Raw genomic sequence first — 144,179 nt, 5'->3', positions numbered from 1 at the left:
GTCCTCCACTCAGTATGGACAGGGATTCTTCACTTCCAACAAACTTCCAAACTAAACTCTTCATTGGAACATCTTGCCGTGTGCCCCCCTCCAACTAACTGGATAACCCATAATTGTCCAGTCCAGAATCACAACTGGAAACCGCTGAGTCCCCTTAAAAAACCCGTAGCTGCTGCCCAGGCCATGCCATGGGGGACAAGTGGAGTCTGCCATTCCTAACGTCAGGAGTCTCAAAGAGAAAACACTCTCCCAACCACAGCGCACATTACGTCCTGGCTAAGGCTCCCACGGCCCTACTGCGTACTTTCACTCTCATGGTCCGTACAGACAACCTGATAGCTCTCATGGGTCAGCCTCAGCTAGGATGAGTAGGCTAGGATTCAGAGGAAGAAGAAAAAAGTGAAAAACCCAAGGGGACAAGGAAAAGGAAAAAGAAAAAAAAAGATATGGAAAGTAGAAAGCAACAGTAGGGCACCAGGGGTAACAGAAGGCATTACGTTCTCCAACATTTCATTGGGATTTCCAGATCCTAGAAAACGTAAATATTTTTTTTCATTTTGCCTAAAAACAAAAAAAAAAAAAAAATAGATGCATTACATTCAAGATCCCAACGAGGATCCACATCCCAACTACTTGCATTGTTATCCCATCCAAACACGTGTACGAAATAGTTAACAGTAATATTCCTGAGTTGAAGCAGGGAGGGTGCTTAACAGTGTTACAAGGAAGCATATGGATCCCCATATTTTTTACCAAAGGCAATCTATTCTAAGCTCGGACTCAATCTGGAAGTTACTCTTCCCCCAAAATGAGTCAAGCTCAAACCCCTTCACCCTATCACCATGCAGGGCACTGTGCGGAATACGGGAGCAGCAGGCGGGAGGAGGCAGCGAGAAATAGAAAGCTAGGATCATTCAAATAGAAATCCCATATAAAATAAAGCTAGTAGTTGGCATTTGGCTGATTATATTAGAGGAAGCGCCCTTCCTAAGGAGTATGGCTGGTAAAGATTCTTCACTTAAGCGAACCTGGAGGAACTGCATAAACAGAGACAGATAATTTTCTGTGGTTAGTAATGAGGAGCTTGATACGAGAAACACAATATCCCAACCCAAACCACTGGGGCAGTAAGTATAACACAAGGCATGGGGGGGGGGGGGGGAGGATAACCTGAAAGAAGAAGGGTTGAGAGTAAATCATAATAAAAACCATCTCCTTCTTCCTGCCCCCAGCCACACATGATTTGGTTAATTCCTTAATGAGGATGGATTGTAATTAATATCAGAACTACACAGTATAATTATTGGGTATAATTATGCTTGAGTTAACTGTAGAGTAAAATCGCATATAGCTTGATTCTATAGTGTGAGTCTTCAGTTACTCTTTTCTGCGAGCGGGGATGGTGCCTCGTAAGATCCGTCAATAAAGGGGCACCTGGGTAGCTCAGTCAGTTAAAGCATCTAACTCAATTTCGGTTCAGATCATGATCTCACAGTTCAGTTCGCGAGTTCGAACCCCATGACAGAGTCTGTGCTGGTGGCGTGGAGCCTGCTTGGGATTCTCTCCCTCTCTGCCTCTTCCCCACTTGCTCTTGTACCCTCTCTCGCTCTCTCTTACAATAAATAAATAAACATAAAAAAATTTTTTGAAAGATCCTGGGGTACCTGGGTGGCTCAGTGAGTTAAGCATCTGGCTTTGGGCTCAGGTCGTGATCTCACGGTTCGTGGGTTTGAGCCCCGCATCAGGCTGTGTGCTGTCAGCTCAGACTCTGGAGCTTGTTTCAGATTCTGTGCCTCCCCCTCTCTCTCTGCCCCTCCTCCGCTCATGCTCCATCTTTCTCTGAAAGATAAAGAAATATTAGATAATTAAATAAAAATAAATAAGATCCTTCGATAAAGAACATCTCCAGGAATATACGTGTATCAGGTAGATCTTTGGCTGTTACATTCAAGGTTGTGATGCTCAGAATTGCCAGAACCAGCAGCTTATATCTCTTACAGATTCTGCCTTATACAGATTAATTCGTATCCAATAGGCCAGCCCAGAAAAGAGGCAGCTGCTAGCTGATCCAGAACCTGCCTCAGAATTAAGGTCACCTCTTGGCCCTCAGGTTGCTGAGGCCTCATGTGGGCTCTGGGGGTGGTTTCTGTGGGTCCCTGACCCCCTCATCTCTAGAGGCTACGTGTCCTTAACCCGTGTCTCTCTCATCCCATTTTCTCCCCCACGTCGTCTGGAACCTGAAAACTCTTTCCACTCCTTTCCTGATTCTCAAAGTGCAATCTATGGACCACTGATGGTCATAAAGTTCAACAAAGGAAGGACAGCAGGCCTCCAGCGGCTCCAAAATGCACACCGCACATAATTAATGAAACGTGGACTTCTCCAGGATGCCGTCTGTGGGGTGCGTGTGTTGGGGGTGGGGGGTGGTGTGTTAGAGAGAGAAAGGGGCAAAGAGACAGGTCTGGTCTCCAGGTGAACCCCAGAGGATGTGGGGCTGGGGGGGAGGGGCAGCCAATTCACTAGGAGCCATTCTCCCTTCTCATTTCCCACCGGCACTGGGGTGGTGTTTCTTGCATAAAGACTTTGCCACCATCTTGGAATAGCTGCTCCTTCCTCCAGGGTCCGTTTTCATTCCCAGCACCCACCCTTTCCTCATCCCCATGCCCTATCCCCCAGAGTGGCTATAAGAATCCTTTCCAGGGGTATAGGGCATTATCTCAGGCGAAAAGACTTCTTTACAAATTAGTTAATTAATTAATAGAAGTATCTACTTCTAACTCTCCCTTATGAACTCAATTTCCCTGAACACTTTCTCTCTTTGCTCTCCAAAATCCTTCTCTCCTCCTCATCCATAAGCCCTCCTGGGCTTCCTGCAGCATGGGGTCTGGAGTAGCTGAAGTTTCTGTCCCAAGCTGTCTGCTGCTCAACAGTAACTGAACAGCAAGCCCCTGGCCCTATCCCTTCCAGCTTCATCACCCTCTAGAACAGTCTCAAGTGTAAACCTTTGACCTCCTTTAAGAACCACTCAGACCAGCAGCGCCCCCATGTCTGGAGGGGTCAAAAAGGCAGAGGAAGAGCAGAGAGCTCTGTTCCCCCAGGACCTGTACGCATCTATCCTCCGCTGTCCTCTTCCAGCCGGTAGTACCATGGCAAGGAACCTGCCAGACGCCAGAAAGGGATGCAACCACCCATCTCTGCCCCCGGCCCCAGCCTCCTGTCCCCTCAGCCAGGTTTCAAAGGCCACCCTTAGACAGAGTAAGTGACACTAAAACCAGCAATTCTCCCCCCCCCCACTCCACCCCCTTCTGCCCACTGATAATAATGGGCCGAGACACTTTTATTATCATTATTAATTAGCACTTTCAAGCAATGGAATTAAATCAATATGGTGGACTGAAACTAATTTTAACAAGCCATTGAGATCAATCATTGGGACTTTTATCTACATAAATGCCACTAAACTCAGCTCGTTAGTGTAACATTAGCTGGAAAGAAAAAGAAGGGAGACTGGCGGGGTTTTAATTAGGAAGACATAAACCGAGCCACAATTTTTCTTCTTTGATTTGCTTTTAATCTCGTCTGCAAAGCTCTTCTGGTGCTGCCTGGGCTGATTTTCAGTCCCAGGCCACTTCAGCACAAAGGGGAGGGGACAGAGTGAGGAGAAGCAAAGGGCAAGCAGCAAGGAGCACTCAGATGAGGGCCCACCCCCAGACGGACCCGTTATCTCCCCGTAGCCCCTAAATCTGAAATCTCCGATTCTCCTTGTCAGAGCTGACTACTGTTCCCTTTTGTGTTCACCATTGTTTAACATTTATTCATTTCTGCATTGCATGAAAATTATTTATGTTCATTGATTCATTCAGTGAACAATAGATGAGCACTTAATATGTGCCAGGCACCCTGCTCACTGCCCTAAGAGAATTTAAAAAAAAAAAAAAAAATGAGTAAGATGTGGTGTTATACCCCCGAGGAGCCTGCGTCTGGTCTTCTGTCCCTCCTAGATTGATGGCCCCTGGAAGGTAAAGACTATAACTTCTTTATCTATGTACCTCCCACCCTATCTAGCTCTATGCTCTGCACCTATGGAAACCCAGTCAATGTTGGGGTTAGTGATTAAGAACCCACACATCTCCCCTCTCTGTGTCCGGGCCCTGGAGCCTGCCACACCACACCTTCCCCATTCCGTGGGCACATAGCCCCTTTCTGATCTCTATGCCTCTGCTCTTGCTGTCTCTTGCTCTAACAACACCCTTCCAGCCTTGTTCCCTGACCATCTGTGGCTTCTTATTCTTCAAGACCTGGTTCTCAGGTCGCCATGTGAAAGACAATTGTTATCTGGCTGTCTGGGCTCCCCCAGCCGCCCAATTCTCACTCTGTGATCACCACTGCTCCATATTACTGTTCTCTTCCAATGGGTCCTACCCGCTGTTCTACTAAACTGTGAGCACCTTGCAGGTAGGGCCTGGACTTCAGCAATCTTTCTATCCCTGATGCCTCCTCCAATGCTTGGCAGGGAGCTGGCACTCAGTGCAGAATGTAAGCAAGCGTGGAGCCATCTATGATTACCAAGATCAGGGCAAAAACCCAAGTTAGCATTCAAGGTTCACCCACAGCCTCGCCATCGGAATACTTCCCAGTATTTCCTCCTCAACACAAGCCCACCATTCTAGATGTGCTTTGCACATTCGGTTGTCCACATTCTTGCCCATTCCACATGCTCTTTTCCCATGAGTCCTGCCCTTCCTGCTCACCCTTTCAGGTCTGACTCAAGCCCCATCCACCCTTCCCCCCATTCCATGCAGCCCTTCTCATCACAGGAGCCCTCCCTGCTCTCTCTTTGTTTGGCTTCCATATGGGCCTTATCACCAACTACCTTCCACTACTAGATATACATTGTGCCCTGGCTTTCCTTCTGGGCATGGAATAGAAATCTGTCCACGTGGTACGATTTCTAGGAAGCAAATCATTCCTCAGGGCAACAGAGCGCCTGGGGTCACATTCCAGCTTTACTGCTTACTACATTCATGGCCTCAGGTAAATTACTTAATCTTGCTGTATCTTAGTTTCTTCACCTATAGAATGGGTACGTGCTTGAGTTTTTTATAAAAATTAAACGCATTAAATTGTATAAAGCACTTAGCATAGTAAGTGGTCAATATGTTTGTTATTATTGCCATCGTTGCTATAATTATTACTATTATCAATTTGTTGTGCTCTGATTTCACCCCTACCTAGCAACCTGTTGATTATAATTTGGCTTCCCTACAAGAAAGCCTCACTGATCCGTTAGTCAACGTGAAAGAAAATCAGTCTGTGTATTAGACATGTTTCTCTTTGCACATCGCTAAGTTGACCTCCTAAATTTTATCTATCAGTCTTTTATGGGTTAAATAGATTCCTAAGTCCAGTTCAATCCTGGATATACTAGCAATCAAATTTCTGAGGCTGAGGCCCTACATCTTGGTAACCATACCATGGAGCCACCAACTTGGGGCTCTATCTGTGCAGCCAGCAAGGCTTTGTGGGCTGCATCATGTCTTAGACTTGTTTTTTTTTTCTATAAGCAAGCTGCTTAAAATCTCTGAGCTCAAGTTCTTATCTGTAAAACAAGGAAAATATTGTAGCACCTGGATCAAATGGGTGGCCTTGAGAACTGGATGGAATAACGAATGGAAAGACCTAGACTACAACCTTGCACAATAACTGTTACTTCTACAAGCAATTAATCATTATTCCACCTCGCCATATTTTTTTGCTCTTACAACAGTCTGAACAATACATTTACATTTACAAAACGCTTTCACATGTGTTACCGTACTTCTTGTTGACAATCATTCCCGCCTAACAGAGAAGGAAATGAGACCGAACAAAGTCACTTTCTCAGGGTCACACAGTTTTCAAATTACAAAGCTGGAACTCAAACCCAGGTCTTCCCCCAAGAAATGTCCTTTCTTTATAAAACATCTGCCTATCTGATACACATCAAACATACAAACAAAACCCTACTGTTTGTTTAATTAAACTTTAAAACTATTTTTTGAAATTTTGAAATTTTAGCAGCACTCTGAATTCTTTCCACATCCCGCCCCTCTGGCCCCCACTAGTCATACTAGTAAGATACCCTGCTTTTCAATGCCCTAGATCAGAAAACTAACCCACTTGCTCTATGGTGGGTTGCTCTATGGTGGCCTGACAAATGCAGGCCCGGAGTCGGAGAGCTGACCAGATTTTCTTCATCCCTCGGGTTTCTTCATAGGGCAGCTTGTTCTGGGAGGAGCCATCTCTACAGCATCTCCTAAAGAATAGGACAGGCCTCAGACACAGCAAAGGCCTCCCTTCATTCTAAGGGCTGTTCGTATGTTCCTGTGTCGTATGGCAGGTTCTCAAGTCACAGAAGCTTGGAAAAAAATAAGTTTACTTGATAGTCACAGATCTGGTTGCTGTTATGCTATGAAGTAGCTAACACTAGACAGTTTCCTCTCTGGAGAGTCCCCACATCTGGATCCCCAAATCACAGATGGTGGATGGCTATAGGCCTTGAGGGTGGAATCCTTGAAAAAAGTTGAACTGTGTTACCCTCCCTGTGCTCTGGTGAGCTGTCCCTATGCTCAGGGCCATGGGCAGCCCAGTCATTACCCTGTAGTTCCAATTTTCAACTCAGTGCTATATTTTGACTTAGAAACTAGACATATCAATTGCCCTTATGACTTCCTCTTGAACTGAACTCATCACCGACCCCTCTCCTCACCATCTTCCTGCCCCTACTAAAAATGTCTTAACTTCCTCATGTCTAACAATGGTCCCACCATTCTCAGGGCCTCCCAGACACAAGACCCTGCAGTTGTTCTTAAAAATTTTTTCATTGTAATTCTGCAAATTCAAGGAGTACTAGGTATAGGTGTAGACTGGGTACAAGATGTAGACTTTGATCATGGCCCTTCCCATTTAAGGTTTAGAATCTACAGGAGTTCCCAAATTTGTCTTCCTAAGGGCGGAGTTCTTCCTAGTCAATCCTTCTACATCAAAAACAGCAAACCTCTTCCAAAAGGGCAAGATAATAAATATTTTAGGCTTTGTGGGTCATATAGTCTCTGTCACAACCACTTAACTCTGCTGTTGAAAAGAGCAACCATAGACAAATACGAATGAATGGGAGTGGCTGTGTTCTAATAAAACTTTACTTACAAAACAGTGGAAGGCTGGATTTGGCCTATAGGCTGCAGTTTGCCAACCCCTGTCTTATATCTTTCTTGTACTGATCTTCCTTAAACACCATAGTTCTCAGCATTTTTGCAGTATTTTGCAGAAGCAGCATAATTAGGTCCAAAAACAAGATGGCAGTTTTAGTCTTCTGTAGCAGACATTGGTGATGACCTGTTTCCTATTTCCTTAGTCCACCTCTGAATACCTGCAGCCTCAGATGACAGATCCTGGGAACACTGATAGTTTCCCACACGAGTTCATATCTCTCTGCTTCACTGCCCAAGGGTGTTCTGTGGTGCTCTGGGAGCTTGCTTAGCTGGTGCTCAAAGAAGAGACACTGGGCCTTTAACACCCTGAAGTTCAACCTCACCAATGGGATGTGAATTGGTATATAAATATTACACCTTCCCGTCCCTTGGGAAGACAGTTCTGAGGTGCATTCTATGTGGATCCACAGAAAGTCCTATTGAGAGCCAACTGCCCACAGCAGTAACCTGTCAACCAGCTTCTCTTCATCAGCTCTTGTCCCAGAGCTGCCACATTTTCTCCACCCCCTCAGTTGCTCCCTAGAATCTTGGTCTCTGGGACTAACCCAAAATGTCTCTGACTCCTAATCCAGGACATTTTCTTCTTACTTTATTTCCGTTCATAAGTGTCTACAGTGGCACTTTTGCTTCTGACAATACGAAAAACTAAGCAGCCTAAACATATCTTCTGTATTACTCAGCCACAAAAAAAGCAGGAGATCTTGCCATTTGTGACAACATGGTTGGGCCTGGGGGTGTGTTATGCTAAATAAACTAAGTCAGACAGAGAAAGATAAATACCATACGATTTCACTTAGATATGGAATCTAAAAAACAAAACAAATGAATAAATAAACGAACAAAAAGCAAAACTTGACCTATAAAAACAGTACAAGACAATGGCTGCCAGGTGTGTGGGGGTGGAGGGATAGGCAAAATGGGTGAAGGAGAGTGGGAGATACAGGCTTCCACTTATGGAATGACTAAGTCACAGGAATAACGGTACAACATGAGGAACATAGTCAGTGGCATCATAATAGCTTTATGTGGTGACAGATGGCAACTATACTTGTGAGCACAGAATGAGGTATAGAGATGCTGAATCACTACGTTGTACACCTGAAACTAACGTAACATTGAGTGTCAACTAACTTAAATAAAAAAATAAAAAGAAAAGAAAAGAAAAATATCTTCTGACCCTTAATAAAATAGCTAATTAATTAATGTGGCTTTGTTGTGAATAGGAATTGGGAGGCTACACCTTGACATTATTCAAGGGTGAGGAGCAAAACCCAAGACCTCCACATAGAGCTATATCCGCCATGAAAGTACAAAGTGAAGAAAAGATACAGCCTCCTAACAAAGGAAAACTGCCTCCGTGGTGGCTTTATGTATTTTTTCTACATATATAAAATAATATCCCCTAAGACTTCATAACCTAGATCTCTGTTTTCACTGGGGTCAGGAGTTTGGATTCATACCATGCACATGTAAAAGAAACCTCTTGCTGATACAAGTCAAAATTAAAGTTGTCCAAATTTGGTAGTGCCCCAATTCCAAACAAAAGCAAATATAACCCCTTCTGGAAAAAAGGTCCTCAACACAGACCCCATAGATGATGTTCAAGCAAATAAGAGCTCAAGTAAAAAATTATCAAACGCAAGGAGAAACAAGCTACCATACGTCGGCATCAGCAAATAAAAAACAACAAACGTGTGCCCCCTCAAATTCTGGATATTGGGTTATCAGAAAGTGAATATAATATAACTAATTATGTAGTGTTTAAAGAACATAGATAAAATTGGGAAAATGAACAAAGTGCAAGAAAATTTCAAAACTTAAGAAAATAATGTTAGCTGAAATTCAAAATATAATAATTGAAATTAAAAACTCAAAGCAAAGGTTTAACATCAGACTAAACACTCCTGAAGAATAAATTGGCGACATTGAAGAGAGCTGATTATTTATGTAGAATCTAGCATAGTGTTAGGAGATGGAAAATATGAATGAAAGAGAGGTCAAGAAACAAAGGATGGCATTAGAAAGCATAGAACATGTGTAATTGAAGTTATAGAAACAAATTGAAAGAGAGGCAATGTTTAAGAGATAATGACTAAGAATTTTCCAGAATTTGTGAGACGTAGATCTATACATAAAGGACACACAACTATACAAACAGTGTAAATAAAATGAAATGCATACCTATGCACTTGGTAGTGAAACTGCAGAACAGCAAAGACAATTAAAACGTCTTTTAAAACATCCAAAAGACTGATTACCAAAAATAAAAATATGAAAAAAAAAAAGGAAATTAATAATTAGACTAACAACAGACTTCTCACTTGTGACAATGGAAGTCAGAAAATAATGGAAAAATATCTTCAATGTGCTGGGAAAAAATAACTGTCAATCTTGAACAGTGTATCCAAAAAAACTTGTATTTCAAGTTCCTTTCAGATTAAAAAAATTAAATAGTTTATTGCCAAGATATCCTCACTAATAGACTTAATTTAAGAAATATGGGGCAGTTGAGTGGCCCAGTCAGTTGACCAACCGACTCCTGATTTCAGCTCAGGTCATGATCTCACGGATTCATGGGTTCAAGCCCTGCGTCAGGCTCTGCACTGACAGTACAGAGCATGCTTAGGATTCTGTCTCTCTCCCTATCTCTCTGCTCCTCTTCCACTCATTTTCTCCCCCTCTCAAAATAAATAAACCTTAAAAAAAAGAAAAGAAATAAAATAATCCTGGGGTGCCTAGGTGGTTCAGTCTGTTAAACATCCTACTGTTGATTCCAACTCGGGTCATGATCTCACCATCATAGGATTGAGCCCCATATCAGGCTCTGTGCTGGGTGGGGAGCCCCTTAAGCTTCTCTTTCTCCCTGTCCCTTTACCCCTCCCCCTCCCTCACTCTCTCTCAAAAAAGAAAAAAAAAAAAACTAAAATAATGCCAGAAAAGAATGCAATGCAAGAAGGAATTATGAGCAATGCAAATGGTAATATGTATAGAAGTTAAATATAAATATACTTTCAAATGTAATATAAACACATTATATATGACATTATATATAATAAAAACATAACATACAGCATAATGTAATTTAAAGTTATATATTAGGGTGACTGGGTGGCTCGGTCAGTTGAGCGTCCGACTCCAGCTCAGGTCATGATCTCACGGTTGGTGGGTCCGAGCCCCGCGTCGGGCTCTGTGCTGACTGCTCAGAGCCTGGAGCCTGCTTCGGATTCTGTGTGTCCCTCTCTCTCTGCCCCTCCCTGGCTCACACTCTGTTGTTCTGTCTGTCTCTCTCTCAAAGATAAGTAAACATTTAAAAAATTTTTAATTATGAAAGATCTATAGTGGCTCCATATTGCTCCATTAAGTTTAAACTTGTCAGCATTTTATGCCTTTCCCCAACTGAGTACAGCTTCTTTGACTCCTGCCCAGTATGGTTTCCTTCCTCTAGAGGGAATTCCCCATTGCCATTCTTCAACTCTTCATTCCACTACCAGATTAATTCATATCTCCAAGACTTTCCTCATGCTCCTCTTCATCTTTTCTTCTATCTACAATGCAAATTCTACAGTTCCTAGAAGAAAAATAATAATAATAATAAGACATGAAGCCTTCCAGAATTTACCCCAGACACAGGGATCTCTCAGTAACATGAAATGCTTCTGGGACTAGTGAACTCTGTCCGCCACACACCCTTGGTGTTCAGTGTGGGTGACAATCTTGTCTCTCAACTAGCCAGTGAATTCCCGAAGAGCAAAGAGAGTCTGATATTTCCTTTTACATCTCACTACCTCTAGCCAGCACCGGAGTCAGAAAATGCACTCAGTCAACATCCACTGAAGAAAGGATAGCATGGGATCCTTTCCTAATTTTTAATTTTCATGGAACAGGTTCTGTTTGAGAATCTGGAACACCTTTATGTCTTCACTTCTCAAGTCTTCCTGAGGTCCAGTTGTATCCTGCCACACTTCCCTTTCCTACTTAGCCACTTAGCTATTTTTAACCTGTTAAAATTTATTTCTGTTACTTTTTGACCAAACAGTTCTCATTAAGAATTGTCCGTCTAAGACTTGGAGCAACTCAAGTTCATGCCTCAACAAAAATTACAAATTATCACAGCCATTGATTTTCAAGATTGTTCACAAGCAACAAATCTATGAATGGCAAGGGTGTAATGAGTTAAATTAGGTGTTCAAGATCCACAACTAGTTCTTTACATGGTAGTAATGCAAACCTAAGTCTCTTGACACTCATTCCGGGGTATATTTCATTTCCCAATGTGCTTATGGATGTTATTTTAGAAGTTATAAGATTCTTTTCTCTTCTGAGCCTCATAAAAAGGGTCCTGATAAAATAGCAATTAACCAATACCTTTGCCAATAGGTAGCTGAGAACTATGGGATGTTCCTTTATTATCCATGTATTCATTCAGCAAATATTTATTGAGTGTTTTTGTGGCAGGCATTGTCCTAAGTGCTAGGGACATTCTAGGTAAGGGAGTCTTGACAATAAAGTAAATAGGTCAAATATATTTTATGTCAAATATTGATGCATGCTATGGAGAAGAATATAGAGGGAAGGGCATTAGCATTGTCAGGAGGTTAAGATAGATACCTCAGGGTGGACAAAGAAAGTTTCCCTGAGAAGACAACATTTGAACACAAATATCCTAAGAATGGATGCAGAAATAAGGGAAGAATAAAAGAAGAGATAAAGAAAGAATGAATTAGAAGTGAGTTGCCAGTAGCTCTTGGATAGCCTGCTAGGCCTGATTCTATGGTCTTTTCTTGGACCAAAAAAAATAACAAGGACAGAGAGCTGGCAAGGCTGTTCTGCAAAGCAAAGAAGTCACAGGTCTGGCCGAACTGATTAGTAAGCTGAGGTAGAAGCTAGCAAATCTTGCCTCTCAAGAAGTAAACAACAGAAATAGATGCTTTAAGGACCAGAGTTTCCCACTTTCATAGCAGACTTTTAAATTTCTTGGTTTCTTTCTCTCTCACATAGATATCACACACTATACACACACATGCATACATACACATATACACAGGTGTGCATGCACACACATACAGCCATGCACACATATCAGTTCCTAACAGAATATCTGACAAGACACTCCCTCACTGTTTTTGGAAGCTTTGAGGCAAACTCTTAGGACTTCTATGATTTCACCAGGTTACTTATGGGGAGAAATCTATCAAGGCCAAGGAACTTGGTTGGGAGGTTGGGGGAAGAGTTATTTGAACACGCACAGTATGAAATCCTACCACTAAAACAAACAATCAAAAAAGACATGGAAAATAATTATTCTATCAAATTATCTAGCAATTGCCAGAGATTAATCTGTTTCTAGAACTCTGCCGGGCCCCTCTGATATCATCTAGGAAGGTCCAAGACACTGACGTAACTGTGATATCCCACCTTTCATCCATCCTTTGAATCAACATGGGCCTCCTCCTGTATTTTCTATGGAAAGCATGGGTTTTGGAGTCAGACCTGGGTTCAAATCCCAGCTCTGTGTTTGACAGAAACTTGTTTTTATGCTTAATTTTCTTAACTGTTTTGTTTTGGTTTTGGTTGTTTCGTTTTGTTTTGTTTTGTTTTGTTTTTTTCAGCATTGCACAATTTCTCCTACCTGCTGTTTATTTCCAAGGACAGATCTGGTTTCCTTGACTACATTACTCAGTAAGCCACTTTATGAGTCCTTCTAGGGGCATTCTGGAGTAACAATGGACTGTCCCAAACTGCTTCCTAGGAGCTTTCTATTTCTTTGTCTCATACAGCCTTTTAAAACCCTGTCATCCCAAGAAATTCAGCTCTGGCTCAGCTAGCATACCATGTTCAGCAAAACAGAAGTTTCAGTCTCTCTGCTTCACTATCCCAGCTAATGACTTCCATCCTCAAGGCCACCTCAGGGTTTGAGATGACTATGGAGTTCTAGTCATCATGTCTGTGTTACAGGTCTGAAGGAGGAAAGGCAGAAGGACAAATAGGGGCTCCTCCAGGCTGAGTCATTACCCTTCAAGATGCCCTCCCAAAAGTGCCACTTATATCTCACTGGCTAACACTCTGTTACATGGCCACACATCACTGCAGGAAAGGCAGCAACATGTCCTGTTAAAAGTGAAGACCTATAATTAGGGAGGAAGAGGAGAATAGAAGTTTGATTGGGCCACCAGTGGTCCCTGCCAAAGTGCTGGAAGTCACCATTAAGGCACATGGAGATGGGAGGCCTCCCACACACATGGATCCCACATTAAATGAGGACCTCAAACCCTCATGCTTGTGCACCTTTACTCAGGCTCATCACCAGCCTGGAGGCTTATCTGCCCTTTTAAGGTAACTCTAGTCTTTCTTTGAGACAGCCCTGCTATGGTACCTCCAGAAAATCTTCCTTATCCACTGCCCTGTTCCCCACCCTTCAAGCTCTGGTTTTGCCTATTGCAGTGCTTTTCACATTCCTTGTAATTCTGTGTTAACTGATCTTGCCAGAGTAATAACCAGAATAAGAATACATCCCTGTGCTATACTAAGTGCCAGTCAATTTATTTATTACTATTATTTCTCTCCTTTTCCCTGCTTTCTCTTTCTTCCTGCCCATTTTTCTTTCCATATTTTTCTTTGTCTCATTCCCTTGCCTGTTTCTTGGGCCTGCCAGGAGTATTGAAGGTAGGTCATCATTGAGTTCCACTGATGGTCTATAAGGTCAAAGAGTATCCTGATCCTGAATCCATTATATCAAAGCTTTGAAGCCAGAAATTGGTCACTAATGGGCCTAAAAAGTCAATACAGCTCCCAATCTGTCTTAACTTACTCTTAAGAAAGAATTTATGCTCTAGGAGAATCTGGTCCAAATTATGCCATTTCAGTGTCCTTGATCTTGAGAAATGACAGAGTTTCCTTTATAAAATATTGTGACAAAGAAGGGTGAAAGTACAAAAAATTCTGCATCCTTTGCAGAGTGCATGTAGATTTCACATGAGTTGTGGGTGTCCCTGTGTCACTTTGAGTAGCTTCTCCCAGTTGGGCCTTCAAGACCATACCCCCATGGTTGAGACAGATTACCAAGGAACCGGGAAAACTTCAGTCAGGAAGAAGTTATTGGGACACAGGCCTTCCTTCCATTAGTCCTCCTGGATCAGAAGGTCCTTACTTGTGTCTTGGTGTCACGTCTTAGAAATGGCCTATAGCAGGGGTGGAGACAGGGGTGCTAGGTATGTAGATGAGCTCCCTAGGTGATGAGGGCTAGCTGCAAACGTCCCATGAAGAAAGGCCAAAAAGCATGGAAGAGAAATTCTCTGATAGCACTGCCTGAAGCAATGAAGGACAAACCACTTCTTACAAGGTAGATTCAGATTTCATATCAATTTCTAGGTTTAACTCCCTTTTATTTATTATACTCAATCCTTTTGTAAAGTCGTGTTTATAAGCTCCTTACTTATCTTTGTGGGCTCTATAGTATAAAGAGAGAGGTCTCAGCTCAATACATGACCCAGGGGTGAAAGCAGAAATAGTTTCTTTTTCCTCCTTCCCAACCCTGAGGTCAAGGAAGTAGCTGAAATCGTAATTGCTGAGGAGATCAGAAGTATTTACTTTTCTTAATAAAGGTGATAATCTATAGCATAAGGAAAATCAGACAAAATTTCCTGCTAAGAAACTTATTAGGGTACAATGGAAAACCCCTAATATTTTGATCAGAAAACCTGGGTTTAGACCTCTGTCCAGCCACTTACTGAGTGACTCGGAACCATCTACTTAACCTTCCTGAAAACCAGTTATCTCCACTATAAAAGAGGGATTATAAAATCCACTTCAGAGTGATGTCATAAATATTGAATGGGTTTTTACACCATAAATATAAATAAATCGTTTATATTAGAGTAGGTATCTATAAAAGTACTTTTGAACCTGATTCAGACCCTGGAAGAGAAAATGCCAGGGCAAAGACTCTTACACTTCTTTCCTAAAGCTAGGGAAGTTAGTTTACTCCTCACGAATACCTCAAGATACTGACATGATTTCACTAAACTGCTATCAATAAATTCGTATTGAGTAGCTAATACTACTCTCTCAAGCACTGGCAGGGAATGGGGTGGCATGGCGGGATACAGAGTCAGCTAAGTGAGATTTACTGTATTCAGGACCTTACAGTTTACGTGGGAGACAAGACTAACCCCCTAAAGAGCCATCAGCAAATAATAACCCTCATTCCAAAGGCTGGGGAGCCAATGTGTGTTTCCGCTAAGTTGCCGAATATATCTAATCTTTTTATATATTCAGGAACAGGTAGGAAAACTATGGCGAGGGTCCATACGTTCACTGAGAGATTCACCCATGTGAGATGGATTTATGCCAAAACTTCATTTATCATCTATCTGATCACAAAAAGTTCCCACTTTGGTGGATCACAGTGGCATTTGGCAACCTGGTGACCAGTGCCAATTCAGAGTTAATTCACTGTGCAGTAAATCCCTGAAAGGTCTGAGAATTTCCTTTTATCTATTGCACGTGAAGTCTAGTAAATGGCCAAAGGCCCCTTTGGAGAAGGCTTGGAGGAATATTTACAGAATATGGTTGTAGCAGGGCTGCATGTTCATTCTCAAGGGAGACCAGCCTCCCCTTCATTCAAGTGGCTCAGGTTCTGTGATCTGGCTTAGACCTGAACAGTAAGAAGCTAAGGCTCTATCGTGCCCAGTCAAATTGAGTTCCTGGATGTCAGATCTAGAGTGTTTCTTTTATATAGAGGAAGTAATATTTTAGTAGCCTGCCCATCTATTTCACTCCTAGGGACACAATAATCAATTAGTCATGGTCAAAGAGCCCAGCAGGTTATTTGGTTTACCTCTTTATCCCTCCTTCCCATTATAGTGATCATGTCTACCTTGTCCCTAGCAGTTAAGAGTTAGTCCTTGGCCACAAATTTTCCAGCATCCCAATGGAAATCAGGGAGCATATCTACTAACTACATCTCCTCATGTGTAGTGAGGACGCCATAATGCTTTTCAAAGATGCTAGTGTTCTCATCATTAATATGGTAACCAATTTCTCCTCTTAACAAAAGGAAGAAATAAAGAGAATTGTCTAGGGTCTTTGGGAGGCTATAGTAAGAGTGTGGAGGAAGGGCATGCAGTTTGCATATGAGAAATTCATTCCCATATTCCTATTTCATCAAACATTTGGAGTCAATCTACATTATGCTTCAACATCACTCAACATAGACCATTTTTGAGTCAAAATTTCAGCCAACCAATCAGGTAAATTAATTTTCAGAGATACTTCTAACATTAGATCTATCCTCTCTGCTACATGCACCAATATAATGAATTTGGTTTGATCCAGTTTTATATTCTGTCCTCCTCGTTTTGACACCCTTAGAATTCATTCCCATACATGTTCCATGCACATTCATGCTGCTATAAATTAGCAACATTTTGCATTTGTATCGGAGGATAAACAGAAATGGGGGCTGGGAGGCTTGAGGAGAATAGGCACCTTTACAAGGCACCCGTTCTAGGTGAGATTAGTACTGGGTCTTTAACAAAGAAAGAGCTGATTTTGTCAGCTCCAGAAGAGCAGGTTGCTTCCTCTTACAGGCAAGGAGACTGGGGAGTTCAAATCTCAGTTTCAAACAAGTCAACCCAAGCAGAAACTTGGTGTGTTTATGACTTCAGCTTACATTATGACTGTACAACACAGCTAAATTTCAAGTGTAATATTCATCATGATTTGCCTTGTACATGGGAAGAGATTCTTTTGGGCTCTCTATAAAAGCACACTGGTTGTATGAACACCTGAGTTGCAAATTTAAACTTATCATTATCTATGTGTGACTTCTGCAGTGCAGTTAGAAGCATCTATTCCAGGTTACAGTTCTTATAATCATTATTATTGCCATGTAAGTCAAATCCAGTAGCTACTTGGTTCCCAAGACACTTAGGACAATAAGCACTTTATCACAATCAATCGTAGCCGACAATTTTATCATATTATCATTGCACGGTATGGATTTGCCATTGGCAAGGAGTTCCACATTGTGTTCAAAGCCAGCAAAAAAACCAAACCAGGCCCAGACATTTTTGAGGGTCTTTTTCTTCTAAACACTTCCGTTACCAGCATTTTATCCGCCAGTGTCCAATCAGAAAAACAGACCACAGTAAGTATATCAACAGGAAAATAATTTAATTAATTACACAAGTACTGGTGGCCTGAAAAAGCAAAAAGAAAACATTGAGCTATTACGTTGCTAATAACTAGAGGAAGCAGCTACCAAGCTAGGGTTTGGGGGACAAGAGGAAGAGGCTGAGGTTATCAGATCAGAAGCTTGAGGGAGGACCCTCAAGAAGCTGGACCCTCAAGGGCTTATACCACTGAGGAGTAGACATAACTGAATGCAGCTGGTCCCTCAGGAGTTCATAACAAGAACCCAGAGAGCTGAGACTCAGACCTCAGAAGAGGTTTGCTGCTTCTGCCCTCACAGCTACTGGTGGTATCTCTGAGGAGTCACTCTAAGGCTGAAAGGCACTGAAAGGACCTGGAGGACAGAACTAATCGCTGCCTTCAGAGTGAAAGGTTCTTGCTGAGCATTGCTGATAGGTCCAGAAGTAAGTTGGAAAGCAGAATTACCTTCCAATTTCCTTCTAGAATTTTCTACTGCAGAACCTAACAAGAACACAGGTGACAAAGAAGAAGGTTGTTAGCAGAGTCAGAACACTGGCATTACAGAGCAGAAACTACAAGGGTGTACTTAGAAATCAAAGGCAGCAGCTTAATTACTAGTACAAATATATCTTACTAAAACTGACACAAGAAAAATAGAAAACCTTTATGTTCTGACCAGTAAATGATTTAACAAGTCAAAAGTCTTCCTACAAAGCAACCTACAAGCCCAGATGGCTCACTGGCAGGTGCTACCAATTAGTCAAGGAAAAAATAATTCCAATTATACACAACCTTTTCCTAACTCATTATATGAAGCTAGCATAACTTTTTTTATCAAACTCAACCAGGATAGTACAGAGAAAATTATATTTCTATTTCATTCATAAAAAAAATCCTACACAAAAGACTAGTAAGATGAATTCAGCAACATATAAAAATGGATAATGTATCTTACCAAATTGGATTTATTCAAAAAATGCAAAGTTGATTAAATGTTAGAATATCAATTAGTGTAACCCAATACAGTAACATGTTAAAGAAAATATAATCTAAACATCTCAGTAGATGGATAATAAAAGTACTTGATAAAATTCAATGTCCATTCCTAAATTTTTTAAATGCTTTGAGGCTTAGGAATAGAAATCATTTGTCTGGTATGACAAAGTTTATCTATTTAAAAAATTATCAATAATATACTACCAAAGTGTTAAACTAGGAAAGTTTCCCCTTTGAGATGTGGGCCAAATGAAAGAATTTTCTATCACCATTTCTTTTCAACACTTTATTAGATGTGCCAGCCCATGCAGTGAGACAAAAACAATACTGTCATGGGGTGCCTGGGTGACTCAGTCAGTTTAGCATCCGACTTTGGCTCAGGTCATGATCTCAAGATTTGTGAGTTTGAGCCCTGTGTTCAGCTCTGTGCTGACAGCTCAGAGCCTGGAGCCTGCTTCAGATTCTGTGTCTCCCTCTGTCTCTGCCCCTCCCTGGCTCACATTCTGTCTCTCTCTCTCTCTCTCAAAAATAAAATAAACATTAAAAAAAATTTTTTTAAATACTGTCATTAAACACAGATAATACGATTGTGTACATTAAAAATCTAGAAGCATCCACAAATTAATTCTTTGAATTAGTAAGAAAATTTCAGGGTTTGTATATATATATACACACACACACACACACACACACACACACACACATATATAATCGTCCATGTACAAAAATCCATGGTACAAACCATTCTGAGATAAGACAGTAGTTTCCACTGGACTAACATTCTCACAGATAACACATACAAAATACTTAAAAACCTACTATTTATGGGTACAGAGGGCAACCAAAAGCAGCCAGAAACTGGTGAGAAGTCAAACTTTGAAATAAGGAAATTGCCCTTGGTCTATTTTTGCCCAAGTATACTCTATGGTCTACATAACATGAGACATCTAAATGTCAAACAGAAAGCTTGACTGGCTTACTCACTTACTGGCTTAAAGAGTCAGGAAATGGGCTTCCATAGCAGCTGAATAGTAAAATGAAATTTCTGTAAAAGAGTGAGACATGAGAAGAACCTCCAAATCTACACATAATTCCACCTAAATCATTGTCCAACCCCTGAACTTTATACAGGAGAGGTTCTCAGGAGACCAATGGGAACCAACAGCAGCGTGGCTGAAAGAACTGAACCAGAGCAAGGATTTCAACTATTGCCTACTGCAGAAGAAAATAGTTCGGAGTTTCAGCGCAGCCAAGTTAATGACTTGCTAGAACAAAAATAAACATTCTTCAAAGAAATATAAGGAATATAGTCTCTATAATTTATCATTGACAATGTCTAGGTACAATAAAAATTACCAGACAGGGGCAGACTCAGTCAGTTAAGTGTCTGGCTCATAAGTTCCAGCCCTGCGTCAGGCTCTGTGCTGATCCCATGGAGACTGCTTGGGATTCTTTATCCCTCCCTCTCTCTCTGCCCCTCCCCACTCATGTGCTCAAACTAAATAAACTTAATAGAAAAATTGTTTTAATTACTAGACATTTGGGGGTGGGAAATAAACAGAAAAATGTGACCTAGAGTCAAGAAAAAAAATGTTGTCTATAAAAACCAAACTCTAGATCCCAGATGTTAGCATTAACAGAAAAGAATTTAAAGAAACTATTATAGAGGCACCTAAGTGGCTCAGTCAATTGAGCATCTGACTCTTGATTTTGACTCAGGTCATGGTCTACGGGTCATGGGATCAAGCCTTGCATAGGGATCTGTACTGAGCATGGAGCGTGCTTAATTCTTTCTCTCCCTCTGCCCCTTTCCCCTGCTGGTACTGTCTCTCTCTCAAATAAAAAAAAAATTTTAAAAAGAAACTATTATAAATATGTTCAAAGACTTTAAGAAGCTAATTTCATAATGAACAAACAGATAGGGATCTCAGCAGAAAAATGGAAATTACAGAAAAGGACTAAATGAAAATTTACTTCATAATTACAGTATCTAAAATGAGAAGGCACTGTATATTAACAGCATATTGGAGATAATGGAAGATAAGGTCAGTGATTTTACTGATAAATCATTAGAAAGTATCAAATCTGAAGAAAGAAAGGACAAAATGTTTTTGAGAAAGGAACAAAATCTCAATGACCAGCAGGAAAATATTAAGGAACCTAACATTCACGCAATGCAATGAGAGTCCCAGAAGGAGAGGAGAGAAAAACTAGAGAAGAATAAATATTTAAAGAAATATGGGGAAAACTTTCCAAATTTATGTGAAAAACATAATCTATACATCTAAGGAGGTCAGCAAATCCTGTAGAGGATAAATCTTATGAAAACCACATGTAGGTGAATTATAGTAAAAACGTTGAAAAGTAATGATAAATTGATAATCTTGAAAGCAAAGGGAAATGATATATATTGCATACAGAGAACAAACAGTAGGATTTATGGCTGAATTTCTCATTAAAAAAAAAAAAAAAAAAAAAACAATGAAAGCCAGAAGACCACGTAAAGACATCTTTAAATGGTCAAAAAGAAAAAAAAAATCTATCATCCCAGAATTCTATATCAAATGAAAATACTTTTACAAAGTGATGTTGAAATTTTTAGGACAAAGAAAACTGAAAGAATTAACTGGCCATGAACCTGAACTATAAGAAATGCAAAACAAGTTTCTTCAGGTTGGAGGGAAATGATGCCAGATGGAAACTAGAACTTACTGGGAAGAATAAAAGCACCAAAAATGGCTAATAGTGGGTGAACATAACAGAATATTTTTTGTTTCTTTTTTCTAACATCCTTTTAAAAGTACATAACTGTTTTTAAAAAATTATGACACTGTATTGTGGGATTCTTAACATATGTAGATGTAATATATAAAGCATCAACAACACAAAGAACTCTGGAGAGAATTAACAGACTATACTCTTGTAAGACTCAAATTTTAGGTGAAGAGATAAAATATTAATTCTAAAAATACTCTGTTAAGTTGAGGATGCATATTTTAATCCCTACAGAAATCTTTAAGAATACAAAATGAAGAAAGGCGAGAAAGGGAGGCAAGGAAAAAGGAAGGGAGAAGGAGGAGGAAAGAAGGGAGAGAGGAAGGCCAACGCAAAGGATGGAAAAAAGGAAGGAAGAACTTAGGAACAAAGAAAGGAAGGGAGACTTGACTTTGACTTTCCCAAAAGGAGGCAGGAAAGGAGAAACCATGCAAAAGCAGGATAAATAGAAAACAAATGGCAAATGGTGGAGCTAAATTAAACCATGCCAATAATTACATTAAATCTTAATTGCCTAAACACTCCAATTAAAAGGCAGAGATTGGCATGTCTGGGTGGCTCAGTTGGTTGAATGTCCAACTCTTGACTTCGGCTAGGGTCATAATCCCAAAGTTGTGGGATCGAGCCCCCTGTGGAGCTCCATGCTGAGCATAGAGCCTGCTTGAGATTCTCTCTCTCTCCTTCTGCCCCCTCACCCTCTCACACTCCCTGTAAAATAAAATTAAAAAAAATTAAAAGGCAGAGATTGACAGGCTAGATTTTAAAAGTAAGTTTAAACGATCTCCTGTGCATAAGAGATGTGCTTTAAATCAAAAGACACAGATAGGTTGAAAGTAGGATGACAGAAAAAGATATACCATGTAGACACTAATCATAAGAAAGCTAGAGAGTCTATATTAATAACAGGCAGAATGGATTTCACGAGAAATATTACCAGAAATAAAAAGTGACATTTCATAATGATTAAAAGATCAATTAATCAGGAAGACATGACAATCATAAATCCCTATGAACTTAATAACAGAATTTCAAGATACATGAAGCAAAAACTGACAACATAAAGGAAGTAATAGATATATCCATGAAAATTGAAGGCTAACACCATTGTCTAAGTAACCACAGAGCAACTAAACAAAATAATAAAAATATAGGAGATCTAAACAACACTATCAACCACCTTCCCCTCATTATCATTTATAGAACACTCCTCCCATGACAGAACATATACACTTTTCCAAGGCCACATGGAACATTCACAAAGATAAACCAAAAATCAAGGGTCAGTATATTTCAAAAACTTGAAGGGGAATTTGTGCAGCATACCTTCAGGTCTACCACAGGAATATGAATACATCATCACTGGATTATATTGCAATATAATAACTTTGGACTCTATACACATTTATACACATACATACATTCATATTTACAAATATGTGTATATTTTTGTGTGTTAAAGCAAATGGAACAAAATGTAAACAATTGATGAACCTGACATACAGATATATGGGAGTTCCTTGTACCATCCTTACAACTTGTCTGTAATTTTTTTTTTTTTTTCTTTTTGGAACGCTCCATGAATTTGCGTGTCAATCCTTGCACAGGGGCCACGCTAATCTTCCCTGTATGGTTCCAGTTTTAGTATATGTGCTACCGAAGGGAGCACACAACTTGTCTGTAATTTTTAAATTGTAACAAAATTTTTTCAAAGTATCCCTATATACCAGCAAGAGGAAATGAAACATTTTGTTTTATTTTGAGAGAGAGAGAGAGCGCGCACCAGCACACAAGCACAAGTTGGGGAGAGGGGCAGAGGGAGAGAGAAAGAAGATCTTAAGCAGACTCCATACTCAGCACAAACCCGACCTGGGGCTTGATCCCATGGCCCCGGGATCACAACCCACTTGGAAATCAAGAGTCAGACATTCAACCGACTGAGTCGCCCAGGAGCCCTGGAAATGAAATATTTTAAAAGATACCGTTTTCAGCCAAGTATCTAAGCCTTATGGGGAGAATTAGAAAACCTTGTTGATAGACTTCAAAGAAGATCTAAACAGAGAGTTATACTGCATTCATTAACTCTAAGAGTCAATATTATAAAGGTTTAAATACTCCCCAAATTATTTGTAGATTTGGTAATATTTATTTATTTGATGTTTATTTATTTATTTTGAGAGAGAGAGAGAGCAGGGGAGGGGCAGAGAGAGAGGGAGAGAGAATCCCAAGCAGGCTCCATGCTACCACACAGAGGCTGATGCGGGGCTTGAACTCACAAACCATGAGATCATGACCTGAGTCAAAATCAAGAGTCAGTTACTTAACCGACTGAGCCACTCAGGTGCCCCGATTTGGTAACATTTAAATCAAACTTTCAACAAAGATTTTTTTTATTAACAAGCTGACTCTAAAATTTATAGAGAAATGCTAAAAGACAAGGTTAAGCAAAACACTCTAGAAGAGGAAGAAAAGATAGGAAGACATTTACCACCAGAGAGTAAGACATCATAAATCTATAGTAAGGAAGGTTGTATAATACCAACGTGGGGACAGACTTCCATGTACGGACATTTAAGAATAGGAGAGAGATGTCATTGCAGATCAATGAGAAATGAAGAAATCTGCCAACAAATGACCAATAAGCATGTGAAAATATGCTCAACATCATTAGCCACCAGGGAAATATAAGTTAAAATACAAGGTATCACAATAGACACTAGAACAGTTAATATTAAAAAGACATACCCTACCAAGTGTTGGCAAGGACACGAAGTAACCAGAACTCTCACAGGCTGCAGGCACGAACAATTTAAAATAGTAAAACCACTTTAGAAAACTGTTTGGTGGTTTCTTTAATCCATCCTGAATTGTTCCTGTGGCTCCTGTGGTTTTTTGTGTATAAAGCTGGTTGATGGTTTGACTTACAAAGTCAAAATTATACCTACTGTATGACCCAGCAATGCCACTCCTACATAATTTATCATATGCCTTGGAAGCTTTGTTAATGATTGCCAAAAACTGGAAACATTCCAAATACCCATCAATGGAAGAATGGAGAGACTGAGATCTGTTCATACAACGGAATACTACTCGGCAGTAAAAAGGAACAGACCGCTGATAGATCCAACAACACAGATGAAACGCAAAAGCGTTCTGCTAAGGAAAAGAAACCAGGCACAAGAGAGTATTTTCTAGATGGTTCCATTGATCAAATATCGGGAAGAGATCAGTGATGGGAGAGGGAACTGACTGCAAAGGGGCAACAGAGAACTCTTGGGGGGAACATGCTCTATGTCTTGAGGCGGTGGTGACCACATGACAGTATACAGTTGTCAAAAGTCATCCAACTGTATACTTCAAAAGGGTGAATTCTCTTGCATGTAACTTATACCTCAATAAATCTGATTTTTGACATTTTAACTAAAAAGAAAAACACACGACGAGATGGCCTTAAATACCAACCAGGTTGGCAAAATATTAACTCGGCTGATACCCTGGCGAGGATGGCAGGAAGTTGCAGCCTGGGTTCTCAGGAAGCAGGCTCTGAGACGGAGCCTGGTATCGGAGAAGTTCATGAGGGGTCAGCCTCTAATAAAGGGACAGGGGAAGAAGCAGAAAAAGAAAAGCTGCTAAGTCACGGGCCTGACAGAGACCCGATGGGGCGCTCTGGAGTGAGCGGTGCTCAGCAGAGTGGTCCCACCCACAGTCATCCTCCCACCCACGGCTGTCCCAAGCTGTCCTGGGAAGGGCGTGTCCCAGCGCAAAGGCGGGTCTGCCGTGGAGCTGGGCAGCACGTCTCCCTGGAAGGAGAGTCCATGCAGCCCATCTTCAGGTGTACCACAGGAACAAGCACACTCTATTGATGGTGTTGTGACTTAAACAACCATTCTGGACACCGGTTTGGTAAAGCTGAAGCTATACATGCCCTATGATCTAGCATTCTATCCTTGGTATATACCTTTGTGAGATGCATTACCGTGCGTACGGAGATAAGGGCTCATCACAGCACTCTTTGCCATGGGTCCAAACTGGAAACAACTCAAAAAGCCATTTTGTAAATTACAGTATATTCACGTAGTGAAGTCATCAATAAATTATTTTATATTAACATATATGTATAGGGGCACCTGGGTGGCTCAGTCGGTTCAGCGTCCGTCTTCGGCTCAGGTCATGATCTCGCGGTCTGTGATTTCGAGCCCCGCGTCGGGCTCTGTGCTGACAACTCAGAGCCTGGAGCCTGCTTCGGATTCTGTGTCTCCCTCTCTCTCTGCCCCTCCCCTGCTCATGCTCTGTCTCTGTCTCTCTCTCTTTCAAAAATAAGGAAACAGTTTAAAAAATTAAAAAAAATATATATGTATAAAATGTTGTCTATCAACAACAATGAACAAGCTATGACAATAAGGTTCACCTGGGTGAATCTCACTAACATAATGCTGAGCAAAAAAGAAGTCATGAAAGAATACATACAGTATGCTTTCCTCCATACAAACATTCCAATTTGGCAAAACTAAACCCTACGGCTTGGAAATGAATATATAAATTGTAGATCTATGGAGTAAAGTAGTGAAATGAGTTTCGCAGAAGTCAGGCTAGTGGTTATGCCAGAGGCAGGGAAGGGGGGTGCTCTGATTAGAATAGCACACTAGGGAAAGCCTCTAAAATTTCATCATCCACGGGTGTTCACTTCATAATTATTCATCATGCTATACATACATGTTGGAAATGCTTTTCTTCACGCATGTTATATTTCACGACAAAAACAAAGGGAAATGGCACACATAACGGTTAAATGGTTAATGGAAATAAGGTTATAGGAAATAAGAAAAAAAGAGAGGGTTCAGGGGTCATATAATGGTTATCGATCATCTAAAGAGCTGCTCCAGTGGGCCCAGCTAGGAACTTTGAGAGAAAGAATTTTCTAATGATTCAAATGCATGAAATGGGTTGATCTCAACCCGTCTTCCAGCTCTGAGGTCTGAGGGACAAAGAACTAGGCTTTGATAGGGAAGTAGGGGGAGCCAGGAAAAAAACGAACAAAGAAGGAAAGAGCGCATGTTTATTTTTAAAACAACTGTCAGTTGATGGATCCCTGCCCCGTGAGCTAACGTACCTGCCATTTTCCCTTCGAAGGCCCTGCTGCTATTACATAGGCAGAGCGAGGGTTTTAGCTGAACCTGTGCCCCAGGTGGTCCTCCAGACACTCTGTCCTCAGGGAGGCCCAGCGTCTCCTTAGAAGGAGAACGGCAGTGGGGCTGCCCGAGGTGGCTCCAGCTACCCTGAGTCCATCTGGACGCACAAGGCCTTGTCTTCCAGACACATCCCCAGGCTCATCGCCACCCAGAAGCATGAGAAGCAGAGAGACGCAAGGCAAGGAATACCGGTACCATTGGTATTGATGATGATGATGAGCTCTGACCATGCGTTCAGCATACATTTTCTCGTTTAAATAATCAAGCTCTGTTTATGCCTTCCACCCACACTGCCGTATTCGCTGTGACTCGTAGATTACTCCCCCACTGTGTGCCACAGCAATCAGGAATGTCCAGCAGAAGGTGAGCACGCTTCGGTTAGACACCCTTCAGGGTGCAGGTGCGGGGAGGGGCATCTGGTCCTCATTCTGGGAGGAGTAGCGCCCTGTCTCTCACTTGTGAGTCTCCTCATCTCCTTCGATGCTCCCTAACCTTCCCCACTGCCCACCGTATAATGACTGACATTAACACAGCACGTCCTGTAGGGGAGATACAGAACTAGAAGTTTCTCGTGTGTATTTCACGTATCCATGTTTCACTGGTGACCAAACCAAAGCTCAGGGTCCTTGAATAACCCCCGCAAGGTCACGCAGCTTGTGCAGAGCAGCGGAGAATTCAAAAGACCTCCTGGCCCCAGTGCTACTATATACTGACCTCCCCTCCAACCTGCCACTTCTGCCCCACGCCCACGGGGGCAGACCACCTACCATTTTCTCAAGAAAAGGCCCAGCTGACTTTCCAGGTCACGTTCTTTCTTGTCTTGCCTATTAATGGGCATCACCCTACCTGACTCCTTTAACAAAGCTAAGGCGTTTTCTCCACCCTGCCGCATAACAAATATATCTGCCATCTCTCCCTACTCCCTTTTCTGCTTAAGTTTTTGTGAAATTCTGGACAGACCATGAGTCTCTTTTCCACAAAGGCTCATTCCGTATTTGCTTAGGGAGCAGCAGACAGAGCAGACAAGGGCGGGGGGGTAAGGGGCTACAGGTGTTTCGAGCCCATACTGGTCACAGTGAGCGAAACCCATAAAAACTCGACGAGTCTGACGCCGTGAGAGAAAACTAATTTCAAGAGCGCGCATGCGCGTGTTTACAGCTGCTAGGGCCCGCCCGGTGTGCCCGGGTCAGCGGGGCAAGCTCGCCGCAGGCATCGTCCTGCCCGGGGACCTAACGGGCCCCACCCCCCAGGGCCCCCCACCCAAAGCACAGGTGCACATTCGCGGAGACTGCCACAACCCCCGATCGGTCCTGAATCACGCGTGACTCACTTGTCAGCCGATTTCTCTGCAGAAAGCTCTTAGCAGTTAATTTCTGGCTAATTTATTATCCTTCAGCTTAGCCCTACAGCACCATTAGCTAGGAGCCTGACACGACTGAGTGAAATATTGTCTAATTTATTATCTTATTACTCCTCTGGAACAGGATCAATTAATTACCCATTAAAGTATTTCAGCTGCGGAGATTTATTAGGGGCCCTCTGCATTTTAACAGATGATTAGTTATACATGTTTGTTTGCTTGAAGAGCAGAGACTAGCAAATGAATAGAGGCTATGGAGGAGAGAGAGGGGAGCCGGAGCCGTGCAGCAAGAGGCAGTTAATGGATCTCCTCTGACTCCGTGAAAATGGAGCAGTCAATGACAAGAATTATCGACTCATTCACTTGCGGTTTTGAGATAACCATATGTACAGCGGAAGGGGCGGAGGGGGAGAAAAACCCTCACTCAACTGCTTTTTCCATTCAATAAATTCGCTTCAGAATATATTGGATTGGGGTTTGATGGCTATTTCGTGTTTTGCAGAGTGCTGACACTGGTATGATTCAGTAATTATTGTTTCTTTTAAGTTATTGCTGTAATTTTGCTCTCTAAGATCCCAATCAATTTCTGCCTCTCAAGGGCACGCTTGAAAAGCGATATTTGAAAACAGCCCTCTGATAGATTGTGCTGCTACACAGTGGCTGAGACAAATAGCCTAATCTGGCACAAATTAGCTTGGCTTCCACAGATAGTTTTATACAGCGATGTAAATTATATTGTCAGGCCCAGTCACTTTCCTGCTTAGAGTGCAGCTAACAAGGAACCATGGAGACATTATTGGTGCTGCCGTGCACTCCCTGGGATGCTGCAAAGCCATTTGTAAGGGGAGAGAGAGAGAGAGAGAGAGAGAGAGAGCAGGGGCGAGAGAGAGACTTGGGGTAACAAAAGCAAGGTAGTCAAGCAGAAGCGAGCTAGAACAAGGAGGCGTGGAGGAAGCCCAGAGTCCTCTTGATCAGGGCTGAACTAAACCCCTGGAAGAGGAGGCTCCTGAGTGTGAGATGGGCGGGCCCACTCCGTGGCAGAGACGGGGAGGGAGTGAAACGCTCTGTCTGGAGGGCTGCAAGCAAGAGAGGCAGGGCTCTGTTGGAAGCAGCACAGAGAGGAGGCAACCCGAACCCCATCCTCCTCTCCGCCTGGAGAAATGGTTTGTGCTGGCCTGGGCTGGGGGAGGGCCCAGCGATATGCTGAGCAGAGCAGGAGAGAAATGTGCTGAGCTGAAGCAGGGCCCGGCCCTGTACTGGCCACCCGGGAAGGCAAGGCAGAGTGAACGGACCAGCTCGCCCGATGGAGGGGGCAGGCCCCAGGCCCAGTGAGCGCCCAGTGGGGCTCCATGCTCCGTATCCTGTGGCAGGTGGAAGTTTGCTCCACTGGGAACGAAGCCTGCCTCAAAAGCGTTGTTCCTGTGCCAGCGTGGGGAGCCTCCTGACCTTTGCCTTCTCTGCCTGGCTGTCAGGATCCTCTGGGACCTGGGGCCACTCGCCTTGGCCACCACAACCCGACGCTGCTCATCACCACCCAGTCAGATCCAGCCCCTTCACCATCCTCAACAGTCAGCTCCTCCTTCCCCTTCTCTCGCTCCCATCCAGCGCCCTGTCTTCCTGCGCCAGGGACACCCCCACTTCTCCAGGCCCCTTCACAGCCCCTCCAAGGAGATTCTACCACAGGGCCTGGCAGCAGAATGCTGCCTTCCTGCCTGCATTTGGCATCTGTGGAATCAAATTCCAAGTTTTTGGAGGCTCACTTTAGGTGCTGGGATAGAAACAGGCCCAGCCCCAAGGGCAGTAACCAACCGCTAACCTAACTTGTCCTGGGACAAGTCCCCAGGCCCAGGGACCGTGGAACCCACTCTGGAGTGTGTCAGGAGCTTAGGCAAGAGGAAGGCCCTGTGGGAGGCTGACCAGGGTAGTGCCAGAGTCTGGGTAGACAGCGGTGAGTATGGAAACACCACATTCACCTGCCTCGGCCTGGATGGGTCCCAGGGGAGCCCCCCTACCGATGCAATCAGCGGGTTTGGGTCTTGGGGACCCCACCGTACAGTCTTCCACCCTTCCAGTTCCAAGACTGAGCCAACATCATGGTCAAAGGCCATCCTTGGCAAGTGACTGGACATACATTTCTCAGAGGTAAGCAATGAGGAGGACACTTAACTGACAGCCTTCTGAGGGGAAACAGCTTCCCCACACATGTCCTGAGCCTCTTTGTCTGATAATGACCCGAGAGCATTTGCTGCTTGAAAGAAAGTGTTTGCTCTGAGTTTCATTTTGTCTTTCCTGCCCGCCTCACTGCCATCTGATACTTCTGAACTGCTCTCGGCCAGATGTCTGCCCATTCCTGCTTAGAACTTACCTACCCCTCAGTGACTCCAGGAGGGAGGCCGCTATTCCTGTTGGGTTTACTTGGAAAATGAGAGTCACATGCACAGATGACAAAAATACAACATAAGCAAGAATGGTGTTGACTCTCCAACCAATCTGATGAAAATATTGTTGTCAAGCAGAAGGGCGCTTGTATTTCTTTAACCCTACCGCGTGACAGATAATGCTTTATGTAGCTCATGCTGTCTGAATTAATTAAGGTAATGCTGTAAAAATAAACTCCAAGATGTATGAGCTCTCCAACACAATAGAAGTTTATTTCCCACTTAGCCTCGTCTAAAATAGCATCCCTAACAAGAGGGGTGGTGCTCCTCCAAGCAGTGAGTGGGGGCCCTGCATGAGTCCATCTTGTGCCTTTCGTCTTCAACAGGGGGCTCCCAAGCTCGCTGTGTATTCCGCATCAAGTCTGAAAGGGAAAAAACATGGCGGTGTGTCCATGGGAGGGTCCTAATGGGCCAGGCCTGGAAGCAGCCTGCATCACTTCCAAGGGGTATGCAATAAACGTCTAGTAGATGGATGCCTGTGTGAGCGAGGAAATGAATGCATTCCCCATCTTCCCGGCAAGAACTAGTAAAAAAGATGAGTTTCAGGCAGAAAGGGGAAAAAGAAAACTAGGTTTCTTCTATTTCTCTGTTGGTATTTGAGCCATGACTTACCATATTAACATTTTTGTGTTTTCTCTAGCAATTATAATGCACCAGAATCTCAACTTTCCACAATCGTTGCATCTTTTCATGCAAAATGCAAAAACTTTGCGACTGGATAGGTCAGTCTACCATCTCTCCCCATCTTTTATGCCATACCTTTTCCATCTTTATGTGTGATGAAACCCACAAGACAATGCTAGAACATACGCTTTAAATGTCATGTGTATTTTAGAGAAATTAAGAAATGAAAAATCACATTTTTTATTTGCTCCAGACATTTACCATTTTTTGATGTTCTTCACTCCTTCATGAAGATCTGCTTTTCCATTTGGTATCATTTCATTGCAATCTAAAGACCTTCTCTAGCATTTGTTGTAGTGCGGACCCACTGGCAATGAACTCACTTGGCTTTTTTTTAGCGAAAAATGTCTTTATTTTGCCTTCGTTCTTACAAGATCTTTTGACTGGATATAAATTTTGGGTGGACAGAGTTTTTGTTTGTTTCTTTTTTTTTTTTAATCACTTTAAAGATGGTCTTCCAGTATTTTCTTACCTTCATCAAATCATTGCCTCCATCATCTCTGTTCTGCTTTTGAGTCCACCCAGTGAATTTTTACTTCAAATATTTTATTTTCAACTTCTGCTGGGTCCTTTTAACAGTTTCTATTTCTCCACCAAGGTTATATATTTTTTCATTTGTTTCAGACATATTTTCTCATGTGTTAATGAGTATAGTAATAATAACTAATTTAAAGTCCTTTTTCTGCTAATTCCAACATTTGGGTCAAGAAAGGATCAGTCTTAGGATGCCTGGGTGGCTCAGTCAGTTAAGCATCCAACTTCGGCTCAGGTCATGATCTTGCAATTCATGAGTTCAAGCCCCGTGTCAGGCTCTGTGCTGACAGCTCAGAGCCTGGAGCCTCCTTCGGATTCTGTGTCTCCCTCTCTCTCTGCCCCTCCCCTGCTCACAATCTGTCTCTCTCTCTCTCAAAAATAAATAAACCTTAATTAAAAAAAAAAAAGATGGAATCTGTCTTCACTGATTGTGTTTTCTCTTGAAAATAAGTCACATTTTTCTAGCTCTTTCTGTACTAAGTAGTTTTGGATTATATTCTGGACATTGTGAATGTTGTGTTGTGGGTACTCTGAATTCTGTTACATTCTGCTGAAGAGTGTTAAGTTGTTAGTGTTGCAGTTGTTGTTGTTATAACAATAATCAAGGCAACTAGATTGGTTGGGTTGAAATTGTCAGTTCTGTCTTGTGGATGACAGCTCAAATCTCAGTCCAATTCTTCTATTTTTAGCTGAGCTGCTTGGATTCTACCCCATGCGTGCTGGAACCTGAGATTTGGGTGCAGTTTATATTTAGCAGCCATAGTTGCCCAAAACTTTCTCATCTGCTCCCTTGGGCCAGGAAAATTGCAGGTTTCCTAGAGGAGTTTTAGCTGCCCCCACGTGGGATAGACTGCAGCTACGGGCCATAATAAATGGAAGGCTTACCACACACTATTCCCTTCTCCCAGGTGTCAATGGTGCCTTCAGGTGGCTGTTTCTTGAGTTCTGTCCAGAGTTTACAGTTACGGTCTGTTTTGGAGGGGATTCGTCCAATCGGCGCTTAACTTGGCCATGCCGGAAGTAGAGCCATCCCAATGTATTTGGGGGTGGGAGGAAGCCAGATGTTCTAATAAGACCACCCTTCATAGTTCCTGGTCATACTGCATTTCATAAAACTTCAACCTAACTTTCAAAGGTGAAAGAGGTGTTGTGGCAGGAGTGTGGAAGGAACAGAATCCAACTAAAAATTCAAACATGACTGGATCTTTAACGTGCATCATTACACGTGTCTTTAACACATCAACAAGCATTTCCTGGGCGTCTGCTATATGCCAAACAGGGAATTTTCAACCAGAGCTCTTAACGGATAGGGTACATCAAAGCTCCTCCAACCCTGATTAATGTGAATATATAGGTTGTCCTGTACCACGTGAGGCATCATGAACAATGGTCACTATTCTAAGTGTCAAATGTGTGCCATGCACTGGCTCTAACCATCACAAGAACCCTGCAATTTTGTCATCTTTATTTTACATGAGCAGTGCTGTGGGGTGGAAAATGATCAGGTGTCAAAGTTAGATAAGCCGAGGTTTTGATCTTAACTTTGACACTAACTAAATGACCACAGCCTAAGGCCAATTGCTGGACATCTGCAAGCTTCAGTTAACTTACCTATAAACACTCCAAGTTGTCATAATGATGAGAAATAACGAGAATAGAACAACTAATACAGAACCTGGCTCATCGAGCTACCATTCTTTTTATAGACAAGAATACTTAAGATTAGGTAGTTTACATAACTGGCTCACAAATAGGAAGTTGTCTTGCCATCTAGAAAATGCCATAACTGGGTTTCAACCTCATGTCTGTGTATTTCCTTTATAGCTATAAGCTGCATTATCTCCATAATAATATCGCCATCAGTTATGGAGTACCTATTGTGTCCAAGAACTATACTAGATCCTTACCATATGTAGAGACAGCCCTGAAACTAACCAAAAGATAAGAAAAAATAAGACCCTCGGATCAGGTAATTTTTCCCCTTATGGAATCATGAAAATTATGATGATATTTCTTTATGATATCATGGTCTTGAAGATATTTCTCACTAACCCAGAGTTAAGGTCTTCCCTTGGGGGAAGCACCTTCCCTTGATGGAGTTGCTGTCTACCCCAAATGGTAAGAGAAAGATAAAATGGCTGTTCTCCTGGAGAAGCAGAGGTCCTACAAATGGCCACCCGGGAACCCTTTCATTTGAGAATACATTTAAATGGCTCAGAGGGGTGGGGAGAGAATGAAGTTTGGACAGAGGAATATTTCAGGCCCCCTCAAGCCACTGACACAGTCAACAGCCCTCTGCTCCTTTCTGTGCATCGGAGAGTCAAGCTGGCTATTATTCACTCATTTCATATCTTGCATTTCAATCAAATTCGGAGTTACAAGAAAATTGCCTTTGTCAAGCCGTCATTAGTGGGTTCAAGATTCTTGACGAGTATACACACAGACCTTCCGCACCCACATAGTTATTTAAAGCGATCACTGAATTCACTTAAAAGCAATTATCTAGTGGGTTGGCCAGATTCCACTTCTCTCCTATATAGCACGACACGTTTTATCATTTCTGTTCAGTATCCCACATCATTGACTTACAGGTTGGTGTTGAATGTTAGTCACATTGTCAGGCCTACTGGTATATCTATTCATGTACTTATCTGTTCAACAAATAATTCTCCAATGCCTGCCTGTGTTGGACACAGAAACTAGAGATGTGCACTGTTGTGTTTTAGGATCTCTATCACAGCCTGATACAGTAGACAGTGTCCTGGCTCTGAAGCCAGAGATCCGGACTCAAGCTCTGTCTCCTTTCTTCACCAAATGAAAGACCTCAGCTAAGTCATTTAACTTCATGGAATCTCAATTTCCACACACCTGTAAAGAGGGAATAATTTGCTCGACATCTCTGACTAACGAGGTCTTGCGAGGTTCCAACAAAATCATATAAACAAAAGCATCAACGTTGTACAACAGTATATAAGTAGAAGCTATCCTTCTAATTAAATATCACATGTCATTTATATTTATTGCTATATGTTTTCTTCACTATATGTTCCTAATAATTTTCATGAGCAGAGCTATTGCTATTATTATAATAGGCAAGCACTACACATTATACAAAAGCTTTGCATAGAGCAACCGAGGGTGAGGGGTAAAGGAATTTTTCGAAGATAGTATATCTTAGCCATTGTTTTCTCCATCAAATAAAGAAGACAACCCAGCCTCTTGGAGCTTACAATATAGTCACAAGTACAGATACTGACGATTTAATTATTGGTTTGATAGTGTTGGTAAAGAAGAATTAACAGGGGCCATAGGAGCATAGAACAAGGAGAGGGCCCTAGCAGAAAGGAAGAGGGCCCCCTGAGAAAATAATCCCAAAGTTGAGCTCTGTAGGATATGCAGTAGTTAACCGAGCAGGGAGGGAAGCAGAAGGTGTGCTCCAACAATGAGAGAGGTATGTTTGAAAGACCGGAACCGAAGGATAGCAAAGCCGGATTTAGGTGTCGAAAAAAACCCGCTGTGCCAGGACCGAAGAGAACCAAGCTCAGAGAGGCATGAGATCAGCCTGGTGACTCAGGCAGAGGTCACATCATGCACTGTCTTCTAGGGCGCATTACAAATTTGGGTTCACGAAAAGCCATGGAAGGATTTTAAGCAGGAGTGATCTTATCATATTTTCCTTTTTACGAAGTAACTTCGACAGTGGAATGGGACATTGATCTGAAGGGGCAGGAGTAAGTGTAGGAAGACCAGGAAGGACCTATTGCAGTGATCCAAGAAAGAGATCATGGTACCTTGTACTCAGTTGGTGGCGGTGGGATAGAGAAGTGTCTATATCTAAAATATGTAAGAGATATAAATAGCGAGAGTTCGAGAAATACTGATGTGTAGCAGTGAGAGAAAGACAGAACTCGAGAATGATCCCAGGTTTCTGGTTGGAGTGACCGGGTATGACAATGACACTCGCCCAGAAAGTAACTGTAGGAGGAGCAGGATGGAGAGGAAAGATAGTGAGCTGCGTTTTGGGAAATATGAACTGTGAGGGGCCTGTGGCAGCCAATCGTCCTCCCAGACTTCATTCTGGGGAAGCTGGGGGCGGGGGGGCGAAAGGAAAGCGCCAAGAACCTCGATCTGACAGTTGGATAAAACTTGTCCTTGTGCCTTAGGTCATTTTAATAAATGTGCTTGATTTCTCATCATTCTATGGGGGGTGATGAAAGTCCAGGATCTTCCATTTTTCACTTTCACAACAGAGGGTCCTGGGTCTCGCCTGATGCAAGGCTCAGGTGGTCCCACGCTCCCCAGCTTAGCCTGTGACGAGGTGTGGTCCTATGGGTTGGGCGTGTAAGTGCCACGTATGACTACGGGCTCACTTTCTGAAAACGGAGCTGGTTGCCCTCAGCTTCCTCTTCCCCCTCTGTGCATGTGCTAGAACATGGTGCTTTGGAGATATCTGTCACCCTGTGGAAGAGGACAGTGCCCCAGATGGTGGAGTAACAAGATAGAAAAAAAAAAAAAAACTAAATCCCGGGGCAACTTCATGAAACAGACCTACTTGCCCTCCCCGGAATGCCCAGAAACTCTGGACTCTGGTGTGAAACACAAATAAACTGCAGTCTTATTTGAGCCACCGTATTTTGTATTCTCTTTGTTACAGCAAAGTAGCCAAGTGGAACTGCCTGGTAAAAAAGGTGGATGGAGGGTCTCAGGAGAGCCAGAAAGTCTTCAGAACATAAGAGGCTATCGAAGCTGTGGCGAGGAGATAAATAGTCTTGGCAAGAAAGGCAATCAGGTGAGAAAGCAGAGACGTGGGCAAAACCCTAAGGACTCCAACGGAAGAGGCAGGTGCTAAAACCCCAGCTGACGAAGCAACCTGAGAAGTGACCAGAAAGGTGAACGGACTCCAGGAGAATGGGGCGCTCCGGAAGAGAGTGGTCAGTGCTGGGAGGGAGCACACAGATTAGCGTCTATTTGAGTTCATGGCTTGGAGCTCACTGGTGACTTGGGGAGAAGCTCTGAGGGCATGGAAGAGAGCAGAAGCCATGCCCAAGTAAACTGAGAGGCAACAGAAGCGATGCGTATAGCATAGTTGTTCAGGAAGTGGGGCCGAAAAGGGCAGGGACGAGATAGCTAATCCAGAGATTATGGCAGGGGCAGCATTTTTTAAAGTGGAAGAGATTTGGGGGCGCCTGGGTGGCTCAGTTGGTCGGGCGTCCGACTTCGGCTCAGGTCATGATCTCACAGCTCATGAGTTCGAGCCCCGCGTCGGGCTCTGTACTGACAGCTTGGAGCCTGGAGCCTGCTTCGGATTTGGTGTCTCTGTCTCTCTCTGCCCCTCCCCTGCTCACGCTCTTAGTCTCTCAGGAGTAGAAGTCATAGTACTACGTCACAAGAAGGTGAGAAATAATGGGATGATTTAGGGCAATGTGGTGGAGTTGGCCACAGAGAGAAGGAAAAGACATGGGCCCTATTTTACGAGAAGGGAAGCATTTTGCAACCACACATCTGCTCGGCTAAACTGGGTCCAGGTTCACAACCGCCTTTCTGTCATCACATTAGACAACCAGTTACCAAATCAGTCAAGTGGGACTAATAAAGAGTTTTGGAGTAAACATTTATAATAATGGTCTAGTTTTTGCAGAGTTTTGAAGCCAACCTAATTAGTGGACACTGGATGCCGAAGCCGTCTACATTTTATTATGTGTGCTAATATGTGCGTACAAAATACAGGCAAATCCCAATTAGAAAGTTAGAATAAGAACTTCTTGAAGGCAGGAATTTTATACCATTTTTGTTTTGAGTGCCCAGCACTTAATGGATGCTCAGTAAATATTTCAAGGATTCGGTTAAAACGGGGTTTTACAAAACAATTATACTTCTTTACCAAAGAATTTGCCGCTAGGTGCTTTCAAATTAGCCAGTAGTCGTGTTGCATTTAACCTTTGAACGAAAACTCACATTCGAATGTTGGCTATAAGTGCCGTTAGCATTCTGCATTATTACCACAGAATCTGGCCACCCCAGTAGTTCAGGGACATATCTATGAAGTAAAATCGAGAACCCAAACCCTCTGAAGTCGGGGAAAAGAGGGTGTAGAGAGCCGTTGGAGAAGACAGCAGCAGCAGAAAAATTTTTGAAATTTCAAAAGCGGAGAGGTCGTGAGTGGGGAGAGGGAAATACAAAGGACCCTCACCTGACTAGCCAGTTGGATACACTTTGTCTTTGTGCCTCGGGTCTTTTTAATTGATTTACTTAATATCTTATCATTCTACCATGGGTTGACAAAGTCCAGGGCCTACCTCTTTATCTTGCCCCTGAGGTGAGTGTCTCCTTGAGGCCGAGAAGTGATTACAGGAAGGAAATACGCAGCTCTCCGGCGCCAGTTTTTACCGGAGCTCTAAAACTCACCCTACCATGTCCTTGGTTTCTGAATTATTAGTCTACTCGCCCTCTTTGCCCCCTGTCAGAAGATGTAACTAAGACACACTGACAGTTCCTGGAGAGCTGTGTTCGTCTCTTCCGGGTCACTGCAGGTCGCCCTCAAGAACACCGCTCAGCTCGGACGATTTGGTTGATGGGAACCCCCCGCCTTCCGTCTTTATCTGCCTTCGGGAACAGAGCAGAGAAGGGACTGGGGGCATTAGAAACGGCACTTCCGGAGAAAGACGAGCCAGGGCCACCCCTCCGTTTGTGGGTGAGAAGGATTGCCCGAGACAGGGAAGCAATTGCCCGAGGTCGTGCAGCCACGGGGAGCGGCAGGCCAGGACTGGGGTTCCGATCTCCTGGCTCCTGGCCCAAGATTTCCCTGAGAGACCCCCAGATTAAGACCTTCTCCCCTTTGCAAACATTGACTCCCAACCATGTCTATCTTTTTTTACACCGGTCAGGAAAGAGAAGGATATAGGCATCTCTGTCCATATGCTCTATTTTTTTCCTGAGAGATCATCTGGGGCAAGATCTGTTCCTGGGTGGCATATGTTTTCTATTTTACAGCCTATTGTTTTATGCAAAAACACCTAAGAGGTCACAGAGACTCAAAAACTCCCCTTGGCGTGCCGCCTTCCTTCTGAGCATCTTCATAGCCCTTGCACCGCGCCCCCTCCTAAAACTATCACTCCCCAGTATCTAATCTACCTGGGCTCCCTCTTCCGTTTTGTAAATCCGTCCTCCCAAAGCGAGGCATTCGGCCTCCAAAGGCCACCCAGTCCACAGCCATGCCTTAGAGATGGCCAGGGAGCAAAGACAATCCTCAGCAGGAAGAGCCGCACCTCCAGGACCCTTTTATGTCTTCCAGGCATTTGCACACAGATATTTATACATGCATCCACATGCACACACATGCAAACACACACACAGACATGTGGCCACCGCATGAGCCAAAATGGGGAAGAAAAAAAAAAGGCCCACGCAGGAAAGGAGAAAATGTCCCCTTTATATCTGCAGGCTGCCTCCAGCAAAAGCATTCCTAAATACGATAGGTTAAATATATTGCTGCCATTACACTCTACAAGAAACACATTCCATAAAAACGAAGGTGCTGTAAATTATACAAATATGATGCTAACAAGCCAGGAAACGCGCCGCTAATGAGGTCAGCTCCAGAACTCCCGCAGCGTTGCAAATCAGGTGCCAATCCTGCATGTGAGGTACAAGAACGGCTTTGGGTCAGCATTTTCCAAGTGCGTTTGTAACCTGCTGTTTGGTGTATGGTTGCACAGGTAGATAAAAAGCCTCCACTTCTCCCCCCCACGGCAACCCCCCCCCCAACTTTGTTTATGTGTCAAATATCCAAGCCAGCCGAAGAGCACGCTCCGCATTAATGTACCTGACGATTATGCCTATTGTTCTCCTGCTCGGAGTGGAGAATTAGTCACTCAGATGTGTAAATATTGGTTACAGTTTTGAAGCATGCAAGCTTTGTGTTTCTATCAGCCCCATTCCTGGAGGAATTATGCATGCTGTTGGCACCGGGTTTTGTACACACTGTATTTGCTAAAGCTCTAAAAATCAAATAAACATGTTCTCGGCTCCTGAATTATTAGTCCATTCACCATCTTTCCCCGTTAGGGGGGGAAACAATAAACACGCCGAAATGTGGCATTTAGGAACTGCAACAAGATTTCTGCTTGGCATTTACAAGTTGGAGAACAATCGAAACACCCTTCCTATGCCTTTGTCACAAGGCCTCCGGCACAGAGAGCCAAGAAGCCTCTGAAATCGTTCCTGACCTGGAGGTGGACGTGACCTTCCCCTAGGGTCCAGGTGTAGCCTCCACTCGCGGATATGTATCAGATGTGGGGACCGGGGTCGTTCCCAGAGACGAGGGCAGAGAGGGAGGTCGAGAATCTGGCCGTCACACCATCCCAGTTCGGAGGCCAGAGCCACACCTGTGAAGAGCAGCCTGGTTTTCCCCTCTGAGAGTTCCAGCCTCCATGTCCTGCCCACGGTTGGGATTCGTGGAGCTGAAGAGGCTTTGCTCAGAATGGTTACTTAGAGTTACCAATATGCCGAAGATCCCCTCAAACTGGCAGCCACTTGGAGGCAGAGAGGGCAGTCGATTTGATAGGCCAACCCCATAGTTATTTCTTGGCTTTTTTTTTTTTTTTTTTTTTGCCATACCAGGATCCAGGGTAATTCAGGTTTAAAGCCACTGAGGGTGAGTGAATAGAAAAGTGAGGGGTTTCATGTGAGATGCACAAAAGAATGTAAGCAAACATTTAGCAGATAAATATGATCACAAAAATATCTCCTACATCCCCCAACGCTAAGCAAGGTATTTATGGTACGGCTTCAATTTAGAGCCCACAGCAGGGGAGGGAGGTAGTTTTGTTCTGAACCGCCTGGCCTAGCCCTAGTCTCAGACACCTGTTTATACTCTATCGCAAAGGCTTTATTGAGTCTGTTCTCCCCAGTCTAGGGGCCCTGCCGTGGATCTATTTGTATACACATATCCTAGGTTTTGGAAATAACTTCAGCACATAAATGCCATTATTTCCAACAGAGTTGGTGTAAACCATATTTACTACTCAAACACTCAGCTGAAAATCGAGCTGCAAGGAAACAGTAGCAGCAGCAGCAGCGACAACAAAGAAATCAGTGACAGCTACAAACCACAGCCACAAATCAAACAAATTCGTAAAGTGGCCTTGAGGTGGGAAGCACAAAGCAAAGACATAGCAAGATGGCGGGCGGTGGCAGGCGCTCAACATACAGGAAAGAAAATTGAATTAGTAGTTCCCTGCTCTAAATTACATACGGACTACGTGCGGAGAGCACACAGGGATGTCAAAAGGCACAAGGAAGGTATGGAGGGACAGGGGCCACGGTGCGAGGCACTCGTTGTTCTCACTACCATAAAGGTCCCGACAGTCTATATGATCATAGACCAGGGGGTCTCAGGGTCTATGCAGAGAGCACAGGTGCATCTCCCTGATATCCAGCACCAGCCCAACAAAAGGAAACGTTAAACGGGCAGCGTCCACACAAGTCAAGACTCTCTCTCCCTTGGAGGCGTGAACTGTCTTGACTGACTCCTCCAATCAAGAAAGGCAAAACCACAACACCAGAGCCAAATGCACACCCCACATGGGAATTTCCATTCAGTCATTCACTGTTCAGGCAAGCATTTACTAAGCACCTGTTATATGTTTGGCACTGGAGAGGATAGAAATATATGTAGGGGTGCCTGGGTGGCTCAGTCAGGTAAAAGTCTGACTCTTGGTTGCAGCTCAGGTCATGGTCTCGCGGCTTCATGGGTTCGAGCCCCGCATCCGGCTCTGCGCTGGCAGCATGGAGCTGCTTGGGATTCTCTCTCACTCCTTTGCTCTCTGCCCCTCCCCCACTCATGCTGTCCCTCTCTCTCTCTCTCTCAAAATAAATAAGTAAACTTAAAAAAAAAGAAATAGGGGCACCTGGGTGGCTCAGTTGGTTAAGCGTCCAACTTTGGCTCAGCTAATGATCTCACATTCCATGGGTTCAAGCCCCATGTCAGGCTCTGCACTGACAGCTCAGAGTCTGGAGCCCATTTCGTATTCTGTGTTTCCCTCTCTCTCTTTCCTCCTCTCCTCGCACTCTGTGTGTGTGTCTCTCTCTCTCAAAAATACATAAACATTAAAAAATCGTTTTAATTTTTAAAAAAGACACTATTGTCTAACAGGGGAATAAGAAACATTAAATGAGAAAACCATGGTTAAATAAGAAAATGACAATGGCTTTTCAGAAAAAGTCTAAACAACAGTGCGTAATTGATGACCAATGGAGACAGTGATATAGGCTGTAAGTGCTGACCACGTCTCAGGCAAAGAGAGAGCGCTATAGGCTGGATGAGCCAGGAAGTCTTCAAGGAGGAGGTGAGCTTTGAAGGTAGATAGGACTCAGCCAGGCAGAATAGAGAGAGAAGCAGAATTGATGCAGGGGAATTGGGGTAAAGGCCAGGAGGTGGGAACACACATGGCGTGTTTGGGAAGTCTAAAGTGACCATTTGGATGGATGTGCCAATGGGCCTCTGTAGGACATTTCTCTACAGGAGAACGGAGGCAGGTAAAATTTCGTTTCTACTGAACACCAAGCAAGCTAATGTTAGAGACCAGGTCATGGCTAAAACTTACCTGTAAGGAGCACAGAGCAGCCTTCACTAGAAGGAAAACCTGTATTCATATATTTTACATAATACACCTAGGGAAAGTGAGTAAATGTCAGAATCGACACAAGGCTGGGTGTGGAAGAGGGCGGATGCATTTGTCTGCAGTGTGCCTGTGCGTATACATGCATTAACTGCACACTGGGGGCTGTGTACGCCCCCCTCCCTCCTGGAAAGCACTGAACCAGCACAGTATGCTTGCACACAGCCCTGCTTCCACTCAGGCAAGCTGTGTGTGTACGAGGCAGGGGGGAGGGACAGCGGGGGAGGGAGACGGAGAGACGGTTCTTCAGGCCAGCAGAAGGTACTTGAACTCTGTGGGAAGGTCGGCTGTTTGTAACAAGGATGAGTTGAGAATCACCATAACCCAGGGCAGACAAAGTGTGAAATATGCATTTTTCTCTTTCATTTCACACTATTTTTACGAGACCTCTGTGTAGATGCAGCAAGCAAGAAGGAAGGAAGGAAGGAAGGAAGGAAGGAAGGAAGGAAGGAAGGAAGGAAGGAAGAAAAGGAAAGAAAATGGTTCAGCTGTCTGGCCAGGTAGAAGGGATTATCTCTACTTGAGAGAAACCAGACCAAAAATGACTTGCCCGGGCCGAGAGGAGGACCCCTGCTCTGCCCAAAGCTGTGTGCCTTCTGCTGAAGCCAGAATTGCTACTAATTCTGAAAATGGTTCTTAATCCCATCTCCAGCCTGGCTGCGGGAACCAGACCGTCCCTCTCATAGATATTGTCCCCAGCCTCTTTTGTGGCAAACTCTCGATGCCTGTCCCACCATGGTGCAATTGCCAATCGGACGCATACTGACCATGGACCTAGAAGTCAGACCCCTGCTGGGTCCCACGGCGGGGGGGGGGGGGGGGGGGGGGGGGGGGGGGGGGCGGGGGGCCTGGGTCTGGAAAAACAAATCGCTGCCAGCGGTCCGGGCTCCCACAGAAGCCTCCCTGAGTCACAAACCAGGACCTCTGTCCTGAACCTTCTCCATCCAGGGCTCAGCCCAGAGCCAGCGCAGCCTTGAGTCAAATACCTGATCTCATTTTCACAACTAGTAAGGCCAAACGAGTACCAACAATGGGCTATTAGAATCTACAAAACGCTCTTCCACTCACCTCATCTCATTTGACCAATTTGTCCATTTTGACGGGTTTTACTAAACTCTTGGTATGTGCCAGGCACCGTGCTAGGCTCTGGGCATATGAAGGGTATAAAGATGGAGCCCCTGACCTTGGGACAACGCTCACAGATCAACAGCCTGCTTCTCCCAGCCCCTATTCGGGTAGGTATTACTTTTATACGCAGGGAAATAGTTGAGGAAACCAGAACCCCCAGAAAGTAAGTACTGGTCCAAGGCCGCAGACCCAGCAAAGGAAAAATCCACACCTGGGAGCTGGTTCATCAGAATCCACAGCCTGCAGGCTCCTCACTGGCTTAGGGGCTCTCTAAGGCTCTGCTTCTTGTGTTTGTCTCACTTCTCCCGCCACCCTTAGAACACACTACCCTCTCACTTCTCTTCTCCAGTGAGCTGGGTCGCTTCTTGCCTTTATCGAAGGCCATGCTCCTCCCGTAGAGAAGATCTTCAGATCGGCCGCCCTCCTGCCTCCCAGTACCTGGGCCTAGTGTCTTCCTCCGGCTTCTTGCTGCTTGCTTGCCTCGGCCAGGGAGAACTGGTTGGATCTTCCCACCTCTCTAAATCTTCTGCTTCCCAAACCCTGCCTGCCCTCCAAAAACTGAGCTTCCAGAAAGTTCTGGCTGGAGCTTCTTTGCCAAACTCAGCAGAAACAAAGGAGCCGTGCCCGCACCTTGCCTGTCATCAGCCCAGCCTCCAGCACCTCTCCTGAGTGGCCCTGCCATCGTGCGGGAGCATGCCTCTTAGCCTCAGCTTACACCTCCTTGTCCCACACCCTTCCCCTCACTCTAGCCCCCGAGGGAGTGGGAGATTCACGTTTGCGAAGTGCTGTGAAAGAGAAAAGAGCCAAGCACTTCCCATCCACAGGAAGAAAGCAATTTTAATTGAAAAATGAAATCACAGATTACATGCAAATCTTTGTTGGCAAATTTCAATTACCACCAAATTAAATGCATAGCTAAGCTAAGCATCTTTGGGACACTCCATGTAATGTTTGCCCGGGATACGTCCACATCGATCAGAGGAGGGCGTGATAGGTGTCTTCCTGCAGAACGAGTCTCCAGGAAGAATTCAGGGAACTCTGGCTCTAGCCACCTGGGGTCCCCACACTGAGACTATCTCAGCCAGGAAGTGGGAAAAGAGGGCGGGAAAAGACAGGAGTTCTCACTACGTTTACCCATTCAACCTTCTGTCTTTCAAAAAAAAAAAAAAAAAAAGCAGGCATCAGCAAAGGCAAAATTAGAAAATCTTCTACCAGCAACAATATTAAAAATTGTGCCCCCGAAATGACCCCAGCTTTTCGTATTACTTTACAAAGGAGAACACCAAAGCCCGGGAGCCCCTTGATCAAGCCGAGGCGGCCAGCGGCAGAGCTGAGCCATGAATACAGGTTCTATCATGCTTAGGACAGGATTTGGCTCCGAGATGGTCTAGGGAACCCTAAGGAACAGGGTTCACGCTCTGCGGGAAGCCGGGGATGATAAAGCTGTTTCCATTCTCCTATTTATCATCTCATTCTCATATTCTACTTCGTCTTGTTGGCTGTGTCAGGTACGGTGCCCACTGCCACATCCCATTCAGCATGTTGGACACCCAGGGACCACGGGCTTGCGGTGACCCGGGCACCACGCCAGGCACAGGGGCTGCAAAATCAGAGAGCTGGGCACTCTCTCCTTCCTCGCCACCACGATCGTGTCATGCGGGTGCTGCGACTCCCTACGTGGACACTGCCCCAGCTGTGCCTGAGACTGGCTTTAAAACACTCTCGCCAACCAAACTGTAAGTGCGTTAGGGAAAGGGCCACGGTCATTAATCTGTGCGCTGCTTTCTCTATGTCCAGTGCACTGGAGTATGTCCCCTAATGTATATTAATGGAAAGGAATCCACATTGGAGAGAAAACTCTAAAAGCATGGTAGTTGCTGCTCGGAGAAAGTAGGGATGGCCGTGTGAGGCTTCACCCTGCATTTCAAGGCGGTGCTCCTAGATGTCTTTCATCCAGGCAGGAAGTTTCTTATCACTACGAGATAATTTCCATGTTGGCCAATACCCAAGCGGCTGGAGGACGCCGGGGAGGATTCAATTAAGCAACAGTCATGCCCATCACAGCATCTGTCTTGCCCTGGGACACCCCTGCTCTTGCCCGCTGTCAGACCCCAGGACCTTCCGTACACCTGGTGCGGGGAGAGGTGGGAAGAGAACAGGAAAAGGATATGGTTTTCAGGCCTGTCCCCAGGGTGGGACGAACCCGTTCTGTGAGTCGGGAACAGCCGCCAAAGCCAGGGCCCCCATCCTGAGTCTGATGAGAAAAGCCAGAGGGAGTGTGACAGGCCCGGACTGATGGGGAGAAAGTCCCCCCTCAACAGGGCCCGGGGGCCCCAGCGAGGGCGGCTCTCACTCCGACTCCGCCTCTGCAGAGCATGTGGGTTCTCGCGGCCTTATCTGCCAGATGGCTCCCGGAGGGGATGATTTATTAGGTGCAGAAAGCTCGCTGATAAATTTTACTGCAAGTCCCCGGCAGAAGACTGGGGGTAGCAACGGCCCAGCACAGGCAGCTCTAATGGAAAGTGCCGTCACCAAAGAGCAAAGCATTATTTATGACTGTCTGTAATGCCGTTCGGGGGAAATTCATCATCGCCTCCCTGCTCCGTGCAAGCAGGGGACAGCAGCGCTGCGGGGCGGGGGAGCTCGGGACAGGTGGGGAACAGTTAGAGCTTCTCTGGGAATCTGCCAGGGGAGAGCAAGGCCGTATTTTCCCGGAGTGACCCCGCTCCCCTTGTCAAGGGCTGACCTACAAGTACCCTCGCCATCACTCCCCGCCCCCACTGTCCCCGCCCAGCCTCTCACCCTCCTCCTCCGGTCTTGGAAACAGGGACAAGAGAGAAAAAGGATGGCGTTTTCTTGGTCTCCGTGTGGGGTGCGGCTTCTGAGCCCTCTGCGGCTTGAAGGCAGTCCTTTCCAAAAACAGGCGTCTAGACCAGTGAACACTCCAGTCCCCACAGGGCTCAGAGCAAGAAAGGGGATGTTCTCCCATTTTGCAAAACTGCAAAAGAAACAGTCTTGGAACCAGACAGTGGCCCAGCGCGGGTCACTGGGCATCGGGGCCAAAGAGCTCAGAGGCTGGCTTCCCTGGGAGGCCCTAAAGCACTTTTCCTCGGCCCCACCCCCCGCAAAGTGTCTTGTGCTCTCACCTGGATGGAGACATTTGGGGGTGGCCCTATCCTAGCCCACCCCCTTCCCACCAGGTCAACAAGTGAGGCCCCAATCCCTATACTTCCTTTTCCTAAGTCTAAAGTAGTCAGTGATGACCATCTGCCTCACATTTGAATTATGTATGTCTCAGTCTGTCTCTCTTATCAAATTAAGTGCTCCTTGAGGGCAGGGTCTGTATCTTCTTCATTTTTATATTCATCTCAGCAGTAAGCAGAGCTCCTGGCACATAGGAGCTCTTGATAAATGCTTGATAATAAAATCACACTGGCAGACTTAAGATATACAGGGATTGTGGCCCCATGTGTTCTTATACATCTGTCACCGTGCTGGTATTCCTAGCATTTCAAAGTAGCTTGTCCCCACCCATGCGTCCATCCACTCGGTATAATGGAAAGAGCACTGGATTAAGAGTCAGGAGGGATGGGTTCCAGTGGGCAGCAACCCCAAACATTCTTTGAGTACAGAACATGACTCAAGTCAGATGGCACCCCTAAGGCAGTAATCAAACGTGGGCCGCTCGGTTTGCTTCTGCATGCCTTGGTGTGCTGGGGAGTAAAGGAATAATAAAATCTGCCCGTCCTAACTTACAGGACTTCTATGAGAACGTGAGTATGGTGAGGAGCAGGGGATTTGAGTTCTAGGAAGGGAGGGAACAGCTGTGTCCACTGGTTCTCCATGCCAAGAACTACACTTGAGCCCTTCGTAGGCATTATCTTGTGCAAATACCTTCACAGAAGTTCCACGGGGTCAGTTTTATTACTATACTCGGGGTCTAAATTTGAAAACATGGCGTCAATTCCTTCACTAACAGGGAGGCTTTGAGTTGTGGAGTCACTTCCCCTCTTGGGGCCTTTTATTCTCATCTAGGAAATAAAAGAGTTGGAGTCAACGCTTGAGAAGGTCCCTTCAGCTTCAAATCCCTGTGACTCGCGTAGACCTGCTGTCATGGAAGTGGCCCAGGCAGCTCTACTCCACTGCAGGGGTGGGGTGTCAATGGAGGATCAGCATTTCCAAGAAAAGAAAAGCTATGCGTGAAGGGGCTACTTGAAGATCTGGGATTTCAAGTCACTCTGACAGGAAACATCAAAGAACATAGAGCTAGAACCCACTATGACTGTCTCCCAAGGAGAGGAGAGTCTGACAACTTTGGGCCCAAGAAGGAGGCAGACCAGTGAGGTCAGGGGGACAGGGGAAACCTCGGGTCACTGGTCTACAGGGTCGTCCAGCCTCTGCCCACCCTCAACTAGTGAGGACAGCGACAATGATGCCCCTGACAAGTCCCCATCAATCTCTTTGCCAGCTCCATGGCTGATTTTTTTTACAGAATCCTGACCTTTTAGATCCAGGAGAGACCTTTATGCACAGATTTGCATGGAAACTGAGGACCAGAGGAGTAAAATGACTTGCCCAAGATAAAAGAGCTACCTGGAAACCAAGCCTTGTGACCACTGTTTCGTGCTGGGTGGTCAGTCAGTGCAGTGGGTGCTGGGCCAGTCCTCTCCACATGCACTTATGGGAGGAACATCCAGGTCGTTCCATGAAACATAGGGGATTTGAGTTCTAGGCTCAGAGGCTGGCTTCCCTGGGGGGCCCTAAAGCAACTTGCCTCCCCCCTCCCCCCGGTGTCTTGTGCTCTCACCTGGATGGAGACATTGGGGGTGGCCCTATCCTAGCCCACCCCCCTCCCACCAGGTCAACAAGTGAGGCCCCAATCCCTATACTTCCTTTCTGTAAGTCTCAAATGTAGGGGATCTGAGTTACGTATGTTCCACATATGTAAGAATCACATTGCTGTTTTTGTTTTTAGGAACAATAATGGTCTGTAGCCTTGTATCTTTTCAAAAATACAAAGTTCGGGTATAAGAACAATCCTAGTACAGTTTAACAAACTGTATTCATACAAACGTAGACAAATAAAAGAGCCAGTAATAAGCAGTGGGTTTTGATCAAGCCGGTGAGAACAAGCCGGTGAGAGTCTTACAGACCACTACTGGTGTGTGTATCAGGGGCCCTTCTCAGCTCTGACTTCAGGTTTGCATCATTGATGATGGTCTGGGCTCCAGCAATCTCAGAGAACAGAATATTTCTTGGAAACGGCAGGTGGAGTGTTCTAAATAAGAATAAAAGATGTGGAGTTAGACAGCCTTAGGTTCAAGACGCACATCCACATCCTGCATCATCACCCAAGGCAAGTTATTTAACTTTTCTGAGCCTCGGTTTCCTCTTCTGGGGACAATAACAACTCCTTCATAGGATCATTTGAAGGACTGCATCAGACAATGTATGTATGATCCTAGTGAAATGCCCAGTACAAATAGATGCACAATATATAGTATTTGAGTTCAGAAACTCAAGGGGGCTCAACCATTGACCGGAAATTTCAGGACAGTCTCCTCTTGGTCAACATGAACCAATTTCTCTCAACTCTTCTCTCTCAATTCCTCTTAAACCAAATAATGTAGATGCATGATCATTCAGATACACCCTGAAGATGGGTCTCCAAAAAGCGTGACCCACATTCATTCAAATGACCAATCCCTTTGGAAATTGAGACTTCATTTCCATTTACCAAGTGACTACAGTCTTTCAGTACCTGGAATAAACATGGAATATAAGGTATCTCCGCCATGGCAAATGAGTATGGTATTTTTTGCCAACTATCCAATGACACAAACAAGGGCGAGAACATTCCTATTGTTGGAATCTTCAACTTCAAAACATAGGTTTGTGAACTGGTCCCTGGTATACTGCAGAAGAATTACTGAGTGTTTTGTAGACATGATCATTTCTAAGCTCCAAGACCAGAAAAGTCTGATTTCGTCTAAAACGAAGCCCAGGAATCTTCATTATCCATAAACCAGAGATTCAGATGTATATCCAGGTTGAGAACCAGTGATCTAAGCCAATGGTTATTTTTTATGTATACCTTATTATACTTTCTCACACATGTTCTGTCTCTTTGAACTTCATATTTATACCATTTGGACACAGGGATGTTGGGAGAAAGGACTGAGAATACTTTTATCCTTGTCTCGTGGTCTCATGAGCCACTCCATTTATATTTTGAGACTCTCACTGCACTAGATGTTATAAAAATTTCTCCCTGCTTTCAGACAGTCTTTGAGTTTCACAAAAATGCACCTAGTATTTAAGATAGCAGTGAGTCATTAATATTTTAAAGCAAAAAATGGCAGGGGCACCTGGGTGACTCAGCTGGTTAAGCATCCAACTTTTGCTTGGGTCTGATCTCACCATTCGTGAGTTCAAGCCCCGCATCAGGCTCTGTGCTGACTGCTCAGAGCCCGGAGCCTACTTTGGATTCTGTCTCTCTCTCTCTCTGCCCCTCCCCTGCTCACACTCCGTGTCTCTCTCACTCAAAAATAAATAAACATTAAAAAAATTTGAACAAAAAATGGCAAACAGGATTCATCTGGCGTAATACAACCAGTCAATTGGCAGGGGCCACCTGGAACACCTGGGCATTCTGAGGACAAGCTCAGCTCAGGAAAAGGGTGTGCTGGTTCGATTAGTGATGCCTGGCATGGGTACAGTCTGGAAAAGAGTCAGAAAGATGCCAATTTTTTCCAGCTTCACCTTCACGTATATTACTTCCAAAGGATAAAGAGTCTTCAAAATTGATTGAAAAAAGTGATATTTACATGTAAGGGTTTCATTCATACTGCCGTTGACAGCCTTCTGTCCGCCACTGTTATTTCCCTAGCTAAATCGAAGGTGCAGTCAAGAATCTGTGTGTTTCCGGACCCTGTGGAAGAGTACACACCAAGCAGCACTTGCTTTCTCCCCCGCTGGAATGCAAGAAGGTTGTTTTTGTGGTTTCTCCCTGTACGTGCACCATCAGGACAGGCTGCGAGTTGTATAAAGGAATCGCTCTTGGCATTCCCTTTCCCATCCAGTCTGCCTTCCCTGGAAATATTCCCTCTATCCTAGATGCCCTTCCCCACTCTCCACTCTGTTTTTATTGCGACCCCACTGATTATTTAAGGCCCGTATCGAGAACTACTTCCTAACAGAAGACTTGACGAAAGACTTGACATTCCCAGTTGGAACTATTCTCCCACAATATTTAGTGACTTTATAAAAGCACTCCTGACTGTCTGCCTTGTTATCCTAGTTAATTGTGTGTTTGTCTACCTCTCCCCCTAGTTGTCAGCCCTTGGAGAGTAGAGACAGAATCATATTCACCATTAGAGCCTCGCAACACCAAGCATACAGAGCTGCCCTTGTAAGTAATCGAATTAAACTGGAAATGCAGCTGGGCTTTACTCTGTGAAAGAGAGAAAATAACATATGGGGTGAATCCTGCAAAGGGAAGTCTTCTCTGTGTTTTATGCTCTTCCTGGTGCATTTGTGTGCAGGGAAGCCTGTGTGAGAAAATGCCCCAACCACTCATCCTCCAAGACTCTCGCCCTGCTTCTTTGGATGATGCAGAAAGAGCACAAGAGTCCGGGGTTGGGGGGGGGGCCCTAACTGAGGCATGCTCAAGGAGGTTTGGCTTCTGGGAAGACTCTTCCCACCCTGCAGAACACGCAGGCTATGCTGAGAAGCATAACCAGCAGGGATTAGCACAGCAACTAACACCAGACCTTCCAAAGACAGCACTTGCCTGGAGATGTGGTCAACGCGCCAGACAGGGGTCCGGCACCCAGCCCCCCAGCAGCCTTCCCCAGCCCCAAGAGATCCAAGCAGCCGGGCTTCTGGGCACAGCCACCTGTGCTGCCATCAGTCTAGACCCAGGACTCTCGGAGCAGGTGAGGGAGGCAGGCGGGAAGAGGGAAGCTGGGGTTGACCAATAAATAGAAGCAGAGTCTGAGACATCAGCTGCCACTGTGGAGTCTGGGTTGCTGCCTGGCCTTCCAGAGGTTGTTCATTTCCTCCCGGGCAATGTGCCCACAGCCTGGGTACCACCCCCAAATTAGCTGGGCTTCCTTGCTACTGATCCGGAGACCAACCAGTGGGGTTTCCTAGGGCACAAGGAACCCAGGAAATGGGAGGAACAAAAGGTCACATGCATCATTTGGCCTTTTCCCTAAAAATCAGTTCTTATAAAATTATAGGACTGCGAAGCTCACGGATAACTATTTCAAGCTCTTCATTTTACAGATCAGGAAACTGAGACCCAGACATGCCAAGTGATTTCCTCAAGGACCTCCATCTGGCTAGTGGTGGGGAGGGGGATGAAGCCCAGGCTGTCTGCTCTCTAGTCCAGTATTCTTTTTTTTAAGGGGTTGGGAGGGGCAGAGAGAGGGAGAGAATCCCAAGTAATCTCAGCACAGAGCCCAATGCTGGGCTCGATCCCACAACCCTGAGATCAGGACCTGAGCTGAAATCAAGGGTTTGAGGCTTAACCAACTGAGCCACCCAAATGCACCCCCAGCATTGTTTCTAACACAAGCTTTAAAATCCACTGATTACCGATTACTAGCTTTTATTCAACATAGGTAAGAAAATACATGCTTTTTGACAAGGCACTGATTAAAATGACTAATGTATCCAAATGTTGTTTTCTATGTTCACTTTCAGCTCTCAAAATCATACTGGACAGACAGTTTAGGTTTTGCCAAGAGAGAAGATTAAAGGGAGAATGGAACTAACATTTATTGCACGTTTATGCCCCATCCATCATGCTAGGCATTTCTATATAGGTTACCATATTAAGTCCTCACAAAATCCAGAAAGGAAGTATTAATATCCCTCCTTTTATAAATGAGGAAATGAAGCCTCAAAAACACTAAGGGGTTGGCTCAAGAAACAAAGCTAATCGATGGCTGAATCAGGATTCAAACTCAGATCTCCTGGCTCCTATGCCAGTGTCTTTCCACTGTTCCATGGTGCTGCACTCTTGGGAGTGGGGGCTTTGGGGACCCTATGATTGATGTTGCCCCACATACCCAATGAGGGCCAAGGCAAGGCAAGGGGGCAAGTCAGGGCCAGATGGTGATTGTGACTCCCAAGGGGTTTTCCCCCATTGCACAGCCACTCAAGGTAAGTACCCTCTGTTCTATCCTGAGCCAAGTCCTCAAAGGTACCCAGCCTCTGGGTGGCTGTAAATTAGACTACAGCAATCCCCCTCTGCTCGAGGTTGGGGTAAAAGACTCTCCTGGCCAAAGGAGGGCTCTCCTGGCCACACCCTAAAGGGGGGTTTCCTCACAGAAGCGCAGAGAGGAGAAGTCTGTACTCAGTGTTTAGTTCTAATAGGTCCCCTCCCTTCCTTACAAATATGCTATGAGGACAAATGAAGCAATATACCTGAAGTGTCTGAGAGCTTTCTAAGTGCGACATAAATATAGCAATGGAGCTGCTGATGCTGATAACAATAATAACAATGGTGATGATGGGACGATATCCATGGTCATAATTTAAGGAGATATTTAGAATGAGAAAACCCAACCAAAATCAATCCATGAACTTTATTTAGAAGAGAGGCTGCTAATAAAAATATTATGGGACTGTGAACTCTTGGGAAATAATGATGATTTTCTTCTATTAAAAGGCTCATCAGATCCATTTCCAATGTACAGCTCAGTTATTTGTGGGCTCTTTGCCACTCAGTGCAACAAGTTTTCTATAAAGAGAAGAAGAAGAAGAAGAAGAAGAAGAAGAAGAAGAAGAAGAAGAAGAAGAAGGGAGGAGGAGGAGGAGGGGAAGGGGGGAGAGGAGGAGGAGAGGGAGGGGGAAGAGAGGAAGGGGGAGGAGAGGAAGGGGAGGAGAAGAAGAGGGAGGAGAATGAGGAGGACGAGAAAGGAGGGGGAGGAGGGGAAGGAAGAGGAGGAGAAGGAAGAAGAAGAGGAGGGGAAGATGCCATCCCTGCTGTGCACAGAAGCCCTGGGTTTTGGAGATACAAATGGCCTGTACAATGCCAGCTACTTCCGTTGACTGAGGGGACCGGCACTGGCGAAGGATCTGTCTGATTTTCTTCCTCCTCTCATCCCCCCACCCCCATCAGCAGCTGCTGTACAGTTTTTATTTAGAGTCAATAATAGTGGAACAATAATGAACGGGTGCTGTCTTCTTGGACTTGGTAAGGTCACATTCCAAAGATAAATCTACCCAAGTGTAAGAACCCAACATGGAACGTACATGGAGTACCCACTGCAGCAGCTAATGGAATGCTCCCATGTCATATGGGGCTGATCCCTATTTGTTCAGATTACTCTGTTTAAGGCAGTCTAGGTGGGGAGATTAAAGCCTCAGACTAGTAGAAACAGCAGGGCTAGGAAGAAACACATGAAGTAGAAACCAAACCCCAAAGAGAATGGGGCAGTGAAGAACTGGGCAAAATCCTAACTCAGATCCAAGCAGCAGGTGGATCCCCATCATCTCATACTTCAACTGTGTCAAGAAAATGGTAGTGGAGAAGTGGCTACCCCAATGCCATTTTAAAGATGGAATGTTGAAAGCCCGCTAACCAAGTGCATGATCAGGAGATAAAAAGACAATTGCCAACAGCATTTTAGAACTTGCTAAGACATCTTAATTCTGAGTTCTGGGAAACATCTCCAAACACAGCATGAAGAAGCGGACCACAAGGGCAGTCAAGGACTGAGACTGGCTGTGGAATGAAATTCATCTCCATGATTCTCCTTAAGAGATGGTATTTGCCACTGGAAAAGGCTGGACAAGGAGGCCATATGGAGTAATGCCGGGCTTTGTGTATGGAGCGCCTTTGCTCTTGGACTTAGGTGGCCATGGGCTAGTCACCCTGCCTGGTCCTGGGTGAACACAACGCAGTTTCCTGTGCACAGAGGAGGCCAAACTGCGACATGCAAACCTGATGATTCCCATCCAGGCACGGGTATACACCCTGAATGTGCCATCTGCACGCATTCTCAGTGAGGAAGAGGTTTCAGGACATCTCAACTGAGCTAACCACCCTGATCCACCTTGAAAATTAGTGAAAAACTGGACCATTTTTCGCAGCTGTCAGAAAGCAAAAAGGATCTGTCCACTGGCAGTGATAAGCTACCTCCTGCCCTTCTAACCCAGAGTTCCAAACACTGGACTCAAAAGTGTTTCTGCCTCTAATTGAAAGAACTAAGAAACATGCTTGTTCCTTTGTGTTTTTCCTGATGGTAATTTAAAGCATTGTTTTTATATTAAAACACAAGTGTGTTGTGACCGAACATGCAAAACGTGGATGACTTTTTAACATTAAACACTAAAAATCACACATGTAACACTTACTAAGAGAGGTTTTTGGCCATGACATGCCTGGAGGACTTGTCCATCCTCCTCCATCTTTACTTGGGTGAAAAGGTTGAAGGAACTCCGTTTTGAGCTGGGTCTCCTCCTGGTCAGCCCACTCTCTAGCTAAGGAATTCAGTCGGCCACCTGCAAAATGACGAGTCTGGACATAGTCTATAGACATGTGGCTCTGGAACTTTTTTTCCCAGAAGTCTCAGGGACAGAAGAGTCTTGCATCATTTAGGATGATTGGACCAGGATCTCCATGTTGCAGGAGAATAAAATCCATGACTTCCAAAAGGCTGTTGCTAATTTACAATGCCTCCCTGGCCCAATGCCAGACTTTCTCTACCTAACAGTGCACAATGATCAGTAGTTCCTTTCCCTTCCCTCTTTACTGTTCCCTGCACCCAAATAACGCTTCTAACTTCCACTCTTACCTCATCCCAACAAGATATAAGGAGCTGTGTCCCAAAGAAAATAAGGCCATTGCCTCTCCAGCTTCATCATCACAGAAACAAACTCTTTGCAAAAGCATCCACAATACAGACACTACCACCCCTCTTCCTGCTAATGGGGACGGCTACCACCTTATTTTATACCCTGCTTCCACTTAGTGGTAATTCCAGTGTATCTGGGTCTATCATGGAGCAGGAGAGACAGGGAATCATTGGCCATGCCAGCTTCTAGTTTCAACTAGAAGTATAACTCTTGGACCTAATCATCATAGAGATCGCTTCTACCCACCAACTAGGCAGAGTGAAAGATGCCTGCGTTTTGCAAATGCTGCTCACGCTTGTAATAATTCAGCATGATGGCGGGTGATGCCCTGTCCTAGATGCAGTCTCTGGTCTAAAAACATGTCAACAAAATCCAAGGCCACTTCATCGCCATTTATTGAGGCCTATACCAAAGTGGTAATTTGGCCCTTAGCTAAACAACAAACAGGGTTTGCAGTTAAGAACATGACCTAAGTACATCCTTGGCTGACGTTCAGCCCATTCCGGGCTTCGCTGGGATTCTGACCTCATTCTGAGCCGTCCAGCCCATCTTCAAGGTAAGTGGGGACTGTTTGACCCAACAATCCTAGACACAGAAACATTTTTTAATAAGAGAGGGAAGGTTCCGAAAGAATGTTCAATAATGTTTGAATTCACTACAAATTGCTGGGTAGATGGCTTGTGCGAAGGGAATCCAACCTCATTTCCAACACTCTCAGATTCACAGTGCTGTGATTGCTTCTGGAGACCTAATATTATATGTGTGAGGTGCTAAAGCATTCCTGTTGGGTGTCACATCTTGTCTCCAGGGAACTTAATTACTTTCACTATAGTTCTTTAACCCCACCACCCTATTCAACCACATCCACAAATCATGTATCTATATAATTCCATTACCCATGATATTGGAGTGACAGCATGAGACAAGAATTTTTAAAGACTTTTATTCACTCATTGCTTAAAAACATTCTCAATGAGCTCATATTATCTGCAGATACTTTGGTGTAAGTCTTTTCTGCCTGGATTTATTGGGACAACAGAGTAAGTGGTGAAACACACACATTTAATGTACAGAACGTCAACAGGGTAGACTCTCTTTACTCCATCACACTCACCATCTCCCTTCAGACTAGACCCTGTACCTAGGTCCAGGAAAAAGATGACCAGTAGGAATGCCAAAGAAGAAGACGGAAGAGGAGGAAGAGGAGAAAGAGGAAGAGGGGGGAGAAGGAAAAGAAGGAGAAGGAAAGAGGAGGAGAAGGAGAAGAAGAAGAAAGAAGTTTTTCACTTTTGAGTTTCCAGGAGAAATCCCTACAATATAAGGACTTTCAGAAATAATTTTGCCTTTCCTGGACCCACCATCCCCACCGACTTTAGCATGCAACACCCACCTAAGATGGGCGTCCTCTCTCTCTGGAACTCATTACTCTTCGTAAACCAACTCGAACTGAAAACCTAAGCACAGTACCTCCATATCCTCACCTTTGCTCAACGCCCTCCCCGCCCCCCCAAAAAAATGTGGCTAGGAAGATCACGTCGGAGCCTCTCGAGTCAGCCCCTTAAACATAAACAGCAGCAAGCATTTTTTTTAATATGAAACTTACTGTCAAATTGGTTTCCAGGCAACACCCAGTGCTCATCCCAACAGGTGCCCTCCTCAATGCCCACCGCCCCCCCCCCCCCCGTCAACCCTCAGATTGTTCTCAGTTTTTCAGAGTCTCTTATGGTTTGGCTCCCTCCCTCTCTAACCTTTTTTTTTTTTCTCTCCTTCCCCTCCCCCATGATCTTCTGTTAAGTTTCTCAGGATCCACATAGGAGTGAAAACATAGGGTATCTGTCTTTCTCTCCCTGACTTATTTCACTTAGCATCACACTCTCCAGTTCCATCCACGTTGCTACAAAAGGCCATATTTCATTCTTTCTCATTGCCAAGTAGTATTCCATTGTGTTTATGAACCACAACTTCTTTATCCATTCGTCAGTTGATGGACATTTAGGCTCTTTCCATAATTTGGCTATTGTTGAAAGTGCTGCTGTAAACATTGGGGTACAAGTGCCCCTATGCATCAGCACTCCTGAGTAGCAATCATTTTGAATATTTAGCACCTAATAGTAAGCATATCTACAGTCAGGATAATTACCGCCTTTAGATACAGATAAGTGTGCAAGGCAGCTTTTGCACCATTTCTGTTTGGCTCCAATGAGAAAGTTCATTGACAGAATCTTTTACCCTTTCTTCCCAAAGTGGCCCAGATTCATGCCATCATGCCATTTGCCTTCCCAAATGCCATTATCCATCCATAAATCTAACAAACACTTTCATCCCCAAGAATCTCCTATTTCTAGGCGGCAAATGCATCAGTTTTCAGCTGACAGCAAAGTCACTCCCACATCCTCCATTATCTTCTGGTGGGATAGCCTATACCTCAGTCTCCCCCTCTACCAAATGGGCCGCACGGCATGAATGGCATCCATAAAGAGACCCAGGGACGACAGTGCCAAGGAAATGATCAGACCACCAAAAGTGAAGATGTGCCTCAGTGATCCTTAAATAGAAGGGAACAGTGAGACCCAGCGAGGGGAAAGAGCTCAGCCAAGCCACAGAGCTGTCAGGGCAGAGCTGGGAGCCGCCACCCCCAGTCTCCTGTTTGCAGAGCAGCGTTCTTTCTCCCACGTGGGAACTCTCTTCCACAGAAATGAATGCCTTCCAGTCCCGCCCCCACCTGGGGCTGCGCTTCCTGGAGCAGGCAGAGCCTTATCCCTTGTGGGGAGATGGGTGGCACTTTTGATGCACTGCCAGGGGATGGCCAGCCACCTGGAATCCCTGGCTCCAGCATGCTCCCCTCCGTCCCCATGTCTGGGTAAAGGCTTCCACTCAGCATGTGTGTAACTCCGAGCCACATGACACTGAAATGCTAAGTGAAGAGTAATTAACTTTTGCTTCTGAAAACCCACTTTAGCTTTCCATAACTCTTTGGGGGCCATTTCAAGGAAGCCAAACCTCCCGCACATTCTCCCTCAGCAATAAATTACCTTCCTGGCTTTAATTAGCTGCCGGAGTGCAAAACGGGGCTGGGTGCTGACGTGGCGGCTTTCCCCACAGGTCCCATTCTGTCACACAGACTCCGGGAGAATGGCAGCTGCGAGGAGGGACATGGCGGGCAGTGGACTCCTTACCTGCCCATGGGGCAGGAGGGGGGGCAGCACAGAAGGGTAAGCCTAGATGGAGCTAAAATCTGCAGTAGATGAAATTCGTTGCAGGGGCCTCAGACTCCCCCTTCAGCTCTCCTGGCCCCCGGGTGAAGAGTCCCAGGCCCATCTTCCCCCTTGCCAGACTCTCCCTCCTCCAAACAGCCCCCAAGCACACACACACTAGCCCCCAGGTAGCCAATACCCTTATCTCCCTTATCATTTTTCCTAAGGGACAAATTACTGACAGAGCTTAATGTATTAGCCCTCCCAAGAGAATCTGCTGTATAATTGTGAGCTTAGCTGGAATCCAAATGCCTAAGTCCCTAAGTGTGTGATTTCAGTGACTCCCGTGGGCTGAACCAGCGTTGGCTGGGAGAGAAAGTAAAAAGGCACCCTGGGAATCCCCGCCATCATGCCAAGCCCAAGATGGAGATTTGAGGTCCAGTTAACCCTGCCTCTAACTACAGGTGTGACCCTTGGCAAGTCCCTGTCTTTCTCTGGCCCAGCTGCCCAGAAGAAAGGGGTGATAGATGAGCCGGAGTCCCCCTGGGCCCTGCCATGCTGATTCTGGAAGTCCTGAGTGTGGGAGGTTGGGGTCGGGGTGAGTGGTGAAGACACATCTAACCCAGCCTCAGTACACGGCTTGTCTTCTCCTGAAATCTTCTAGAATCTTCCATCTGGGCAGGTGGGGGGGTGGGGGGTGGGGGGGGGAGGCACTGAGTGGCACCACCCCGCAGGAGGAGGCAGCTGGGCAGGGCTGCACCCACACATTCCATCCCCGGAGCTGTCTCCCCGGCCAGGAAGGGCCCTGGGGAGGTGCTGAAGCCCCCTCTCTCCCCCGGGGGAGCACACTTATGCTAATGGTGGCTGCTTCTCAAGGCTTACACCTCCTCTGACAAGCGAGAACCTTCCAAAGCCCAATTACAGCCTGCTTTCTCCAGCCTTTCCTTTCCTGGGGGGAAAAAATTTGAAAATAAGAAGTGCAACCAGGAAGCCCCAGATGGGCCCCACAGTCGGAGGCGGGTGACAGGCGGCAGGGCAGGCGGTGACGGAGGGGACGAGCAGTGGCACGCCCGCAGCAGGGCCCAGCTCCCCCGCCGCTGCCCTCCGCGCCTCCCCAATTAGCAGCTGCTGGGCAGGCGGGCAGGTAGCCGGCCTGTCACAGCTGCCTGACAGGCCCCGCCATCCCACCCCCGCTGGCGGCCTGGTCCCCAGCCTGTCACGCCCCACGCGAGGACAAGAAGTGCCCGCGCCCCCCCCCCCCCCACCGCAAGGAGAGCCCAAGGACAGAGGGCTTGGCTCCAGCCCGCCCTGGAAGAGGTCTGGGGCTGGAGGGGACCCGCCACCCTCATTCCTCATCCCAGCCCTGAGTGGACAGCAACGCCCAAGAGGGACGGGTAGCAGAGGGACCTCCCAAAGGGCTGGTGGGTCCTTGGGGAATCCTAGGAAATGGAAGGCAGAGGCCTGCTCAGAGGGAGAAATTTGAGCAGCCCGAATCAAATCACCGTGAAATCCCCTGGCCCAGCTAACTACACAGCCCCGATGTCCTCTGGCTCGCCTCTTTCCAAAGGGCACTAGGCTGCAATCTGGTAGCACCTCACAATTTCCTGGCCCGGTGATCCCGTGTAATGAGATGTCTGGCTCCACGTCCCACAGATGAAATCCCTTGACCTCCTCCTGCGGTCTCGGCCTCCCTCCAGACACAGGCACCAAGCTCCCACGGCCAGAGCACCTGCGGAAGCCCAAGCCCCCGGTCACTGGGTGGATCTTCATAACTACCACCTACTCAGTGATCTGAGTTAGAAGTCCTCGTTCTCGCCGGTTTTCCTGGGGAGGGCCCAACCCCTCTGAAGCTTGCGCGCCTTGCATGCCTGGATGGCCGAGTGGGGGTGGCTCTGAGACCCTGCGGTGGGTGCAGAAAACCCACCCATCTGTGCTCTCCCTAAACCGAGGGTGCCTTCTACACAAATAAGAACTGGCTCCTGGACCCCAGTGTTATGGGAGCCCTGACTCTTCCATGCCACCTGGACTAGAAATCAACCTTCACGGGCAGCCACTGTTGGCTCGGCACCTTCAGGAACTATATCCGCCCTTTATCTTGCCCTTACATTTGTGTTTTGGTCCTTTGAGGCTGCTCTAACAGAATAGCACACACTGGGTAGTTTTAAACAACAGAAACATTTCTCACAATTCTGGAGGCTGCGACGTCCAAAATCAAGGTGCTGGCAGATTTAGGGTATGGTAAGGGCTTGCTTCCTGGTTCATGCACAGACGGCGGTCTTCTCGCCGTGTCCTTACACGGTGGAAAGGGCCCCTTTTGTAATGGCACTACTCTCAGTCTTGAGGGCTCTGCTCTCATGTCCCATTCACCTCGCAGAGGCCTTGCCTCCTAATGCCATCATCTTGGTGTTTCAACGTGTGAATTCTGAGGGCACACCAACATTCAGTCCATAGCAATCTGTCTGGAAAGAAATCTACTCTCCCTGGCACAGATTCATGGCTTTGGCTATATTCGAAGAAGGCAGGGTAGGAGCACGTGTGCCCATCCTGGAAATGAGTAAATCATCTGGGAAGCCTCAAAGTCAGGGTGAGGTGGAAAGAAGAGAAAGTGGTCCACACTGGTAAAGGATGAGGTAAGGATAAAGAGTAAGAGAGGCCAGGTGCGAAAACTCCCAAAGGGCAGGGAACGCATCTCATTGGCCTTCCTATTCCTAGTCAAGAGTAGTGCCCCGCCTTGGTGAACACCCCATCAACATACATTTGCTGAATGAAGGAGCGACAGGAGTCAAGTTATCTGGTGGCATTCCTGGCTCCTTCGGCCCTGGGAAGATTTAATATACATTCACAATTCGGCATTAGTTCAACTGCCACCACCCCTGTGGACAGCCCCATGAGGAAAGAAGGAGACAAGAAAGACACTGGAAGGAGACAATGGTAGGAGCGCACTTGGACCAGGCCAAGCACCATGTTCCTGTTCTCCACCCTGTATGAGGATCTCCGGCATTTCAAGCAATGTAAGCAGCTCTAGGAAGCCAGCGTCTGGTTCAGAATTTGCAAAATGGTACTAGAAGGGGGGAAGGAGGAAGGAAGAGGAGAGAGAGGGAGAAATGAACGGCTCCAAACTGATCGCTAAACTACAGAAATACTTACAAATATATAACCTTTCATTTGCATGTGGCAACATCCCTCTGGTAGAGGGGAATATAAAGTTATGGAGACGTAGATAAACAGAACCTACACGCCAGCTCCCATCCATGGCAAGGAGGAACATATATCAAAATCCTTAATTATGATCCCATTTGTGCTTGCACGGTGAGGGATAATCATTTGCCATCAAAGAGATGCCCTTCCTTCAGTAAAGCCATTGAGACTCTCAGGAAGTGCTCAAGGGTTTGAAACTCTGTATTTGAATTTCACACATGCTTTTTCCTACTGGGACCAAAAACTCAATCAACACTTGATAGTGCTGATACCAACATTCAAGCCACAGGGGTCTTCACTCCTTCCCAATTGGCCTACAGATAGGACCTAGGTAGTAAGCTTGCTCATCTGTTTTTCTCTGGATTCCTCTGTGTGTGTGTGTGTGTGTGTGTGTGTGTGTGTGTGTGTGTGTAACACATATACAAGCCTGTGTCTTTTTTTTTTTTTTAATGGAATTGCTGTGGGAATAAAAAGGACCCAGGCCAAGTTGAAGACGGGAACAATTAACCTCATCTCTCTCAAATGTCCAGAGCCCAGCTGCCCAGGAGTGGAAATCACTCCTCACTTTCATCGCAAAGCCAAACCAACATGAACAGGTTGCTTAGAGACCAGGCTTCTCTTTCAACTCTGGACCCATGCCTTTCGTCCATGCCCAGACAGAGGCTAAGTTAGAAGCCAGAGCTCAGAGGTCATTACTCTTTTCTTCAGAAGCTCTTCAGCAGAGCCTTGATTCCGATTTGCCTTTTCTGTCCCTGTTTCTTACTCTAGGATTCAGGCTGAGCCAACGAAAGTCAGATTTCCTGACTCAGCCAACTATGTCTCAGGGAAAGCATATTGAATGGTATTGATGCCATAGAATGGAATGCAATGGAGTGGAATAGATGGAATATAGTTTTGAAAAACTCTACTGCCACCAAAGAGGCTTTGCCTTTCCTTAAGCTTCCCCACTGGAAGCAGTGGGGGGTTGAATAGAGTCAACAGCATGCTATAGCATTGTCTGTAGCATACTGGTCTATAGGCTGCTTGACTGAAGGCCAAGTATTACCTATCTGCCTTGAAATGGGATTTTCATGTGCAGCCAAAGACAATGATAACATCGAATCCCATCACAACCTAATGAGTTGCTAATGTCCATTTTATATATGAGGAAGCCCCGACGCAGAGAGGTTAAGTAACTTGTTCAAGATCATACAGCTAGTAAGGACAGGGAAGGAACTTAGACTTAGCCCTCTGTGAATAAACTAGGCACAGGCAGGCAGGAGTTTCCAACCTCTGCATGGATATGATTAGTTTGGCCCATTTCAATCCCGAAGGACTCATGAGAGACACAAATGCAACACCACCTTCTTGAATTACTGACAGAGGAATTTCCTCTGTGATTTCTCTTGCTTTGGTATCAGACTGTCCTTGGAGCTCCCTCATGATGAGACAAGGGCAGGTGTAACTGCATTTAACAGAAGGGAAGTCTGGGGGCACAGAGAGATGTGATACAGTGAGATGTTGGTGGGCAAACCCAGATCCTAACTCCAGTCACCTGGCCACTGTCCTGAATCTACTCCCACGCCCCAGGGCACGACCCTGCTTCCTCCCTGCCCCCCATGTGTACACAGGCCAACGCGCTGAGCTGTGACTGACAGCCCTAGACCTCAGGGATCGAGCCTTCCAGATAAAGTTCTTGACACCAGATGCCTTTGGAGCAGGCAGGCAGTGTGGGGAGGGTGGCTGATGGGGGAAAGAAGGACAAGGCCCTTTCTAAAAATAGAGCGAGAAAAGACCAGAAGAGTAGGCGGAAAGTCCCCGGGACAATAAGGCAGCAGCCTTCATAGCACCAGCCCAGTGGAAGAGAGGGGGCTCAAAATACCGCAGCCAGAGAGGCCAGGGTGCCACTCGGGGTCCACGAGCCCCTCACTCCACCCCCCGTGCAAGTTACCCACAGGGCTTCCCAGACAGCATCAGGCCCTGCCTCCCACTTCACCGCCAAGTCCCAAAGGCAGTTTCTCCAAGGAGATTTCTGGGCCTAGACCAGCTTTTGGTTCTTTGCCTTCCCCCAACTTCCACTGAGGCTTCTTTCTGAAATTCTCCAAATGGAAAAAGTGAGAAGCATAACTTATGTCTCCTAGTGGATGTAGAATCTAAAAGTGACACTCTGCCTCCATGGGGTCTCCTGATACGCACAGTCCCCGGTCAAGACCCTGGCTCACCTGTCACCCCAAATGCACCTGCCATATCCCAGGCCCAGGCTCAGTGCTCTAACATCACAAAGTAGAAAACGCAGTCACTGCCCTAAAGAGACTTGCCATCTATGAAGCTAAGAGTGTTTACTCTGCCACTAGAAATTTAGAGAGACCACTAACAATAGTGCCTCAGTCACCCCTCTGAGTCCTTTGGCAAACTGTGCAATCCTCTCTCCTTAGGGCCCAATGGCAGAAGCTGACCGCCCTTGTGGGGATAAAGATAGGATGCACTGATTGAGCACCTCCTGTGTGTCAGGCACTGGGCAAGAAGCCTGACCAATATTCCCAACGTCCCTAACTCTATTCTTCAACTGAGGTACTGTTATCTCCATGAGGAAATCGTGGCTCGGAAACGTCAAGCCGACTTCCCACAATCCTCCAGCCAGTGAGGGCAGAGATAGGATTTAAATCACACAACCAGAATGTGATGGAATCACCCCTGAGCAGAGTGGATAGTTGAATCACAACAATAATTGAATAAACTGCCAGGACCAATTTCCCCAGCATTTACTGAACACATGCAAAAAAACAATGTTTAGATTGATGTCGTAAATGGGGACAACCTCTTTGGAGAGCAATGTGGCAGTATCGATCAAAATCTTAAATGCACAAATCCTACATGCCAGAAAATTCATTTATTTGAATTCATCCAACTGTATGAGGATGCTTACTGAAGCACTGTTTGTAATAGAAAAAAGCTGGAATCAACCTAAGTGCCCATCAATAGATAATAGGTTAAATAAACGGGTTCATCCATAAAATGAAATATTAATACTATGCATGAATTAAAAGGGACGAGGTAGGGCCATGGGTACTAACATGAATGCATGTCCATAAATTCTTTTTCAGTGAAAAAGCAAGCGGCTGTATTATATGCATAGTAGGATCCTGCTTATGCTTAAAAGCATTTTATATATAACACACACATACATATACAGCATATCCATGCTTAAAATATCTGGAAGCCACATATGGAACTACTAACAATAGCTACCACTAAGAGGGGGTGAGAAATGGGACCTTCTGAATTATTTGGTTTGCTTTTACAGACCCCGTATCAAAGGTTTTATTAATAGTTATGCAGATCACTGTGTTAACACCTGTTGGAAAGCAATCCTCCAGAGGAAGTAACGGAGAACAGAACACCAAAAGCTTCAACACAGGAGGCGAGAGTCGCGGGATTGAAGATCCTCTGTAGGAGCCCATGGCAATTCATGACTGCTTGGGTAACTCGCATTCACTCTTACCTGGCCCTTTATACAAGAGCTGAGGCACCGGAAGAAAAGTAGAGTGATCATGGTGGGCTCTATCATCAAAAGACCTAGATCCAAACCTGGCTTCATGATGTTGCGTGGTCATGGGTTCTCTTGGGACCCAAGTTTCCTCACCTATAAAATGGGTTGGTGCTAGAATCCACCACATAGGATCCCTGGGAGGGTTCGTTGGAGAAACGAATGTCAAAGCACTTTTTAAAGACCAGGTTGGAAACTGACAAAGGGAAGTGAAGTCACCCTTGACTGGTGCCTCTCACTGGGGAGGCTGAGTCATCAAAGAAGACGGTCCCACCCCAACACTGACACCACCCTCTCCCCTCTGCATTGACAGGACACAGGAAAGAAAACCACCAAGGGCTCGCAAACTCTCCCAAGAACATCACCCCCTTCAATTCCAAACTCAGGAGCTAGCGGTCTGGGATTGTGTGGCCATGGAAAATGACCCCAGTGCAAAGTGCCCTCCAACGATGAGTCTTCTGCGTCAGCCTCTAAATCCCCAAGTAAATATCGGTTCATTGGTTTGTTGATTAAAATCACGGATGGCGTGTCTGATGGCTGCCCAGAGACCCAAGGCGCTGAAACAGCAATGAAACGACCCAGGAATCCCTCCACAACCAGCCTCACGTGATTCCTAAACTTAGCCCTTTGTTCATACCCTCTCCCTTCTTTTCCTCTCATTTTCCTACCACTGCCTCCCCAGACCCGCCATGAGCCAACCCTCCCTGCATCAACAGAAATGCACTCCCTTAAGGACACCCCTGGGCTGGAGAAAATAATAATTAACTTAATAGGCTGATATAATTACATGAAACAATGATGATAATAACAAGAATACAGACTTTGGAAAAAGAAAACTGAGTTGGATTCTATCTCCACCCCTTATTAGCCCGAGTCATCTTGGCCAACCAAACCTCAGTTCCTCGGTAAATTGAGGCTGGTTGTAAAACAGCTCACGCAGTCATTAAAAGACAGGCAGGGGAAGGCGCTGCTGTGCAAATATAAGTTACAAATGCAGGTATCGTTAAACAGTCATACAGTTAAAGTTTCCACGTGCTCGTTAACGTGGTCATCTCAATAAGCCCAGGAGGTGTCAAATGAAGAGAAATGAGGTTCCAAGAGGCCAGGCCATTTCCCCAAAGTCATTCGTCTGGGGAAGGGGACTCCTGAAGGGTGGTGTTCAGACGCTGAGCCCAGTGCTCTCCCCACATCATGGGGCGGGCGTAGGGAGCTTGTGTTGGAGGGTTTCTATTGTCTGGCTCAGGGGGCCGGCCAGGCCAAGCGTGTCTTGTCCGACCCTCCACCATCCCAGTTAGCATCGCTCCGGAAAAAGCTATAGGATATAAGCCCCAGACGTGCTGCTGAGGCTGCAAGGCTGTCGGCAGAGAAATGTGACAAGGCAAGGAATAGCCAAGAAAGGGAGTTCCAAGAACTCGCTGCGGGAACACACAGAAGCAAGCCCCACCGAGACGCCTTTTAAACCAGCAGTGCTGAGGTTATAGTCAACCCCTCAGAAAATTCCCAAGTCCCTTCTGAGATTCTCAACCGAGTCTTCGATCTAGAAAGTCCTACTGAATGCCTGCTCTGGCAAAGGACAGGGCTGGGCCTCAGACGGGCTAGGAAAACAGGCTCTGTGAGTTCTCACTTCCTTCCACGTTTAATTGCGTATCTTAGGCATGCGTTTTCTCTGCAAGGAAGTCATACTCCCTTGTATTGGGCAGAGAAGATGCAAATGCATAAAAATATAATGAAATCCAACTTAGGAGAGTGGGGATCCCAGGGTGAGTGCCAGCAAGATGAGCTTTAGGCATCCAGAAGGAGAAAGTTCCACAGGCTCAGAAAGCTGAAGACATACCGTTAGAGTGAAGACTTAAAACTTCAAACTCAAAACTTACAAGCACACACACACACACACACGTATGTGTATACTGGCCCACACCGGAAAATAGTTTTTGCTGTAGATTGTGATCCAGAGAGTTTGGAAAACACGTTCAAACGGAACTAGAATCAGGAGAGAGATGGCTGTGGGGGAACAGTTATCTTATTGAGAAGGAAAGGAGTAAACAAAGGTGAGCACTGAGGAGAGAGGGTCTGGGAGAGATCCCCATCTCTCATGGAGCCAGACCCACCTCTCTGACTGCAGAGTGCTCCCTCCCAGCCTCCCTCCCCTCCCTCCACCCCCAGCCAGAACCCTTCCTGCTCTCCAAGTCAGCCATGACTAGTCCATGGCCCTGACCAGTGACCCCTGCTTCTCTGACCTCCTGCGGCTCCTAGCACCCCATACCAAGCACACCATTCTTGAAGTGTTTTGTGAGCAAGGCCACGTGCAAAGTACCCAAGTCCTGGAGTAGCTGTGTGACACTGGGCAAATCATTTAGCCTCTCTGAGCCCCCTCTTCTTCATCTGACAGTGATATATGGGAACTGAATGTATGCACCTCTCGTTTCTTTTATAATTTTGTAAATATCTCTCAGGGGAGAACCCCTATCTTCTACTGAGCCTGTAAAAACACGAATTAAAAACACACCCCCCCCCACGGTGTTGTAAATAGTGCTGGACACATGCAAGATACTTAAAATTATTACCCAACTTGGAAACTGGGCCCAGTAAAAAGAATACACCAACACCATCACCATCTATGCCAGGACGGTAGCAGCGAGAGCCATCACACTCACAGCATAGCAGAGCCAGCTTCCTGAGCCTGCGGCCACCTGTCTAGCCACACAGACCCCCACCACGTCCCCCTCCATCCACCCCGGCACCCAGAAAGTCCCGTGTTTAGAATAACGCTCTGCTTGTCACTACCTTGAAAGTCTTAATAATTTTTGAACAAGGGGGCCCACGTTTTCGATTCGCACTTAGCCCTGCAAATTATGCGCCAGGTCGTGACCACATCTACAAAGACCCACTAACAAGTGCCTTTACGGAATGCATTTGACTTTTAAAATTCTCCCTTCCAGAAGTTACCACAAGTGATGTTGGCCAGGAAAGCACGTGTATGAAGATCTCTCATCTGGCCAAGGGCAAGACTCCACGTCAGGCAGCTGACCTCCCCGACGTGGGAGTTGCTGACGGGTGGGAGTTAGCAAGGCTTTGATGTGCCACAAATGTCCTTTGTGGGCAGTGGGGGCTGAGCTCTTTCTAGTCACTCACAGTGCTTTCCTAGACCCAGAGTAAAACCAGCCTTGGAGATGAACACTAACCAAACTGCTCACAAAAAGAGTCTACACGGAAAAGCTAAGGGAGTCTAAATCATTCCTCTCTCCTCCTATAAATAGCGTCTACACACCCACTATGAGCAAAGTCTAAAAGGTAAAACTTGAGGGTATTAAAATGGGGGGGGGGGAGTACCTGGTTGGCTCAGTCAGTTAAGCGTCTGACTCTTGGTTTCAGCTCAGGTCATGATCTCATGGTTTGTGGGTTCAATCCCTGCATCAGGCTCTGCGCTGGCGGTACAGATATAATTTTTTTCTCTCTTCTTCTTTCTCTGCCTCTCCCCTGCTCACTGTCTCCCTCTCTCTCAAAATAAATTAAAAGTGAGGGGAGGTACTGAGTCATGGGCCAATCCCTTGCCCTCCAGAAAAGCTATACCCAGATATCCAAATAATACCATCTCTTAGAGATAGAAGTCCTGAAAGCTCACAGAAGGAAAAAAGGCCTGCAGGAAAGGCCTTGAAATTGGAAGTAGAACTCAGCTGTCACTGGGGGTGAGTGGGGGGAAGCCAGTATTTCAGGAAAGGGAGCAGCATCCGCAAAGGCTCCAGAGTGACCTCGGCACGCTATCTGCAGGGAACGCCAAGGAGAGTGGCCACGGGAACAGAGAGAGGTGCTTAGTGGAGGCCAACAGGAAATATAACCAGATCATAGGGCAGGACCTAATGGGGAGGGCTTGTACGTCAGCCACCGTGGATGGACTTGATCTTACAGATGATGACAAAGCAGATCAACCCCTGCCTGGTTCTACCTGGGGAGAGAACCAGGGAGAATCAAACTGCTAAAGGCTCGGCTCCCAGGAGGAAGGCCGCCTGCCCCAGTGTGTGTGCTGTGCATGGTTCACACCTGCTGCCTGGACGTAGACACATCCCAAAAGGGGAGGGAGCCTCGGGGTAGAGACACCAACGATCTGCCTGCAGGGAATTCTCTCCCTCACCCTGGGCTTCAGCTTTTCTGCCTTTCTCTGAGATTCCAGCTGTCCCTGCGTGGGAGGCTCAGTTACCGCTGGCCAGATGAGTCCCATCTGCCCCACCTCCTCACTGGGTTCTGTCCACATGTGTATGGCACATTACAGTTTGCAAAGTACTTGTCACAAAGATTGTCTCCTTTAATCCTCAAGAGCCTCGGGTGGCTGGCTGGGGAGTCCAGGGCTTGAAGCAGCAAGCATCTGCTTCCAAATGCATGCAACTTCCTCAAGCCCAGCACAAAGGGTCCTGGTCATTTAACTTCTCTGTGTGCCTGTGTCCTCATCTGTAAAATGGGAAAAAGAATGATACCTACCACACAGGATTAAATAGGTTAATAAACACAAAACTCTTAGAATAACGTCTGACACACAGAGGCACACGCTCAGTAGATGCTAGCCCCCTCACCTTCAGCGTCTTCGTCATTATTAGTGTTGTTACTATGGTTACATTATGGTAGGACCAGTGGAAGCAAACAAGCTGTGTTTTATAGGAAGCAAAGCAACTTGGGCTTCCGATCACACACCACAGGGTTCTTTGTCAAGGAAGCACCTTGACCCCGGGAAAATGGAAACTGTAGGAAAGAAAGGATTTTTTGACGGTAGGACACTTCCAAATGTCCCCGAGCCTAACTGTGAGATGGAGACCTGTCTGTGGCCCCTTTCCAGACTAAGTGATACTCAGCCCACTTACCTGCGTCTTCTCTGAGCTGAGGATCAAGGGAAGAATAAAGGTTTTTATTCTCATGCCGCTACCAAAAATCAAAATTGAAATGCAAACGTGACAGATCAGAGCTGGAAAGACTCTGAGATAAATTGGCTCTACCCTTTTGTTTTAAAAATGCATAATCAGAAGGCTGGACAGGAAAAGTGACTCAGGTCAAGCGAGGTGAACAACGAGGAGCCGTCAGGACCCAAACCGGCACCCCGCCTCCTGGTCCACCGCACCTTTTTGTTTGAGTTTGTTGCTGTCATTGGGGTTTGTTTTTAGTCTTCCTACGCTTTGTTAATATTTCTCTACTTTCCAGTTGCAAAAAGATATTTCAATGGGGTTTCTTTTTTTTTTTTTTTTTCAATCTGGAGAGCCGAAAGAAACTTATAAGAAGGTTGTGGAGAATGTCAAGGGTGGCAAGGAACACACGTGTGCTTCTCATTCCCTTTCCTCCTTAAGCTGGTGCCCTTGTTCAGTGGGGCTACCCCCAGATCAGCTGCCCCTTAACAACCTATTGGCTTAGGAGCACCTGGGTGGCTCAGTCGGTTAAGCATCCAAGTCTTGGTTTCGGCTCAGGTCATGATCTCATGGTTCGTGAGACTGAGCCCCACGTCAGGCTCTGCATTGGCAGCACAGAGCCTGCTTGGGATTCTCTCTCCCTCTCTCTCTCTCTCTGCCCTTCCCCACTTGCGCTCTGTCTCAAAATAAATAGGTAAAGGGGCGCCTGGGTGGCGCAGTCGGTTAAGCGTCCGACTTCAGCCAGGTCACGATCTCGTGGTCTGTGAGTTCGAGCCCCGCGTCGGGCTCTGGGCTGATGGCTCAGAGCCTGGAGCCTGTTTCCGATTCTGTGTCTCCCTCTCTCTCTGCCCCTCCCCCGTTCATGCTCTGTCTCTCTCTGTCCCAAAAATAAATAAACGTTGAGAAAAAAAAAATTTTTTTTAAATAATAATAATAAATAAATAAATAAATAGGTAAAGATTTAAAAAAGCCAAACAATCCATTGCCTTACATTTGTGGCCGTGAAGCCTTGACATGTGAGCCACCTTGAGAGGTGAGCGGAGACCGCATGGTGACCAGCAGAGCCTGGGAAGCCACTCTGTCAGAAATCTCACGGAGGAAGTCTCCTCCTGAGCAGCGGGGGTTCTCTGCTTTCCTGTGGGGCGGGGGTCGGGGGGGTTGTCTTCTGCCTCCAAGCTCAGCTGACCTATCAGACCTAACATTTCTCTTCCTGAGGCTATGAACCAGGTCTCCATGGGGAAGGTCAAATAACACAAGCATTATAACCAGAAAGACCGTCCTCAGTCAACCCTCAGAGTCCTTCCCAGCCATCACCTCCATGGACTGGAAGGATTCTCTTCCCCTCCTCTGCCCGCAAAATTTCTACTAACCCTGGAATATCCAGATGATATGCCTGTCGTCTGTGAGAAGGACCCTCATCCAGCTTCAGCCCTTGCTATGTTACTCTATTACAGCTTGGGGAACAACGTCCTCCAAACCAGAGTTGGGAACACAATGTTTCACGCACACAAATGTTTTTAGGGGAAGACAGAATGCTTGAACGTGGCGCCATCCTTAGGAAACCCAAGACCTAGCATCACTGTGGTGACAGTACTCCTCATATCCCATCGAATCAGTTCCTCACGTCTACCTTCTCCACAAGTGAGCTCTCCTGTGATACCGGTTTTCAGGATGCCCAGCACCTACCACAGGGCCCTATACGTTTGACTGATTGGTTGGTTTGTACCTTACCGCCATTGCCAGTGAATGCAGAGAAGTACCGAGCATTGTTGAATGAACTTCAAAATTCATTCAACAGGAGGAGGAGGCGGAGGAGGAGAAAGGAACAAAAAGAGGAAGGACACTCCACCTTCTCCTCGTTTCTCCCTTCACCCCATGCCAAGAGAAAGTGGTCCTTCCGACTTTCAGGGACACTATGAAGGCCACAGTACCTGTCCTACATATTTGACAGGATTGTGGGGAGAAAGATGTGAGAAAGACCCGTACGATAAAGCATTGTGCCACATAAAGCGATGCATGCTAATGAAGGCAATCCGTTAGCACACGATGGCTGACATTTCTGAGCCATGGTCCACATTACCTTAATATCAACAAGTGAAAGGGTAAAGGGGGTGTGAAGAGAGGGCAAACCTCCAGAGAACCATTGGACCTCTTCTGGCTTAAGGACCCTGTAAATCCCGGAGACATCCCCCGACACTGATACTCGTCACCCCCCCTCCCCCGCCTCCACCTCCAGCTCCCCCATTACTACTATGAAATGGAAAGTACTGGAAAAGCTCCTGCTTAGGCTCCTTTTAATTAAGCACACACACACAAAAAAGAACCACCCCTGGGTTTTGTCTGTTGTACTTGTGTTCTCGGGTCTGTTTGTACTTATTCTGAAATTACATAATTAAAAAAAATAATATTAGGTAAATGTGCCCATCAGCCTGTCAAGCCTGCCTGGGCCAACCTTCACTTGGGAACCACAGTGACAGCCCCTTTATTTCTCTTACTTGTTTTTAAGCACAAAATATGTCACACCTGGAAGTAATTAGCATAATTTTTACTAATTTATAGCTAATTACACAATTACTTTTCTATGAAAGGTTCTGGAAAGACACTTGAAGTAAGTTCCACCAAACCTAGTGGCAAGAAATTGCTTGAAAACATTTCGTTAGCTTCGAACATTTAGGAGGAGGGAGGGGGAACACCCAATAAAGTAATTCTTTCCTATTTCAGAGTGTTCAAATATGACAGGGATATAATTTCTCCGGTAATTTGCAAAGCAGAATGTCTAAATGTCTCTGCTAATCCAACCCAACCAGAGGCTGCTCTAAAAAAAGGCCCCCAAAAGAAGCGTTGTTGAGACGCCCAGGACAGAACATAGAAAGCACTGCTTCGCAACTATAATTGGTTTCACGACGGAGCTAAAATGTCGACGGCTCTCCCTCCAGGAGTACACTAACCTTGTGACAAGAGGTGACCCCGGGCAGGTGTCTTTCTCAGCTCCTGAGAAACTGGGGTTCAAGCCTTGGGAGCCATCTGACTCTGAAAGCGAAATTCCAGGCTGCCGGGACCTGAGAGCCTTACGTTGTCTGCACGGTGCAAACACTCTCCAGCCTATTTCACTCAACTAACATTTTCTTGAGCCCCTACTCTGTGCCCTGAAGTCCACGGGAAGATTTATAAAAAGGACAATTCCTGCTTTCTCTCATCGTGACGAGAAGGAAAAAATTATGCCTATCCCCCAAGAAGAATTTCTTGAACACGGCCTTAGGCAGAGGGAGGAACTGAAAGGAAGAACCGGAGGCAGCCGCTGCCCTCAGGAGGTGGACAGTCTAGAGGCCAAAGCCCCACGCGGGAAGCACGTGGCCTAGCCCGGCCCTCTGGGTCCCATCGGCACCCATGCGGGCGGCGTCAGGGGCTATCGGTGCTGCTGAAATGGAAAGATGAGTGATGGTGACTGGAAAGGTGGCCAAGGAAGGATGACGGAGTCATGACTGTATGTGACGTGCCAGGGAGGGTTGTGGAGGGGTGTGGAAACCACACTGGTTTCCTGAAATCGAGAGTGCGCTGTCAGGCCCACACAGGTGGGTCCTGGGAACAAAGGTGACGATAGGGGAAGTTCCCCAAATTCCCTAGCAGAAAAGGAGGTGAGGGAGCCAGGAGTACCCTTAACACCTAGAGACAGCCACCAGCGTCCGGGAAGTCCCCATGAGACTGAGGTGAGGCCTGTGCCTATCCTGGGGCTGCATATGTGGTGACAGTCAATAGAAGGGAAGAACACAGAGCCATCAGGACATGTAGGAGTGTGTGAGGTCGGCAGAATTGGCTGGGAGGGCAAAAAGGCGTGTTATCACATGCCTTCACAGCAGGGATAATATCGCCCCAAGGAGGCAGAAACTGATTCTTGGGGGCGCAAAACTCTAAGAGAATGCGATGGTTTGTGGCTCTCCAAAGAGCCACAGTACATAAACAGATATATTGTGTATCTGCGGTACTAAAACTTCATGTTGGGGGTGATCGGGAAACACTATCGAAAATGTCAGGGCAGTGGGGAGTGGTCATGCAAGATCAAGGAAAGTTGAGAAACCCAGTCGCAAGAGAAACCCCTCCACCAAGGTGGGGCAGTCAGCAAAGTGTCTGACTCTTGATCTCAGCTCAGGTTCCTACGTTCACGGGATCAAGCCCCACGTCGAGCTCTGTGCTGACAGCGTGGAGTCTGCTTGGGATTCTCTCCCTCTCCCTCTCTCTCTGCTCACACACTCTCTCTCCCTCTCTCAAAATAAATAAATAACCTCTAAAAATATTTTTTAAAAACCAACAGGGGCACCTGGGTGGCGCAGTCGGTTGAGCGTCCGACTTCGGCCAGGTCACGATCTTGCGGTCCGTGAGTTCGAGCCCCGCGTCAGGCTCTGGGCTGATGGCTCAGAGCCTGGAGCCTGTTTCCGATTCTGTGTTTCCCTCTCTCTCTGCTCCTCCCCCGTTCATGCTCTGTCTCTCTCTGTCCCAAAAATAAATAAACGTTGAAAAAAAAAAAAAAACAACAAACTTCTCCACCAAGGTTTAAGCTCTTTGAAAACAGGTCCTCATCCTCCAAGTGGCCCTGCCGTCATCCCTGTCTTCTGAGGGCCAATCACTCCTTCCAGTGACACAAGTGCTTAAACTTGCCTCTTCCACTTGTTGCACGTGTCGCTGTGTGGAAATTTACTCGTCGGCAAGTTGGGCCCAGCCCCCTCAATGGGGTGTTTTCTGAGGATGGAGACTGAATTACGCACTTCAGGACCCCTGCTCCTAGCACCCAAAGCAGCAAAGCAGCAGACGCCCCACAAATGTGAGTAAATCTGAGTTCCATTGTCGTACAGTCTGAGGTCTTGCTTTAAGGACCCCTGTGTAGGTGGCAGGGAGGCACTTGGAAGATGTCCAGTTTCTGCCAGCCTCACCTCAAGGCTACTGAGAGATTTTGGCAAAGGAGTATCTTCTGCCTCCCACAGGAGAGTAATGTCAATGGCTTACACTTGGCACATTTCTTTTCGTGTTTTCAAATTATTCTCCCAGCTACTGTCATCTGACCCACACAAGAACCCTAGGAGGTAGAGGAAGTCATTAATGGCAGCTCTTTGCAGATTCCCTCATTCAGTCAACAGGTATGCCTGAGTGCCTGTGGCCTCCGTAGTGCCATGTGCCAGCACTAGAAGACAGAGGGGAACGGGATGGCCAAGGCCCTGTGGTCACCTCGCTTACACTCTCCGGAGAGGACATGACTAACAAGACAGGCAACCCTTCTGATAGATGCGAAGAGAAAACAAAAAGCAGAGTAATGACAGAGACACTTTAGGCCACGTGCTGGGGGAAACCTCCCCACCGAGAAGACAGGCATGACATGACATTCTGAGTGAGCATGAGTTGGTCTCTACAGCTAGAAATCAAGACTCAAAGAGGCTACAAGACTGGCCCTATCTCCCGCAGCCAGAGGAAGGCAGGTCTCCGGATCCTATCTGCCCAGACCACCTCTTTTTTTTCAACTGTTCCCCCCTATGAATCTGCTCCCCCTCCGGTTTCCCAAGTGGAGACCTGAGTTATAGGAAAGGCAAATGCACATGCGCGCACACACACACACACACACAATCTGCTACCTACAAAGGAAGCAGCAGATAGGCAGACAGGCAGCGAGAACACCCAGCCAGAGTGCGCACAGGGCCCAGCCTGGGCTCTGCTCTCTTGCAGACCTGCCAGGCGCCTCTCAGAGGAGCACACCGCCCCCCTCCTGTGGCCAAGTGGCCGCCCTGTGAACAGTGTTTATTATTCATCAGGCGTGATGAGACTGTTCGGAGATTTCAGAGTCAGCTGGTGGTTTCATTACAAGCAATCAAGGAAGCTTTGGACAATTCATGGGAAGGTTTTGACGAGAGGTTGCGTAGAATCCTAGTAGCTCTTCTAGCACCCGAATCAAAGTCTTCTTACTCCTTTCCTCCCCCTGCACCCCCACCCCAGCACAGACACTTGAATGTTCATTCTTTCCCCTAAACGTCAACACCTCTGGTGACTCAGGGGTCAGTTGTTTTCTCCCTCCACTCAACAGATGTTTTATTCCTGCTCCAAATCCCTCCACCTTGGAAATTCTCCTTGACCCTAGAAATAGAACACTTCTTCCGGCAGGCCAGCACCCTTTAATGGACACCTCCAGAGATACATGCTGGGTCACCACCCTGAACTGTGAGCTCGGCAACGGCCGGGAATGAATTCGAAAGATGGCTGAGGTAGGTATCTGCGTCACCCGGCCCACACGGTGAGCAAGAGGCAGACTTACCGTGTGCCTTGGAGCCTTCTGGGTCTTTGCACACATTTTCTCTACTCCCCACTACAAACCTACGAGCACACTGTTAGGAATCCCCATTCGGCGAGTAAGGAAACTGAGACTAACGGTTTCTGTATCTAGGACGTCACACAGCCACTAAGTGGCAGACCTAAGGGTCAAACTCCAGTCCGTCTGAACGGAAATCTGGTATCTTTGCACAACAGGGTGGTGCTTCTGGCTTTTCTCAGCCTCGGCACCTCAAGGCACCAGCTGTGGAAGTGAACGCTTCCAGCGGGAGTGAATCTTGGCCACCCCCACAGATGCACAAGGACAAGGTGAAGGTCTCTCAGAGCTGCAACAGAGGAATGGGGCCTGGAGGCAGGCAGGAGCATCTCACCTGGCAAAGGAAAGACTATTTATGGCCAGGGCTTCTGTCCTGGACAGCTGGTGACCACGGCCAGGGCCAGTAGCTATATCTACCCCACTGCTGGCCAGGATTCACTGAGGAGAGCACTCCCTTTCTTGATTCCAGAGCAGGGACCCTGAGACTGAGACATCACAGCTGGTCGGATGACTCACCTGGGCCAACCACCTGGTTTGAGGGCTCATCCTGATTAAGCTGGGAAAGGCCCCATTCCGTTGGTGAAGGAGACACACTCCTCTCTGTGACCTTATTGACTTGACCTGGATGAGTTTTCCCATGTTCAGGAAAGTTGGTTTTGGGGACTGGCTGATTTTTTTCACATGACACCGTTCCTCAAGTAGTAAAAGGTCCCGTGGATTTGAGGTCACGAAACCAGAGTCTGAGGCCTGACCTTGCACTGACCGCAGTAAACGGACTATGTTGGGCACGTCACTTCTCCTGCCCGGGCCTCAGGTTCTCCACCTGACAAAGGAGAGGGTGTGGGCAATGATAATCTGAGGCTTCCAGATCTGGAACTCTATCGTTGCAGGCTGCCCCGGGATGGTGTTTCCCTCCAACACAAACATTGCACTAAGTTATCAGAGGGTGAGAGGTGACAGAGAGAGAGACACACACACACGGGAAAGTAGAAACAAAGGCCCAGCAAGATGGACGGAGACAGATCAAAGCAGGGGAAGCTACCCAGCCAGAGAAAGGAGGAACAGCCTGGTGGTGTGGAGAGAAAATTAGAGCCCCTGATGTAAGCAGACTCTTGCCAGTATTGCTGGAAACAAATAGTGACAGATTGCTAACATGTTACAGTGAAAATTACCAACATGATGAGACTTTTGCACCATAACCAGCACCTCTTGTTATCCCATTAACAAAACTGATGAGACCAAATTGCTAATAGGAGAAAACTTTCATGTTGGATTATATCACTCTTGTCTTGCATGGGGAATGCAGTAAAGGGCAAACTGGAAGGCACGCTGAAATCTCCCCAAGAGCCATTTTACCTTCGACGGAGGTGGAGAAAGCCCTAGAATGCCCCCCTCTTCCTTTACATCTAGAAACACCCACAGATGCCACCAAGCATCTCTCCTACCACGGCTCCAGACGTCTGTCCCCATCGCTGAGCCGGGCTGGGAAGAGCTATCTGTCATTACAAAGAACAAGAACCAGTGACCTTTACAAAGCACACGGGGGACACTGGCAGGGCCAGGGTGGCCGGGAGGGGACAAGTGGAGGTGGTAGGTCCGAGTGTGTGGAGTATTGGATGCCAACTCACTTCCATCTGCCCCAGGAACAAACCAGCATTATCTGAGCTCACGATTACTTACATTTTTACCACCCCCAGCTGGCCACTGCCTACTACAGCTGGGGCAGAGAGAGCCCCAACTCTTCATTCCATTAGTCAGAGTTCAAACTGTCATCGAAGCCCTGGGAGGTGTAAGGAACAGGACACATCTGGTTCTTGGAAGGATTTGCCCAGGCATGTCAAGAGGATCTTTCCTCTTTGGGCTAGGGAAGGATTTCCTGCTCAAACTCAAGTCATATGCAGAGAGAGCCAGATTAAGAACTCGCTTTATGTTCGCTGCTCTCCCAGAAAAACCCGCCAGTGACCCAAACCTTTCACGTCTGAGGTGTTTTGTTTGTCACTGGGATAATCACGGACCACACCAAGCCCCCGACTGCCACCCCAGAGTGGGGCTCATCTGCAGGCCTTACTCCCTGGTCGTTACTCAGAAAAGTAATTGGCCCAAGATTATTCTGAGTAATTAAATGGCAAGGGTTTTTGTATACCAAACAGGGACTTGTCTTTGTCAAAAAGTCTTTACAAAGTACCCGAGTGCTAGGTGTCAGACAGGACAAGTTTTTTAATCATGTTCAAATGATTTATTTAAACGTCAAGCCGTGTCACCTCACTTCCTTTCATTTTTCAGACTGTTTGTGTTTTTTCTGGATGATAAATTTATCTTCAGACAGCCTCAATATGACTAATTAACTTTGAAATATAAGAACCAGATGTGTGAGTTGGAGAGCTTTCTGAACTGATGCCAGACGGGCTGGTGGGTTTTTTTTGTTTTTTTTTCTTCTTCTTCTTCTTCTTCTTCTTCTTCTTCTTCTTCTTCTTCTTCTTCCTCTTCCTCTTCCTCTTCCTCTTCCTCTTCCTCTTCCTCTTCCTCTTCCTTGCCTCCCCTCCCCCCCCCACCCTGCATTTTCTCTCCCTGCTGGCCCTGAAATTACTAAGCAGAGACACATTTAGTAAATGGAATCACAGGACTCCAGCTAACAGTGAGCACCTACTGTTTTTTCTCTGCTTTCTACTGGTTAGCCTTTCAAGACCCCATGCTCTTGCTTTGAAAGTGACCCCAGGATGCCTCCCTGTGACTGGCAGAGCTGTCCTAGGAGGAGGGGCTGGGAAAATTCCCTGGGCCCACCCCTTCTTTAATGATCTATCCCATGTGGAGCAGGGAGCTGCCAGAATGTATTTGCCACATGAAAGTAAGTCACCCTACACTATGACACCGAGTGATTTCTTCTAAAGAGTCTTCCCCTGTGAAGGGCTCCTCAGATCTGCCTCCTCCCTGCTCCTTTTTGATGAGCAACCCTGCGCACAACACAGGAGGAATGAGCAGGGGTGGAGGCTGGCGATTAAGTCTCTCAACTCCCTAAGCTACAGTGCTTTTCAGTAATGGCACATTTGGGGGTTGGAAGCTGCAGATGTGTGTGTGTGTGTGTGTGTGTGTGTGTGTGTGTGCGCGCGCGTGCACGTGAGTGCCTGCGCCTATGTATTTCACTCTCGGGGACAGGATGGGTGACAACAAAAATGACAATTCATTTCTCCAGGATTTGCGTAGTGAGGGGGAAAAGACCAGAGTGGAAGGCAGGAGCTGGGTGCCTCAGTTTCCCCGTGTGGCCATGATAGCCCACTCCACCCGGTCTCTCGACCAGAAGTAGGTTGAGGTTATGTGAGATCACAAATGGGAAAGTGCTCTGAGCACTTGGAAAGACATGCACACATCCTAGGGGATTATTAGGATAATTACCACTATTATTATATCATCATGACCAGTATCATTATCATGCCTCTTAATGTCTGAGATTTTTCACCTGGGATAATCTCACTCACTTGCAAGGTCAGTGCAGTTCCTGACAATGCCAGGCTCCAAACGCAAGGATAAATGGCGAGCTTGGTTCTTTTCTTTCTCAGGAAGAATGCCCACAGAACACCTTCCTGGGCCCGGAGAAAGGAAGTGGTCCCACCTGACGCCTCAGACTCCATGCTGCTGGTGGAAAAGGACTCAGCCACCGACAAACGTCAGCACGTGTGCTATAAGGGGACAGAAGGGCCAAGTGTCAGTCCCCTTCCCTCCCCCAGAGAGCAAGGCAGGTGGGAGGACTGGGGACAGTGGCTGCTGCCCCTCCCTCCCCCAGCCCTCCTGGATCTCTGTGAAAAGCCTAGCTCCCTGCTCTGGGGACAAGACAAAGATGCATGGAGCAGGTTGGATCCTCAAAAACATAACAAGGTGGCACAAGTCCCCTTGGATGCCCGTGCCTCTCCTCCCCCCGATCCCGGCCCCACTCCCTTTCCACAGAATACTTCATTGCTTTCAGCAGAGCCATCCAATCCCTAGTGAGAGGGAGTGTCACCCCTCAGAGGAGGTGTTTGCATTTTAGCAGGAGTTTCTGGGAACTTATGAAGCAAAGGGCCTTCCATCAGTCAACATGAAAAGGAGGGGGAACGGACGGGGCGGAGAGAGCATGCTTCACACTTCCCAAAGCAAATCACGCCTGCTCCTGATGCCCATAAGACATCTGGGAGGCAGACAGATGGACCAGAGCTGGCGGGGGGGGGGGGGGGGGCGGTTCTTGGGAAATTGACACTGAGGGGGCCAGCCTGCTAGTCCCCCAACCCTGACCTGAGGCAACAGGAGGGAAGACCCCATTATAGGGCAGTGAGTCTCACACTTACCCATGGAAGCAAGTCCCCATCCCCCAGCGCCTTTCCCCTCCTCTCTGAGGACAACAGTATTAAGCCCACTACAACTCCTTAGGATGTGGGAGAGAGAGGCAGTAGGAACACAGAGAACTACAGCTTTATTTGGTATCGTCCAACTTTGCAGGACAGACAGACAAACAGATGAGCTAGCAGTGCAATAATCCAGTGAGAGAGAGAGACAGAGAACAGGAGAACACACATGCATGCGCACCAACACACACACACACACACACACACACACACACACACACAAACACACACAAACACACACCAGTGCAGTAGCAGCAGCCCCGCCCCTGGGGCACCTTCCCAGAGCTCCGAATGCCTAACCCACCACATCTCCCCCCCCCACCCCACCCCGACCCCAAGCCAACCCCACCCCCACGTAGTCAGTCTTTGGGGAAAGCTGCATCAGGGACCTCGGCTGGGTTCTTTCTACAGCACTGCCCCCTTTCCCCAGGGGAAAAAAATTTCAGATAATTTTCTGACTATGAATAACATTTCCTGCCATGTCAAACTAAGATAATTATGGAGCTTACCAAATCGCAGGATCCCTGATCAACTGACCCGGGACAGGGAAGTCTGGGAAGTTCAGGAACCCCACAGACTGGGAAAGCGAGGGCCAGGCTCCTGGGACTGGTGTGGCACCCGCTGCCTCCCGCAGCAGCCCTGCGAGGAGAGAGCAGACGTGTCTCCACCGGTCTGCACCTGAGAGCCTCCCTCTCCCTCCTGCTCCCTCCTCTCCCCAGTGGAAATAGAATTTGCATCAGTGAGCCAGAGGCGCCCCGTACTTCTGGCCAAGGGAGCCCACCCTGGAACGCCCCTCCAACTGCACAGACCCACCCAAGCGTTTTTTGGAACTAAAAGACCTGGCTTTGCCCCCTCTCCCCCATGTGAGCACCCCTGCGCCCTCTCCCACTAAGCACACATAACAAGCAAAGAAACTTGACACTGTAACCGACAGGAGCCATCGTTTGGGAGCTGTCAGACGTGATGTCTCAGAGACCCGGGATCCGAGGGCCCTTCCCCCTGTACAGCCTGAGATATTTAATAAAGTAAAGCCCTCAGGATCAAGAGGCTGCAATCCCTCCCATTCCTTCCTACGGCTCGCGCTGGAGTTCTTTAAAGCCTGCCTCGCGTCTGTCTCTCTCTCCAGAAAGCCTTTCATGCCGCCTCGCCAGACTGACATTTTGACAAGTTGCCACGAGTGACATCTGATTTGTACAAATTTCAAGACTAATAAATCTACCTGTCAAAGCGGAAACTTTAAAAGGAGCTAAGCCCAGCGGGTATAGTTTAACAGAACTCAAGTTGATGAAACTGTAGGATGGAGAAATTATATCTGTCACAATCCACCCACATTAGTTCTGCAGAAATGTTGGCAACTGAAACAAACGTCTTTCACGGGCGTTACCGAAAAAAAAATTTTTTTTCTAATAAAAATGTTTTAATTGAAATAGGAGATTAATACCATGAGTAACAAGTAACAGTTCTATTTGTAAACTAACAAATTTTATTTATTTAATTTTTAATTTTGTTGCAGATGTGAGAAATGTCTCCCCTCCTACCTCTGAAGCTGTCTCCCTGGAATCTGGACTTTCCATTCAAGCTGGGGCCCATCAATCACGCTGCAGCTCCCCAGCTCGCTGGCTCTTGGGGTGAAGGGGGGCTGAGCACAGCGTGCAGAGCTGAGGCAGCCCCACTGCCCACAGCCCTGGGTCCTGGCCGGGCAGCCTGGCTCTCTGTTCCCGCATCTGGGCGGGTGCAGGGCGCTGAATCCCTTCCCCCGCTGCTCTCCAGTCTTGACCTGGAGCCCGAAGTCTGGCCCCCATTCTGGGCTCTGCTGTGGGATTTTTGTTTTAAGGATGTGAATGTTGCTGCGCGGAGAAAGTTATGTCTGGCTAACTTTTTACTTTATTTTGTTTTATTTTTATCTTATCTTCCCTTCCTGTTTCTGACAAGTCCACTTTTGCCCTGAATCATCACGTCACAGATGGAGGAGCCAGAATTCATAGATCGAGGGGGGGGGGGGGAGGGAGAAACCAGGGGCGGGTGGGGAGGCCCTTCATGCCTAGAGAATCAGAGAACATGAATGCATCCGAAGCAGAATCCCTCGTGTTCTCTGTCCTTCCCTCGCCTCCTTCACCCCAGAGTCAGAGAGAAGGCTACATGGCTCCAGCTCCTAGAAGTGGCCTCCAGTCGCCCTTAGGGGTGAGCTGTTTTCTATTTGATGGCAGCCGTCACCTCCAGATAATTGTTACTATTACTGCTGTCTTTTCTCCTGGGAATTCAAAATGGGATCTCTTTTGCCCTCTCACTCATATGGTTAAGAAGCAAGTAGGCGGGACAGAAATGTTCTTTGTTCTCAAGTTCAGCCAGGGGCAGTGGGCTGAGGTCACCCAGCTTTGCAGGATGGAACCCCGCACTTGAGGGTGGGGCCAGGCCCCCGCTAGGAGACCACGTGGTCCTTCTACTTCCTCCGCACGTGGGCTGCCTCCTCCCTCCAATTCCAGAGCTTCTGTTTGGTATTTATTTGGCTGGGACAACATCTAGAAGCTAACACCTTCTTTCATATTTCTTGGCCCGCTCTAGGAACTCGGCGTGTGGAGCTGGTGATAATCAGGATAATGGTGCTACAGCTGAGGAGTGTGAGGCTGGGTCAAGACTCGGGGTGGGGGGGGGGGGGTGAGGGGGGGCGGGTCAGGTGGCAATCAGGGATGATGCCACAGACCCAGAGCAGCAACGCCAATCTGTCTGCCCTGAACTGGGGCGGCCCCTAGTTCTACCCAAGTCTTTTTCCCTGTCCATCAGATACTTGCTAAGCAGATCCCATGTACAAGATGCTCTGTTCTGCACCACGTGAGTTACAGAGGAGTGCAAAACATGATCCTTGCCCCAAAGGCGTTTGCAGTCCATATGGGGTGATGTAACAAGATGACATAACCACATAGATCCTGATCAAGAACCGAGTGATTTCAAGTATGAAAAGAAAGCATGGCGGGCGAAGGTGCCAGACCCAGCCCTGCCACTCACTGGCTGTGGGACTGGGGTAAGAGCTTCTCCCTCTCTAAAATAAGGATGACAAGATGACACGAAGGCCCCTGGGTTTTCCCTGGATTTTTGAGAAGAGGCGTTGCAAGATCATATATGCGAAAGCTCTTGGTAAACAGTGGAGAGCCTTCACCAAAGGATCAGGTTATGAGCCGGCCTGAACACAGCCAAGGAAGGACTAAATGAACAAGCGAATGGAGACACCGGCTGGGTCTCTGAGGACAGGATGGAATTCAGCCGTGTCCCACTCCCCTGGGGCCTAAGGCCCCCACAGCCCGAACCGCGGCTCCCAGCCTCCGTCCGCCGCGACTCCGGGGGCCAGATCGGTCCCATCAGAAGCAGGCGAGGCTGACGCACCCAGCAAGCCAAGCCACAGCGTTAGGAACTGCTGGGCTGGGTTTTCTGCTGAGACAGTTGCTTTCTCTCTCTTTTCCCTCAGCAAGATGGTCCCTCCAGGGAAAGGTTCAACTATGCCAAATGTGACTAATAAAAAAAAAAAATTGTTTAAAGGGTTTTTCTCTAGAATAAACACTTCACTTTCTATTTTATTGGATTAGCGTTTGCTAACGTCCAAAGTTTCTCGCCTAGCAAATTGGAGACCATTTCCCTTCCATAATGACCTTCCTCATGTTTGGACGAGGTGAGTCAAGTCTTATGAAAGGCGGGAGGCACACGGCAGGGCAGAGGTAGCGGCCCCAAGCAGGCACACAGGACGGACACCCACACTCTATCAAGGGGCCGCCTTCCCCTTGCAAAGGGAGGCAGGGCGCTTTGCCCCCCGGACACAGCCAGTCCCTGGTGCAGCTCCCTACCCCATTGCCTCCGGTCTGGGGTCCATTACCCACACGGCGGGAGGAACTTCACTTTGAGAGGAGAACGAGGCCCGTCTCATCTACTACCTCCAGGCAGCATTTGGGGTTTTACAACCAAAGAGAAAAGAAAAAGAAAGAAAAAAAAAATCCTGAACTGTTTTTCAAATGTTCTGGGTCTTGGCAAACCCCAAAATGCCTTTTGCCAAATGCTTTTTCCCTTAATTTTCAAACCTCGGGTGTATTTCCAGAACAATCCAATCCATCTGCTTCTGATTCATTTACACTTAACTCATTAGGAGGCTGTTGCGTAAGGAGCGGTTTGACGTCCCCAAGATCCCCGGGTGAGGGATTCTTCTTCCCCCTTTGAATCCGAGGGAGGCATCCTGCCAGCTGGGCATGGAGCACAAACCCCCCAAAAAACGGAAAGCCTGGCTTGAAACCCCACGTCCCCAGGATGAGACTAAAGTTCTCGTGTGTCCCACCCATCACTCATCCTGCTGCGCTCTTCCCATCAGATTATCACCATTATTGCTGTTATTGTCGTTAAGGATACAACAAATGGCCACATATTACCGTGAAAGGCTTTGCATCGTACTCCGCAGCGTGCTAGTCTCCGTTCATACACCCTTGACTCATCTGTTGAGACCTTGAACGAACGCTCCCAACCAATGGTGAGCTACCAGCTGGGCCATGGGTGGGGTGTCAGATACAAGACTTAACATTTAAGCACCAACCCCAGCTTCGCCTGCCTTCTGCGAGGGCTGGGAGCTCTACCAGGAAGCCCCAGAGAAGAGAGGTGGGTAAGGAGCAGCTTCAAAGGGCAGAACGCAAGGCTGGAGAATGTGGGGACGACCCAGAGGAAAGCACAGAGAGAGAGGCTGCTGGTGTCCAGAGATGTGAATGGCCGACCATCCTGAGCTACGAGCTTCTGCTGCACCACAGAGATTTCCCTTGCTTTACCAGAGAAGAGGCTCTTCCGTTCCACTTTCCATTCTTTATTATCATGCTCACATCCACCTTTACTCAACAAACTTAACTGAAAAAGAATGTATGGAGTGCCTCTTACATGTTCACCTCTGCCCTGTGCCAGGAACCACAGGGGACTGACTTTCCCTTGAGAATTTGCAGCCCATCGCAGGGGGGACGGGAGGAGCTTTTCGTTGTTCGTGACAGTAGATCTTTAGAAGGCAGCCCTTGGCCAAATGAGCAAGGCACAGAGAGAGCATGAGAGCTGTCCACCGAGGAGAGAGATCTCATGAGTTGGACCAGTCAGAGCAACTCCACAGAGGAGGAGTGTTCCAGATGGGCCAGCATGGGAGATTAGTGTTGGGCTAGGTGGAAAGGAAGAGAGGGTTCCTGGAGGAGGAAATAGGGATGAAGGCTGATTTATGGCAAAGAACATGGCATGCTTGTAGGGCAGTAAGAGCAGCCATGTTGAGAAACAGATGCAGATAAGAAACTAGGGTGTAGGTGATTCAGCTGAAAATCTGGATTTAATCTCAAAGGGCAAGAGTGAGTCACTGGAAGGTTTTGAGCAAGGAAGTGTGATGGAGAGAGCAGTGTTCAGGGGAATAATCTAGTGATAATGTACGAGGTAGACTGGTGTGGAGAAAGAGTGTAGGCAGGAGACCAGTCGGAGTCTGTTGCAATAATTTAGGCATGTCATGACAGGGTTCTAGAACAGTGTGGTGGCAGTGAGCGAGGATTAAAAAAAAAAAGAACAAATATTACAAAGATCAAATCAATTGGACTTGATGATTCAGTGGCTGGAGGACCTTGAAAAGGCGGGGGGACAGGGAGGGGGAGCAGTTAAGAGAACACAGAAACCCAGGAGTTTATCAAGTGAGGAAGGAACATTCTCCACACAGATGGCATGCATGTAGGAGTTAACATGTGCCAGGCACGGTGCTAAGTGCCTCCCGTGAACTACCTCACCATCGTCACCACAAAACGGGAGAGAGGGCACTGTCATTATCCTTGTTGTGCTGATGAGAAGCTGGGACCCGGAAAGGCTTATTAGTTTAGCCAAATCCACACCAAAGGGGTGGGGACTCTAACATTTAACCACGGGAATCTGCTGCCTCTTCTTCCCTAAACCAAGCCTCCCTCCTGTCTTACTCACTGACCCTCACACACCTCACACTCACTACAATCCATCCTGAAATGCCTTCTGTAGTGCCTTTACTTACCCAAATCCGGATCAAGCCTCCCTCACCTCCCTCCAGACACTTGTCACCACCTCAGCTTCCACGGCCTTCTCTCTTTACCACCTCCTATAAAAGATGTCTTGTCAGAACCAAAGCCCTGAGCATCTAATCTCACGCCTTTTTCTGTTGCCTTAGTCAGTTCCTATGTTCACCTATTTCCCGGTTTGGGGGGCTTGGCGGTGGAGCTGAGCCTGAGTCCCATACTTGCTTCTGAACTAGTTGAGTCGCCCTGGGCAAGTTACTCAACCCCTTTAAGTCTGTTTCCCTAGCTGTCAGTTGGAGATAAAAGGGTTACTGTCTGGATTATGTGACAGAACGCCTGGCGCATAAAAGACACTCAGTGAATGATATCTATCAATATTATTACTGGTGTTTTCCTTAATAATCTCACGACGAGCAACGTTATATCCAAAGTTTTAGATATAGTAAGTGCTCTGTGAATATTCTTCCGCTTAATTTCTCCACCATTTCAACAGCTACATACAACATGTCAGTGTTCACTCCTTACAGTCTTAAGATTAGTACACATATTTCACCACATTTTAGACAAACGCATGGGATGAGGGATCCTGTCGTGACATGCTTTTGATGGAGCATCTCCCAACCGGTTCCAGACAACCACAGCAGAGACTAAGGCGTGTAAGCCTCCCCTTCTCCTCCCACCCAGGGGATGCGGGACTCGACCCAGCTGACAGCTGGGCTGGTCCGGGCAGAACCGGGGCCCTGCCCCAAACACTGCCCTCTGAGCCCCCCATAGCCTCAGCCCAAGACCACTAAGTGAGAGGAGGGATTCCTCCTTCTCGGCCCCACTATGTCCTCCCTGCTTTCCTTCTTGCCACCTAGAAGGCCAGTGTCGGGGCCCCCGTGGCTGCTCAGAGCGCCTCCCCAAGAAGACTGCCTGAGTCTTCCTCTCTCGTCCCCCAAGAACGCCATCAAACTCTGTTCTCCCCAGCGAATGCCTGACAGACTATAAGAACTTTGCCTATGAGAGCAAAAGAGGGCACAGCCTTAACTCTCCCCCCAAAAATGACCAATGCGGAAAAGAGGCGACTAGATGAATCTGAGGGGCCACTGGCATTTCAGTGGCAGGTGTCGTAAGCAAACACCCTATCCTTGTTTTGCGTTCATTCATTCATTCACACACTCACACACCCTGACAAATCTCAACAAGCAACTCCTGCACAGGATAGACATGGACGCAGAGATTTAAAAGCCAAGGTGGAGGCCTCCAGAAGGGAGGAGCCCAGGCTGGCAGTGGGGAGCCACAAGGATCCCTCCCAGGACGCGTGCCCAGGGGCTCCTGCAGACCTGCCTGCAGCAGGGGCAGCCGCTTCTGACCCTTGGGGGCAAGCACTAGACTCAGACTGGGCCAGGTAGCCGTCCGCTGGCCCCCAGAGCCCCCAGAGGGCCTGGCTGCTGGGAGAGGGGAAGGTGCAGGAAGACAAAGACTGAGCCGGGATGGTGCTTAGGACACATTTCCCATGGCTCTCCAGGGAGAGGCGGCCCAGGGGGAAGGGAGAGGCAGCCTGGGGCCCTGTCTTTCACCAAGCAGGGGAATGTGGGCAGGAGAAGTGCCCCACGGCCCCCTCACTCCTCAGCAAGAAAACCACCTCGCTGGTGGGCCTGCCTCCATCAAAGTGTCTCCTGCAGTGGGGACAACAGGGCAGTGTTTAGGCTTTGTGAATTTCCTCTCAGTCCTTGGCCCAGGACTTTCCTTTCTTTCTTTTTTTTTTTTTTCTTTTTCTTTTTCTTTTTAATGGGGATTCAAGGCCAAAAATACACGCTCTTTCACATACACGCACACACACACACACACACACACACGCACACACACTCAAAGGGAGGGCTGGCGGCAGGAGGAGTCAAACCCCAATGCGCATCTCAGGCTTTAAACATGCACAGGCTGTGCTTGGGGAAAATGTCACCGCTTGGCTGAGAGCATGGGTGGCACTGGCAGGCAGGGAGAGGCAGAGAACGGGAACCGAATTTAGGAGTGACTGGAAGGTCGACAAGGAAGAAAAGCCAACGCGCAGCACAGCGTATATACATAGAAACGAGAAGCACTTCTGAGCGTGGCTCTGGCACTTGCAAGGCGGCCACAGTGACCTCTGGGCATAAAGAGCTGGCCCGTGGTCTCCTCGTGGGACGTGACACGCAGTAGGCTCCTCCCTCCTCCCGAGCCCTGGTTGCTGCTGATGCCCGTTCTCGGCACGTTGCTCTCCGACCTGTGCCCCCATCCCCAGGCCACCACCTGCACGCAGGGCCCGTCCAGTCTCCCAAGCCCACTCCCGTGTCCACCTGAGTTCAGAAGGTTCCACCTTTCTGTGAAACGCTGATCTCCTGCTCCCTCACCATTCCCCACACCCTGGAATGTTGGATAGTTTGGGCCACATCTGATTTAGCCTTTGGTCTTTATCTGCCCTTGTTATGTGTTCTAGAGGTGCCAGTATACATCTTGTGTCTCCCACTAGAAACAGCATATTCTCCAAGCTGAGGCACGGAGCCATTTGCTTGTCCTGTCTTCTGGCCACTGTGGCCCGCATGGGGTTTAGGGACAACACGGACAGGTAAGGACACAGGGGGCTAACTCGATTTCAACCTCACATTACTGAGCGGCCACCAAGGGCTCACATGACTAGAGAGAGTCCCCAGGCCCTGCAAAACACCTGCACACCCTCCTCCTTTCCTCTCGTGAGCAAACGCGCTTTTCCACGTACCTTCTTCCACCCGAAGCTCTTTTGCAGGGGCCCCTTCTTTTCCAGCTCAGTCAAACTGAAACCTCTTTGCCCGATGTCTAATCATATCCAGTGGACCAGAGTTGCCATATTGTATCAAAAGAGGTCGAAAGCTTTATACTCAAAAAACCACAGCACACGGGGGATTAAACCAGGAGAATTTAACTCGCTTAACTGTGATAAAGTCTGGTTAGGGAGATTACAGCTGTGTGTACCCGACAAGTAAATATCTCCGAGCTCTCACTAGACCAAGAGGAAAGGAGGGCTTGTCTGGCAATTTTATCATCGTGCAGGAAGAAAAAGGAGAGGAGAAAAGGGAGAATAAAAGATGAGAGGTGATAATCTCTGAAGTTGAGCTCACTCTTGTGTTACAGCACATGGCAGAAATAGAAGATAACCGCGCTGGCAGTCTCGCTGAGAGACGGTCGGCTCACTCAGGAGGGCCGCCTGCCTGCTGCTTCGGAGCCCCCCAAGGGGCGTGCATGGGGGGCACAGAGTGAGAACTGGTCCAGGCAGAGAAAAATGGGGTGGGAGGGTCCCAGGAAGAGAGATGTGCAACACAGAAAGGCTGTCTCATCTCCTTTCTTCCAGAATATATATAAAATATATATATAATATATATATAACATATAGTATATTATATGTATATTATTGGAGTTGGAGGATATATATATATATATATATGTATCCATATATATATCCTCCAACTCCAATCATCTTATACCTGGAACAAAATTTCAAACCATGAAATGAAGGGATTCTCAACCATGGGCAAGATGGCAGGATGGACAGAGGAGTGCTTTGCCCAGAAATGGGGTAGGGGAACAGGGGAATGTGTGATTTGAAAAGCATGATTTATGTATGGTTTACCCCAAAATGTAAAAAAGACTAATAAATTGCTTTTGTAATATAAATGGCAGCAAGCAGTGCTCAATAAAATTTCCCTAGCTGAGGCGGCATGATTTTTAAAAAGAAATGGTTAGAAAACACTGATTCCAGGGGCTCCTGGGTGGCTCCGTCCATTTAGCGTCCGACTCTTGATCTCGGCTCAGGTCATGATCTCACACTTTCATTGAGTTCGAGCCCCATGTCTGGCCTGCTTACATTACTAAGAGCCTTAGATTACATCAGAGCCTGCTTAAGATTCCCCTCTCTCCCTCTCTCTCTCTCTCTCTCTCTCTGCCCCTCCCCAGCTCACGTGCCCCTCTCTCTCTCTCTCTCATTCTCTCTCTCTCTCTCAAAAATTAATAAAAATAAACTTAAAAAAAAAGAAAGAAAGATAACACTGATACCCGTTCATCCTTCCCATTTCACAGGCCAGGACACTGAGGCCAGGAAAAATAAAGTGACTTACCCACAACCACACAACTGGTTCCCAGGAGAGCCAGGAAAAGAAATGAAATCCCAGATAGAAGAATTATTCTTGTTCCACCACTGGGCTCCTGGCATACCCCAAGAGCTTCACCCCAAAAGCATCATTCCTGGGCTCAGCCTCTGGTTGTGGCCACCCAGATTGAGTCCTCAGCATAACCCAGGGCCAGAGCCCTTGAAGGAAGGGAGGGAAGAAGGGAGGGAGGGGAAGAAGGAGGAAGGGGGAGGGAGAGAGTGCAGTGGAGGGGAAAGGAGGAAGGAGAGGGAGGGAGGGAGGGGGAGGGAGGGGGAAGAAAAAAAAGGGGGAGGGAGAGGAAGGGAGGGGGAAGAAGGGGGAGGATGGGACCTTTATTGTGAGGATTCATGATATCCTGGAAAAAGCATGGGCTCCTGACATCAGGATTTGAATCATGATGCCTCAGCCTACGAGCTGGATGACTTAGAAAAGGACTTGATCGCTCTGAACCTCTATGTTCTCATCCGTAAAATGGGGCTCATTTTGTTAGTTTTTCCACCATCATTTCCAGTACTTAAAACTACAGACTATCAGACATCCCCTGAGGTCATGTAGAGCTTACCTCATGGGCAAGAAAACTGAGGGCCAGGCCGGGGGTCCCAGGCTAGCACCTTGTCCCCAGCCCAGTGCTGCGTGGTGTGGCAGTGATAACCAGGAGCCCGGTGCCCAGCTCTGAACCTGCCTGTCAGGGATGCTCTCCAGACCCCCCTACTCACTTTAAGTGTGTAGGAAAATCACAAAACCTGTGTGATCCACTTTTGAAGGTTTCCCAGTGGTGGTGCCTCTCATAAGGAAAATTGCCCTGGTGTCTCAACAACCTTAGAGACCAGACCCTGTTCCAGGTGTCCCAAGAAAGGGCTGGAGCAACGGAATGAGAACGTTAGGTCAAACATAAGGAAAGTTGCCCTGATGAGTCACGGGTGGAAAATAATGGAGATCGTATGGGTTTCCTTTTGCTGCTATGACAAAATACCACAGGTTTTGTGGTTCAAAATAACACAAATGTATTATTCTCTTCTACATCTGGAGGCCACAAGTCCAAAATGGTTCTTACAGGGCTAAAGTCAAGGCATCAGCAGAACTGTGTTCCTTTCTGGAACCTCCAGGGGAAAATCTGTTTCCATGCTTTTTCCAGTTCTTAGAGGCTGCCTGCATTTATGGGCTTGTGGTCTCCTCCATCTTCAAAGCCAGCAATGTCCGCTAGTCTTTTCCACATCACATCACTGACTCTGAGTCCCCATCTCCTTCTTTCACTTATAGGGACCCTTGGGACTCCTTTGGACCCACCCAGATAAGGTCAGCCCATCTGCAGCCTTCACTCCCCTTGGCCATGTAACATAACCTGTACACAAGCTGCAGAGATGAGCATGGGGACCTAATCGTGAGGGGTCCATTATCCACAACACCCAAACCTCATCATCACTCTCCTCCCTGCCAGGGTGACAGAAGGCACTGTCAGCTAATCGCAACACTCACTCCTGCCTCAGAACCCTTCTTAACCATTCTTCTGGCATTGGGCGTCAACCAACTGGACTTGAGCTACAAGCAAAGTCTACTTGCTAGCCCTGACTACAGACGTAAACTCTAGAGGAAGGGCAAGATGGTTTCTGAAGTACTGATATCTACAGGCCATCCCAGAGTTTTGGTCCCAACAAAAGACGGACACTCCCCCACTGCAACTCTTCCTTCCCGTTTCCGACACCCAAGCGAGTCCGCTGGCTACGTGGATCCCTCTCTGCCCTCCCTCTGGGACCTCAGCTGATGGCAGGACATTTTCCCGGTCAGGTCTTCTGGGGGATTTTCTGTCTGAGGACTCAACTGTCCCAAGCGACCCCCTTGTTTTAGGGTCACCGGCCCATCCTCTTCAGTCTCTTTCCAGATCTGCCGAGAGCGGCCCGCAAAGCCCTTATTCCTCACAGGGAAGAAAATGTTCTTTCCACAACATCCTCCTCACAGAAATGTGCTGGCATTGCCCCCTGGGACTGCCCCACAAAACTGGTTTGCACAGTGAAAAACTGTATCTGTTTCCCTTAAAACCAAATGTGTCTCACAACCGCAGGACAAAGTTGTGCCATGCCTGGCCAAGAGAACATGCGTTTGTGCAAATGTTCCAAGTCCCTGACTCAGATTTGAACTCCATTTTGTTGAAATGGAGAGGGAAGTTTGGTTATGCGACCTGGGGGCGGTCCTCGCTCTTCTACTGGCTGGGAACACAGAGCTGGGGCAAGTCCCTTCAAGTCTATATGAGCCTTCATTTCATCTAGTCAAAAAAAAGAACATTGGGCCATCTTAATTCTAGGATTTCTTTAAATTCTTATAGCAAACAGTTTTGGCTCTCACAGCCTGGAGTGGTTCCAAAAGAGAGTAATGAGAACAGTGGGGGACTCAGAACCGTGGGTCTGAAAAGTGACAGAGGACATGGGGGTATTCAACCAGGAAAAGAGAAGCTGGCGGGTGGGGCCCAGGCCCCCCGCCTTCCCTGCCTACAGCCTATTTGTATTAGTAACAATGACGTAACTTTTACTGGCTCACTCAGGGTATCAGCCCCTCCATAATTAACCCCCAATATGTCTAGGGGTTGCCTCATGTGTGCACAAGACACACACACAATTTTCCGGCCATCTACCATTTTGTTCCTTTTGGCCTGCTCTAGACCCTCTACCAGGACACTGGTCACCTCTTGCTGGGTCTTACTGTCCCGCAGGGGCTGGAGGCCCCCCGAGGCCAAAGAACGGTGGGGTTCCGTGACGTGGTAAAGGAGAGAGCCTCTGCACCACCTCCCCCCCATTGTGTGTTTGACTCTAAAGGCGAATCCCAAAGCTGGTTCCCCAGTGACTACCACGTGTCAGTTCACACCGTGCTTTCCATATGTACGTACAGCCTCTTTGCTCTCCACAGGTTTTGTGAAGAAGCCCGATGGGGCCTGAGATGCAAACCAAACCCAGTCGTGAGCCATTCACCAGACCATGCTCAGAATTACGCCCGCCCTGCTGCAATCAAAGCTCGGTTACCAGGCCAGCTGTTTGTGCTGGTTCCTTCTTCCTCTGCGATGAGCTCCTTCCCAGGAGGCTCCCTTTGCACAGGCCCACCCTGGCAGTTCACCAGGCCTGCTCAGACATGCCTGACCAGGCCTGGGCTCAGGCTGGGACTCCCCGTGCACTTCATGTACGCCAGCCTGCCACGGGGGAGAGGCACTGCCCTTATGCTTCCCAGCCACAAGGACACCGATACTGGAAGCTACAAAGAGACAGAAATTTTCCTTCTGTGTTGAGCCAAAAATCTAATGGATCTGTCAGTAGGCGTAATGAAATTTCTCAGGTGGTCATGAGCGTTCTGTCACGTGAACTATTGAAGTCAGACGGTGCCCCAACAGGGATGTCATTAAGAAGATGCCCCGAGTGTCAGACATTGCCCCGGAAACCTGTACATCCATCATCTTTCACTAGATAGTTCTGGCTGGGAGAGCACCTCCCGAAATGCCCTAGAAAAAAAAAAAGGTGCCAGGCTGAGCAAGTTGGTTTTGTTGCCTGGGGAGGATACCCACCCCGAATTCCTCTTCAGACTCTAGCTTTCAAGGTTGAGACCCTCCTATCTGCAGATGGAAGAGGTCTGCAGATGACCTTCTCCCATCCAAGTACGAACCAGGCCCGACTGTAGCCGTGACCCTCTGCAAACTGCAAGGGTGTGCCCACGTGATCGAGTCCAGGAAGACCGATTTGGGGGGCGGGGATCGAGTTCACTCAGGAAGAAAGAGAACTCGGGGAGCACATTAGCTACCCTCGAACGTACTAGGGGCTGCACAAAGCAGAAGTACATTCATACCTTCAGACTGGGATAGGAAAAGTGAACGCTGGAGTCAAAAGACGAGATTGGGCCGTAGCTCTCCCTCGTGCCCAAACTGTGGGATTTCAGGTAAGTCATGCACACTCAAAGCCTCTATTTCTTCAACATGCACGTCGTAAGACCGTTGTGATGAACATGAGATAATGCTGTGACAGCACGCTGTGCACGCATTGGTATTCCCCAGCCTGGCTTTCCATGTGTCTTATTCAGCTGTCTGCAGCCAGTGCCCGGATCCCTACCTGGTACAACATCCCGGTGTTCAATAAACGTCCATTGAATTCTCCTCTGGAGAAACATCTCAGAAGGCAATCCATAGTTAAAGGTTCTGGGGAAGCTACATCCATCTTTAACTGAGGCAAGACCTATCGAACAGCCAGAGCGGCCTACCAGGCTGATTCAGAGGCAGAGAGCTCTGCCCCGTGGAGGTGTTCAACCCCAGGAGGCCTGCCAGATGTCAGAGGCACTCTAGAATGATCTCTCCCTACAGAATGCGGGTGGTAAGCGTGGCAAAGCCACATCAAGCTGTAGCTGCCTCACCGGACAGCCGCCTCACTCACCAGCCCACGCACCTGCCGCATGCCCCAGCCCCTTAGCACATACGTGTCAAACGCAGGCCTCACCACATCGCAAGTCACCATGTGCCAGGCAGCTCCGAGGCACTCACGAAAGACTGGCAATGTGAAGACCGCTCGTGCCAAGGCTTCATGGAAAACCATCTTCTCTCCCTAGACCTCCAAATCCAATACTACAACATGGCACTCTTCGCTTATGTATCGGTACCAGATAAGTGCCGGATTCATTCACTCGCTCAACGAGCATTGATTCAGCACCTGATCTATGACACGTGCTGCCAAGGGGGCGGGGTGGCCAAGTTTGGGATGACAGCAAGTGTAGGGTATAGCATGCACTAAAACAGATCCGCCCTGCCTCAGGGAGCCTTCCTATCTGTCCGGGAGACAGATGCGAGGCAATAACCAAACAAATAAACGCATAATTGCAAACCGTGGTCTGCCATGAAGGAAAGGTAAAGGGGATGTTGAGGGACTCTGAGGGTGCCACAGTCAGAAGAGGCTTCTCTGGAAAAGCGACGTTGACCTCAGCCTGGAAGCTGAGTCCACGAAAACCGGCTGAAGAGCAGAAAGCAGGAGCAGCGTTTGTGAAGGCCTGAGGCAAGAACACGACTGAGACAGTCCAAGGGCTGAGGGAAGGTGCGCACAGCTGGGAACAGTGGGCAAGCAAGCCAGAGGGCCATGGGGAAAGTTTTGTCTATCTTACCCTAAATGCAAAGGAGGACCAGTAAAGGGTGTTCAGCAAGAACTGAGGAGATGGGATTTGTGGCTTTAAAGAAAAGTCACCCCCCTGAGGAAGGGGGGTGGAAGGGACTCACGAGTGGAAACTGTTGAAAAGCTAAGGGATGGCTGGGGCGCAGGCTGCCTTGCACAAAAGCCACGGGCGGGGGATGGGGGTAGGTAGTACAGAGTATCGATTCTATTTGAGCTGCCCCCTACAGGGAAAGGTAAAGGAGCAGGGGAAAAACAACACTGGGCGCGCTCCAGGAAAATTATGGGAATAAATTTCAAGCAACCCTCAAGTCTTAGAGTCTGACGACACATAATTACAGTCAAAAGATAGATCTTAAGCCCAGATCGTTCACATAGCCCCAGGTTACTACTTAAAGAAAAAAAAAAGGATAGGAGGAAATATACCAATATGTTAACAGCCGTTATCTTACATTACAGGTGCTGTTTATATCCATCCCTGTGTGTTCCTGTTTTCCAAGGCTTCTACAGTCATGTATGTGTTTCTTTACAGCTAGAAAAAAAATCCATATATTAATTTAGGAAATGATAATGTCATCTCACTTCCTGGGTGCGTCTCCCGGAAGTTCAAGGTGTCTGCTGGGATTCCACTCTCCTGTTGGGGTGGTTATCCTTCCTACAGAATAAAGAGGAAGGAGGGCTCCTGGGTTCAGTTGGTTAAGCATCTGGCTTTGGCTCAGGTCATGATCTCACAGTTCGTGGGTTCGAGCCCCCCATTGGGTTCTGTGCTGACAGCCTGGAGTCTGCTTTGGATTCTGTGTCTCCCTGTCTCTCTGCCCCTCCCCCACTTGCTCTCTGTCTCTTAAAGATAAATAAACACTTAAAAAAAAACTTTTTTTTAATAAAAACTAAAGAAGAAAAGAGCAAGAGACATTCACAAATCATAATTATCAAATTCTCCCAGAAAGTCCCTGATCCTTAGGACAAAAGCATGCACCTATAATTGCTTTCTTCACCTGCCCTGGTAACACACACGGCTCCTTTCTGGGTCTACCCCCTAACATTGCCTCCTGGCCCAGCTTCTCCGCTGGCTACCTGGAACCCCACCACCCAGGCCCTGGCTTCCGGCTGCTGCCGACTGGACCAGAGATAGAGATCTGACTCCAGTTATACCGCCTGGATTCGCTCTCTCTGGAATCTGGAATTGACACAATGAAACTAAGCGGAGAAAGACGGTGGTATATGAACAAAAATGCGGTCATGTGGCCTTGGGCACAGCTGTTGCAAGCCAAGGCCACGAAGAAGACAGATGCTCCAGACCTGGCCACCCACCTCGTCCCCCAGGATAGCCTGTCCCTTCTTAGATGGCTGTGAGATGACCTATTGTGTCCTTTCAGTATACCCTGGATACTTGAATTTGTTTGAGGTGTTTCTCTCCTTAGAGCCAAAGAGTTTTCAGCTAGGAGATTCTCCTCGTGTTGAGCTAATAGCCCAATTTCTCATTGTTTTCAGCAGATTACCTACCCTGCTGACCATTAAGCTTCTGCCCAGGGTACCTGGAGAAGGCCATGGGCGAGGGTCTCTTCCCTTCCATAGGATTCCCTCCAACTTCCCTCCAAGTCAGGCCAAGCTCCAGCTCCAAGTTGGCTACGACACCTGCACTCTGCACGGACCGAACAAACCCAGAGCAGACTGCAGCCCCCGCAAGGCCATCCTGCATCTCCATCAAGAAGCACTCAGTGCCCTGTGACCTCACGAACTTCCCGAAGGCAGAGCTTTGCCCCTTGGGGTGAAGCCCCTGCATGAGGGCCAAGGGCCCAGCAGCCACTGCCTCGAGCCAGAGGAAAGAGGGAGTTTGACAGCTCCAAGGTAAAGCCTCTTTTTATTAAGACAACACAGCAAACTCTTTTTAACCACAGCTGACATCACTCTAATAAATCACCATCATGTCTTGTGGGATAGAAAAAGCCAAAACACTGTCACATTTGATTTTGCTGGCTACTCGCGTCTCGAGAACAAACCATGTGTTTTTCATCAACAACACTTTGTTTTGCATTTCTCAGACCCCAATACTCTTTAAATAGTTGCTTTTACCAGAGGGCTATTTTAAACCCAGGGCCAGCTTCTTCGCAGAGGACATTAAGAAACAGAACACCACGTTACCGGTTCACCAGGCTTAGCCCGGGCACTTTCTCTGCTGGGATGATTATGTCTCCGGAGGTTCTATCTGTCTGTTTCAGAGGGGGGCTTTCCTCTTCCCTCTTTGGGAATTTAATTAGCTGTCTTCCCAGAAAGTTGGAGTTTTTTGGTTTCTCTAACAGGCAACCCATGACTGGGTTATGGGAAAACGGCAAATTCCCAGCCAAAGGAAACAGAGAAGTCACATCTGGGACTAGCATTCCAGAGGAGGGAAAGAGGAGGTGACAGAGGAGGGGGACTGGTGGAGGGGAAAGGAGCAGTCAAATAAGATTTCCAGAACGGTACTTGTCGATTTCTGTGTGCAAGCAGGCCCCAGGCTTCTTGGAGGTAGATGTGCTTGGGCAAGCCCACTGAAGCTTGCCTGGGGCTTATCCCCTGGATTTCTGGGAATGAGCGGCACCTCAAGGCAAGAGCAACCTGTGTGCAGGAATCTTCCACTAAAAGGGGCTGCCCACCTAACTGCCCGATACACCAGGATCTCAACAGTGATTGGCAGCTGGGCTCCTCCTGCCCTGACACATGTCTCCAACACCCGGCTTTAGAAAGACAATGAAAGGGCCTGAGACAGAAGGTCCTGACCTGAACCACAGAAACACTCTGTGCTGTTTGCTGAATAGTTAACTTAACCCAATTGAATGATCCAACCAAAAAATAAAGGCGTGGCTACCATGTGGTTCTGGCGTCAACTACCATCCCTCAGCCATATGGCAAAATTCTTTTCCTTGGTGACTCGTGAAAGCCTCCAACATGGGCCAGGTTGGGCTTCCTTCTTCCATAGCTGTCCTAACCATTCATCCCCTCTTGATCAGATCATGCGTGCCACGCAGGGTGGTCCCAGACCCACGCCACTACGTGCATGTCAGACTCCCCACTTCTTGGATCTGAGCTGATAGTCTAACTGGAGAGGGCTCTCAATTGTTCAACAAAGTTCATTCTTTCATGAAGGGTCTTCATCAACCATAGATCGACTCTGGTTCTTCCTTTCTCCATTTATTATTCTATAAACTCATGAACTATGGTGTTAGCATGATACCACCCCATGGAAAACCCATTCTGTCAGGGTCCTTGGCAAAAGGGCCCGCCCCCAGCCTGTTTCCGATTCTGTGTCTCCCTCTCTCTCTGCCCCTCCCCCGTTCATGCTGTGTCTCTCTCTGTCCCAAAAATAAATAAAAAAAAAAAAAAACGTTGAAAAAAAAAATTTTAAAAAGGGGCGCCTGGGTGGCGCAGTCGGTTAAGCGTCCGACTTCAGCCAGGTCACGATCTCGCGGTCCGTGAGTTCGAGCCCCGCGTCGGGCTCTGGGCTGATGGCTCAGAGCCTGGAGCCTGTTTCCGATTCTGTGTCTCCCTCTCTCTCTGCCCCTCCCCTATTCATGCTGTGTCTCTCTCTGTCCCAAAAATAAATTAAAAAAAAAAAAAAACGTTGAAAAAAAAAAAAGGGCCCGCCCCCAAACACCCCAGTCATCTGCACCTGTTGGGAGAACGCAATAGTTTATATATGTGCCCATCATTACCGGGGGGGGGGGGGGAATCTTCCAGACTGAGTGCTATCTGGAAGACCCTTTCCCATGACTCAGAAGCCCTTTGTTCTGGTCGGTTCTATCTCTCTCTCATCGATGCATCCCCTCTTTCCTGGGCCAGCATTAGTAGCCGTTTACCCTCAGCCTCACTGGGATCTGCTCCAGGAATATACTCCCCTGTGGGAATTTCATTCGGCCATGTAAGGGTCTTAAGCTTATTATTTACAGGTCCAGGTTAGAGATTACTTTTTCCAGTTGGGTATTACAAGTGGATACTTAAAACTCATGACCTGGGCCCTTAATATTCCATGGCTAATGTTTCCATTCATTTGGTCGTCTTCACAGAATAAAGTAGAAAACATGAAAAGATATTGAAACACTGGAAAACATCATCTGGTTGCTGTTTATATGGGTATTGAAGACTGGGTTCAGAAGGAGGCATGTGCGTGCACATGTGTGTGTGTGTGTGTGCGCGCGCGCGTGTGTGTGTGTTGAGGAAGACTGCAGATTCCAGAATGGTACCTGGCAGGAACACCCTTTAGCAAGCCTCTGGAGCTGCCTCTCAGGTGTTCACTTCCTGTGTTCACTTCCACCTGCTTCCCAGGTCTCCATCCATGGCCATGGCCAGGTGCACTGAGCTATGAGGATCAGGAAAGGATGGAGCCTTGCCACCCAAAGTGTGGTCCCTACCCAGGCATTAGCAGACCTATCAGCAATGCACAGGTTCTGCTGCCCCACATGTACTGATGCAGAATCTTCATTTTGTTAAGATTCCCCAGGTATTTTCTATGAACATTAAATTTGAAAAGCACTATTTCTGAACCCTGGCTACACATTAGAACCACCTGGGTTTTAAGTCTACACTAATTAAATCAGAATTTCTGGAGGTGGGGCCCAGGCTTTGGAATTTTAACTAACCTTCGTCATTTCAACGGACAGCCAGGGTTGGGACCGCTGGTCTACAAGACTAATCATTTAGTGAGCATCAGCTATGTGCCAGATGTTGATTAAGAGTTTTATATAGGCCCTCTTTGTCCTCACTGCAACCATCAACGGGTAAACACTGCCCTTCCCATTTTAGTAACGGCTTGTCCCACGGCCCATGGCCCTCACCTCAGAGCCGCCGTTCGAACCAGAGCCTGAGCTCCAGGCACCACGCATCTAGCCCGTGGATGGTAGCAATATCCCCACACCTGACTACCACCGACCAATGGAGAAACATCCAGGAAGCTCCAGGAAGCCCAGGCTCAAAGAATACAGTGTTTCTCTCACAAACAAGCAAATGAGGCGGAAGTGGGAAGAGCAAGATTTAAGAGACCCACCGTACAGCGGAGACCGACAGGTCAAACCGGCCATGCCCTCCCTGGAAAGGCCAGGTACCCCAGCTTACAGACCAAGAACCCTACCACCGGAGGGTGTTTCCAATGGCTCCTGCCTAGTCATATCCACAAAAGCCAAGCCAGCAGGAGAAAGGATTTCAGCTAGATTTTATGGGACATTTATGAACAAAACGTACTTATTAGTAAATAGTAATTATAGGACAGCAGGTGCCCCAGGGAGAGTAGGTAACATGGGATCTCATTTTCTAATGCCCTCCATGAGCAAACCCTGTTTGAAATTAAAACATCCTTGCTGTCAACACGACTGTTTAAAGAGACCCGGGCTTCTGTAATGTAAGCAGTAATTCTAATGCCTGCTGTTAATTGAAGGCTTCATCATTTACAGGGTGCTTTCACATATACTAATGTGTTTAATCCTCACAACAAGCCTGTGAGGCAAGTATTTTTTCTTATCCCATTTGATAGATGAGGAAACTGAAGTTCCAGGGCTATGAAGTGGCAGGCCCAAAGTCCAGAGCTAATGACTGAATACAGAGCTGGGCATTCGTTCACAGGCAAGGCCAGTGCCTTCCAAACCACACTCAGGTCATTCAGTGAAAACTCTGATCCCACCAGAAAAACTGTCCTCCTTCACTTCTTTTTTTTTTTTTTTTTTTTTTTTTGAGAGAGAGTGCGTGTGTGCGCGCACAAGTGCGAGAGGGGCAGAAAGAGAAGGAGAGAGAGAGAGAATCCCAAGCAAGCTTCGAGATGTCAGCACAGAGCTCAACACACCACGAGATTGTGATCTGAGCCGAAACCAAGAGTCAGACACTTAACCCCCTGAGCCACCCAGGTGCCCCTCTCCTTCCTTCTAGAATTCCCTTTGCAGCTGGTCTGCAGAGCCTTTGGCGTCCTATGTGCCATGTGCAGGCTGAACTCTAGGGAGACATTCTTGTTCCCATTCTTGTGTCTGAGACTTAAGGCAGCTATGAGCAGGAGTTTGCCCACCCAAAAGGAGAGCAAGGGCAGGTAAAGCTTGAAGAGCTTACACAACGCGCGCACACACACACACACACAGAGTATTTCGAGAGCAAGACATTTTCAGGGTGACGTTTTAAGTCGCCCAAAAATTCTGCGAGCAAGTCATGAGCAAAAGAAATCATGAACACTTCCAATATGGCTACCAAGTCATAAACGTCATCACCAACTTGCAAAAGATTAAGGAATCTGGGAACAAATTAGCCTGGTGTAGACAGTGACTTACGGAGAAGTCTCAGAGAGGAGTCAGAAAAGCCAACAACTTTAAATCCTGTAAAGTTTCTTAATCAAGTTACACTATTATTTGAAATTGGCAGAACACCATTGGCTTTAGTCCAAAGACATAATATATGACTTTTTTTTTTTTTTTGGTTTTCTTTTTTAAGGGCATTAGGGTTTTAGTTCCTTTTTTCCTTCTTCTGGAGGGTTGGGTGGTTTTTTTTTTTTTTTTTTTTTTTGGCAATATGTCGCTTTCTTTTCTCAAATCTGTTTCCATCCAACATGCATAAAATGGAGCCAGTTCCAGGGAGTCCTACACCTCCCTTCTCCTCATGCCCCTAGAAGAGCTCACTCCTTCATTAAACCAGCTAGCCCCATAGCCACAAGCAACATAACACGATTTTGTGCAAATGGCTGTCTGCTCTTCCTGGTTCCCCCTGACAGTTCAGCTGTCTCTACACAAAGGTGTAAGAAAGAGGGTGAAGGAACCCTCACCAAAGAATCACCCAGAGATTATGGGTGAAACTTCCCCTTCAAAGGCTGCCTCCGGTCCCAGTTCCCACAGCTGACCTTCCTCCCGGAGGCTTTGTTCACGGCTCCAGACCCGCCTGGCCTTTGTGTTGCCCCCTCGCCTTCCTGTCGCCCCCACCCCCACCCCCACCGCCCTGACTCTCCCAGCCTCTCCAGGGCCGCCCTCTTCCTTCTCAGGGAGCCCCCAGCCAGGCGAGCAACTCCCCTCCCACAGGCCCTGAGAAACCCGGAGATCAAAGAGCTCAGCAGCAGGGCCAGGTGTCCGTCCTCCTCCACAGGCCACAATTAATCAAGCCGCCTGACTCACAAGGAGATCAAACCCGGCCCCCCGCCAGCTGTTGGTTAAAGCTGGCCTTCAAGTTGCCCTCATTAAATTTCCTCTCCCTCTCTCTTTCCCTGCTGACTCCTGTCCCGTGATCCATCTATCTCTTGGATCTTTCTCTCAGCGCTCTTCCTGTCCCTTCCTCTCTCCTTCCACCGCCTATCAGTTTTTGCTTTCCTCCATTTCCTTGCTTCCCCAGCCCCGACCCCGCCATGGCCTGCCAGCCACCCTGCTCTGCTGTCTCTGCTCAAGTCACTTGGAAATCCATGGTCCCCAGACTCCCTTGCCTGGACCCCCTACTCAGACTCCGATGTTCCAAGAGGAAGTCTGGGCCGGGCTCCAGGGGTGTCCGAGAGCAGGGTCCCTGGTCCTCACGGCCAAGGATGGTCCCAAGGCCACCCGCACTGAACTGAATTCACCTGCTGCTCTTTGCAGCAGACGCAGACCTCTCCCGCAGCACACACGTGTGTACACACACACATACACACACACATACAAGCACACAGGCACATACACCCACCACGTCTGGGCTACCCTTCACTCCCCGAGTTCGGAAAGCCCCTAAGCCCTCGGAGGGAGCTTCCCAAGGCAGCCCCCACTGGGCCAACTGGTCAGCCCACACCTCAGCACAGTTTGCTGGCTTCCAGCGGGAGAACCATTTCATCCATGCACAAGAAACGGGGGACACCACCTAGAAGCTGGAAAACGGGCAGAGATCCTTTCTTTTCCTACCAGCTCTGCCCAGAATGAGGAAGGATGGAAACCTTGGATCCTGACTTCTCCTCGGCTGATGTGTTGAGAATATTTACTCCAGTTGTCTGGGGTTTGTTTTTATACACTTTTTCCTACAACAAACTCTGGTGCAAAAAAAAAAAGTGAGTGCGGGCTGCAGAGTACTGCCCTCTCTCTTTCCCGTCTCACTATATATACATCTATGTATTTTTTAACTTGTTTTCCATTTCAGTGGTTCTTAAAGCGCACAGGCGTGAGAAAACACAGATGGAGTGGAGCAGGCAATGTTGTAGCTGTGCACAGAAGACATCACACCATGTTAGAGATTTTTAGAAGACTTGGAAGACCTCAGGATGCAGAGAGGTTTTTTTGGTTTGGGGTTTTTTTTCTCTCCCCCCCCCCTTTCCTTATATAGTTGGAATCTTCTCTTGCTTCCTCTCTCAGTTCTATTTCTTTATCCCTGGCATCACCTGCTGCCTCTGGGAACACAGAGTCCCTTGGCCTGGGTGACTGGGTCACTACGGCTGCCCCGGGTTTGACCTCTGTTACCTGCCCGTGTTTCCCCAGCTGTGGCAAGGCGAGCCTGGGGTGGGGGCGGGGGGAGAAGCCATCCATCACCCGGGCGGCAGCACAGGCCTGAATGGGGGCGAGAAGGGTCAGCACTGGTGCGCACTTGGGCAGGTTGGAGGGGGCGGGGGCATTACAAATTGTGAAGCTATCGAAGCCGGGCTTGATTGATGGTGCAGAAAGAGGGGCAAGATGCTGGCACCTGGGACGAGCCTGTGCTCCAGTCCTCCACCGGCTTCCTGTCGGCCCACCCCCAGCAGCCCTTTCTCCCAGCTTTCTTTTTCTTGCCTACTCACAGCCCATCAGTCAAGCTGTGCCCCGAAGCTGACCTTTTGCAGAGAACAGCCAGCCTAAAAGAACCATTTCTTTCTGAAAAAGCTCACCAAGGGATTTTATTAATGCTGGCAGGCCCACAGTCAACAGCTTGCCACCCCTGCTTCCCGTCCCGGCCGCCTGCCTCCTCCCCTGGGGGTGTCGTTGGCTCTGAGCAAGAAGGGGAAGGGGCACGTGTGGCCCAATTTCTTTAGCAGCGCCCCTGTTTCTCTCTCGGCCCCAAACCCACGTCGGCCACAGGTAGGGCCCGCGGGACTGACAGTCACCTGTGGAGCCATCAGGTGTCTGCCCAGCCTGGGCTCTGGAAAGCAGCCATGGGTGTTTCCGGAAAGGCATCATGGCCACCCCTGGGAGAACGGCGAGGATGGGCTAAAAAGTCCGGCTGGAATGGGGAGGAGGCGTGCTCAGAGGTGGGGCAGGGGGTGGGTGCACGGTTGGGCACTTTCTAGCTGGCAGGGGGACCTGTCCATCTCTCCCGAGACCACACAGGTTGCCAGTCACACCACCGTGGCGGCACAATGGAACGGAGTGGGGACATGTTGGGGCAAACGGTCATGGAAGATGTTTAATAGAATTACCATTAGGCCTCGAGTTAATGAATCACAACTGCAAGAAATCATGATAATCCAGCAGGCATTAATGACAGATTAGCTTCAAAGCTACCATAAAAGTGCCATAATGCTTACCTAACGGCATGATTAATTCTCCCGGTACATAATGGCTTTATGGGGGAACCAGGCACCAACAGAGGCTTGACAGCCGCACCGAGATCCCCAGGGTGCCGGGGCACCCCCACCCTGCCCGGACCGCGTGGCTTCCGCTCTGCCTGGAGGCAGCTGGCCCCACTGGATTGTGGGTAGGCAAGGGCAGCTGCTCTGGCTTAGCCCAGAGCCGGCCCAGGAGGGCGACGAGGAGCAGTCCCCCAGAGCCCCTGCAGCGCTTTGCACCTCACCAGGTAGCCCCTGTCCAGGGGAGCCAGGGACTCAGATCACCCCAACCCTGTGATTTCCTGATCACAGCTCCTGTGACCAGCACTGCTGCTCGAAGAGCCCCATCCCAGTCCCCCAGATCAAAGGATCCAGCACAGAGAAGTCTGGAAAGAGTACATACCTCATTTCACTGCACTTCTCAGACATTGCATTTTTCACAAATTGAAGGGTTGTGGCAACCCTGCTTCAAACAAATCTTTCAGCGCCGTTTTCCCAACAGCATTTGCGGCTCACTTTGTGTTTTGTGTCACATTTTGGTAATTCGCACGATATTTCAAATTTTGTCACTGTTGTTATTGTTATAGTTGTTATGGTGATCTGTGTTCACTGATGACACCTTCACTGCAAGCTTGGGTGATGGTCAGCATTTTTTAGCAATAAAGTATTTTTAAATTAAGATACGTACTTATGGGGCGCCTGGGTGGCTCAGGCAGTTAAGCGGCCGACTTCAGCTCAGGTCATGATCTCGTGGTTCGTGAGCTCGAGCCCCACGTCGGACTCTGTGCTGACAGCTCAGAATCTGTGACAGGCAAGATTCTGTGTTCCCCCCACCCCCACCTCTACCCCTCCCCTGCTCATGCTCTGTCTCTCTCCCAAAAAAATAAACATTAGAAAAAAAATTTTTTTAAGTTATGTACTTTTTCTTAGACCTAATGCTATTGCACACTTGATAGGCTACACTACAGGGTAAACATAACTATTACATGCCCTGGGAGACCAAAGAAGTCAGCTGACTTGCTTTATCCTGATACTTGCTTCATTGTTGTGCTCCGGAACCCAACCCGGAACATCTCAAGGAATGCCTATACTGACCATGGAACTCACCACAACTGTGCTCCTCGCCAGCTGTGTGGCCTGGCAAGTCACTTAACCTCTCGGTGCTCAGATCATCAGGCTCTGATTCTATGCCTTAAACCACTAGACAACCTCCCTATAGTGGCCCCTGATAGTTATTAAGCACCCACTCGTATTCCACGCATGATGCAAATCTCCTTGTATGTAGTATTTCATTTAACACCCCCAACAACGCTATGAGATGGTTAGTTATCACTGTTATCTTCACTCTCCGGATAGGGCAACAGAGGCCTGGAACGGTAAAGCAGCTACACAGTTAAAGTAGCAGTAGATGTGGAAGCAGGCAATACTCCCTAGTTCCCTGCTTCTCTATCAGCCCTCTTTCAGCCCTAATCCCATCAGTTTAACACAGGAGAAAAGCAGCTTGTGAGGCACTGAACATCATCCTGTGTGAGAAAGAGAGACTCAGCTCTGCTCGACGGCCTTCCCCGTACCCACACGGCAGTGGAAAATCTGTGAACTGAGTGGCAGCCCGTCGGGACTCTCCATTTCCTGTTGCCCTTGACTCTGTGGACCCTGTTCTGACAGTGTTACCTTGGGCACGTAACCGCTCCTGGTTTCTGTCTCTGTTTCTCTTTTGCACAAAGGGAATAGTGATAATAATAGCTTGCCCACCTGACAGCAGGAGCGTCTTGACCCCTCAGGGCTCATATCCGCCTTTCCACAACTCCACGAGAACCCAGGCCACTCTCCTGAGTGCACCCACCGCCTCCACTCTAGTGCCTGCCACCGTGGTCGGCCCATCTTCCCATAAATATGGAGGCAATTAGCACAAAGCCCAGGTCCAAAGGGAATTCACCGAGCCCTGTTCATCTTCATAATGTTGAAGAAAACCCCCCAGGAGGCCTGAGTCACTGCCGTGGCAGGCGGACTGCTCCTGGTCTGATTAACTGAACTCCGTGAGAGGCACGCAGCCCTCCCTCCAGACTTGCTCTCTGCCCACACAACTCCAGGGTTCTCACCAACGGAGACTTGCACCAAGCTGCCACCGACACCCCACAAAACAGGAGCAAATTGGTCCTTTCCTGCCAGAGAATCCATGGGCTCCAAATTTCCCCCCAAAGTCTACGTTTCTTTTAAATTCCAAAATCAAATGGCAAACCATCACTCAATCAGCAAATATTTACTTTTAGAGGGCACCATGGGAAAGGCCGAGAAGACTCATCCCATCTCTTTGCAGCCCTGAATCCCTTGCCAGACATATGTGCCGCCAGCATTGGGTGGGTTTTCTGAAGGTGACTACCTTCTTGTAGCCCCATTCTCTTGTCTGACCAGACTGACTGCCCAGCGCGTGTCAAGCGGACCCTCTCGCTTTAGTTATTAAGTCGTAAGATCCCAAGGTTGGAAGAACCCTCAGTGATTATTTCTCCAACCCCTCCCCAAATCTACCCCCATCTGCTATCGACTCCTCTGAGTCAAATATATAGTTCTTATTTCAACATGCTGTGCTCAGTGAAAGCTCCATAAATATTTATTAATGGTGGTGCCCATGATGAATTAACAGCCAAAGCTATAAAATTAAAGTTTCACACAAGCAGAGACCCTGGTGAGAAAGAAACTGCTACATAAAGTTTGAAATTTTTCAAAATGACAAGCGTTCACACACGCATACTCACACATACGCGCGCACGCGCACACACACACACACACACACACTGTGTGGCAGATGGAGGCCACAGTTCTTTCTCACCTATCCGGAGAATCACACTGGAAACCAGGAAGTGGGCTTCTTATAGAATACTCATGCCTTTGTGAAGGCTTCTCAGAGGCCAGTCAGCCCGGCCTGTTGGGGTGTGCCCAGCCCTTGACGCAGTGGCTCTCTTTTGTCTCCTTGCTGGAATCAAGGGCCAAGGCGACTCCCGAGAAATAAAATGGTGCCAGTGAGGGTTTGATCAAGTGTCCCAGCTGGGCTAAAGTAAATGCAGTAAACACATGCGATTCTACGGATGCTAAAAGTTCAAGGGAAAGATCCAGATTAGGCCAGGGAGCTGAAACAAGAATTTTTCACATGGTAGCATATACCTAGAAGGAACTACTAGGGAACATTGCCATAAAGAAGTCAAGAACTTTGAGGCTTCGTGGGTAGAGACCAGTCGTCACTGGTCCATCAGACTTTGCAGCCCCTGACCCCTCCCCCAACAAGTTGATGGGCATGAACACACTAACTGTAGTCTACAAGCCTCCCGTGGTTCCGTTTGAGATGTAACTGACAGAGCTGACTCCTCCGCTCCTCTGCACCTGCCGGGCCCCTGGAACTGCACCACCGAGGCACCAGAGCTCACAGTCGGCCCTCTCCATCTTTGTCCCATTTGACTCGGAGAGCGAGTTCAGGGGCTTGCTAAATCTGAGCCACACACTGAGCCACGGAATTACCTGCAGGTCAGGCAGAAAGGGGCCCTGCCACTCCTGAAGCCAAACGAGAGGGAACCATTTACAAGCTGGTCGGGTACGTGGGCTAAAGAAAATCTCAGCCATCCTGGAGGAAGAAAGCAGAGAAGACCCTGAAGAAATGAATTAGAGCCTGTACTCAACTTACGTAGTGAGATCGCCTGTGTGACTCACTTCCTCTGCACGGGTCGGTACCCCGAGGCTCCCTCCCACCGGAGGAAGCTGGTTGTAGAAGTGGCAGGGAGGGCGTGCCGCAGGCAGAGAAGTCGAAAGGGAAAGGCCTAAACGCTGAGGACGAGGCTTAGGAGGACTCTTCCACCTTTTCCCCACTTCAGCCCTTGTGGACAATGTAGCGAAAGATCCCCCAAGAGCTATGAAGAGAAGCAGGTAAGCTGTGCTTGCCCTGCCCTCCAGTAACCCTGCTCCTTCTGGTTTTCCCCTGGACTCCATGCTGGTCCCCTTCTTCCAGCTCTTGTTTTCCGTCTGGTCCCCAGGAGCCCCCTATTTGGACATTAATGCTGGTGACTGACCAGACAACCTGGGAGAAGACAAAGAGAGTGGGAACCCACCGATGACCACCGGCGTTTAGTGGCATCGCCCTGTGCCCTCTGGTAGGCAAAGTCCTCCAGCGGGAAGATGACACTGTGAACGTGGACAGAAAGAACACCCACGGGCCAGCTGGCAGTGCTCGTTGGCCCCTACCCAGCACAGGCCATTCTTCCCTGGCTGCTGAATACTGTCTCATGATTCTGCTCTAGTTTTTGCTGTTTGTTCCTGCCCAGATGGGGTGTCTGATCTTGCCATGGCCAGTATTTTCTGCAAAAGGGGACCTGGTACACTTTTATAGGAACCCAGTGGGTCTCTGGGGCCAGACTGTAATGCTGTCCAGATGCAGAAAAACAGAAGGGCCATTCAAAAACAACCGAAATATCAACACACTTTGAAAGCGGTCTGTTAGCACTGTCATAAGCACAATAAACAAAACAATGAAACCATCAGAAAGTACCGTGAGACAGTCGGGCTTTAGGAACTTGGCTTTGATGACTTTAGAAAAGCAAAGAGAGGGGGCAGAACCAGTTCCCACTTGGGCCGAGGCTTGTTTGTTCTGCTTATCTGAAGTCAGAGCTCTGAGTAGTCCCCATCGAGATGAGAGGATCTACAAGTTTCCCCCTTTGCAACGGGCCCCCTCGGCAGAGTGGCGCAGCTTGCCACAGGCGGTCACTTTCTGCACGTGGCCCATGAGACGCCTATTTGCATACCACACGCCCATCTGCTGGAAGGCCCTCCTTCCCTCTGAGTTTGCCCAACAAACAAGCGAGCTCACCCAACGAGAGATCCCTTGCTGGCGTTCTTACCCTGTGGGTTCTGGGAGATGAGACGTAGGCTGGTGGGGACAGACTGGCCCTCACGCCCTCCCCGACACTTGGTTAGATACCCCCTCCCCAGGTGAGTCGGCGAGGACGCATCGGCAGGGTCCACCGGTCCTGCATTTTGGAGGGAGAGGCTGAGAGAAAAATGGGAACTGTCGACCTGGCACACACAAGCCTTCCAATTTGAGCTGTGGGGCTGGGGCTGGGGCTGTCCCTGGGTGAAATGAGGCCACCCGCTCACCAGTCCCTCAAGCTTGTTTCCCACTGTCTCCACGGCTCAGGCTTTGCTTAATTCCCAAAGCGGGCGCTGGCCAACTCGTCTATCAAATTACCTGCCAGTGGTTTAAGTGAGCTTAGTTCTTTGAGGTGCAGTCCTGCATTTTGACTCTTACTCAAGCAAAATAAGGGATTCATAAATTGGAGGAGGGGGCAGGGGGGTCTGAGGCAGTTATCTGCTGCAGGAGACAGGGCTCTGGAAGGGAACAAGGTTGATGGCACGAGTGAGAAGCCAGGAGACCTGGGTGTGGGCTCCAGGTCCCTGTTCAGCTGCCCATTTGTTGCTCCCCCTCTTCCCATACATATACCCAGTTGGCCAACCTGCTAGGCCCTACGGTATGGGCAGGTGAGCCAGAAGATTTGACCATGGTCTCTTCCTAATTGGAAAAGCAAAAAGAAACTAAAACAAAAACAAGGGGCACCTGACCGGCTCAGTCGGTTAAGCGTCTGACTCTTGATTTCAGCTCAGGTCATGATCTCAGGGTCGTGGGATTGAGCCCCGCATAGGGCACAGCACCGTGTGGAGCCTGCTTGGGATTCTCACTCTCTGCCTCTCTCTCTGCCCCTCCCCGGCTCTCTCTCTCTCTCTGTCTCTCTCTCTCAACAAAGAGATAATCTTTAAAAAACAAAACAAAACAGATACCAAAACAAAGGAATCAAACGTACGTTGAGCAGGAACCTCCCACGCCTGCTCCAGGCCTGAAGACAGAAGTCCACTCTGCTATAATCCTCCCCCTTCCACAGCAAAACACTTGCAGTCTCTGCAGTTTCGTCTGCGTCTGGTTGTTTTTCTGGAACAGAGAATGATTCCTCAACAACTGGTAAAAATTCACCGAACACCTTCACTATGTCCAATCACCTCCTTTAACCCCTTCCAACATCTCAACAGGGAGGAATAATCTTGGAACCAAAGGCTCAACGTTACCAGATGCCTTCCCTGTGATGGAGGGAGCCCCGGCTCTTCAAGGCCCTAAGGCCTCCTAGCCAGCAAGAAGCAGAAGACTGGGACTCGGTGCCTTCAGAGTGATCGCCTTTCCCTTGGTCAGCTTCCTGTGGCACAGAGGAAAGGGTCCCATCTCTAGCACATGCTGGCCGCCAGCCTCAGAACAGGGACAGCTCATTCACATGACTGTTATAAGGACTAGAGGAGATCAGTGCTCTGCAAGGACCAATGCACAGCCCGGCACAGAGTACTCATTACAGGGAGGCAATGTGGTCCTTCACAGGCTTCGAGCCATCCTGTTTGGTACCTGTTTCCTGGCTAGATGACCTTGGACCAATTACCTAACTTTCTGTCTTGGTTTCCTCACCTGTAAAATGAGGAAAACAACATCTATCTCATTGGGGCTGCTGTAAGGATTAAATCAAATTAAGTTAGCTACTTGTCAGCTAGGTAACCTCAAATGTAAAATGTAGATACTAATTGACCTAATCATAGGGAGGTTCTGAGGATTAAATTTGTTAATACACATAAAGCATTTAAAATAAGGTTACACAATGGTTCACTATCATTACCATCAGAATAGAAGTTCCCTGAGGGATGATTTCTGGTCTGTTCCATGCACTGATATATTACCAATAGGACATGGCCTGGTACATACCACTTAAATAGTAATTGATAGAATGAACCATTGAATGCTATGGAACAGAGGAGTGGGGCAGATTCTGTTCCCAGAAGGCTTCCTGGAGGAGGTGATGCTGAAGGGTAAATACAAGTTAGCCAGGCTGAGAAGGTGGGGAAGGACATGCTCGCAGAGAAACGAGCACAGGAAAAAGAACTTAGTGTGAACAGGAAACTTCAAGCAATCTAGTATTTACAGAATAAAAAGTACAAATCAGGGAAAGGCAGGAGACGGTAGCTTCCCTCCCAATGATGGACCTTAGTTAGTGCAACTAAATATACCCTGGAAAACATACCCAAATGTGAGCAATTGAAAAAAACAGCTTCTGTCAGCCTCTCCCCAGGGTTCAGACCAGTGGGCCTCATCCAGGACAGCCCCAGAAATAGCAGTTTCCATGAGCCCTCCCTCCCTGGGAAAGTCCTATTACAAGGGACCCTAACCCATCTGTCTGCAAGATTTCCAGCCCGCTTGGAGAAGCAGGCGACCATGCCTGTGAACTCTGACCCCATCAATCCCAACAGGGGCTGGGGCAGCATTTACATCTTCAAAGGTCCTGGTAAATGTTAGCCAGCAGCCTCCTTCCAGCCCCCAACCCTCACCTCCTCCCACTCTGGGCCACCATGGGTCAGGGACCTGGGTCACACCTGGTTAGGCCTAGCCCAGGCCCTGTTCAGCCCAGCACCTCGTCCTCAGAGCTGTCCTGCCCTCTCTCGACTGCATCACTTTCTCTCCCCCACACACTGAGCCGCAGCCTAGGGAAGGTGCAGGCCAACAGAGAGGGGGCCCTACAAGGAAGGCCCAGGACACCTTCCAAGGGGCCTTCAGACAAAGGGGGGCTCAGGTCAGCCACCCTGGAGGGAGCCCTGGGCTCTGGATTAAGGGAAGGGACAGGACAGGCCTGTGGACCAGGGTCAGCCCCAGCGACTACTCAATCAAGCAGGTTTCAGTGACCTCTCCCTGACCCCAGTAAGCTCCCAGTTGTCCCTCTGATCTCCTGGAGTCAGGGAGGCCTGTTAACTTTTACCAGACTCCTTTGACATGGAGCAGTGCTAATAAGAACCTGGGAGGGAGGTTCACTCAAGTGTCAGCGGCTCAGCACAGCCCTCCCCAGCCTCACCACCTGCACCCGGCCCCGGAGCTCCAGGCCGGAGCACCTGCCCCTTTGCCACACCACAGGACATTTGAGGAACAGGACCCCGGGCCCAGAGAAGCCGAAAAGGAGCCCAGGCCCTGGGAGTCTGCCTCCACACTGGTCCCACCTCAGACCCCAATTTCCCCTACCGGTGGCTCTCATGACATTCTGGCCTCAGCTCACAGTCCAGAGCAGGGCCAGCCCTGGCCATTTCACAGAGGAGTGTGCAAGAGTACCCCCAAAGAGTCAGGGCCTTGCCATGGCAGAGCTGGGACTGGAACCAGAGATCAGTAGCTCTCTTGAGCTTCGGGGACGGGCACTCAGCCAGTGCTGATAAAACAGGCAGGTAATGCAAGCGGCTAGCACTCTCCGGCTCAGCCTCCCTGCTACTCTTTTCCACCCCTGACCCGAGGCACGCTTCCTACCCTCAGCCCCTACCCGAGGTGGAACAGGCACGGGCAGGTTAGTAGACTAAGTATCAGAGGCTGGATTGTCACCTCAGCTCTACAATAATGAGCTGTGTGGCTGAGGAAAACCACCTCCCCTTTCTGTGCCTCTGTTTCCCCACTTGTAAAACATGGGGCAGGTGGGGCTCTTAGATCCCTTCTCATTCCACATTCTCTGATTCCAAGTTTTCACTGCCTCCAGTTTCTTCTACCGCCAACCCCCCCCCCCCCCACCACCACCACCAAAATCTGCCTCAAAAACCCTGTTAGAGTCTTTTGGTTTTGCCGCAAAATTTGTAGCCAGAAGGGTTCATCTAGCCTAATCCTTTTATTTAAAAAATGAGATAGCTGGAATCCAGAGAGATGAATTAGCTGAATGACCTTGGGCAAGACACCTAAAGGCAGCACCGGGCCCGGAATTCAGGTGTCCTGGTGCTTTGTTCTTTATGCTATGCCAGCTCGAGGCTCCAAATCCCCCAGGGAACCCCCCTCCCTCCTCAGAGGGAATGGACCAAGTTCTTTGCCTGGCATTCCGAACCTGCCACTCACTGGTCCCTGACAACCCCCCACTCTGTAGTCAGGCTCCCTCTCTCTCCCCAGCAGAGTCCAGAAACAGTCTCGCCCCAGCCTCGGCTCGTGAAGACCCCCATCCTACAACTTGGCCAAGTTCAACTTACCCCACTCCTTCCCAGAGCTGGGGGCTCACCCGGCCCTGCCTTCCCTCCCCGACCTCCCACAGGCCACAGGTCTCAGCCATGACTCACCCCATTTTTTTTTAATTTTTTTAAGTTTTATTTAATTTTGAGAGAGAGCATGAGCGGGGAAGGGACAGAGAGAGGGGGAGACAGAAGATCCAAAGCGGGCTATGCTCTGAGAGCAGCAAGCCCAAGGCAGGGCTCAGAATCACAAACCGTAAGATCATGACCTGAGCCAAAGTTGGACACTCAACCGACTGAGCCACTCAGGGGCCCCGTCACCCCATTCTTGAAGGTATCACCACCTCTCTGCCTTCTCCACACAGCCTGGAGTTGAATGCTGGCTCTACTGCTTACTAGCCATATGGGCAAGTTACTTTGCCTCCTTGTGCCTCAGTTTCTTCATATGAAAAGTGGGGGTCACAGGAGCGCTCACCTAAGCCAGTCATTGTTAGACATGACTAACACACGCACATACTTAAAACAGTGTCTGACACATTAGATAGATGATAGATAGATAGATGATAGATAGATAGATAGGTAGATAGATAGATAGATAATGTATATATTGGCTACTATTATACTTTATGTTTCATGTATATATTTTTCTCAACTGTAAAGTATCTCTGAATGCAAACATAATAATGTATTTCTTGATAACTTCCAGGTCTGTGGGTGATGTGGATCAAGGAAGCGTTCAAAACTGGACTGATAAATACATAAAACATCTAGTCTCTTTTTTTTTTTAATGTTTATTTTTGAGAGAGAGAGTGAATGGGGGAAGGGGCAGAGAGAGAGGGAGACACAGAATCTGAAGCAGGCTCCAGTCTCCGAGCTGTCAGCACAGAGCCCGATGTGGGACTCAAACCCACAAACCATGAGATCGTGACCTTAGCCAAAGTCCGAAGTCTGGCGCTTAACCCACTGAGCCACCCTGGCGCCCTAAAATATCTAGTCTTTTTAAGGGGTGACTCAACATCGAGATGAGCTAGCTCATTACGGGAATGCTGTTCATCATCACACCTCTGGGACCTAGAAACAGCACCTTGTCTTCTATCAGAGTATTCCCCAAACCATGGAGATTCATCTTAAAATTGTAAATGCTCTTTCCCATCTCCTGCCACCAGCAGAGTCCCCTCAATGCTGTTGGTTCACCCTCTCTGCTTGGTGCCTAAACCAGCCCCTTCCCGTTCAACCCTACCAACAAAAGGCTGGTGGTGATTGATGGTGACAGTGACCTCCAATCTGTGCTTGCTCTTGTCCATGAGGCCCCCAGCAGCCTCCACAACTTTTGAAATGCAGACTCCCCACCAGATGAGGCTTCTGGTTTTCTTCCCCCTGTGAAGTGGCATGTTTGATCTGGACCCTCCTGGGCTCTCTCCAAATGTCTGGGCCCTGGAATCACTGCCTGCCATAGCCTGCCCACCAGACTGCCTTTGCGGGTTCAGGGCTGAAGCTAGACAGACCTGGGTTCAAATCCCGACTGTGCCACTTTTAAGCTTTGTGTTCTTCTGGACTCTGAATCTCAGGTTCCTACCGTGAAGAAGGAAAATGAGGCATGTCCCAAGGAGTCGTTGGAAGGACTGCCTCAGATGACACACGAAGCTGCCAGCATCATGCTGGCACGTTGTCATGACTCAATAAATAACCGTCATGGTGAGGAGGGGGAGGAGGAGGAGGATTATAATAATGTGAAGGCAGAGGGTTGTCCATGAGGACTAACTTTGACTCAGTTCTTCTCCTTCCTCTTGAAAGGAGGAAGCACACAGATATGCACGCACACGCATACGCACATGTGTGCCCACACGTACGCGTGCACACGCACCTACATCCTGCCCACAGCATTTCATTCTTCTCCCTGCCCGGAACACCTCTAACTGCTATTTGGGACAACCTAGCCCCACGGAGCCGTCTCCTCCTTGTCCCTTCCTCACTCATCGTTCGGGGCATCTGCGGCCTGGACACATGTCCTCTGCAGCCAAGCTGCCTGAGACCTGCTCTCCTTACAAAAGAATCCGTTTCCACTAAACCCCTGAGCGTTTCACATGTCGTCATTAGAAAGCCTCTTGTTTACTCATCTTCTTTAGTTTATTTGCCCAGTCCACAAAAATATTTGGTCGGCGTGACTTCCTGTAACCAAATGTGGGTGCCCAGCCGAAAGGTATCAAGCCGCCTGTACTTTGATGAGGCTGTGGCTGGGGCCGACTGCCATTTTGAAACTAGCACAGACCACAAGAATGCTGGGCAGGGCCTACCCCCTGCAACTGTAACCAGATTTCAGCGCCGTGGGACCCATGAATCACAGGCGTCTGGAGAGGTGAAGAAGATGAACCCCTGGTGCCAGTGAAAGCCCTGGCTCCTGTGAGAGGGGGGGGAGCAGAGGAAAGAGAATCCGAAATGTGCCAGCATCCCCTCACTGCAGAGGCTACTCACAGGGTGTAAAACTTCAAGTGGAAACAGAATAGGCGTTTGCATTTGACAGGAAAGGTTTGACTTTACCTCAGAGTTCTAGCTCTATGCGCTATAGGGCTCTACGGGCCCGCGCGCGCTCTCTCTCTGTCTCTCTCCCTTTCATTCTCTCCCAGAGCCCCACACTTAGGGCCTTGAATGATATTCGAAAACAGACTCCCTATACCCTTAATTGTATGGGAATGCAGCGGGCCAGAGGAGAGCCCGCCTGCAAGTCTGGAACAAGATAACCCTGTTTAAAGAATGTCAGTAAACACCTCTGAGAAACAGCCTCCCTTGGAAAGGCAATGGCGAAGGAAGAGATTTTTCCAGGCCTCCATTCCAGGAAGCTCGTGGGACAAAGAGATTTCCCTGAAAGAACCCCACGGATGTGACTGCGGCTCCTCTCTCGGTTCCTGCGTCCCCGAGGTGTTCAGAGCAGCGGGAGATGGGGGCCCATCTGGGGAGAGGGAGGTCTTGCGGGTGAGGAGTTTTAACAACTGAAATGCAGAGACAAGCATCAGAAGGACTCATCTATTCCCCCTTGAGCAAAATCAACTGAGGGAGAAGGAAGAAAGGGAGTGGGGGGAGCCTTCCAAGTCGAATGAGTCGCTGAGTTAAATTACAGGGGCCTGGGAGGGATGATTAACAACCCTCATGGTTTTCTGCTTCACAGCCATTACTCACCCCAAACCTGGGGCTTCTCGGTTACATAGCCCAGCGCAGGCCGACCATTTTTTCCATTGACTGAAAACACATTCTGACTGAAAACAAACTTTGGATCCCCGAGGCTTGGCAGGCCCTGGGTCCTTCTCCATATTTAATCAACGGGAAGCTAAACACTTTCAATCTGTGATGGCTCATTTGGACGGGGTCTCGGGGCTTTTGCTTGGTGCCAGATATAATAACTCTCCTCTCTCTTTTCTAAGGCCTATTTTATAATTTTGCTGTTTTTCAATGTCAAGCCCATCTTTTGAAGAATTTTTATTGGATTTCCTGCTAGACTTCAATGAGGATTTTTCTTGCTTTGGCAGAAGTATCAAGCAGAACAGGGGAAAAACTCAATCATCGTCTTGGAGAGTCGTGATGGTGCGTTGGGGCGGGGGGGGGGGGGGGCGGGTGGTCCTTTGTCTGCTCACACACAAACAGTTTTCTAGAAGGCTAGAGGCCCAGTGGCCAGCTTTGGGAAGTCCTCTGACTTTGATTCATGGGGTGACAATTGACAGGCAAGGCAGATGGATGTCAAAAGAAGGGAAGCTGGGACAGGAAAAAGGGGAAGTGGGAAGTGAGCCTTGAGTGTGAGAGAGAGCCCAAGGGCGGGTGGCTATATTCGAGTCAATGTCTGCCACGCGAGGCCCCACACCACCGTGCACACCCAACCGTGCCCGTTCACAAGGGCTGCTGGGACACTGAGGAAATGGTCAGGCAGACTCTTACCCAACAGCATGACCCCCTCAGAGCTGCGGATACCCCAAGAATGGACAGGAAGGGCTCCATCCCGGAGGCTCCTGGTTTACCAGCCACAGCCACGGTCTCTGCTCCTGCTCCCAGGCAACATTCAGATCTTCAGTGTTTCTTCACAGAGATTATTCCCCAGAGGAAGCAGCTTGCCAGTGAGTGACAGCTTTGTTTGCTCATGTTTTCCTCTCTTCCCAGAGTCAACTTTCAGAATATACCAGGATGTTCCCTCTTACTCCTGGACTTTCTTTTCTTGTACCCTATTCCTTTTTATCTTATTTCATTTCATTTTATTGTATTTGGCGAGGTGGGGGGGGGGGGGTCTCTACAGAGGATTATCCAGAGAAGAGAAGTGGTTCTTTGTCCAACAGCAAACGAGGGAAAGAGAGAGCCTTTTGATACTCTCTTTTCATGTTTCACTTTTTGTGACTTTTGATGTGGAGATGTTACATAACCACACTTCACACCTCCCTCTGTTAGCCTCATGTTTGACAGTTCATCTTCACATGACTCATCTTCTTATTCCCATAACAACCCTCCGAGAGACAGGGCAGGTATCACAATTGTCATTTCTGAGGTAAACCAACACAAGTGACAGAGGCCACGTGACTTGCCAGAGTCCCGAGGGTAGTGAAGCGGCCAAACCAAAGTGTGAGCCGAGCTGAGCACTATTTTCTACTTTACCACAAACTGTATACGTTGAGGTCATGATCTCAGTTTGTGGGTTCGAGCCCCACGTCGGGCTCTGTGCTGACGGCTCAGAGCCTGGAGCCTGCTTGGGATTTTGTGTCTCCCTCTCTCTCTCTCTCTGCCCCTCCCTTACTTGCACTGTATCTCTCTCTCTCTCAAAAATAAAAAATAAACATTAAAAAAAAATGGGCAAAGCTCCCCTATGTAAACTCTCTGTCGCAGAGTACATTGAGAGTTGAGATGTCCATGGCAATTTTCACCACATCCACAGACTGCAGAACAATTTAACTTCAGGCCAGACTGCAAGACCAGGCTTCCAGGGCACCTAAGCCCCTCCTCGTACCTTCCATTTCCAGTCAGAGAAAGTTCACAAAAAGGTCAGGTCAACAAAAGTTCTTATGGAATACCCACTCAGAGCCCAGCAGTGGACTGGTCAATGCGAAGAAAAAGATATTATCCCTGCTTCTGAGAAGTTTACAGTCCAGATGATGAGATGAGATGCACATAGTATCCCAGGATGTCGGAACCTCGAAAGGACCTTAGCGGTCACCCATCCAAGTCCCTCGTTTACCAGCGAGGAGATGGGACAGTCCGGAGAAACAGCGAGTCAATAAAGACAATTCCGAACAGTATTTAAGTTGATGCTACAGAGAGCAGTGGAGGAAGCCAGTCAGAGGAAGCAAAGTGGCCAGGGACATGTTCTAGGAGAAAACAAAACTTGATCTTGTCCCCGGAGTGTACATAGAACTGGACGGATGGACAGGGAGAGAAGGGCCACCAAAGCAAAAGGGAGAAGGGGAATCTGAGTCCCGTGTGTTCCTGGGACCATACGGGGGCCAGAGTTTAGAGATGGAGTTGGAGGAAAGGGGCGGGGGGGAAGGATAGGTAGGAATCAAGCCTGCAAACCTGGCTGACACCAGCCAGTGAGAGACCTTAGGCAGGCAGGAAGACCGTGCACATGACACTGGTGAGAGGTCTCATGAAGGTCAGGGTAAGCCTAAAGGCTCTTGCTGAGCAGTGAAGCCCTACTCATGTAATTTTCTAACCTTCATACCCACACCTAACAACCCAGCTGAATTAACCCAACGGACAGAGATCCCGATTTGTGCTATACTTTGAGTCTGGAGAGAGTACGGACCCACCCGGTACTCAGGTCATCCTGCCTCCCCAGCGACCCTCTTCATTCCTACAGCCACCACCTCCGTGGTCCCTGAGAGCTCCCCAGCTCCCGGCGCCTGGCCCATGGCTATTCAGGAGGTCCTGGGCATAGGCTAAAAAAGCAAAGAATAAAGAAGCAAAGAAGAGGGAGACTATCTCAGAATACTAAGAGCTCATATCTGATGATGGGAAATTAGAGCAAAACCCTCTCCAGGATATCAGAGAAACTCCGAGAAAATCGACAACTGGCGCAGAATTTTCTCCAGCCCCTGGTGATCCTGGGGGCGTCGTGAAAGCTGGAAAGGGACTTCTCCTGTGTCCCTGTCACCCTGCTGCACCCCTGTTGCTGGAGCATCTCCACCAACCTTTGTTCCTTTTTGCATTCCAAGCCTGTTCCTCAGTTTACCCATGTTCGCCTAAAAAAAAAACCAAGAAAATCAGCCCTCTTCCTTCTTAACGGAGCTTGAGATAAAGACAAGTCAGAAGGTAAGAACCAAAACACTTCCGGGGGAGGGCATGGGTGCTGTTGCAGTAATACTAATAATGACCACAATAATGTCATTGTTACTCTGCCTCCGAACACAAAGCCTGTCTGCCCTCATGAATAGACCTTTGTTCTTCCAGCAGCTTCCATCTGAAGGGGAAGCACATCTTCCTGAAGGTTACATCAGCAACCAGCCTTCCATCTTCCTGTCCTAAAGAATCCCTGACACTACTCTGAACATCAGTGCCCCAGGTTTCTAAAGCCTAAGAAACCTTTTCCTGACAGGCTTCCCTCAGAGAAGAAGGGCCAGCCCCAACTACCCTCATTTCCTACTCAAGGGCACCAGGAACAAAACTTGCCCACCCAGCCCGGCAGACGGACCGCCTTGCCCATGGAGACCCACCCATCAGCTCTGATCTGTCCTAGGAAATTCAAATTCCACATCCCTTGATTATGAGCAATCAACACTTTTACGTTTTCCTCAGGCCAGGCCGTCTCCAAACATGATCCCCACAGCCCCAAATGACACCCACCACACCCCAGGGCACACGGCGGGCGAGCCGGGGGTCCTTACCTCTCTCCACCTTCCCACTCTGGACTGTTCTCTGTGCCCCTCACGGTTGCCACAGGTCTCCCAGACCCGCTCTGCCATTTGAGGCAAGGAAGCACGCTATGGTATTCCATAAATTACTTGGCAAGAGTGGATGACAAAAACAAAATGTAATTCAGATTAAAGTCACCCTCCAGCTGAAATGATAGTTTATTAAATAAACGGCAGTGCTGCCAATCAACCTTGCTAGTAACTGGGCCCCTTAGATTAATCTTTCTGGGGCTGATTTAGGATCCACCTGGGCCCTCTGAGAAGATTCTCCCATCATTTCCTCCCCATCTCTCTGGATCAGGCTGCTGGGCTTGGCGCAGTTGACAAATTCCCCAAGTAATCCCTCAAAAGATTGGAGAAATGCTCCGAACGCTCCATTAAATTTATTTTCCATGCTTTAAGAGACCCAAAACTATGTCCAATAAATAAGTGTTCCCTGTGATTTACTGAAATGCTCCTCTGATTTAAAGTTATAGGGGGGAAAATATGGAGCCCCTGGGAGCCCAGGACCAGCCTTGCAAGTGAGACCAGATGTGAGATTTTTTGCCCGGGGAGGGCGGAGGAAGGGGGGGCGGGGAATCGGCCCAACTGGTGGAGGTTTGAAAGTGACAATGTCTGAACCCCGGTTCTCGGCTTTAACATAAAAGGTCCCCAGTTGAGCATTCTTTCTCACAAAATTTATTGTGGTTGTAGTTAGAGGGGGAACCATCAAAAGAGTAATTCTGGCCCTTGTTTTGCAGAGCTCTTTTGATAAATATGATACTTAGAAATATGCCTCCCACTAGACAGAAAAGCCATATAGTTAAAATGAAGTAATCTGTCAGTAAACTCGCTAGAATCAAAGCCAAAATGAAACCTGTAAAAGGAGAAGGAGAGGGAAAAAAAAAAAAAAAAACTCCACTTAGAAACGCTTGAGTCAAGCAGGGGAGAAGGTGGAGATTAAGAATTGTCCTTTATTCAGATATTTTTATCTACGGAGTTAAAAGCGGAGATTTATTTTTAAAGGGGGCTATTTCTGTTCCAATCTCCAACAGATGGGCCTGTGTTCTTGCCTCTCTCCAGCAGCCCAGGCTCAGCGAAAACAGCTTCTCTTGCGAGCTGAAACTTACCCAAACGAACCAGGAATAAAAACTTTCAGAAGCAAACGTAACCTTTGGAGCTGCTTGGTAAATATTGGGTCTGTTTACTACAGAGGCCCAGATGTGCCAAAACCAGCAAACAAACAGGAAGGCGGGAAAACGGCCAATGTGCAGACTAAACTGTATATGAATATGTATCATACGTACGTTGCATATGTGTGCGTGTGGGTATATCCGTGGTGATTCTCAAAGGCTAAGAAATGTCCCCGTGGGAAGTGTCATTGTTAACGGATTGTTCCAAGTAGTCTATCTTCAGGATCTACTCCCCTAAGAGTGTCCCATCCACCTGATAAATCACCTGGTTGGACAATGCCTGTTTCATGGTCAGTGATGAAAGATATTTGGGGTAACTCCCTTGGTGAAATTAGCCCCAAAGCGTTTCTCATTCTTCTTACTCTATCCCTGAACCAAAAGAAATTCCACTCCAAGGCTCCATAGGTTCTTGGGTGAGGCACTTTGGAAACCTTCCAAGGTGGTCAGGCCATTACAAGAAAACGTTCTCCTCCTCACCAAGCAGCAGCCACTGGGCGGGGCAGCCCTCCCAAGGCCTCGTCCCAGGAAAAGCCTCCTTTTGTTGTGTCTGCTTCCTGTCCCCAGAACAATGCCCGAGGCAGCCAGCCTTAGAGAATAGGAAGTCCCCACCACTCCCATGCCGGGATGGGATGCAGGGAGACCTACCTGCCTTTTGTCCCGTGTCCCGCATTTACCCCAACCAACTGCAGGAGAGAAAGATCCCTGGTGTATACACAGCCCGGGACAAATGACAACATTCAAATTCTCCGTTTCCTCCACCAGCATTTGTACCCTCTTGACGTGTGCCTACAATGAAAGTGGGAGAAGAGAGGAGAGAGCCGAGGTGTCGTGGAAGGGATTTTAGACATCAGAGGACTCCAGGTCTGATCCCAGCTCCGCCAGTGGGCCATCAGTATGACCTGAGACCAAGGCTTCCCCTCCCAGACCCCCATTTCTTTATCTCAGTGGTGAAAGGTTGAACCAAATGACCTCCTGTCCTCTGACTCTCAGGGAGCTTCGTCTTTCCGTGGCACCCATGCTGGTCTGGACAGAACTGGAGGGTGTAGAGTTTGAGCAGCACCTGTGTTTACACTGTACAATCTGCAGTTTACTGTAATAAAATCATTTAATACACTCATAATTTTTTTGGCAAGGGGTTGTGTTTATGGTGAGCAAGACAGAGAGGGAATGATTGACTACCAGTGATTAAAACGATAAATCAAAAACAAAGGAGGGAGGACTCGAAGAGCACAAAGCCACAGGCAAATCCAATTTAAGTCTCAAGTTCTGTGCCTTTGTGGGAACAATTGCGTCTGATGATGAGCCAGCCCTGGAGGTGCCCCCCCAACCCACCGCCAGCGGCTGGGGTGGGGGGTGGGCGAGGTGGAGGCGGGGATTCCTACCGCTCCACTCCCCAGGGTTTTATTCTCTTTGGGTAGAAAAATAAGGAAATGGTTTGACAAGAACCAGTTTTACAAGAACTAGTTTTCTTGGGCCACCATCCTCCAAATGGATTTGGAGGAAGGGCCAGGAATAAAGGAGTGCATGCGCACATGCTTGTGCGTGTCCAGGTAGAATAATTTGAGCAAAACCTAGAAGGACTTCTCAGATTCACAACTATCCCTCCAATACACTGCCTGAAACTGCACGGCGAGCAAGGATTGCCTAAGATTGCCGGTGCTTCTGACCTCATAAGCACTGTCCTTCAACAACAGAGTGCCTGCTACACGCCGGGCGATGTGCCAGGGCAGAAAGGTTACAAAGGATCCTTCATTCACCAAATGCTGACCATGGCGTGGGCACTGTCCTAGGCCCCGGGAGGGGACAGAGCAGTGGAGAAGAATCCCTGACCCCATGGGAGGGCTATTCTCACGGCATTTACACGCTCACGAATAAACACCACGTTGGCCCCAGAGAAGAAGACTCATAGGCAAACAGCACTTTACAGTGTGATGAATGGTAATCCAGATATGCCCAAGGGGTCCAGAACACTGAGAAGGTGACTTCTGCTCTGGCTCTTAAGGAAAGAGAAGACCCACCCATTCACAGCTAGGGATGGCAATGCTCCAGGCAGGGGGTGACGGTGCTCCAGGCAGGGGTCACTGCATGGGCAAAGGGGTAGGGTTGTGGAAGAGCCTGCTGAAGTAGGAAGGGAGAAAATTGAAACTCCAGGGAAGGGCTGGGTAGTAAGCCGATTATCTGCTTATCAGCTAATGATTTAGGTGGTCAATTTCACTGCTCTCGGAGAACAAGTCTTCAAAGAGCAGTCAGAGGCCAGTGTCTGGAAGGGGAGGGTCACAGAACTGGGAGGCTGAGTGAAGTCAAGACAGACCTCCCGTATGTCACAACTTTGCTTAGGACGGTGTGGTGGAGACAACGACTGAACGTTCGTGCCCCCTCTGACACCGTCTGGCATTGTTTCTGGGGAGGGGCCTTCCTTCCAGTTTTCAATTCCCACATCTACTCCCTCCCAGGTCAGTTCATGGGACTCACCGACGGAACGTGAGCAAAGGGGCTGCATCGTGTCCAGTGTGTCCCGTGTGGTTAAGGCTCCCACGTGCTCCCTGGGCAGAGACCCCTCCACAGAGACAGTAGACAGACGCCAGGCAGTGAAGCTGGTGCCAACCATTTCAAAGGACTCAGGTGAGCCAAATAACCAGAAGCAATCTCATCAGAATTGTCGCTAGTGACAAAGACACTCATCAGGACTTTCATTTGTGGTGAGCCACCAGGATTCTGACATTGTTTGCTACAGCAGTTGGTCTGCTGTTGGTCTTAACACAGCTAGACCCATTCCCAGTGAAAAATCAGTTTATAGACATCCCTGCCATAGACCAGGTTCTCCAGGAAATGTCTGAGACTGAGAACCGTGTGCAAGGTTTACTGAGGAGTGCTCTCGAGACGGACACCCATGATGGAGCGAGGTACGCAGCATGGAGGCAGAGGGAAGACTTGAACTATAATGCAGTCACAGCAGAGGCCTGAGCCAAAGCCACAGGAGCTCCGAGGCTGGGATGGCCCTTGGCGATGTCCTGCCTTAAAGTCAGAAGTCCACACTTTGTAACCCTGCCTCAAGCAGTCATTGGATGCAAGCTACCGTTGAGGAAAGGGTGTGACCTTGGGCGAAAGCTGCCACACACGGCAATCTCTGGAGACTGAGACAACAGTTGTGAGCCATCGGCAGTGAAGGGAGAGCATTCCTCCGCCAGAAGGCATACCATAGCATCCACCACAGTCCGCCCATTGTGCCACCAGGTTTCACTTGCTTGGTACAAGTTCATGTCTCCAGGGTTCTGATTGGTCTCCTTTCCCAGGAAGACCAAACTGGAGCTCCTACCACTCCATGTGGTCTTGGGCTGTAACTGATATTCATCATCTCCCTCTGCTGCAACCCATTCACAGAGTCGCTCACACCACCCCACCCCCACTGGTACTCTAATGGTTTAGGAGCTTATTTATCAGGGCGACCCAACCTTCATCTTTGAAGGAGAAATCTAAGCCTCTGGCCAGCATGCCCTTCTCAGGACATGACTGCTATACTTGTCCATTTACCATCAAAACTGGACAGGGAAAGACCATGAGATGTACGAAGTGACAGTCGTGTCCTGCCCTGCCCTCCTGGTGTATCAGCAACCCTGCCCCTGCTGGTGATCAGGGTCCCCTGCACCTAACAGGGTGGCGACTTCCATCCTGGCCTTCTTGCCTCTTGATACAAGGAGTAGGAAATGACCAGGCAGTAGCCATCAGTGGGGCTCAGTGAGACTTTTGCTTTGTTTCTTGGTTGAAGCCTTCTCCAAAGAGCACCACCTTGAGCCCCACATAGCCTAAAGTTGTGAGGATGGGAAGCAGGTTCCCCAAACGGGTCACTAAGATTCCCCAAAACAGGGTGCCTTCTGTGTCACCTCAGTTTCTGGCCCAATATATTCTACCTGTCGGAGACATGCACCACATAATCTCATTAATTTAGGGTACATACTGCATCCTAGAGATTGTACCTTGTCTCCATAAGGTATCGTCTCCACTGGCACCTCAGCTATGCCCTCAGAAGGCTTTTTCCATTTCTTTATCAGACCAACAATTTCTGGATTGTAGGACATATAAGAGGACCAGTTGGTATCATGGTCACACGGCCACTGCCACCTCTCTCTTACTGTAAGTGGGTCCCTAGGCCCAATGCCATATTGCACAGGATACCATATTAACGAACCAGACTCTGCAAGCCCTCAGATACTCATATTAGGTGACATCACATGGGCAAAAAGATCAAATTCATGCCCAGAATATATGTCAATGCCTGTTAGGTTGAATCACTGCCCCTTTCAGGTAGAAGAAATCCATTATAATCAACTTGCCACCAAGGGGAGGGACAGGGACTCACTGTCGGACTCCTTTGCTGTCAGTGTAGACATTCAGCAGCAGAAGTAGGAGGTTCAGCCTTAGCGAGTGGCAATCCATGCTGTTGGGCCACACATGGCCTCCGTCTCTGCCACTGTGGCTACTCGGTTTATGCCCCCGTCATGCTAGCATGGAAAATGAGGTCAAGAGAGGGAGCCGATAAGAAAAGACCAACTGGCTGAGTGATTCTGTCAACCTGGTTAAGCGCTTAACCATGATGGACACTCGCTAACGGGCTTTAATAGGTGATACAAAGATCACGCTTCATGCCTGCTTCCATAGGTCTGCCCCCACAGGTCTCCCCCAGAACTGCTTGTCCCTCGTCTCCAATATGTCTCCTTCCAGGTGCGTGACCAACTAGCCAAGCCATTCGCCACGTCCCAAGAGTCATTACCTATTCTTGCTTCAGGCCACTCCGCTTTCCACACAGAGTGAGTCACCAGGTGGTCTGCCCAGAGGCCGGCTCACTGGGAGGATTGCTCTTGGCTGATGTCTTTCAGGTCTTGTCCTGAGTGGCACTATAATTCAGTTGCCATCCAGGTTTGGCTTCCACACACCTACCAGGTTAACCCATCCATGAGCCAAGCTCAGTTTTTTCCTCCCCTGTCAACTGGTCATAAGGGAACCCTCTGCTTCCTTGTGGCCACAAGTGCGAGCAGAGGGAAGGTCACCAGTACAATGATAGCAGACATGAGAGTTTGAGCCACCTGCTCAGGCAGCTTGCTTGTGTCCTTCAGCACTGCCCATGCCCACATGCTGACGTCCTACTGCCATGTCATTTTGGATTGCTGTTGGCCTCTCTGACCTTTGCCTTGGTGGGTCTGCCAGAACCCGACTCCTGATGGCCAGGCTCTGTCTCTACCAGTAGCATGCCAAAAGCTGTTTTTTAAATGGTAAAGATGGGGCGCCTGGGTGGCGCAGTCGGTTAAGCGTCCGACTTCAGCCAGGTCACGATCTCGCGGTCCGTGAGTTCGAGCCCCGCGTCGGGCTCTGGGCTGATGGCTCAGAGCCTGGAGCCTGTTTCCGATTCTGTGTCTCCCTCTCTCTCTGCCCCTCCCCCGTTCATGCTCTGTCTCTCTCTGTCCCAAAAATAAACGTTGAAAAAATAAAAATAAAAAAATAAAAATAAAAATAAATAAATAAATGGTAAAGATGGCATGGTCTTGCCCTAGAACCCTAGAGGTCTGTATTGTGACTCTCCTATGAAGAGAATGACAACTGTTCCCTTCATAAATACCTCTAACATCATAAAGCCTATCAGGTCATACAGCCCAGAAAACAGGGATCTTTGCACCTTGGACCTTATGCAGAGTCATCTCATGTCTGGGCTCTACTGAAAGCTGAAAGCCTTCTATGTCATTAGGTAAATGGATCAGAGCTCTATTCCCAAGTAGGAAACATACTGCCTCTAAAACCCAGAGAGGCTTACTAGGTCTCAAGGGTAGAGAATGAGATATGCAATAACCCATTTTATTTTATTTTATTTTATTTTATTTTATTTATTTTTTAATGTTTTATTTATTCTTGAGAGACAGAGAGACAGAGTGTGAGCTGGGGAGAGGCAGAGAGACAGGGAGACACAGAATCCCAAGCAGGCCCCAGGCTCTGAGCTATCAGCACAGAGCCTGATGCGGGGCTTGAACTCACAAACTGTGAGATCATGACCTGAGCTGAAGTCGGACGCTTAACTGACTGAGCCACCCAGGTGCCCCTAATCCGTCCGTTATTTTAAAGAGAACATCCTAGCATGCGCCAGACCACTGGACCCCTAAGAGTTTCTCACATATGGTGGACTCTTAAATATTTGCAGGATTTATCTCCCACTGGCTATAGTGTATGTGTCTTACCAATGCTTCCAATATACTTGCCACTTCTTGTTAATCCCCAGTAAGATTATCAAAATAGTGAGTGTTAATATAACTAGGGAATGTTCAGATGGCACAAGTCCCTTTAGACTTTATTATGACAGAGGGCAGAAGAGTTCACGTAGCCTTGAGCCAAGACATAAACGTATACTATTGTCCATCTTGTGTGAATGTAAACTGCTTTCGTCTTCCCTGATAGGTATGGAAAAAAGGCATTCATCGAATCAATGGCTACATACCCTGTACCCGAGGCCATTCTAATCTGTCTTGCACAAATACCACTTCCGGCAAAATAATTGCAATTGGAACTCTGTCTTGCTTGGGTTTGCAAGAGTTCACTATCACCCACTAGGACCCACCTGGGTTTTGTAGAGGCCAAACTGGTGGGTTAAATGAGGATATGATGGCGACAACCACCCGTGCAGTCTCTAGGTCTTTAAGAATGACACTAATTTATGACATTTCTTCCTTTCGGGATGCATTATTGGTTTTTATTTACTATTTGGCCAGGAGGTGAGGGAAGATTCAGGGGCCACTTGGTCATTCTTATTCCAGTATCTCTTACCCCACATGTTAAGGAACCAGTGTTGTGGTTCTGCTAACTACTGAGTCTATTCCAGTGACACCTTCAGGAATCAAGGAAATGACCATTGGGTGAATCTGAGGCCCCAGTGGACCCACTGTGAACTACCCATAGCCAAAGGGATCATACTGATGCTTCAGCTTCCTGGGTGTCAATTTTAACACGGATTCTGTGTCCAAAAGTCCTTGATAAGCCTGGATATTCCCTTCTCCCCAGTGAATGAGTACCCAGGTAAATGGTCATATGTACCTTTGGGGAAAGACTGAAGAAGTTATTGCCATTATGTATTTGCTGTGACAATACAGGGCCCTTTCTTCTGGAGACCTGACCTCCCCTTCAGTTGATGGGTCCCCGATCTACATACTGACTCAGGTCCAGAAACTAGGCAAAGAATACTTTTCATTAGGGGCAACTGCCCTCAGCTTCCTGAGCTTTCATCCTTAATTTCTTTTGGTGGTATGGATCCAGCAATATCCATGTTAGCTGCCCATCTATGTTGCCCCTGGAGACTATGTTCTATCAACTATGTTCATCATTCTCTGCAAGCCAGGCCCCTCTGGCTACCACTCTGTCCTCACTACTCATAATAATTGTGCCTACCTTGCTTCTGATGATTAAGTGATGCCAGTTGGCTTTCTTAGTTGGGAATCTTACCATCCCCTTTGCTACAAGGGAGTGAAATTCTGTAACAGGATCTCCCATGGTCACCCCTAGCCTACAGAGGACAGCCACCCCTGCGTTTTTCAACAACACTGATGATGAGGATATAGTCCATATCACCTTCATAAATGAGGGTTGGCTTGGGGAGAGTCCTCTGACCTTCTTAGAGAACAGTCAGTGGTGGGTTTTCTAGCCTCACACAGTAAATCTACTCCAGCAGGCTCACTTCTTTAAGGCTTTCCATCCATCTGTCCACTGTCTACCATGGCTGTTCTGGAATTTCTGCTTCGCTGAGTGTGAGCCTTCGCTTTCTCCAAGCTTCCAGGGGTCTTCCTAGCAGCATGCTGGCACTGTCTTCCAAGGTCCTTGTCATATGGTAAAATCCTGAACAAGAGGAGCGTGCCCCCATAGCAAAAAACAAAAACAAACACCAAACACCAGCAAAACTCTTTCATTCCCTCATGCCACTCTCGATCCAACACCTCAGAAGGCGGCTCCAGACACACTCGCCCAACCCCTGAAAGTACCCGCTGGTTAGGTTAGCTCCTTTGGCGTCTAGGCCGTTTCCTCCCTTCGCAGGCCCAGCGCTTTTCTGACCAGATGATGTTGCCACTTACCCTGGGTTGTTAGGCTGGTGTCCAGGAAGGGAGGGATGGCTGAATCCTGAGGGGCACGTGAAGTGTCGCAAGGCCAAGGCCTCTGCACTGTCTTCGAGCTGGGGAGAAGTGTTAGCCTTGAACAGGAAAGAGTGGGCTGCTCCCGCAGGCCCAGAGGGGTCAGGGGAATCTGAGGATTCAATATTTTTTTAGTGTGTCAACTCCGATGTTCCCATCCCAAATCTCAGGATCCTGGTTTGGCCATGACAGACTTGCTGGGTGTGAGAATCCAGCCTTCTCTGGAGCTCTGCTGTCCTTATCTAGAGTCCTAGCCCTAATCCACCTTTTCTCCCCTCTAGCTTCAGGCGAGAAGAGTCTCTTCTTATGCTTCCAAGGAGGTCGGTGGTGTTAAGTCGGTGATTAATTATCCTCAGCCTTCATTGTCTTTCTCCAACGCATCAACAGCGCCCAGGAACTCTTTCCCTAGTCCTTATAATCACTGCTACCCCAAACGTCTCAAACACCTGAGATACTACACCTGCCAGAACCTTCCTTTCCATCAGTATCCCATCTCATCTCACCACCAGTGACAGGCTTAACAATCGAACCACTACCATGTGCCAGTTCACTCAGCACATCCCCTACCACCAAAGAGGGGGTCCTTGTTGCCAGCCGGCCGGCGGATGATCCAGCTTCCGGATCCCGTTTTAACATGTGCCTCCCTGCACCTCTGCCCATACCAAGTATCGTGAGTCTGTAGGTCTGTCTCCTCTGGAACCAGACTTTGAGGTAGAGATTTGCCTGCAGGTGATTTACTGAAGTGTCCTTGAGAGGGTGTGAAGGAAGCAAGATGGCACAGACGTTGAACTTCAGTTGCAATACAGCATCAGAGGACTTAGCCCATCCCGCAAAGAGCTCTGGAGCTGGGATGGCCTTCAGAGACGTCCCGCCTTGAGACAAGAGAACCAGATCATTATCTACCACGTGGCCCAGTCATCGGGTGTGGGCTGACCATGCAGAGGGGACACAGCCTCAGGAGGAGGCCACTCCCTTCATTTCAGGGCAGTGCATGGAGAGGGACAAACCCAAGTACTGTCAGCAGCAACCTTTCCAGCAGCTGGGGAAATCAATGTTTTTGTCCCCAAGGGGGATCTGGTCACTTCACAGTAACATTTCACCATAGCTACCATGCTAGCATGACTATGAGCATTTATGAAAACACTATATAACAATTTGGCCTGGGGTTCAGTCAGCTAAGCATCCGACTCTCGATTTCAGCTCAGGTCATGATCTCACGGTTCATGGGTTCAAGCCCCATGTCAGGCTTTGTGCTGACAGTGCAGAGCCTGCTTGGGATTCTCTCTCTCTCTCCCTCTCTCTCTCTCTCTCAAAACAAATAAACTAAAAAAAAAAAAAGATTCTCTTTCTCCCTCTCCCTCTGTCTCTCTCTTTCTCAAAAAAAAAAAAAAAAAAAAAGTTTGCCCTGTACCCCCAAAGCAACAGTGTATGACAGCTGGGCAAGGAGAGGTCTGGTCACTGACCATCTCCACTCCTGCAGCCATTGTCCTCATGGATATAATGGTCACTGGAAAGAGGGTGGGGAGAACAGAGGGTGTGTTTCTCTTTCATCTTTCCCTGCTAAGCATGTTTCTCCTTGGAAATGATGCTATATATTACTGGTCCTCAGCCTCAAATTACAACCTAAACCAAGTGGCCAAATATTTACCAAAAATTTGCAAAGCACTCTTAGATGAAACCCATCTGCCCAGTGGTCCACCCGGACATGGGGCAGGGCAGGAAATGAGGAAAAATGGTGGAGAGAAGAGTCGTTGAGTGAGCAAGGCACACTCATAGACACATAGACGCACACACATTCACACACTTTTTATACACACACATTCACCCATTTACACACACTCCCGTACATTCACACACACACACACACACACACACACACCATTCAACACTCAAACCCAACAACAGAAGGGAGAAGAAGGCATCCCCTGGAAATAGAAAGGCAATTATACTTGTTGAATATCTTTTTTTTTTTTTTATTTTATTTTTGAGAGAGAGAGAGACAGAGAGACAGAGTGCAAGCAGGGAGGGACAGAGAGAGAGGGAGACACAGAATCCAAAGCAGCTCCAGGCTCTGAGCTGTCAGCCCAAAGCCCAACGTGGGGCTCGAACTCACGAACAGTGGGATCATGACCTGAGCCAAAGTCAGATGCTTAACCAACTGAGCCACCCAGGCGCCCCTGTTGAATATCCTTTATATAACAACACCACACTAGGGGCTTTAAATACACTTTAAGTTGAACCTCACAACTCTGTAAAGAAGGCCTTACCTTTTGGAGGCAGAGAAAACTAGGGCTCAGAGTGGTTAATGACCTGTCCAAGCTAACACCGCTGATGAGTGAGCAGCCCACAGTTGAGGGCAGGTCTGTCTTACTCTGAAGCCTACGCTCTGTCTTCATGCCAAACCCCCCCAAAGGTGTCCACTCCGCGGAGGTAACCATCACTGCCTGCATTTTCTTCCCTGTCTGGCTCCCAAAAGGCCCCACTGGGCCACGTGTGATGTGCTGCTGTCCACAGTGGCTAACGTGTCACTTGTAGTTTCTTTTTTTGCTTTGAAGGTGAAATTTCCTCATTTGTTATACGCTTATATGTGCAGTAAGAAAAGACCAAGAGAGCCGCTAAAGCCCCAAATAGCCACTACAGTAACTGAAGCATAATATCCAACATTTTCTAATCTTATAAACTGGAACATGCAAGCACTCAGAACTGAAAGTATCCTCACTCTATAATCTAGAATGGTTTTCCAGATAACAGAGGAGTCTATTGCTTTAAGAAACATAACTTTTCTATTCAGCTTTCTATAGTTTGCACACATACTATCCTACATCCTTAAATAGGGATGATAAATTATAGAGCATTCATTAAGGCTTATCATACAGTAATGACTCCCAGGGTTCCTGAGCTAAATGACCCAGATTGTTATGGTTTTGGAGTTCATGTATCAGCTTTTGATAGCTTTTCTCCTCCACCCTTGGCAGTGGTCACCTCCTACTGCTGTTGGTGAGATGCTTCTAGATCAGTCTTTACCTTGCTGTTTCTGAATACAGTGGCCTGGGAAACAACATAACCAGGCTTGCTGGAACTGTGTGTTAAATAATGCTAACTAGATTCCAAGTGAGGGACTAAGGGTCTGTTTTTTGCGAAACCTATGAAACTTTAGTGCATTTATTCATTTAGCAGTGATTTCTCCAGCAATTACTAGGGGCCACTATATGGCTGGGGAGATGGCAGAAAACAAAATAAACCAGAGCATGTTCTCTTGGGGCAAGGAAAATTGACTGTGTCTATTCTAAATATGCACAGGCCATTTTTGTCCCCTTGCTAGTTCTGTACTGCGTTCGCCACGGGTGGGACCGATAGACGGCCACATTCCCCATAGGCGAGGTCTCGCTGTCCCGTCGGCAGTAAGTACTCAAGGAGAACTGTTAGGAGCACAAAGCTCCTGATAGAGAACCATTAGTTCTAGAATTCCAACACACTGTGGATTAAATGGGCTTTTGTGGGCTGGTCTGGGAACCTAGCCACCACCCGTACCTCTGTTTCTATAGGAAAATACATTCCAAGTACCAGACAACTGACTTGCAGATGAACTTTCGGAACAGAACTCATTTGTAAGTTCAAGACTGCCTGTACTTCTCCATAAATGCCCCAAATAACCAGGGCATATTTGACCCAGGGGTTAGAAATGAGAATGTCTGGATACCACCCAGCGTCCCCATTAACTAGCTCAGATCCCTCAGGCAAATCACTGAATCTCTCTGAATTGCAGTTCAGACCCTTATATATTGGGTTTCACAAAGATTTTATTAAAGAGGCAGGGGTTCTGCTGTTTAAAAAAAAAAAAAGGTTGAAAAGCACTATATAAAAGAATCAATAAATATGCTTCCAACGAACGAATGGAGTGAACAAGAAAACTTCATTTACATTGCTGATACACCTTGAGCAGTGCCCCAAAATGAAGAACTCTGTTCTCTTCTTGTCCTTTCTACAGAGGCTTCTGACCCAAAGTCCACACATTTGGGAAAGAAATAGAATGGTTGTCCTCACTCCTGGGGATCCCCGCTAAGGATCTGGGCTTCAGCAGGACCCAAAGGAGCGAGTTGTTTACGCAAGGCCATCAGATGCATCGCTAGAGCCCGGAATGGCTGGCGATCACCAAGCGGCATGCGCTTGTTTGGCAGAAGGGAAAGAAAACGTGGTACTTGAGGAGAAAATCAAACCAAGACCTGGCCTCACAAATAACCATTCCCCTCCTCCCCAACCCCTCCCACCCGCCAGAGCCCAAACCGGTTTCCTGTTCCACCTGCCTTCCCCCATTGCCTGGCAGAGCAGTGCGGGTCCGGAGCGAGCCTTGCTGGGAGATGGCCGGCCTGGGCGTTTCTAGGCCAGGCGTTTCTAGGCCAGGCCTGGGCGTTTCTAGGCCAGGCTGCTGTTTCTAGGACCCTGGACCCCAAGGTCACGTCCTGTCCAGGATGGTCTTTCTCCCACCTCCCTCTTCTTCAGGCCCCCACCCCTCACCCTCACGCGCTCTTGTGCAAAGAAGGATGGCTTCGGGGAAAGGCAGGCACACCAGGCCTTTCTTCGTGTAGACGACATTAATGGGAAACTCAGGGAAGAAAGTCCAGAAGACCTGGGGAGCTGTCGCCACATGTGCAAGTGGGGAAGATTTATGCCGAGGACCAGGATGTGGACATACCGATGAATTATCCTTTTGTGCCAAGGTAAACTGGATGAAGGAAAAAATGTGTGTCAAGGAGGCAGTGCCTGGGCTTGGCTATAATCTCCACAAGCACCTGGGGAAGAGGTCCCCCCCTTACATTCTCGTAACTGCACAACCATCCAGAGCCAGTGATTCTTCCAGCCCGCCTGCACAAGAATAATGAGAATGTGGTGAGTATTTATAAAGCCCAGCGTCCTCCTTGCATTAGCTCATTTAATCCTCTAAAACCCTGTGAGGTCAGTACTGCGACTCTGCCCGCTTCAGAGGGGAACGCACTGAGGCACAAAGAGGTTAAGCAACTTGTCCACGATCACACAGCTAGGAAGTGACTAAGCACAGACATGAGCCTAAATCATCTGACTCCACAGCAGGCACCCTTCCCCCAAACCACATCGTAGGATCCGCCACAGACAGTGTAAAGGAAACCTTGAAGGGAGGGATGGTGCTACGTCCCCTCACTCCTTAGAGAAAGATGCTTCCAAGCTCCCCCACGTGACCCTTGCCAGCATTCAGGGACAAAGACAGCAAGGACTTCTACAAACAGGAAACGTGTGCTGCTTGGTCACACAAGAGAAATGCAGTATCTCCTATAGGTTCTTAGCAGCCTGTAAGGAAGGACCAGAAACAGAAGAATCCAGGTATTCTGGATGTTTCTTGTTTTTAATCTTTTCAGGGGCAACTGCCGTAAATATCGTGGCATGTTTTCCTCCACCTTTCTCTATGCCTTCACAAATGGATTCATAGAGATATGTTTTTAATATTTTGCCTGATTTTTTTTTAACGTTTGTTTATTCTTAAGAGAGGGGGAGGGGCAGAGAGAGGGGTGGACAGAAGATCTGAAGAAGCAGAATCCGTGCTGACAGCAGAGAGCCCAATGCGGGGCTCAACCTCATGAACTGTGAGATCATGACCTGAGCCGAAGTCAGACGCCTAACCAACTGAGCCACCCAGGAGCCCCTGTGTTTTGCCTGATTAACTTAACGTTATCCTAAGACCATTGTCCTTCTTTTCTGGGAGGCAATCAGATGCCGTAGTTAAGCCCACCAGCCAGACCATCAGAAGTTAGGGTTCAAAGTTTGGCTCTAGCCCTCCGTGATCTATCCATTCCCGGGACTTCGGCACTTTGATTGGTACCATGGTGTATAAAATTTCCTTGAAACTTGATAAATAAGGGAAGGAACATTTACACCGCCTTTCCTGTATAAACTCTACGTGAAGCTAACCGAATAGTGTTGAGGGAAAGCACTCCTTTCTAGAAGAATGACAAGCAAAAATGCAGAATGAATAACAAGATTAAAAAACTCATCAACAGAGGTCCCCTCTGGCCTCAGCTTCCTCTCACGCCTCAATCCCTTTGATGTCTTCTTTGACCACCACTTGGAGAAAATTCTCTACCGTTAAAGCCCAACACCGGAGAGTCTCCCAATTTTAAGGTCATCTGATTAGGAACCTCAACCACATCCGCAAAATCTCCTTTGCCGTGACCGGTAACAAAGTCAAGACAGTAGCACCAGGGGGCAAAGGTCATAGGGGCCACTTCGGAATTCTGCCTACTGCACCCTCCCACCAGAAGTGTCACCTGCACCTCTTGTGTGATGTTCTGACCTCTTCCCCTCCTTCCTGGACCAGGAGGTGCCCACCTTGGGCTTGGGAGGATTGTTTGTTTGGAGGGAGGGAGAGGGAAAGGAATTTAACAGTCAGGGGGAAATGTTTTATTGTTCTTTAAATTTTACATCTTTCTTTTAGTTTTCTTATTATGGGGCTCAGAGAAATGGAGCAGGTGATGCCTGATCTAGGGTTCTAGTATCTGGTACCTAGTATCTATCTAAGGATACTGGAACGGGCATGAGGACTAAGTTGGTGGGTAGATGTAACGTCCTTAGAACGTGGCCGGCACATAGTTGGTGCTCACTTAAAGTGTCAGCTATTGTGTGAGTGTGAATGGTTAATATTTTATTGGATTGTTCTGGAGATCAAATGAGTTCCTCGGTGTCAAATACTCACTTTAGCCCAGAGCCAGCCCTGCAGTACATGCTCAGTAAGAGAGCGGTCATGAAGCTAACCGAAGGGCTTCGGGACTGTTGGACCCCAGGAGAGTTTCCTCGGCACAATTTGGATGCCAGAATAACTTGCAGAAAACTCATCAATGGCTCCCCGTTCGTCTTAAAATAAAGCCCAAACACCTTCGGGAGTTTTAGAAGGTCCTACCGAATCTAGTCCAGATGTGTGGTTTTATCTCTCCACATTCTCCGCTCGCTCCCCGAACAGTCTTCGGTGATTGTGCTGAACGTCTTCTTAATGCCACGAATGTTCCAACGTGGCCCTCTCCTTTGGACTCTGTGCTGGAAGCCTGCCCTCCTCCCGTGCACCTGATGCACACTCATCACGCAGCCCTCAGATCTGACCATCCATCCTTGATTGGACACACACACACACACACACACACACACACACACACACCCTTCCATGTGTATTAACCCTCCTTCGGTCCAGTGAGAGCCTCCTCTATCATAAAGCCTCAAAGCTCAATGTAATGGCTTATTGACCACCCCTCCCCCACCCACCACGCTGTATACTCTGTAAGGACTGACTGTTTACAAGTGAGGCCCAGCACATAGTTCAGTTTTTCTTCAGTGGAAGGATACTAGAAGGAGCATCAGGAGACAGGGCTCTGCTCCCAGATTTGACTCTAACTACTATGCTCTGTGGACAGGCCAGCCCCCTTCCTGGGCCTCAGTTTCTGCATCTGACCTCTAGCATCTTCCAGCGGTAATATCCTGTGAACCAGAATGCCACAGACATCTAACTTCACCGCAGGCCCTGGACGTGAGCGGGGCTGGGTTTAGAGATGCCAAGGCCTTTCCAGCCTCTTCACTGCCTTGTGGCTTCTGTGGGCGGTCCCACTGCTGGGACCCCGTCACACCCCTCCAAGGCCAGGCCCCGGTATGAAGAGAGTATTCTGTTTTTCCCCTCATTTTAACATCTGTATTGAGGTGTAATTCATGTGCCATACATTTCACCCACCCACAATATAAAATTCGATGGTTTTTAGCATCTTCACAGATATGTGCGACCACCCAATGGTCTATTTTAGACGATTTTCATCATCTCAGTGAGTAACCTCGTTTCCATTGGCTAAAACTCCGAACCCTCCCTGCCTCCCCCTCTCCCCTCACCCCCCCCTTTCCATGATTAGTTTTGATTTGAACATTGTGGGTGGAGAAAAATCCTGATCCAGAGAAGATAAGAAGACAAAGAAACTATGCCCCATCTCTGCTAGACCTTCCAGCCAAGCAGACAGACCTTGCCTCGGGGAGGGGATGGGGAGGAGTGGGGGGCTGCCAAGCCCTGCTCCCCACTCTTCTTCCCTTCAAACCTTCAGCCCCTGTCAGAGCAAGGCCTTCCACTGTTCTTGCACACAACTCAAGCAAGACTTCTTAGGGGCTTTTTTTCCTCAAAGTTCTGTATCCTTTGCATAGCACAAAATGTTGTGAGGAAGAAAATGTTGTATTTTTTTTTTTATTAAAAATGTGTGTTTATTTATTTTGAGAGAAATGGAGACAGGGCAAGCAGGGGAGGGGCAGAGAGAGAGAGAGAGAGAGAGAGAAGGAGAGAGAGTATCCCAAGGAAGTTCCACACTGTCAGCCCAGAGCCCGATGAGGGGCTCGATCGCAGGAACTGTGAAATCATGACCTGAGCTAAAACCAAGGACCAGACGCTTAACCGGCTGAGCCACCCAGGCGTCCCAAAACCTTGAGTATTTAAAACCAGGTTCTCGGGGCACCTGGGTGGCTCAGTCGGTTGAGCGTCCAACTTCAGCTCAGGTCATGATCTCGCGGTGAGTTCGAGCCCCGTGTCGGGCTCTGTGCTGACAGCTCAGAGCCTGGAGCCTGCTTCAGATTCTGTGTCTCCCTCTCTCTCTGACCCTCCCCTGCTCGCACCCAGTGTCTCTCTCTCTCAAAAATAAATAAATATCTAAAAGATTTTTGTTAAACCAGGTTCTCCACTGGTTTGGGGATGGGGCAGAGAGTAGCTGGAGGAAAGACGTGGCCATCCAACAAGTGGACTATGAGAGGGGCGGCCAGGCTATGAAGGAGCGATAGGGTCAGCTTCTGTGTCCCGGAGGAAGTCATCCACCACTGCCCAGAAAATCCCCTTCTTCTTCCATCCCTTCTTTTCACCTTCCGTCACCTTCTATCCCCTAGCCTGCAGTACAGAGATGGGCCCCAGGGAAGCATGAGCCTTGGAACCGCACAAGCAAAAATCTGAATCTCCCTCTTGCCTCTTCCCAGGGCCCCAGGGGGACTTCAGCAACCTGCAAGTTACTCCGACCCCTGTGCACGTTTGCTCATGTGTTACTATAAGGATATTGTCCACCTCTCGAGAGTGCTGGATCTCTGCTGTGCCTAATTTTGTAAGTATGAATTGTTTCCGTTGGATGAAAAATAGCTCTTCCTTTCCGTCACATAGATCACCAACCCAGTCACAACCCAGCAGCACCCAGGGGCTCCCAGAAACGAAGCTTCTATGTCTGGGGCGCAATATTATATGTTCCCATACCTTCATGATTACTTGGTGTTAGAAGCATGGACAGTACTGGGCTTTTCCGGGTCCCCCCTGCCTGACACGTGGAAGCTGACAAGATGGAGTCCCTGGGAACCCGGTATGTACCCACCGTGCCCATGACCCTCACAGACCATGCGTTCATGCAGGTTGACTTAAGAGCATCAGCAACCAGATCCCAGTAAGGGAAGGTATAGGGTCTTGAGGGAACGGTGGGGTTGTCCAAAGCAGCCTGAAAGGAATTGAGGGTCAGGAGCGTGAGGTTTGAGGGGGGCGTGGAGAACTGGAAAGAGGTGGGAAGGGCACCGGGCAGGAGGTGTGCTGTGTGTGACCCTCGGGACAGGCAGGATCCATGGTGATTTCCTGCCAGAAGCCCAGCTCCAGCCCTAGACGGTTCCCATGCCAGATATCAAAGGTTCTCAGTAACAAACATACTTCCTGCCAAGGCCCAGGGAGGTCTCCTTTGCCAGCAAGGGAGCTTTGGGACTCAAATGGTATGGAGGGGCAAAGCAAGAGGCAGAGAGTGGGTGTTTGTGTAAAGTTTACCCACGGGGCAACAGGGCCCTAGTCGCTGGGACGCATCCGGCATCCCCTGCAGAGAAGGCTCCGGTCCTCCCGCTTTCTCTGCCCCCCCAGGAATGGAGGGCACACTGGTCACGTGCTGGTGGGGCTGATTCAACAGGAACCTGTGAAATGTTAGTTGGACGTGGGGGGGGGGGGGGTGCGGTATTTCTCCCCCGTTTTTTTTTTCCCCTTTTCCCACTCTTTTTTCAGAAACAGGACCTGGGCCTCCAAGCCTCTGTCACACATATTGGTTCTGACAGCTCAAATTAATACGTCAGATGCTATGATCCTGGCTGGCGACAGGCCTTTTGACCCTATCAGCACAATCTGCCTCCCTGATTGAAAATCTCTGTGCCTCAAATTGATTCAGAGTTTTATAAACATCCTGCAGCCATGATCCAAGGAAGCCACCGATGAAAAACCTGAGAGAGCTTAATTTGCCCCCCTCCTGCCCCAGCCCCTCAAACCAGCAGAGTGAGACAAGGTTAAAAAGGAGGCCTTAGACAGGCAACCTTGTAGGCTAAGAGTCCCAGGGATCCCCCTGCAACTGAGCTACCCCACCCTTCCCTGTCTGCATCTTAAAATGCACTTGGAATGATCGGGTAAGAGGGAACAAGCATCAGGAGGCCTGGGTTGTCTGGCTGTCTAGCCACTCACGAGCCGTGGGACCTTGGAAAACTTCTTTAACTTCTCTGAGCCTTGCTTTTCTCTCCCTGAAATGAAGATACTGATAACCCTTCTGCTTAACTCAGCAGGACTGCTTTGTAAGGACGGGGTGAGACGATGCTCTCTAAAGCACTGATGACACGCAGGGAATCGCGACAGGTTTTTGACAACACCTGGGGGAGAAGGAGGAAACAAAATTTGGCAAAATGTTGTTGGTCGTAGATGCTGGGAGATGAGTACGGCAGAGGGACTCACTCTGCCTTCCTCTCTAATGGTGTGTACGTTTGAAATTTTCCAAACTAAATCCTTTTAAACAATACACGTGGTGCCATAGAGTACGTAAGTTTTAGAAGTGTGCCTGTGCACTCGTGGGCGTGCCCGCACGTGCACACACACAGGCGCACAGAGAGACAAGAAATCATTCCCCAGTGAACCCTTCCTTTCTCACACATTTAGGGGTCTTGAGAACTGCCCGCCATGATGGAGTCTTAAAAAAATGGCGATGGAGGTGCATTTAGATCAATGTGGACAGATGTTCGTGATACACTTGTTGGTTTAAAAACTAGGTTGTCAAACACACAGGGAAGGGACAGTTCCCTGAAAGGAGATCCCAGTGGAAAGGGGTAGAGCTTTCTGTACAGGGATTCACTGTCTGTGAGGATGCACCCAGCACCCTCCTTGGTCTCCAGCAGTCACTTAGCGCTCGGGATGGTAACCTATCCGTTTCCTCGCCAACTCCCGAACAGCACGTTGAGCGCTCTGAGTGCTGGCATGGAGCGTGGGGTGGTGAACTCGGTCCCTGGCACCCGTCACATCTCATGGCACATTATGGACTAAGTCTACAAATTCACTCTTCACAACCACTCAGGCACTCTGCTGGTTTCCCAATACTGGGGCCTCCCCCCAGCTTCCAGCACATTCTATCCTGCTGCTGACCTCCCAGGCGAGGCACGGTGACCCCAGGGCATCAGCGCCATTATAGGAGCGTTATAAAGGTGCTCAGAGGCTGCGGGGAGGGCTTCGGGACCCTTCTTTTGCCTAGCCTACCCAGCTGATTCGGATAAGCAGGCACACTCTGGCCAGTCTTGCCTGACCACTACCAGCAGGAGTGTGCCCTTCACTTGTCAGCCTCTGAGGGTAGCTTCCGACAGCAGCAGGAACAGAATCACCAGCCCCCCAACAATGGCTGCTCCGTTCCCTGTTGATACTGCAAAGGAAGGAATGCAGGATTTTTTCCAAACTTCTCCAGGGTCTCAGGGCAACTCCTGGGGGTCCTCCATCATCCCCACGGAGAGGTGACTCTAAATCCCTTCCACCCACATCTTCTGGGCTGCCTCACCAGCTCATGCTGGAGAGGGAAACAGCATAGGCAGGAGAGCAGGAGAAAGAAAAGTCTATAACTCCTAGGGCACCCTAGAGACACCAACCAAAGGTACACCCACAGGAGGTCCCCGACCTAGAAGCCATCTTAAACCACAGGGAAGTCCTCACCAATCCTAGTTCCTCATGGTGGAGGCCGGTGGTCAAGAATGTCATGGCTCAGCAACCCAGCGGACAACTCCCTCCCACTGGTCACCTCCCTGGGGCCCTGGAAGAAATAATGAAGACAGGCACCTCCCTTATTTCCTTACCCTCCATTTCCCAGGCTGTCACAGACCAAAATGCCTTCCAGCTGGTCTCCTCGAACACTCACGAAACGACTCACGGCAAGTTGTCTTCCAAATAGACAACGACAGGGGCGCCTGGGTGGCGCAGTCGGTTAAGCGTCCGACTTCAGCCAGGTCACGATCTCGCGGTCCGCGAGTTCAAGCCCCGCGTCAGGCTCTGGGCTGATGGCTCAGAGCCTGGAGCCTGTTTCCGATTCTGTGTCTCCCTCTCTCTCTGCCCCTCCCCCATTCATGCTCTGTCTCTCTCTGTCCCAAAAATAAATAAACGTTGAAAAAAAAAAAAAAAAAAACCAAATAGACAACGACAAATAGATTCAACGTTCACGTCTTCAATTCCATCTGTCTAGAGGGTTCTCGCTCTGCAGCCCTGCCTACCTGGTCCCAGGGGGGTTCAGTCTAAAGAAACACGTGGCCTTGGCCTTGGGCTCAGATGCTGGCTCCGCCCCCCTTCACCAGCTGTGTGACCTCGGGCGAGTAACTTAATCTTTCTGTGCCTCTGTGTCCTCATGTATAAAACGGGAATGACGGTAGTATTTACTTCCTAGGGGTGTTCAGAGGATCTCAGCAGTGTCTGACACACAATATATGCTCTGTGTGTCAGCCCTCATCATCCTCATCACCATCACTATCAACTGTTTGTTGGGAACCCTTGTTTCTGACTTCCTTCAAATGGATCATTTTTTTCTCTACTTCCAAATCGAGCTTCCCCACCTCTTCATTTACCAAGAAGTCTGTTCTCAAAGTCCAAATCATTTCTCAAAACTAAAAGATGATCTTTCCTGCTCAAGCTCTCTTCCTTCCTACAGGCCAGACTCATTCTTTCATGGTGTTTTATGACTCTCGAGACATTGGATTTTCTCCTGCAAAAGCAACAAAATAGCCTTTGTTCATCCGTGAGTTTGTATTAATAATCGCTGCCAGTTTACAAAGCTCTTTCATTTACACCATGCCATTAATCCTTTATGGAGGCCGGAAATGGGGAGCGGCTGGCCCAGGGCCCTTTCCTTCCCTGTTTACAGCTTGTACAGGGCAGAGCTGCGGCTGATCTCCTGCCTTATGGACTCCAGGGTCTGTGCTCTCCAAACCTCACCTGCCTCCATGGAGACCCAGGGGTCCACACACCTGAAAACATACCCTGGGCAGAGAGAAGTCATTTCCCAAGGAACAGCTCCCCTTCTACACGTTTAGGGGTGCGAGAGCTGCCTGTTGGATAGCAGTCCTGACTAAAACGTGATGACGGAGATGAATCCGAGTCAATACGGAAAGATGTTTGTGAAATGTTATTTTCAAAATAGGTTATAAGACATTATGCACAACAGGACTTCATTTTTTAAAAATGTTTTTAATGTTTATTTATTTTTGAGAGAGAAAGAGAGAGAGAGCACAAGCAGAGGAGGGGCAGAAAGAGAGGGAGACACAGAATCCGAAGCAGGCTGTCAGCACAGAGC

The 144,179-nt window shown here is 48.0% G+C and overlaps 3 long non-coding RNA genes and 1 other non-coding gene across 7 annotated transcripts; 2 read left to right on the top strand and 2 right to left on the bottom strand.

Moving 5' to 3' along the window:
* Positions 1-22,731: 22,731 nt before the first annotated feature.
* On the bottom strand, positions 22,732-22,839 carry LOC123596567. Its single transcript, XR_006711742.1, has one exon. It is a non-coding gene; the product is annotated as a U6 spliceosomal RNA (small nuclear RNA).
* Positions 22,840-30,342: 7,503 nt separating this feature from the next.
* On the bottom strand, positions 30,343-82,460 carry LOC123589148. 2 transcript variants are annotated; one of them, XR_006708195.1, is made up of 4 exons: positions 82,112-82,460; positions 81,083-81,212; positions 79,674-79,874; positions 30,343-30,519 (listed from the first exon to the last, which is right to left on the bottom strand). It is a non-coding gene; the product is annotated as an uncharacterized LOC123589148 (long non-coding RNA). The 2 variants fall into 2 exon arrangements; XR_006708191.1 differs by lacking the exon at positions 30,343-30,519 and adding an exon at positions 44,002-48,460 and having other exon boundaries at positions 82,112-82,459.
* Positions 82,461-110,168: 27,708 nt separating this feature from the next.
* LOC123589157 lies at positions 110,169-111,333 on the top strand. Its single transcript, XR_006708196.1, has 2 exons — positions 110,169-110,292; positions 111,102-111,333. It is a non-coding gene; the product is annotated as an uncharacterized LOC123589157 (long non-coding RNA).
* Positions 111,334-116,280: 4,947 nt separating this feature from the next.
* Positions 116,281-123,512, top strand: LOC123589143. Of its 3 annotated transcripts, none has more exons than XR_006708188.1 (6): positions 116,281-116,704; positions 117,870-117,924; positions 118,294-118,448; positions 120,531-120,627; positions 122,261-122,392; positions 123,161-123,512. It is a non-coding gene; the product is annotated as an uncharacterized LOC123589143 (long non-coding RNA). The 3 variants fall into 3 exon arrangements; XR_006708183.1 differs by having other exon boundaries at positions 118,280-118,448; XR_006708184.1 differs by lacking the exon at positions 116,281-116,704 and having other exon boundaries at positions 117,291-117,924.
* Positions 123,513-144,179: the final 20,667 nt, after the last annotated feature.

This window comes from Leopardus geoffroyi, chromosome B1 (assembly GCF_018350155.1).
Source record: "Leopardus geoffroyi isolate Oge1 chromosome B1, O.geoffroyi_Oge1_pat1.0, whole genome shotgun sequence".
Taxonomy (NCBI): domain Eukaryota; kingdom Metazoa; phylum Chordata; class Mammalia; order Carnivora; family Felidae; genus Leopardus; species Leopardus geoffroyi.
This window is presented reverse-complemented; position numbering and strand designations above follow the sequence as displayed.